The 144,179-nt window shown below is 40.8% G+C and overlaps 3 protein-coding genes and 1 non-coding gene across 4 annotated transcripts; all 4 read right to left on the bottom strand.

Annotated features, from left to right (window-relative positions):
* Positions 1-48,039: 48,039 nt before the first annotated feature.
* LOC131228341 (small nucleolar RNA R71) lies at positions 48,040-48,146 on the bottom strand. Its single transcript, XR_009162847.1, has one exon. It is a non-coding gene; the product is annotated as a small nucleolar RNA R71 (small nucleolar RNA).
* Positions 48,147-62,203: 14,057 nt separating this feature from the next.
* Positions 62,204-123,976, bottom strand: LOC131227417 (probable RNA-dependent RNA polymerase 1). The gene is made up of 5 exons (XM_058223223.1): positions 123,916-123,976; positions 104,981-105,628; positions 67,115-69,003; positions 64,583-64,733; positions 62,204-63,411 (listed from the first exon to the last, which is right to left on the bottom strand). The coding sequence occupies exons 2-5, from the start codon at positions 105,506-105,508 to the stop codon at positions 62,572-62,574; spliced, it is 3,408 nt and encodes a 1,135-aa protein (XP_058079206.1). The 5' UTR covers positions 105,509-105,628; positions 123,916-123,976; the 3' UTR covers positions 62,204-62,571.
* A 14,668-nt stretch (positions 123,977-138,644) lies between these two features.
* On the bottom strand, positions 138,645-139,820 carry LOC131227120 (uncharacterized protein At2g29880-like). Its single transcript, XM_058222837.1, has 2 exons — positions 139,376-139,820; positions 138,645-139,305 (listed from the first exon to the last, which is right to left on the bottom strand). Exons 1-2 carry the CDS (start codon positions 139,712-139,714, stop codon positions 138,742-138,744), a joined length of 903 nt encoding a protein of 300 aa, XP_058078820.1. The 5' UTR covers positions 139,715-139,820; the 3' UTR covers positions 138,645-138,741.
* Positions 139,821-140,361: 541 nt separating this feature from the next.
* Positions 140,362-140,625, bottom strand: LOC131226960 (uncharacterized; the record flags this gene model as incomplete). The annotated part of the gene is made up of 1 exon (XM_058222651.1): positions 140,362-140,625. A coding segment is annotated over one exon (264 nt), but the record flags the coding sequence as incomplete, so codon positions are not given.
* Between the last annotated feature and the right edge of the window lie 3,554 nt (positions 140,626-144,179).

Raw genomic sequence — 144,179 nt, 5'->3', positions numbered from 1 at the left:
TGACTATGGTCATACTAGTTGAGCTTGTCAAGTAACCCGATTGGCCTAAGATATGTTCACCATGTATGGATGCTACTGCTTGAACCTATGATACCAAACTCACTAATAGAAATCCCGTTAACCTTGGTACCTCATGAGCCGAATATGGTGGTATGGGACACCGTTGTCGAGCTGTCGGTCTACGCTGGGGCGATGAGCCTCCCCGTAGTGACCAGTGAGCAACCCCGCCTCATGAGCCGAATACGGTGGTATGGGATACTATATGCATGCTGTCGGCCTACGACTTGGTGACGAGCCACTTGTAGTGACCTCGAGCATACTCTGAGACTACGTCGAGGCGATGAGACTTTCCATAGCAACTAGAGTATAAACTAGGCCTACACTGATTAAGTGATGACCCCTTTATAGTGACCTAGAACCGCAACATCATATAAGATTTACTAGCACTGACGACCCTAGAATGGATCATTATTTGAGAATTGATATAAGGGAGGTACCTTAGCTTCCCAACCCTACTGTATGAATAAACCTAACTAAGAATTTGAATAACACAAATCATGCATCGCATTGCATGGTGCTTTGGCGAGGAAGTGCACGTTTACTGGGAGTGGTGCATGCCATGATCGTTAGATGTTGTCGCAAGAGGGAGCGCAGGCGAGGGCATGCATCATTATAACATACCATACTTGTATTAACAAGAGTACGTAGGACATGAGTGTTGTATTGCTTTATTATTACTGCTTGACTGAATTGATAACATGTTAACCTTTGCTTCATGATTCCACTGAGTTGATCACTCACTCCCACGTTTTAAGACGGTGTTTTAAAAACCAACCAAACCCTATTATAGTTGCAGATGATGGCGAGGCTTATGAAGCGGAGCTGAACTTTTATGATGATGAGGAGTTCTCCTTCATGCAGTTATCAAGCAGGTCTATGTAAACCGTGTTCTGATCGACGGGGTTACAGGGATACTGATTAGACACCGTTACACTTGTCATTTTTCTTGCACTTTTGGAACACACATGTATATTCATTTTATTCATTTTGGGAGTATACATGTATATATTTAACCTGGTAACATGTTCACACTTTGGAGACTTACAACAGTTTATATATCTTATACATCTATCACAGTCTTCTGCTTGTGTGATTTAACTGTCTCTGGAGTATGATATGCTGTTTTAGTATAATCTCATTCATGTTTAAGGCACTAATACAGACAACATTAAATCATCATTATGTATGTTGCATAAGTGATGTGTTGGAAGTCGGGTGTTGGGCTCCTGCTCGACCCCCAATTTTCAGGGCGTTACACCCACATTAAAAGAAATGGTTTGTAACTAACCACATTGTTAATTCAGTATTATTGAAAATACCCATTTTTAATTACTTCCTTTGCCAACAGTTAGAAATTAACGAAAATACTACTCACCAAAAAAATTATCCTCTATAGGAACATAAATTTTTAATATTCCTTCATATGAAAGATAACGAAAAAAAAGTAATATTTTAATTGGAGTTTTCTTATATTGTAGAGAGAGGTTTCAGGGTTGGAGTAGTTCCATCATTTTCTCAGATTATGCACTGAGAACAACTAACTGAAAGTTGGGTATTTCCAATAACTACAAACAATGTGACTATTGCACAAAATCATCTACAATGTGGGACCCACATGATGGACGGGCTTGGAAGTCCCACCCATGTGCTACATCTGCACTTGTGGCAGCTTATACAAAGAGGTCTAAAGTCCAACCAGTTGGTCACAAGTTATTGTTCACTGACTGGATAACTTCCAACATATTAAGTGCATACGACATCCAACCCTTTCAATAGGTTGGCCCCACCACCAGGATCACCTTATGCAAAAATTGTTGGGAAACCACGGAAACACACAAAGATGACTCAAGTACTCCAATCGTAACAACCAAATTCAAACATAAACAAACCAAATTTAATGTGGAAAAATCCTTACCGAAAAGAACCATGGCATAAAGTGATAATGATGCACTATGAAAGTAGAAAATTGTTGAGGGTCAAATATTGCATATTAGATCCCAGTTATTACCAGATTTTATGAGCATAATACTGTTTAACAGCCTATTTTAATCATGTTTGTGATGCAAGGTGTACTTAGGAGCTTGGGCTGAAAATGGATACTAAAAGCATGGATTTAATGCTAATAAAATACTAAGGCATGGGATAGACCCCAGGGGACTGAGATCGAAGAAAGTACATGCCAGAAATCTGAGGAAATCAGGCCATTCACGTTACACGGGCCTGAAAAGCGTCCAGAATGCAAGATTACAGGGTTCCCATCATTCATTTGGCTTGAAACTTCATGTATGGCTTGAAGACCATAAATTAACCACACACATCAAATTTTAGCCATTGGATCCCTGTGATAGTAGCCCAACAGACAGATAATCTCATAAATCACTCATCTGGGGCCCACCTGATATCTGGATATGCTTCAATTTCGGTCTCAACCCGTTAAATGGGATGATAAAATAGATGAACAGAGCAGATTTCTCATGAACATCATGATGGGACCCACCTTGGGGTGAGTGTGCATCCAGCGCACCTAATCTCCTGGTGCATTGAATCGAGTCAGGCGGTCAGCGGGCGCTAACCTTCACAAACCCATCCAGATTAGGAAATCTAGACTCTTGCATTGTGAATGCTCAAACAGAGCTTACGGTTGGATCTTATGGGCCACCATCGTGGCCCAGCCAACTAATCCGGACTGTCCATTAAAATCCCAAGGTCTGCCTGAGCAAGACCTAGGTGACCAAATTCCAAGAGACAGTGAGGATGGATTCCCAACCATTCACACATAGGACTGATGGCCATAATCATCCATTTCTGATCGAAATTCTAAGAGGAATCCGTGGACGGCGTAGATTTTTCAAACGTTAGCTGAAGTGGGCCCCACCACGCATCAATGCAGCCCCTTGTTTCATGTCCGAATGCTGCTCGGATTTTACGGATGTTGTGTGATCTCGACGGTGATCGGATGGCCGATCTGGACTATCCATCATGTAGGTTTGCCAAAAATGTCTTAGGGGATGTTATCCTTTTAGAAAAAAAGCAAGGAAAGTGGGTGTAACGCCCCAAAAATTGAGGGTCGAGCAAAGTTCAACTCCTGAGTTCCAACGCATCACTTATGTAACATAGATAATGATGTTTAAATGTTGTCCATATTAGTGCATTAAACATGAGTGAGATTACACTAAAACAACATATCATACTCTAGAGATAATTAAATTAAGCAAGCGGAAGACTAAGATAGGTACATAAAGTATGTAAGTGTTTTTCAACCCCCAGAGTATGAGTATGATACTAGGCTGAATATATACATGTATTGTTCCAAAATTTACAAAATCTCAAAGTGTAAGTATTCAACTAATCCATAACCCTATAATCCCAACGTCACAGCTCTAGGTCTACACAGACCCGCCTAAGAGCTGAACATATGAGAACTCCTCCTCCTCGTCTAAGAAATCCGGCTTCGTCGCGTAAGTCTTATCGAAACCTACATCTACATCAAAGTCTGGTTGGTTTTTTAAAACACCATCCCAGAGTTGGAGTGAATGATCAAATCAGTGGTACTATAAGGCAAAGATTAACATGTTATCAATTCAATCAAGCAGTAATGATAAAGCAATATAGCAATCACTTCCTAATTACTCTTGTTAATGCAGAAATGATATGCAGTAATGATGTATGCCCTCGCCTGCAATCCCTCAGCGACTTCATCTCACGATTGCACATGACAAACTCCATAAACATGTGCTTCCTCGCTAAAGCACATGTAATGCGGTGCATGATTGTGTTAGCCAAGTATTTGATTAGGCTTATTCATATAGCAGATTCGGGAAGCTAAGGTACCTCCCTTTATATCATAAACCCAAATGAAAGATCCATCTAGGGTCGTCAATCCTAGTTAATCACATACGATAGGCAAGTTGTAGGGCATCACTCCTAATGAAAAACAGTGGATAGGTAAGTTCACGAGTTTACACTCAAGGTCACTATGGAGAGGCTCGTCACCTCAGCGTAGGCCAAGTTTACACTCGAGGTCACTATGGGAAGACTCTTCACCTTAGCGTAAGTCGATAGATCGAATACAGTGTCTCATACCACCGTCTTCGGCTCACGAGTTTGGGTTACACACTAGTCACTATGAGGAGGCTTGTCACCCCAGCGTAGGCCGACAGCTCGACCACGGTATCCCATACCACCATGCCTGGCTCATGAGTCCTAGCGGATCATCGTACCATGGTTGAGACGGGTTTTACATTGGTTAGCGGTACCTTAAATTCAAGCAGTAGCGTCCATACATGGTAAACACACAATAGGCCAATCAGGTTATTTGACAAGTTCGGTTGGTACGAGCGCACGCTGAGTAAATCAACATGGAGCGCATACATACTCCACGTGGCCTAACCATTGTCGACAATCACCGTACGACTCAGATTCATCGAACGTATCCAATGTGGCATAACTAGTTCGGTCACTCAATCGGGAACCGTTACCGATTGCCTGGACTACGTAGTAGTCCTAATCATACTCAAATGCACTAAGTAGTCACATATGTTATTTATAACAACATTTAACATACAATTTAAACAAAATTCTCATATGAGCATTTTATCAAACACATAGAATATGTTACTATGCATACGCATTTTATCCATGAATCACATAGTAGCAATTTATATTACATGAAGGAAATTATAGATATGGATAAGGTAGTTGAGAATCCTATCTCAACACCCTCATTAGAAGCGATTCAACAAACACTTTCTCATTCAGATATTTTATCAAACACTTAGATTACACATTACAACATACATGAACTAAATTAGTTATATCATATATTATGGCAAATCCTTTCATAAAGAAGTTGTTATACATATAACAAACATGTATTCTAGATTAATAGTCATGGCAAACAGAAATCATAATTGCAATTTCATTCAAACATTTCAACAAACACATAGAATGCATTATATATTCACATAGTTTACACACATGTATAATTTATCAAATACAACATAATTAAGATCATATGGCAACAATCAAGTCAGACATAAATCATTGCTGACATTGAAAGCCTTGAAAACCATAACCTAAACGTTTATAGTCGGCACCTTTTGTCGGATTTCTTGTTTTGAACTTGGTTCGAATCCTACGTCCCCATATACAGAACAACAGTACCTAAACATCGAAATGGGTTAGCTATTTCCCTGATTCCTCTATTCGGATTCCTAAAACTAGATTAGGGTTAGGATTTCTTGCCCAAATCGAAGTTAGAATCGACGGTGTAGCGATGGTGGGGTGGTGATTTAGTGCGTAGTATAGTGGGAGTGAATCTCAGCAATGATCTACTGATCTCACTCTCTTCTCCTCACTCTTTTCTCTCCTTTTCTCTCTTCTCTCTCCTAAGGTTAGAGAAAATTCGTATGGGAGAGAGAGGTGGGTTTAAGGGCCTTATATAGGCTTAAAAGTGGTGTAAATGGCCCCACGGCCATGGTATACTTAGGTTATAGCCAAAGGGTGCTTGTTTTTGACAAACAAGGCCCATCTAGAGGTCCATTATCTGTTTATGTCACAGAGTAAGTTCCCTGACAATGGATCTAGGCTAGGTTATGATTTCGGTACGATCGGATTAGTGGATCGACCATGGAGGACCTTTTTTTTTGGGTTAGCTTGTTTGCACACACCCATGTCAGTACACACCCTCCATGTTAGCCACCCCCGCTAGGGATCGATTCCAAGACCTCAAGTGTTGAAAAGAGGTATCTCCACTCAGTCTGCGTGGAGGACCTGTATCAGATCAACGGTCGTCGTTACTCGATCAGGGTCACAAGTATACCAATAGGTGTAGGAAATTTTTTCAGATCCATGGGTGTAGTTAGGTCAGAAACTGACGGTCTGAAATCTTCAATTTCACCTACAAGCGAATGGCCTAAATCACTTAAGTTTCAAGTCACTTTCTAAAGATATTCGTATTTCTCACACACTTCGCTCAGGGCTTAAGTTGTGCATTTCTGGATATTATTTGGGCTCGATTCCCGCGATGGATGTCAAGCCCAATAAGGCGGTCATAACCTTATAGTTTTGCGGTCATCGAACTTTCGACGCGCGGTTCAGGTCTGATACGGAGTTTCAATGTGCTCCTGGGAGCAACTGGCTTTTAGAATTTCTCATAGGTTTTTAAGTAGTGTTGAGTTAGTGATTTTGACGGGTTTGGGTCTTGCCATTTGTATAGATTGTGGTTCAAGCTAATCCACCAATTAATTCATTTTATTACTTATTTAATTTTAGTCTAATTTCTACAGAATACGGTCCTTAGGAATTTCTGCCCGAGGTGGTACTTAGGCCTTTGTACGGATTTTTCTAAGACGTTATAACCTACCCCCCTTAAAGAAAAATTTCATCCCTAAAATTAGTACCTTCTCATACTCCTCGACGATCTGAGGGTAGTTCTTACAGACTTCGGCTTCCGTTTCCCAAGTAGCCTCTTCCTCAGTGTGGTGAGTCCACAATACTTTTACAAGCGGGATAACCTTAATGTGTAACACTTGTTCCTTCCTATCAAGAATATGTGTTGGTCGCAGGGCATAGGTAGCATCTTCATTTAGCTGCACCCGCTCCCATTTGATAATATGAGAAGGGTCAAGAATATATTTCTTCAACATCGATACATGAAATATGTTGTGTATGCCTGCGAGTGGTGTGGGCAAAGCAAGATGGTATGCTACCACACCCACTCGATCTAGAATCTGGAATGAACTAATAAATCGCGGTGTGAGTTTCCCTTTCTTGCCAAAATGAAGTACTCCCTTCATGGGGAAAATCTTAAGAAATACATGGTTCCTAACTTCAAATTCCAGCTACCGCCATCGGGTATCAGTGTAACTCTTCTGTCTGCTCTGTGCTGTAAGAAGTCGATGCCTGATAATGTCGATCTTCTCTAAGGTTGCCTATACTAGGTCTAGGCCAACCAAACTCTTCTCTCCAACTTCTGCCCAACAATGTGGTGCTCGATATGGGCACCCATACAAAGCTTCGTAGGGAGCCATACCAATGCTGTCTTGGAAGCTGTTGTTATATGCAAACTTGACATAAGGAAGGAAGTTATCCCAACTGTCCTTGAAATCAAGCACACACGGTCGCAACATATCTTCTAATTTTGGTTTACTCATTCCATCTGCCCATCGGTCTGTGGGTGGAACGTGGTACTGAACTTCAGTTTCACCCCCATTGCTTCCTTAATTCGAGTCCAGAAAATAGACAAGAATTGTATGTCTCGATCTGACATAATCTCCATAGGCACTCCATGCAGTCGTACATTCTCCTTGATGTACAGCCTGACTAAACCATCTACTGAGTTTGAAACTTTAATTAGGAGGAAATGAGCCGATTTCGTCAATCGGTCCACAATTGCCCAAATGGAGTCATGTCCCTTCCTCATCTTCGGTAACCCGGAAATGAAATTCATAGATATAAAATCCCATTTTCATTCAGCTATGGGCATGTGATGAAGTAAACCAGGAGGTCGGTGATGCTCGGCATTGACTTACTGGCATGTGAGACAATGGGATACAAAATCTGCTATGTGGGCCTTCATGTTGTCCTACCAGTACGAACGCTTCATGTCTCTGTATATCTTTGTACTGCCCGGATGCATTGCCATTCTTGAATTGTGAGTGGCGTCTAGGAATTCCTTTCTCAAGTCATGGAGATTCGAGACGCATAGGCGGCCACGGTATCTCAAACCTCCATCTAAACTAATTCTCCATTCGGACTCTTCACTGTCACTTGCTCATTCTCTCATTTTCACCAATAGTTCGTCTTCTTTCTGAGCCACATTAAGGTCATTAATAAGTGGCTGTAAGCGGATGTGTGCGACACTCTCGAATGACTCCTCTACTGTAAGCTTTTGTTCAAAGTCTCGCACAAACTCTACCATATTTCATTCTTCTATCATCAGTGGAGCTGCAAATTCTATTATCTTCTTGCAGCTCAACGCATCTGCCGTAAGGTTTGCCTTGCCAGGATGGTAGGAGACCTCAAACTTGAAGTCCTTCAAGGTTTCCATCCAACGTCGTTGCCTCATATTCAGGTCTCTTTGCATGAATATGTACTTGAGGCTCTTGTGGTCACAAAAGAGCTCGAACTCCTCTCCGTAGAGGTAATGTCTCCAGAGCTTTAATGCGAAGATAACTACTACCAATTCCAGGTCGTGCGTGGGGTAGTTTTCTTCGTGCTTCCTCAGTTGTTGCGAGGCATAGGCGATCACCCTATCCTTCTGTAACGCCCTGAAAATTGGGGGTTGTACATACACTTGACTCTCGAGTTCCCGAGTGTCACTTATAACCAATTTTCATTAATATGCGTTTAATCAGGTTTAAATGCACAGCCTGAAATTTCTTGGAACATGAAACACAACCACACATGTCTACTGAAATGAAGAGATCAAGTGTATATATATATACAGGTCCAAAAATACATATGGGTCGCACCAGGCATTGCCCAACAAAATCATAAAAAGAATAGTATGTCTAAAAGAATAAGATTGAGTCTACTGCTCAGTGATCCAACGTCTCATCTACTGAGCCGATGAAGACCTGCTCATTAGCTGGAAGTATGAGAACTCGTCCTCCTCCTCGAGGCTCGCATCACCAGGCTCCTCCAAATCTACATCACCTGTATCTAGGGGCGAGTCTGGTTGGTGTTTTAAAACACCTTCCCAGAGTGGGAGTGAGTGATCAACTCAGTGGGTGCTATTAATCTTAAGTTGTAATAAGCATCAGTTATAATATAAATTTAATGAAAAATAATCATTAATAAACATCAAATTAATCTTATTAATGCGCATGCATGATAGATGATATGATGCATGCCCTCGCCATAACACTCCCTCGAGAGACTCCATCTAAGGATCGCTTATGACCAACACTCCCTCAGAGCGACCTCGACTGTCGAGTCGCCACCCTAACTAGTGCAATGCATTGTGATCATGTTAGTCGATTTATTAGTTAAGTCCATTCATCCAGTAGGTTAAGGAATCTAATACACCCCACATATCAATGACTTAACTAGCTGCAATGCCAAGGCCCCTCAATGCGCAAGGCCAAGGGACCACGATCCTTGATCCTGTCGGGTTCCCCATCCCCGACTTCAAGTACATGGGGAGTGTTGAGAACTGGGATCGCTCGCGGTCACTACGGGGAGGTTCGTCACCCCAGCATAGGTCGAAAGCTCAGACACAGTGTCTCATTCCACCATGCCCGGCCCACGAGACGGTGGATCAACTTTAATTGGTTATCGATGGGCTACAACAGTTGTAGGGTGTTCCAGGTTTCATACATATGTGAGCAATCAAGGTTAACAAGCAAGATTGGTTAGTAAATAAACTATACCGCAGAATTTCAAGCAAGCACGCGACAAACGACATTGGGTACGGGCGACCCATGTAGTCTAACTACTGTCGCCCATTCGTACTCGCCCAAACCCAAGGGTTTAGCCCCAGGGTAGTCCTACCAACGGAACCACCCTCACTCTCCTCATTTCTTGACCAACCCAAGGGTTGATAATCATCCATAACATGCTAAACATCAGCGTTATCAACTGGCATAGGCAATATCATGCATCCATATTTATCACACACAATTTAGATTTTTTTACAAGCAAGCTAACAACATTATGAATAAGGTACATGTGTGTTGTGTGGGTTAATGAAGAAGTTAAGCACTTCCTACATCTCATAGAACCAAAATGCATAAGAGTTAATAAATCATACTTATTATAAAGCAACTCCATGTAAGAAAATCATATAAGACATGAACACGAGATCATCCATTGTAACTGAGCATGTGAGAGGCACGAACAACATCATATGAGAACTAAAACATACAATTCGACACAATTCCAACAATCATACGATTCCTAGGTTTCTCTAGATTCTTCAAATATGTCATCCAAACAAACAAAATCATTAGACTCATACTACAATTGGTGCTAGGCCACCTAAGGTTAATAGTTTGCACATTCGAATCGTTGAAGGCTTGGGAGACGACCTAGGAATGTGAATTTTTGGGGTCGAACGGCCAGAATCCCTAAAGCAAACATTTGTACGTTAGAATCCCATGCAAAACCCTTCTCAATACAAGGGTTTCAAGTAAAAGGGATGATGGATCTTACCTAGACGATCAACGAAGCGATTCTTATGGTTGTGGTGTAGGGTTTTCCTTTGGAGAAGGAATAGGGAGTTGCAAGATTTGGTTTACTTGGCCCCACCTCGATCTAAGGCCCACCTTGCTCTTCTTCACTCTCTCTTTCTTTTCTCTTTAATCTCTTACTCTCACTCTACTCCTTGGTGGTTGTGGTAAAGGAGGGAGTTATGAGAGAGCTAGGGTTTATTTCCTAAACTCAGGCCCTTTGGCCTTAAGTTTCAACAACTTCCCAAAATAGCCCTCTAGGACTCCCTATTGGTGTTGGGGCTGCCCTAACACCCCTTGGCCACTAAATTTAGTGTGTAGGTGTCTTATGACCCGATGAGGGGTCATGCAAAGTTTGGGAACAAATGGATGAACGAATATGGGGTTTGATCATACGGTTTCGATCTTTAAATGACCCTGTGGGGTCCATTTTGATGATTAGAGCAGTTCTGGTGGCCCTTTGGCCCTGAAACTCATAGGGTAGGTGCTCCATGGCCCGATGAAGGGCCATGCATAATTTGAAGGCAATCGGACGCCAGATCTGACCGTACGGGTTCGATTTGCAATCAACGGTCACCGTTTCACGATCGGGTCCCAGATTTTATGGACGGGCGTAGGATAATACATTAGACCTTCACCGTAAATTTAAAAGAAATTCGACGGCTGAAATGTCTCACCTTTCAGTTTCATTTAAGAGTGCCAGATTTCAATATTGGCCTTGGGTGAGTTGCATTTGACAAGTGCTATTGGAACGGCATGGACAATTAATTCTGGGTGCCCACTGAGTCCGTGGTCCACGATGGACCACAAGCCCAGGGAGATCTTCAGTTCCCTAAATTTTTAGATTTTTTTAAACCTTCCCGCGTCGCGGTATAGCCCGCACGGGCTGTTGCTAAGTATAAATGGCCATCTGTCTTGGCGGCCCGCACTAGGTCCTATCATGACCCGTTTGGTCTACTTAGTTGGGTTAAACCTTGATTAATTAACTTGTAATACCTCACCACGAGTAGTTTAAATGAATGGTCCTGTGGCAAATCCTACGTCGACACCCTAGGACATTGTTCTAGTTGGACGGGACGTTACACCTTCTGCATAAGAACACATCTTAAACCAACACGAAATGCGTTGGTATATATAGTATACTTGACCCCTTGCTCTGACAATACTAGCACGGGTGTAGACGTCAGCTTGTCCTTCAACTCTTAAAAGGCTGCTTCTGCTTTCTCGTTCCAGGCAAACTTAAGATCCTTTCGAGTGAGTTGTGATAACGGTCTGGTTATCTTGGAAAAATCTTTGATGAAACTATGATAGTAGCCAACAAGTCCAAGAAAACTCCTCACTTCTGTAACCGAACCAGGCTGTTCCTAGTCTTATATTGCGATTACCTTAGTGAGGTCCACGACAATACCTTCCTTAGAAACTACGTGCCCTAGAAACTTGACTTGTTCCTTCAAGAAGTCACATTTCCGGTATGAGCAAATAATTGATTCTCCCTGAGAGTATCGAAGACTGTTTGTAGGTGTTCTTCGGGATCCTTTCAGCTCTCGGAGTATATCAAAATGTCATCTATAAATACGATGACGAACCGGTACATATATGGCCGAAACACTCGGTTCATGAGGTCCAGTCCGAATGACATCACAAGGAATTCATAGTGCCCAAAACTAATTTTGAATGCTATTTTCTGCACATCTTCATCCCTGATGCACAACTGATGATATCTAAACTGTAAGTCTATCTTGGAGAAATACTGTGCCCCTTTCAACTGGATGAATAGATCATCTATCCTGGGCAAAGGATACTTGTTCTTCACTGTCACTTGGTTCAACCTGCGATAATCAATACACAATTGCAGTGATCCATCTTTCTTCCTTACAAACAATACTTGTGCTCCCCAAGGGGATAAGCTAGGCCGTATGAAACTTGAATTCAACAAATTATCAATCTGTTTCCTCAATTCCTCCATTTCACATGGAGGCATGCAGTATGTTGGCAAGGAAATGGGCATCGCACCAGGCACAAGGTCGATAGTAAAGTCGATCTCGCGCTGATGAGGTAGTCCAGGTATTATCCTGAACACGTCTGTGAAATCTTGGACTATAGGCATGTCCCCAAGTGTTGGACCATCAACATTCTCTAACAAGGAAGCATAACAACTAATGCGATAGGGCCAACTGACCTGAATTGGGAAAGTAAAGGTCGCACCCTCAGGTCCATGGGCTGTCACCAATCTGGTATCGCAGTCGATCTCTGCCTTCATTTCGGTGAGCCAGTCCATACCGAGGATGACATCATACTGACATAGTGGGGTAACAATCAGGTCAACAAGCACTGTTCTACTTCCTAAGTCTATCGAGCAATCCTTACAAATCTTGGTAGCGTCTGAGAAGGTCCCTGTAGCGGTAAGGAGTCTCACCCCAATCATAGGAGTAGTTTTCAACCCCAAACGCTTGATTGTAGAGCATGACACTATCAAAATAGTGGACCTAGTGTCCACCAATAGGAATACAGGTGTACCTTGAATGTGAACAGTGACCTCAAAGGCCAAAGGCGCTGCAGTTGCTAACTCAAGTGCTTCAGCTGCAAGTGCATGTACACGTGCCTGCTGGGAATGATTAGGTTACGCTGCCATAGGCCGTTGAGGTGGCCTACTTCGAGGTGCAGGTGGTCGAAAAAATGGCTGTACTGATGGTGCAGATCGTAGAGGTGGAGCTGATATAACTTGCGGCGACTGGCGGTTGATCTTCTATGGCAGCGTGAAGCCGTTATCCCTCATCATGGTAAAGCAATAGGTGTCTGTATGGCTCATCTTCTTACAGTAGGTGCACCACAGATCTGATTGCCTCGGCTAGGTTGGTGGAGCCGTAAGCCTGGGAGGCGAATCCGCACATGGCCTCTTGTCGAGGAATGGTTGGTTCGACAAATTAAGTCGAGGCCTTGGGCCCATGGGCATATGTGTATGGGACAGTTTATCTCCATCCTGCTTAGCTCGCAGAGACATGTTCACTAGCTCAATATAGTTGAAAATACTAGCGTAACACATCTTCATCCGGATATCAGGCCGCAGACCCTCAGAAAATTACCGCATCTTCATCGGCTCGTCTGCTAGAATCAAAGGAGCGTATTTGGCTAGCTCCATAAACCTGTTTTCATACTCTAACATGGTCATTCCTCCCTATCGGAGGTGAAGAAACTCACCCTCCTTTTCATTCCAGTAAGTGAGGGAGAAATACTTCCTATGGAAGCGTGTCTCAAATGCATCTCAAGTCCACACGTGTCTTGTGGGAACTATTCGTAAGATGTTGTCCCACCATCAACTAGCCTCCTTCTTGAACATATAGGTGACTAGTTCAACTTGCTCTACCTCAGTGTAGTGCAGCGGCTTCAACATTTTAGAGATGCGATCTAGCCAGTATTCGGCTTCCTCGTGCCTATGGGTGCCCGCAAAGGTGGGAGGTCGGAAGCGTTGGAAGCGTTCAAATAAATCGCTGGTATTCATATTCCCAGCGGGATGCACAGGTGGTGCAGGTGGGGTCATACTCATGTTATGGGCAATGGGCGCTGCAATAATGGCCCAAACTGTAAGTGCTATAGTTTTATGCTCCTTTGGTTGTCAAATTTTGTGGTGCCAAAATATCAATCTATGTCTTATGTAGCTCATTGGTATAGATGATCAAGACATTGCATCACCTCTCTAAACACTTTACTTCAAGTCAAGAACGAAGAACTACTTCAAAACCATTTCAAGAAATGTAAGTACAAGCTACAATGAAAGAAGTAATCTTGTTCAAAGACTCAAGTTAGTGTACAATGCAAGATGAAGTGTAATTCAAGCTCTAGAAGATCTCAAGCTCAATGTTACATCAAGGAGAGAGATCTCAAGCTTCACAATCTTCAAAGGTTAACTATCATCTGAAGAAATGAAGTCTTAATGTTCATACCTCACTTTCAAGGTATGATTGACCTTAGATTGACCTTAGGGTAGGTAATTTTGTATACATAATTCAAATTGAATCATTTTATAGATGTTTGGTCTGTTCTAAGACTAGTCCTGAACTCTGTTCGACTAGTCCTAGCTTTGGCTCGACCAGTCTAAGAAATTCCTAGACCAGTCCTAAGTTTTTGCAATTTTTTGAAATTTTTTAGTTGAGCTACGACCAGTCCTGGAGACTGCTTGACCGGTCGTAGGAACAGTGTTGACTCATTCTAAGACCAGTCCTAGGATGCTCACAACCAGTCGTGGAGGGCTCATGACCGGTCGTGGACACCCTACGACCAGTTGTGAAACAGTTTTATCTGATCGTGTTTAAAATTTTAAAAATCTGTTCGGTCTACGACCAGTCGTAGTGTCCTCAGGATCAGTCGTAGATGCGATTTCTGCAACTATAAATTGAACACGAATTTCAGAGTTTTACATCGAATTCAAGTAAAATCAAGGCATCAGTCTGAGATAAGTCTGTGTTCATTCTTAAGTTAATTGTGCAATTTAATATTCTCTTTTGTTAGCTTTATTAATTTGATTTTGTTTCTATATTCCAATCTGAATTAAAAAGAGGAATTGTTGTATTCCTTCTTCTTAGAATCAAAATCAAATATAGCTAGCTAAACTGGTTTAATTTAAAATTAATTAGAACCTAAAACCATTTCAAAGTGAGTATTGGACATTGAACTTCCACATTTGAACTTCTACTCCAATTGGTTCTTCCGGGCTGCTACAAAAGGAGAAATCCAGGTATTTTACTGTCTTATAAATTTCCTTCATTTTGGTTTTTGTTTGAGATTAAGCCAGAAAAATCTCATTCTATTGGTTATCTGAGGAGAGCCAGGAAAACTCAAAAGTGGGGTTTTTGAATTTTGTAAGCCCATTGAAAGATACAATTGTGAAGGTTTTAAGTGAACCTGTGAAACCTATTTTCATAGTGAACGCTAATATCCCCTGTGTGAGGATATTAGGAGTGGAGTAGCAATCTGTGTGATTGTTGTTTAACAGTTGGTGAACACACAGGCGAACCACTATAATTCTTTGTGTATTGTGGTTTGAATGTTTGCTTAATTTCTATATCATTTCTCATTCAAAATTGCGGGATGTATGTGTGGATGTGAATGTGGTAATATTTACATTTTAAGCACTGTGGGGAATGTTGTAATAGTTTAGATTTCAATTCTTTCTATTTCCTTTCTGTTCATTTACAGTTTTAGCTTTTAATTCTTTAATTGTTCTAGTAAGGTTGTCCTGCCATAAACCCTTGGTTTTTATGGTGAAAGGTTGTCCTTAGAACAACTAGATTTTGTGATTGCTTTACATTCTGTATTGTGAATTATTATCTTTCCTTTTCTTGGCTATCTTATTATTTTATTCTGCTGTTATTATTTAAAATTTGGCATAGTCCTATTCACCCCCCCTCTAAGACATATAGCTAGGCCTTTTCAAGTGGTATCAAAGCCTAATAACTTGTTCTAATTCTTTATATTTGGATTTATTTTCTAAGCTAATCGATCTAAGCTATTGATAAGACGTCAAATTTTGATAGCCTCTCAGTCACTAGGCCTCCACCATTTGATGGCTCCAATTATGCTTATTGGAAAGCCAAGATGAGGATTTTTCTTAAATTTATGGATGAGAGTATGTGGCAAGCCACAGTGACTGAATGGAACCCCCCTACCACTGAAGTGACTGGTATCGATGGTTCAAAATTAATAAAAGTTTCACCATATTTCACTTGGACCACAGTTCAGAAAAGTGAAAGTAGTGTCAATGCAAAAGCACTAAATGCAATCACTTGTGCACTATCACCGGATGAGTTCAAAAGAATTATATCCTTTGATACTGCAAAGCAAGCTTGGGATATTTTAGAAATGACACATGAGGGTACTTCAATTGTCAAGAAATCTAAATCCAACTCCTCACAACCAAATTTGAGGAAATTCATATGGAAGAAAATGAAATGTTTATGGCTTTTATACAAGATTAAATGACATTGTAAACTCTATGTGAGGTCTTGGCGATAAAATCCCAGAAAGTATAGTGTGTGCAAAGATAATACGCTCACTTCCTGAACGGTTCAATTCTAAGGTAACCGCGATCCAGGAACTTCGTGATACGGACAATATGAGGGTAGAAGAACTAGTTGGTTCTTTACAAACCTATGAGTTAAACTTTAAAGCTCCTAAAAGTAAATCTATCGCTCTTAAATCTTTTAAATATATTTCTCATGAAAATTCTGATTTAGAAAATTCTTAAGACAATATGGCTCTTTTAGCGAAAAAGTTTTACAAGATTTTCAAAAGTAAAAAGAGGGTTGACTTTCAAAAATCAAATGATATGAAAAGATCTAAAACCAGAACTTGGAAATCTCTAAAAGATAGTCAATGTTACAATTGCCAAGAATATGGGCATTTAGCAAATAAGTGTTCTAAAAAGGATAAACCCAAAAAGAAGAGTATGTTGGCTACTTGGGATGAATCCTCTGATTCTAAAGCCTCATCTGAATTAGAAGATTCTGAAACCGAGTCGGGCAGTGAAGTTAAAGCCCTTATGACTCTAACCAAATTCACTTTTTCAGATAACGATGATTCAACAAGTGAAGAAAATCTGAACAGTGATTGTGAAAATGAACAGTAATGCTTACAATGCCCTATACAAGGAAAGTTGTAAAATTGCAGTAAAACTAAAACTTTAAAAAGAAAAGTTTTTAAAACTTAAAGAAAATTTTGAATCACTTGTTTTAGAAAAATCTCACATTTCAGATTGTTTTGAAAAATCAAAATGCAATTTAGATTTCAAAACTTCCCTGATTGAAAATCTAAAATCTGAAAATGAAAAATTAAAACTTGAAGTCTCTTCTCTTCTAAGTTTAAAGGATACATGGAGGTATGCCCAAGGAGATCCAAAGTTAGAAAAACTTTTGTCTGGATCAAGAAAATGTGGCGACCGATCTGGTTTGGGCTATGATAAAAGTATTCCTCCTAAACAGAAGAATATTTTTCCTAAGTTTGTGAAAGGAGAATCTTCAAACTCAAAAGGAAGTAGTTCAAATCAAAAGTTTTCTAAAAATGTTAAAACTTTTCAATCTTTCAAACCTAAAAGTAATTATATCAACTATAAAAATCAGAATCAAAACCCTTTGGCTGAAAAGATAGTTGATTTGCTCAAGGAGCTCTTAAAATCTAACTCAGTGGGTCATTCCTACAACAATTACAAATACAAGAAGACCAACTATACTCTTAAACTCAAAATAGTTATGAAATGGGTTCCTAAGGTTACTAGCTTGGTTGCCCACATGGCTTTCAAAGCTTTAAGCCATTCAACGTGGTACCTAGACAGTGGATGCTCAAGGCATATGACTGGTGATAAAGGTCTATTCACCGATCTCAAAGATATGGCTGATGGTTCAGTCACATTCGGTGATGGCAGCAATTACAAGATTATTGGCCAAGGTACGGTTCAACTTTTAACCTCCCCTTTTTTGAGAATGTTTTGTACGTTGAAGGGATCTTTTTAAGATATTCTTTAAACAGTTGCGCATATCGTGTACTGAATAAAAGGACCAGTGTTATTCAAGAATCAATTAATGTGGTCATAGATGATCACTTCAATACACCTGCCCCAAGTTCAGATAATGATGAAGTTCTTTTAATTAACAAACCAAATACTTCATCAAATCAAACTGACTCTGAACTGAGGACTATTAAAGATCATCCAACCACTCAGATTCTTGGAAACCCTCTCACTAGTGTACGCACTCGTAGACAACTAGAAGACATGTAATTACATATGTTTTACATCTTAGATTGAATCGACAAACATAAAAGAAGCTCTTACTGATGAAAACTGGATTGTTGTGTTGCAAGAAGAGCTTAACCAATTTGTGAGAAATGATGTTTGGTATCTTGTTCCTAGACCTAAAAATAAACATATTATAGGAACTAAGTGGATTTTCAAAAAAAAATCTAATGAACTTAGTAATATAATTCGAAACAAGGCTAGACTGGTTGTACAAGGGTACACTCAAATTGAGGGTACTGATTATGATGAAACCTTTACCCCAGAAGCTCGTCTTGAGTCAATCAGACTATTTATATCCATTGTTTGCTTTAAAAAATTCAAAATTTATCAAATTGATGTGAAGAGTGCCTTTTTAAATGGTGATTTGCATGAAAAAGTATATGTTGAACAACCAATGGGTTTTGATGACCTTAAGAATACTGATCATGTTTATCGCCTTAAAAAGGCTCTCTACGGTTTAAAACAAGCTCCCAGGGCATGGTACGAGAAATTGACTAAATTTTTGCTAAGTCATGATTTTCAAATGGGAAGTGTAGATAAGACTCTCTTTGTTAAGAAACTTAATAATCACATCTTAATAGTGTAGATCTACGTTGATGATATTATTTATGGATCTACCTATTTTAACATGACTATTGAGTTTACAGATTTAATGAAATCTAAGTTTGAAATGAGCATGGTTGGGGAATTGAATTATTTCTAGGATTGCAAGTGAAACAACAATCTGATGACATTTTTATTTCTCAAACCAAATATGCTCTGAACTTAATCAAAAAGTTCAGATTTGAGAACGGTAAGAATTTTGATACTCCTATGAGTACAACTTTAAGACTCTCAAAGGACTCTATAGGTAAAAATGTGGATCCTAAATTATTCCGTAGTATGATTGAAAGTTTACTTTATTTAACTGCTAATAGACCTGATATTGCTTTAAGTGTTAGTTTTTGCGCTAGATATCAGTCTGATCCTAAAGAGTCACATTTAACTGCTGTTAAGAGGATTATGCGATATGTCGCAAGTATTGCTAAATTGGGTCTCTGGTATCCATATGATACTGGTGTTCAATTGGCTGGGTACTCAGATGCTGATTGGGCTAGTAATATTGATGATAGAAAATCAACCAGTGGTAGTTGTTTCTATATTGGAAATTGTTTGGTTTCTTGGTTTAGTAAGAAGCAAAGTTCTATATCACTCTCTACTGCTGAGGCTGAATACATCGCAGCTGGAAATGCATGTACTTAGCTTGTTTGGATGAAACGAATGCTAAGCGATTATGGAATTACACAGGAATCAATGATATTATATTGTGATAATTTCAGTGCTATAAACATTTCAAAAAATCCAATTTAGCATTCACGTACCAAGCACATTGACATTAGGTATTATTATATTCATGAATTAGTGGAAGAAAAGCTGATATCTTTGGAATACATTTTTACCGAGACTCAACTTGCTGACATTTTTCCTAAACCACTCGACAAAAGCAAGTTTAATAAATTGAAATTTGATCTTGGTATGTGCAATCTAAATTGAATATTCATGCATACTTGTATCATAGTGTGTATATATATATATATATATATATATATATATATATATATATGATAATTTATTGGTTTAAATTTCAAATTTTTATGAAAAATGCATATTTTAGTCGGTACACGACCAATCGTGGATGTACACGACCAGTCGTAGCACGACCGGTCGTGGACATCCCACGACCAATCGTGTAACGTGCTGGACATTTTTAAATTGGAGAAAACTTCATCTTCCTTATTTCCTATTTCCTCTCCAACAAGCCGACGCTCGACCGGTTGTACCCACCTTCATAGATTTTCAAGGTTAGTGCGTCTTTTGCATTTTTCTTATAAATTCTAGTCAATATTACTTTATTTTCACTCTTGGAGTAATTTATTTTGTCATTCATTGTAATTTTAGAGTTTTATTAACTTGATCCTACTATACCTGCTCCTTCATCTGGATCTGATTAAGTGTTTTATCAACTTGATCCTACTATACCTGTTCTTTCATCTGGATCTGATTAAGTGTTTTATCCTTTGGTCTGTATTAACTCTAATACTATTTTACCTTTGGTGTGTGAACTTTATTTTTACTTTAGATTGGGTGACTGACCTTTGTTTGTGAAATTTGAACTGGTTAATGGTTTGTGGACTTTAATTTGCTTAAATCTTGACTAGTTCATGCTTTTCTTACTCCTGTTTATTATCCTTTTCCATTTCTTTTTTGCTTCCTTTGTCATATTGTGACAAAAAGGGGGAGAAGATTTCAAGTAGTTTGGATTGATTAGAATGGATATGGATTAAAGGGTAATAACATTAATTTTTACGATATATATGTGTGTGCTACTCAGGGGGAGTAAATAAGTAAGGAAGAATTTGTGCTAGTTAATGACAACTGGTGCATGATTCTTTAACCAGGTTGTAACTAGTTCTCTTATATATGATTGGTGCATGTTGTACTTCTCTTCTTTTTTTTTTGGAGTGTGTTTTATCACAAATTTGACAAAGGGGGAGATTGTAAGTGCTATGATTTTTCGCTCCTTTGGTTGTCAAATTTTGTGGTGCCAAAACATCAATCTATGTCTTATGTAGCTCATTGGTATATATGATCAAGACATTGCATCACCTCTCTAAACACTTTGCTTCAAGTCAAGAACGAAGAACTACTTCAAAACCATTTCAAGAAATGCAAGTACAAGCTACAACGAAAGAAGTGATCTTGTTCAAAGACTCAAGTTAGTGTATAACGCAAGATGAAGTGTAATTCAAACTCTAGAAGATCTTAAGCTTCACAATCTTTAAAGGTCAACTATCATCTGAAGAAATGAAGTCTCAATGTTCATACCTCACTTTCAAGGTATGATTGACCTTAGATTGACCTTAGGGTAGGTCATTTTGTATACATAATTCAAATTGAATCATTTTATAGATGTTTGGTCTGTTCTAAGACTAGTCCCGAACTCTGTTCGACTAGTCCTAGCTCTAGCTCGACCAGTCCAAGAAATTCCTAGACCAGTCCTAAGTTACAAATTTTCAAAAATATTTGGTTGAGCTACGACCAGTCTTGGAGACTGCTCGACCGGTCATAGGAACAGTGTCGACTCGTTCTAGGACCAGTCGTGCACGTTTGACTCAAATTACAGCGATCAAATCGGGTACCTCACGACCAGTCGTAGGATGCTCACGACCAGTCGTGGAGGGCTCACGACCGGTCGTGGACACCCTACGACCAGTCGTGAAACGATTTTATCCGATCGCGTTTAAAATTTTAAAAATCTGTTCAGTCTACAACCAGTCGTAGTGTCCTCAGGACTAGTCATAGATGCGATTTCTGCAACAATAAATTGAACACGAATCTCAGAGTTTTACATCGAATTCAAGTAAAATCAAGGCATCACTCTAAGATAAGTCTGTGTTCATTCTTAAGCTAATTGTGCATATTTAATATTCTCTTTTGTTGGCTTTATTAATTTGATTTTGTTTATATATTCCAATCTGAATTAAAAAGAGGAATTGTTGTATTCCTTCTTCTTGGAATCAAAATCAAATATAGCTAGCCCAACTGGTTTAATTTAAAATCAATTAGAACCTAGAACCATTTTAAAGTGAGTATTGGACATTAAACTTCCACATTTGAACTTATACTCCGATTGGTTCTTCCGGGCTGCTACAAAAGGAGAAATCCAGGTATTTTACTGTATTGTAAATTTTCTTCATTTTAGTTTTTGTTTGAGATTAAGCCAGAAAAATCTCAATCTATTGGTTATCTGAGGAGAGCCAGGAAAACTCAGAAGTGGGGTTTTTGAATTCTGTAAGCCCATTGAAAGACACAATTGTGAAGGTTTTAGGTGAACCTGTGAAACTTATTTTCATAGTGAACGCTGATATCCCCTGTGTGAGGATATTAGGAGTGGAGTAGCAATCTGTGTGGCTGTTGTTTAACAGTTGGTGAACACGCAGGCAAACCACTATAATTCTTTGTGTATTATGGTTTGAATGTTTGCTTAATTTCTATATCATTTCTAATTCAAAATTGTGGGATGTATGTGTGGATGTGAATGTTGTAATATTTACATTTCAAGCACTGTGGGGAATGTTGTAATAGTTTAGATTTTAATTCTTGCTATTTCCTTTCTGTTCCTTTACAGTTTTAGCTTTTAATTCTTTAATTGTTCTAGTAAGGTTGTCCTGCCATAAACCCTTGGTTTTTATGGTGAAAGGTTGTCCTTAGAACAACTAGATTTTGTGATTGCTTTACATTCTGTATTGTGAATTATTATCTTTCCTTTTCTTAGTTATCTTATTGTTTTATTCCGCTGTTATTATTTTAAATTTGGCATAGTCCTATTCACCCTCCCCCCCCACTAGGACATATAGCTAGGCTTTTTCACAAACTTACTACTGTTGTTACATAAGGAGTATCATCTGCTCCAACCTATCAGGAGGAGGAGCCGATTGAGGTATGTGTGGCGTCGACGTGGGCGCACGGTTCTATTCAGAAACTGGTGGTGCATAAGGTGTTGGCCCATTGGTGGGGCCAGTGGCTGGCTGTGAATCCGACATTGTCTCAAAGTCCGGGCCCAAGCTAGGGTCCGTATAGCTATCGCTTGGGGGAGATGCCCCGTCAATCGATCCACCAAGTGCGAGATGTGCAGTGCTTGGAGTGTTCTTAGGGGGCATTTCCTATATACAACATAGGGTGCAACATGTGTGAGATTCAGAACAAGATTACTCAATATGTCAAAAATTCCACACATTCCATAACAAAAGAAGCTTCATGCATTTCATTTAGCCAAAATTGTCACATACATGAGATGTAGTCTTACATGAATCATGATGGAAGATGTATGTGAGCTAATCTAACAAAAGCTTTAACACTAAGCAAACCAACACACAACTAAGCCTACTAAGGCTATTACAAAGGAAAACCAGAAACAAGAAAAACCCAAAGACGACTACAACATATGACTAGTCGTCTGACTCTGGCAAAAGTGGAGGCGCACCCTTATCCTACATACAGCACAGGAGAGTCTTTAAGGTGCGCGACATTCTCTTGAATTTTTGTTTCATATATGCCTGATTCTCTTCAAGCTTTTGTTTCAATTCGGCCTGGGCCTCCTTGACCTCCTGTCTCAGGGCGGCCTGGTTCTCTTCAATCTGAGCCATGCGGGCTTCTAAGGCGGCCTAATCACGGCGATCGTCATGTGTAATAGAAGGAGGCTCCCTATCTGAGTCTTGGGACCCCTCCTCTTCTTCTTCACTTCCTTCCTTTATTTCATTTTCTTCCTCTTCTTCACTACTTTCTTTCTCTTCACTTTTTATCTTGTCCCCATACTCATCGAGTTGGGCTTGACATTGTCGAGGGCTAATTCCCATGTTGTTGAGCGTAGTGTCATTAATGAAGTGGATCGGCGCAAGCTCATCCATGTTAAGTCTGAAGCCGAAATTACGAGCAATCTTGCATATAAGTCGGTCGAATGGGAGTGAAGTATCTCCCCTAATAGAGCGTGCCGTCTGGATTATCTATAGCAGGGTGAACGTAGGGAGACATAACTTGTTTCCTTGCCCAGTTCTGTACAGGAAGTCCACCATCAAACGAGTGCATTCGGTACGGTTGCTCCACCTAAGATACACATTGTACGTGAATATGTGGTGGAGTAGGCGAAAGTCTGCCGTCATTTTGGTTGATAGGAGGCAATTACCTCGCTTCCAGTGAACCAGTCGGCCATAAAGAAACCGCGTGCGGTGATCTCTTTCTCGCACACTAGTGAGACGAGAATCATTAGCATGTACCTCACCACGTCCAATTCCCATAATTCGGGCCATCACACCTACATCGACAATGGCTTCCCGCCTTCCCACGGGAATAGTGAACTGTAGAGGCTCCAGTAGTGGATCCTATATGTGGGCATAGAAGGCTCGAACAGTGCTTTCACACGCATGATACTTGCCTTCAAATATGAGACCCCGCTCGGATTCCAATAGGAGGTTCATCACCAGATATAGCCCAAATAGCCTTTTGTCAACATATGCTTCAAACACAACTTTACGACCACAAAACTTACCAAGTCCGATGCCCGGCGGTAGAGATCTTTCGAGCAGAATTTGGGGATTGAGACCCCGCTTCGTCCTTCGCTCTCGCTCGACGCTAGCGCTAGCCTCGGCGCTTGTCTGCTTCCTTGAATGGGTAGGGCGGTTAGGCCCGGCTTCATCTGCGGACACCCTCTTCATTTTCATGAGGGAAAGGAGTACAAAGATGGAGAAAATAGCGGTGACAAGCTCAAAAAGAGCCATGAAGTCAGAAAAGCTTAAGAATAGGGTGGATTTGGGAAGTTTAAGAGTTATGAGACACAAAGATGTAGGCTTTGTGCTTAAATGAGTAGGAATAGGGAAGATGGAGAGTTATATAAGATGGGTTTAAGAAAAATGGTGGAGGTGGGAGTGAAATGTAGAAGAAGAAGAGGCTTGGTGTGTATGGGAGGAAGATTTGAGAGAGAAATTAGATTTTTGGAGGGGTTTGGAGGGTTTAGAAGCTTGAATGGGGAAAATGAAGCAAAAGGGAGTGAAATAGGGTGGCCCCACACATAAACAAGGCCCCACACATGTGGGTGAGGGCGACGGGCCGCCGGAACCGCGGGCCTGCCGCGGCCCGCTGGAGACCCGGGCGGCGCGCTGTGGTCCTATGGACTGTGGACGATGCCGCCGCCCTGGGGTGAGGGCCACCCCCCTCCCGAGGTGTCGAAAACACGAGGGGGACCCCCTGGGTCCCACAGTATTTTGGGATTTGCGCTCCTATGCCCGTGAGATGTGTTTTCTCGTCCCATTTTACACATATTCACGCCTTTTGGCGTATCTTAAGTTTGAGATTTTCCATTTAGTGGCTTAAACTAGTCATTTGACAGCTTAGGAAGGAATTGAGATCATTTTACATGGTCTCAGTCACGTACGGGCTATATTTAATAGTCAATCTCGCCCATTGGTGAAACTTGGGATTCTACGACCGTTTCTACATTTTATCGCCCCCTTCTAAGTCAAAGTATGTCAGTGTGCGTCGTGTTACCATAACTCAGGTCTAGTTTAATCCAAATCATGCTATGATACCAACTTGTAACGCCCCGAAAATTGAGGGTCGAGCAAAGCTCAACTCACGAGTTCCAACGCATCACTTATGCAACATAGATAATGATGTTTAAATGTTGTCTATATTAGTGCATTAAATATGAGTGAAATTACATTAAAACAGCATATCATACTCCAGAGATAACTAAATTAAGCGAGCGAAAGACTAAGATAGGTACATAAAGTATGTATGTGTTTCTCAACCCCCAAAGTATGAGTATGATACCAGGCTGAATATATACATGTATTGTTCCAAAATTTACAAAATCTCAAAGTGTAAGTATTCAACTAATCCATAACTCTATAATCCCGGCGTCACAGCTCTAGGTCTACATAGACCCACCTGAGAGCTGAACGTACAAGGACTCCTCCTCGTCTAAGAAATCCGGCTCTGTCGCGTAAGCCTCATCGAAACCTGCATCTACATCAGAGTCTGGTTGGTGTTTTAAAATATCGTCCCATTGTGAGAGTGAGTGATCAACTCAGTGGTATTATAAGGCAAAGGTTAACATGTTATCAATTCAATCAAGCAGTAATGATAAAGCAATATAGCAATCACTTCCTAATTACTCTTGTTAATGCAGAAATGATATGTAGTAATGATGCATGCCCTCGCCTGCACTCCCTTAGCGACTTCATCTCACGATAGCTCGACCACGGTATCCCATACCACCTTGCTTGGCTCATGAGTCTTAGCGGATCATGGTACCATGGTTGAGACGGGTTTTACATTGGTAAGCGGTACCTTAGATTCAAGCAGTAGCGTCCATATATGGTAAACACACAATAGGCCAATCAGGTTATTTGACAAGTTTGTTTGGTATGAGCGCACGCTGAGTAAATCGACATGGAGCGCATAAACACTCCACTTGGCCTAACCATTGTCGACAATCACCGTATGGCTAGGATTCATCGAACGTATCTAATGTGGCGAAACTAGTTCGGCCACTCAATCGAGAACAGTTACTGATTGCCTAGACTATGTAGTAGTCCCAATCATACTCAAATGCACTAAGTAGACACATATGTATTCATAACAACATTTAACAAACAATTTAAATAAAATTCTCATCTGAGCATTTTATCAAACACATAGAACATGTTACTATACATACGCATTTCATCCATGAATCACGTAGTAGTAATTTATATTACATGAAGGAAATTATAGATATGGATAAGGTAGTTGAGAATCCTATCTCAACACCCTCATTAGAAGCGATTCAACAAACACTTTTTCATTCAGACATTTTATTAAACACTTAGATTACACATTACTACATACATGAACTAAATTAGTTATAGCATATATTATGGCAAATCCTTTCATAAAGGAGTTGTCATACATACAATAAACATTTATTCTAGATTAATAGTCATGGCAAGCACAAATCATAATTGCAATTTCATTCAAACATTTCAACAAACACATAGAATGTATTATCTATTCACATAGTTTACACACATGTATAATTTATCGAATACATCGTAACTAAGATCATATGGCAACAATCAAGTCAGACATAAATCATTGTTGACATTGAAAGCCTTGAAAACCATAACCTAAACGTTTATAGCTTGCACTTTTCGTTGGATTTCTCGTTTCGAACTCAGTTCGAATCATACGTCCCCGTAACAGAACAACGGTACCTAAACATCAAAATAAGTTAGCTATTTTGCTGATTCCTCTATTCAGATTCCTAAAACAATATTAGGTTTAGGATTTCTTACCCAAATTAAAGTTAGAATCGATGGTGTAGCGATGGTGGGGTGGTGATTTGATACGTGGTGTAGTGGGAGTGAATCCCAGCAACGATCTACTGATCTCACTCTCTTCTCCTCACTCTTTTCTCTCCTTTTCTCTCTTCTCTTTCCTAGGATTAGAGAAAATTCGTATGGGAGAGAGAGAGGTGGGTTTAAGGGCATTGTATAGGCTCAAAAGTGGTGTAAATGGCCCCAGGGCCATGGTATACTTAGGTCATAGCCAAACGGTGCCTATTTTTAACAAACAGGGCCCATTTGGAGATCTATTACCTGTCTATGTCATGGAGTAAGTTCTCTGACAATGGATCTAGGCTAGGTTATGATTTTGGTACGATTGGATCAATAGATCGACTATGGAGGACTTGTATCATATCAACGGTCGTCGTTACTCGATCAGGGCCACAAGTATACCAATAGGTGCAGGGAAATTTCCCTGATCCATGGGTGTAGTTGGGTCAGAAACTGATGGTTTAAAGTCTTCAATTTTGCCTGTAAGCGAATGACCCAAATCACTTAAGTTTTAAGCCAATTTCTAAAGATATTCATGTTTCTCACACACTTCGCTTAGGGCTCAAGTTGTATGTTTCTGGATACTATTTGGGTTCGATTCCCGCGATGGTTGTCAAGCCCAATAAGGCGGTCATAACCTTATAGTTTCGCGGTCATCGAACTTTCGACGCGCGGTCTAGGTCCGATACAGAGTTTCATTGTGCCCCAGGGAGCAACTGGCTTTTGGAATTTCTCCTAGGTTTTTAAGTGGTGTTGAGTTAGTGATTTTGACGGGTTTGGGTCTTGCCATTTGTATAGATAATGGTTCAAGCTAATCCACCAATTAATTCAGTTTAGTACTTATTTAATTTTCATCTAATTTCTATAGAATACGGTCCTTAGGGATTTCTGCCTTAGGTGGTACTCGGGCCTTTGTACGAATTTTTTCGAGATGTTACAGTGGGGAGTAGAGGGCGCTGTCTTCTTGACTGCGTAACAAGATTTATGCAGAGGAGTTATTGGCTGCGTAAATCTCCCGCACTGACTTCAGCTGTGTTGTGCATAAACAACACCGACTGCATGCCTTACGCACTCCCAGCCGACTGTTTTCCCTATAAAAAGGAGAGAAAGAGAGAAAGATCATTCAGTTATTAGGACATCCAGGCATCTTAGAGTGGGACGTGGAGCAGGGAGAGAGAGGGAGAAGTTTATGTTTCTCTAAACTGAGTTTTTTTTTCTCACCTTTGTTCTTCTTTTGATTTATGTTTTATTTAAGGATTTAGTTAATCATGGTCATGATTAGTTAAACCTCTTAGCTAGGGATAAGAGGTGAAGCTTGTGGCATGATGAGAATAATTCTACGGCTCTGATTTATGTTAGACTGAACTTATGTTGATTTTAGTTTGATTAATAGGAATGCTTTCTGTTTTTAATGGTTTGTTGTGACTGAAATTACAATAGATCTGCGATGGCTTTGAGTATTTCCTTTTCCTTATTTTGATTGTGAAAATAGGTAGCCCTGTTGTCCACCATCGCCCCTTGGACATGGTGTCAATCCCTAAACTCGGAAACCGGGCTCATAAATTTCCTGATCGCCAAATCTGGCACCGACAACCTTCGTAGAACCCCATTCTCGGCTCTCGACACCCATTTACTAGGTTCCGATCTTGAGATCCTACAAGGAGGATTTTCAACATCAATTTCATTTGTAATGAGCATAACCATAAGCATAACCTATGAACAATAACCACAAGAACACCATCACAAAATCTATTATCATAAAAACTTTAAGGTACAATGCGTATGAAGAGAAATATAAGACAATAAAGCCAAAACTCTAGAAGCTCTGCAGCACGCTTCTGCTCCTGAACTACTATTGCCTAGCGTCACCTGCACGCAACAATCATACATAAGCTTATAGAAAGCTTCGAAGGTGGTTAAAGTGTGTGCATATGGTAGAAATGCAAGTTTGCAATATCAAAGTAATGTGAAAACGCCGGTAATTCCATGAATATCATCAGCCGTACCAAGGCTATGCGATGCAAGGCATGAGTGTATCGGCCATATCAAGACCATGCAATGTAAGGAGTGAATGATGTCGGCCATACCAAGGCCATGCGATGCAAGATGTAACTCAAGCACACCAGTCATCATCCGAATCCATATGTCAATGCAACTCATTGCCAGAACATCAAATATCAGTATAGTTCTCACTCTGGATAATCACCGGGGTCTAGTACACTTTATGTCAGCTTGCCGCCCCTATCCGAGCGCACAACTGGGTGAGTAGAAGAGACTTCACTATCCGCCAGCGAATATCGAGCCTGGCTCGTCGATAGCGGACCTATTCCTCAAGCTAGTCAAACTCAACCTAGAAATTGCCCCCTCACTCAAGCGGGTAAGGTCACACCCCTTTCCAATCAACCACGACACAGTGGGAGACGCGGCCTACTATTATATAGCCCTCGTGCGCTCATGTATCCACTCGGTCTCGACGTTGGAGTCATCCTCTAATACCATCGGGTTTAGGGATTTTCACCCAGGGACATCTATGGTGCCCCGATGCTAGAAACGGTATTTTCGGTATTGAATCCGGTCATCCACGATGTGGCTGTGGAGGCTACGGTCCTGATGTCGCTAGGGCATACAATAATCACGATCACACAAATGTAAAGTGCATGTATCACACAACTCAATCATGTATCAATCCTGCGCATACCGTGCGCTCATGTGGGATAACTCCGCCTATCAAGGAGTCCCATAAACTACCTGCACTATGGCATATGAAATGGCTAATCACATCTCATAACAAACATACAGATGATGCGTATGAGCATGTATCATGAAGCTATGCTATCGCAAACTCATAATCGACAACGGTAGCCGGTATCGGCAATCGGCATCGATAATCTACCTCGATGTAAGGCGGGGTCCATAGATGGATGGCTGATGATGGATCAATTAAAATCAATGGGGCCTAAGCATTTGGGTTAACCCACTAGAGAATGATGAGGATGTGCCTAACAAGGCCTAAGGGAAGGTCACAATGTGGACCTCCAACCATCATTGCCCATCAATGTGGACCTTTAACCAACATTTCTCCTAAGGAGTGGCCCACATAGGGCCAAACATACAGTGGGCCCACGACCTCGCACCAGGGCCTGATATACATCATCGTGGGCCTCAATTGCATCAAATGGACTAATCAAATGGGCCGAATCAATGGGCCAATTCAAATGGGTCGGTACAAATGGGCCGAACCAATTGGGCCGACTAAAGGGGCCGAATCAAATGGGCTGATACAAATGGGCCGAATCAAATGGGCCGAGTTGAATGGGTCAATCAAATGGACCAATCAACATAATTCATTTTATTGTTAGAGATTATATTAGAGCATTATTCAAAAAAAAAAGAATCATATCTAAAGGATCCTCTGAACCCTACCACACATAACAATGGTGATAGTGATTCCCACTATTAAAATTAAGAGGTCTCACCAAAGCATTTATTTTCCATCCGGTCAGTTCATAAGGTCATAAAGACCTGAACTTAGAGGAAAAACAAATATCATATTGGTCCAAGACTTTGTAACTCAAAAGGGGTTTCAATGGTAGACGTTTAATCCTCACTGTTATGGCAGTGTGGTCCACTTGATAGCTAGATTAGTCTTATTTTTAGTCTCAAGCCTTGAGACGGTCTTGCCAAATGGATGGATGGTTTAGATGCAACACATACAGCAGTGGCCCCACAGGACTATTCACGTCATGGGGCCCACTGATGGGCGACATGGATAAAGCATAACATCATTGTAGGGGCCACACGCATGGCTGCCCACCAAATGAATGAACGGTTTGGATGGAAAGCATCCATCATGGTGGGGCTGTTCCTGGCACGCCAGATAGGTGGACGGTTGGGATACAACACGTACATCATGGTTGTCACGCCCCAAACTCGAAAATTGGGCTCACAAAATTTCTGATCGCCGAATCCGGTGCCGACAGCCTTCGTAGTACCCCATTCTTGGCTCCCAGTGTCCATACGCTAGATTTCGATCCTAGGATCCTACAAGGAGGATTTTTCAACTTATATTTAACTCGTAATAAGCATAACCATAAGTTTACCCAAGTCACAAAGGCAACATCATCATCACATATCCACTAATATAAACATTTGAATACAGTGCTGAAAAGGAAATACATATGACAAAATCTAAGCTCCAGAGGTCCGCTGCACACTCCAAGCTTAACGCTGTTGTAACTTAACGCCACCTACACGCATCTATCGTTCATAAGCTTATAGAAAGCTTAGTGGCTGGTGAAAATGTGTGCACAAGGTAAGTGCCAAGTAAGCAATATCAGAGTAATCAGAATAAGCGAAAATACTGATAAGCCCATAATCATACAATATCAGAAATACTGGCAAGATCATAAATCATACGATATCAGAGTAATGCGAAAATATGCTGATAGGCCCATAAATACCATTAGCCTTGTCCAGGCTATGCGATGAAAAAATATAATAAAAATAATATCATATACTGATGAAGCAATGTATATCAACTATGCACTGCGGGGACAGTAAACTAAATATCAGATGCTGATGATACAATGCAATATACGATGTAAATGAAATGACCAAGTTGGAGTGAACTCGGGATGATAGTACTTAGTATCGCAAGCTATGTGGTCTATCACAAAGGACTTCTATCCAAACCAGTCACATACCTAAATTTGGATAGCCAGACTAAATGTAGTAGACTCTTGATCTCAGGTTAGTCGTGTGCCCAACCAAAATCCTTACCATTACAAAGGTACACAACAATTAGTTACGCACCACCAACCCGAGTGGATAGTGAATGAATGAATGAATGAATATGCAACTCCTACTCGATAAGTCCACATATTAGTATGGTTTCTCTCTAGGATCATCATCGGGGTCTAGTACACTCTACATGCAAATAGCCACCCACTAATGCCGACCATGCAAGTGGAAGGGACCTCACCATCCGCCTGGCCAGTAGTCAGGCAATATCTACCTGGCATGTCAATAGTGGACCCATTCACGAGCTGGTCAAATTCAGCTTAGCAATGCCCCCTACTCTCGAGTGGGTAAGGCCACACCCCCTCCCAACCGACCATGACACAGTAGGAGACGCGACCTCCTAGTATTTGGCCCTCATGCGCTCATATATATCCACTCGGTCTCGACGTTGGGGCGTCTCCAAGCCACAGAGGTTTAGAGATTTTCACTTAGGGACATTTATGGCGCCCATATGCTAGAACTAAACATTTTCGGTGTCCCATCTGACCATCCACGATATGCCTGTAGAGGTTATGACCCTGATATTGCTAAGGCGTACAGTAGTCACAACACACAATGCAAGATGCATGAGTCATACAATCCAGTCATACATCAATCCTGCGCATACCGTGCACTCATGTGAGATAACCTCCGCATATCAGGGAGTCTCATAACAACCTGCCCAATGACATATGCAATGGTCAATCACATCTCATAACAAACATGCAGATGATACATATGGGCATGTATCATGATGCTATGTTGTCACATACTCATAATCGGTATTAATAACCGGCATCAACAATCGGCCTCGACAATATGAACATTTAACCAACATTGGCCCCAAGGAATGGCCCACATAGAGCCTAACATATAGTGGACCCATGGCCTCACACAGGGGCTTAATATACAACACCATGGGCCTCACTCAAGAGCTTAATAGACATTACCATGGACCTCTCACATGGGTCTAATATACATCACAATAGGTTCCATCGCCTGGCCCTTAAATGCACCACAATGGGCCTCATCACATAGGCCTCATATATATTACAACGGGCATTAAATACGGGCTGAATACACATCACAATGGACCTCAAATACGGGCCGCGTACACATCACATTAGGTCTCGACAATCGGCCTCGACAATCGAAATCGGCCTCGATAACCAGAATCGGCCTCAATAATCGGAATCGGCCTCGATAATCATCCTCGGCAATCGAAATTGGCCTCGATAATCGGAATCGGCCTCGATAGTTGGAATCAGCCTCGATAATTGGAATCAGCCTCGACAATCGAAATCAGCCTCGACAATCGGAATCGGCCTCGACAATTGAAATCAGCCTCGACAATCGGAATCGACCTCGACAATCGGAATCGACCTCGATAATCAGAATCGGCCTTGACAATCGGAATTGACCTCGATAATTGGAATCGGCCTTGATAATCGAAATTGGCCTCGATAATCGGAATTGGCCACGACAATTGAAATCGGAATCGGCCTCAACAATCAGCCTCGATAATCGAAATCGGCCTCAACAATCGAAATCAGAATCGGCCTTAACAATTCGCCTTGACAATCAAGATTGGCCTTGATAATCGGAATCAGGCTCGATAATCGGCCTTGATAATCGGAATTGGCCCGGACAATCGGCCTCGACAATCGAAATCGGCCTAGACAATAGGAATCGGCCTCGACAATCGAAATTAGCCTCGACAATCAGAATCGGTGAGGATGGGCCTAACAAGGCTTAAGGGGAAGATCACAATGTGGACATCTAACCATTATTGCCCATCAATGTGGACATTCAACTATGTAATGACCTAAAAAATTTCGTGCAAAGACCCGAGTACTACCTCAAATTTCTTAGAAGTTATTTGTGGGTTAATTAGCGCTAAACTCGATTGCTTGTGAAATTAGCATCAATCACTTTAAATTTGATCTGCATGACTCAAAACCTGTAGAATCGTTAGCGCTATGTTACTCTGAAATCTGGGATTCAACGCTAAATCCAGTTGCTCTTGGGAGTACTTGGAATCTTTGGATCGGACCTGGACCGCGCGTCGAAAGTCCGATAGCGATGATCTTAGGCATTTATGGTCACCTTATTGGGCTTAACTATCACCTCAAAAATAAGTCCAGATGATGTCCTGGGTCGATTTATTTGAGTCCAGAGTAAAGAGTGTGAGAACGGTGAGAAATTAAATATGATTTATGAAATCTGAGTCGTGTCGCTTGCGTGACAATTTTAAGCTATCTGACCGTTGGATTCTGACCCAATTTCACCCTTGGATCAGGGAAGATAGCCCAGGCATGTCAAAGTGCCGGTGGACCTGATAGAGTTTCGGTGACCGTTGAATTGAGTTTGGTTCGCCACGGCTGATCTGTAAATCCGATTGGTACAAAAACTTAGTCTGACCTAGATCCATGGTCAGTGAGCATATGTTCGACCGCACGTGGAAAAAAGACCACCGGAAGCGCTCCGTTGGATCGAGAGAGACCTGATTTAGTTATAACCTAAGTATACCTTGGCCCTGGGGCTATTTTCATCAATGTTAAGCCTATATAAAGACCTTAAAACCCTCACTCTCTATTCCATACGAATTTCCTTAACCCTAGCTAAGAAAGAGAGAGGAAAAGAGAGAGAAAGTGAGAGAGAAGTTGGTGAATCATCGTGAGATTCTTCCTTGTTACTCTGCATTCCTAAACCATCACTTCTGAATCGTTATTCCGGCGATTCTAAGTTCATTCTTGGGTAAGTCAATCAAACCCTAAACTATTTTGGAGCTTAGAATAGTCTAAGTGTTGATGTAGCTCATTTCTATTCATGCCTTAGGTTATCTAGTCGCCGTTGACGAAGACTTATCGTCTAAATCAGATCGGTGCACTTTTTCTGGTTTAAGGTGCGGACTATATTCGTATAGGTTATGGTTTTCAAGGCTTTCAATGTCAGATAATGGTTTAGTATTGTTGTGGGTGAAATTTCACATGTCAAATGCGAAGTTTATATTGCGTTCCGGATATATTTGAGTTATATTGAGATTTGTGTATTCTATGTGTATGTAGAAAGTATCGTATACGTATAAAATACGAACATGTGTTTGCCATGATTAATTGTCGTGTACTTGTGCTAGTTGTATGTGTGTCAACTCCTTGGCAAAAGGAATTGTCCAAATGTGTGTATCACCAACATATGTTATGTATGTTGGAATATGTAGTCTAAGTGTTTGTAGAAATGTCTGAATGATCTAATATGTAATATATTATCCTATTTACAGGCGTTGAGAAGAGATTCTCAACTCTCCTATTGGTGTGTATGATTTCCTACATGCAATTTACATTCCTTGATTGGTTAAATTCAAGCATTTCTTATATGTACATTCATGTTAAGTTGATATTCTTCAAATGCTCACATACTGTATGATTTGAATTGTTGTTCCATTACTGTTCTAAATTGTTGATATGAATATCTATTATAGTTGAATATGCTTGGGACTATGAATAGTCCAGGAAATCGGTAACAGACCTTGAGTTCATGGCTGAAGTTGTTTTCGCCACGTAGGACGTGTTTGACGAACCCGAGTCGTATTAGGGTTGTCGGCAGTGGTTTGGCCATACGGAGTATTTGCGCACTCTATGTCGTTCAACTCAACGTGCACTCGTGCTAGTTGAGTTCGTCAAGTAACCCGATTGTCCCGATGTATGTTCACCATGTATGGACGTTATTGTTTGAATCTAGGGTACCAAACTTACCGATGCAATCCCGTTAACCGTTGTACCTTGATCCGCTAAGACTCATGAGCTGGACATGGTGGTATGGAACACCGTGGTCGAGCTGTCGGCCTACGCTGGGGTGACGAGCCTCCCTGTAGTGACTAGTGAGCACACCAGACTCGTGAGCCGATTATAGTGGTATGAGACACTATATTCGTGCTGTCGGCCTACATTGATTGGTGACGAGCCCTTTGTAGTGACCTCGAGCATACCTTGATACTGCATTAAGGCGACGAGCCTTAGAGTAGTAACTAAGGTATGATAGGCGTGCATTGATTGGTGACGAGCCCTTTGCAACGACCTAGAACCATATGATCGTATGAGATTGTCTAGGACTGACGACCCTAGAATGGATCACTGTTTGGAAATTGTTATGAGTAAGGTACCTTAGCTTCTCAATCCTACTGTATGAAAAGGACTAATAACAACTTGGTAATCATGTTCATGCACCGCATTGCATGTGCGTAAGAGTCGTTGGCACTACGGGAGGTTGTCATACGTACCGTAAGATGAAGACGCTGAGGGAGTGCAGGTGAGGGCATGCATCATTTCTTCATACATCCTTGCATTAACAAGAGTACTTAGGATGTGTTGATTGTATTGCCTTATCATTACTGCTTGATTGATTTGATATCATGTGACTTTTACTATATAGTTCCACTAAGTTGATCACTTACTCCCACATTCTGGGACGGTGTTTCAATACCAACCAGACTCTGTCTTAGATACAGATGATGACGCGACCCCTGAGGCAGAGCAGGAGTGCGAGGATGTTGAGGACGCGTTTTCTTTTATGTAGTTCTCAAGCGGGTTCATGTGAGTCGTGTCCCGATCGATGGGGATTCTGGGTTTTCTTTTGGAATAGATAATTTCATTTTGATACTTGTATTTTGAAGATAAACACTTGTAATTATGACCTGGCAGAGCATACATATCACAGGGACTTGCACATGTACACATGTATTTCTTTAAGTCTTCCGCTTGCGACTTTCACTTATCTCTGGATTATGTCTACAGTTTGGCTTAATCTATTCCATGTTTTATGTACTCATACAGACAACATACATCCATCATTACATATGTTGTATAAGTGATGTTTTGGAACTCGGGAGCTGAGTTATGCTCGACCCCCGAATTTCAGGGCGTTACAAACCAACATTGCTCCCAAGGAGTGGCTCACATAGGGCCAAACATATAGTGGGCTCATGGCCTCACATAAGGGCCATATATACATCAAGTGGGCTACATCGCATGGGCCTCTCACACATCATATCGAGCCTCGCCATCTGGGCCTCACATATATCACACTGGGCCTCACTCCTTAGCCACATATATATATATCACATCAGGCCTCACCATGGGCCTCATATACATCAAATTGGGCCGCTCACACGAGCCTAATATACAACACAATGGGCCACATGACATGGGCCTAATACACAACTCAGTGAGCCGTATGACATGGGCTTCGAATACATCACAATGGGCCATAACCATGGGCCTCTCATGCATCACATCGGGCCTTGCCATATGGGCTGGAAATACATCACAATGGGCCTTATCATATGGGCTAGAAATATATCACAATGGGCCATGAATACATTAAGTCAGGCCTCATTCAAGGGCCAGAATATATGGTCTTCAAATACACAAAAGGTGGGCCTTGCACATGGGCCATAAATACATCACATGGGCCTCATTCCAGGACCACATATGCAACTCAATGGGCCACACATATGGGCTAAAAATACATCACAATGGGTCATAACCCATGGGCCTTAACACACAACAGGTGGGCCCCATCACATGTGCCTAATATACATAACAGGTGGGCCTCGTATACTCAGCAAATGGGCCTCATTACATCAAGTGGGCCACATCAATGGGCCGCACCAATGGGCCTCATATATTAAGTGTGCCGCATCACATGGTCTTCATATAATCAAGTGGGTTGTACCACATAGGCCTCAAAATGGGCCTCATATACATCAAGTGGGCCACATCAATGGGCCACACCACATGGACAGTTTGGATCAAATACATACACCACGTGGGGGCCACGTGGATGGATGGTACGAGTATATAACACAACACAAGGTGGGCCGCATAAGTGGACGGCATAGATGAAACATGTACAACATAGTGGTCCACATAACTCGCTAACGACATACGGCATCTGCACGCTGCTGGACGTCTGGGCTGCTGGCCCAGCATCTAGCAGATGGACGGTATAGATGAAATACGTAGATCAGGTGGGCCACAAAATGGGTGAACGGCAAGGATGAAACATATACATCATGCTACACACAGCAAATTTGCTAACTGCTAGCCCAATTGATGATGAGCTTGCCTGGTATTTGGGCTAGCCCCCAGGGCAGTGCGGGCCCAAATATAACATCACAGTGGGCCCCACCAAGGCATGGGTCGCCCAGGAGATGGGCCAGCCCACCAATCCACCCCAGCCAGATGGACCGGTTGGGTAAAATGCATACAATCAAGGTGGGCCAGCCCTTAAAATAATTTGAAAAAAATGGATGGATGGCTAGATGAAATGCATTTCAGTGGGGTCCCATCACACGTGCAGCATGTGCATGGTGGGCCTCACATGAAATTTACATCTATCTCATTCTCTTGCACAACCATAAAACGGTCTTTACGAAAGGTTGGATGGTATGGATACAACACATGCATCATGAGGGCCACACTGTCCACGTGTGGACAACATGGACAAAACATACATCAGTGGGCTCCAAGGACTGGTTGGACGGTGCTGATAAATATATCCATCATGGTGGGGTCCACACGTCCCACATGTGGATGGTGGACTTACAACACATCATCAAAGTGGCCACCCACTTCCGTCCCAGGGATGGACGGTTTGGATGTAACACGTGCAACGTGGTGCATCCAGCACTGTCTCATACTGGATGGTTTGAATAACACACATGTGCCATAGCAGGCCCACCGTCCTAGCCTTTGGACGGTGGGTACATTTAACACGAAGATCATGTGGGCCCGATGTGATTATTTATTTATTTATTTTATTTCATTTATTTATCATTATTATTATTTTATTTTTTTACAAGCTGATATCAGCTACTGGACAGCAGGCCGTTCAATGGCCCTGGCCCATCTGGCATCAGACCTTTCAATGGTCCGGATGGCTTGACGATGTGGGTACTGCACATGTGTAGCAAGTGGGTCCACGTCGGTGTGGCCCACCGTCCTGGGCCAAAGCTGATATTTGCATTTACCTGACAGCAATGCCTACTGCTGGACAGCAGCAGATGGAGCAAATCACTGCCCATTTGGCCCACTGGATCATGATCTCGTGGATGGACGACGGGGATCAAATACATACATCACAGTGGGGTCCATGCGGGGTCCACATGGCTAAAGATCAAGCCGATATTGGTGTTTTCCAATCATCTAAACGGCCCAATTGGTCCGACAATCCGGTAGGGTGGACAGCAAGGTCGTCCCACGTACTGGACGGTCAGGGTCGTCCCTACATGTGTAATGGGTGTTCCAGCAAAATCGAAAGAGAGAGAGAGAGAGAGAGAGAGAGAGAGAGAGATGGAAATAATGGATGAAAGGGATGGATGGAATGGTTATTGTAAGGGATGGGAATGGAAAGGTATGGGTTGGGTTGAAATTTGTGTGAAAGAGGGATGGGTGGAGAGAGAGAGAGAGAGAGAGAGAGAGAGTTGACTTTGGAAAAAAAAGTATGGGTTGTTAGTACTTGAGGTATGGTGTGTACTTGACTTGATTAATTGATTGATGGATGAGAATGTTGTAGAGATTCTCTCAGAATTTGCAACGCGCGGCGTTTCTTCAAAATGAACGCGAGTCCACATCTCCTAGCTTGGGTATCAAATCGGTGTGCGAGTTACGGCGTTGGAACCGCGGTGACAGCGCAGTCACTGGGGTACAAGTTTCGGGTCGAGCCGACTCTAAAATATAGGATACAACTCAGGATTGTGCGTAATTGTTGTCTACCCGTCGCGGGTCACCGAAATTCAACCAGGAGGACCGCAAAAGCCTAAGAAACAGTATAGGCTAGGTTACGGGTCTTACAATGGTGGGGTCCAGGAGCGTGGCCCAGCACGTCAAATAGATGGATGGCTCTGGATAAATGCAGCAAGGTGGGCTTCCACGTGGATGTGGCCCCACCACAACATACATATATGTATATTAAAGATACATCTGGTGGGTCCCACGTGGGCCCACCATAACATATAATATAATATAATATATACTTAAATATAATTTAACATATTATATATATATATATATATCTAAGGGGGAGTGGCTGCCCAGATCCACCATCCAGATCCATCTAGACGGTGTAGATCCACATGGGTCCCACATGGTGGCCATCTCCCACATATATATATATATATATTATATTATTTATAGATTTTATTTATTTTATTATTATTATTACTATTATTATTATTATTATTTATAAAATAGTCTAGCGTCTAGATTACTGGACGCTGGGCAGTTACCTCCCTTTGAATATTACATAGTCCAGGGATCTGGACGGTGAGGGGGGTCATAGCTGTCACACCCCAAACTTGGAAACTGGGCTCAAAAGATTCTCGATTGCCGAATCCGACGCTGACAGCCTCCTAGTACCCCATTCTCGGCTCCCAGCACCCAAATACTAAGTTCCAATCATGGGATCCTACAAGGAGGATTTTTAATATCAATTTGATTCGTAATGAGCATAACCCATGAACAATAACCACAAGAACACCATCACAAGATCCACTATGATCAACAACTTTAAAGTACAATGCACATGAAGGGAAATACAAGATAATGATAACGAAAACTCCTGAAGCTCGACTGCACACTCCCACTGCAGTGAAGCTACGGCTGCATCCTGGTGTCACCTGTACGCATCTATTATGCATAAGCTTATAAAAAGCTTAGAGGGTGGTGAAAGTGTGTACACAAGATAAGTGTCAAGCACACAACTCCAACGTCACAATCACACAATGTCAAAAAATACAAGTAAGATCATGAATCATATGATATCAGAGTAAGCGAAAATACTGACAAGTCCATAAGTCAAACAATATCAGATTATGTAATACAGATCGACTATGCAAATGAGGAGTCATAAAGAATCAAATATCAGATGTCGTATCAAGACCATATAAATACAGAAACATAGTAACCCAAAATACCATAATCCACAGATGTAATGCAATATGCGGTGCGAATGGAATGACCATACTGGAGTGTGAAGTTGGGATGATAGTACGTAGTATCGCATGCTATGGGGTCCATCATAAGGAACTTCTATCTAAACCAGTCCCATACCTAAATTTGGATAGTCAGACTCAATGTAGTAAACTCCTGATCTCAGGTTAGTCATGCGCCCCAACCGAAATCCTTACCATTGCATAGGCACACGTAACAAATAGTTGCACACCACCAACCCGAGTGGATAGTGAATAAATGAATGAATGAGTATGCAACTCCTACCCAATAAATTAACATATCAGTACTGTTCATCTCTGGGATCATCACCGGGGTCTAGTACACTCTATACCGGCTTGCCACCCCATCAAACGCACAACCGGGTAAGTGAAAAATACCTCACTATCCGCCTGGCTAGTAGTTGTCCAATATCTACCCGGCACATCGATAGTGGACCCATTCATGAGCCGGTCAAACTCAGCCTAGTTATGCCTACTCCCTCAAGCGAGTAAGGCCAAACCCCCTCCTGCGGCCTACTGGTATACGGCCCTCATGCACTCATATATATCCACTCAGTCTTGACATTGGAGCATCCTCTAGTACCAAGAGGGTTTAGGGATTTTCATCCAGGGCCATCTATGGCAGCCCGATGCTAATAACATATTTTCGGTGTCCCATCTGGCCATCCACGATATGCCTGTGGAGGCTACGGCCCTGATGTCACTAGGGCGTACAGTAATCACAACACACAATGCCAGATGCATGAGTCATACAATCTAGTCATGCATCAATCCTGTACATACCGTGCGCTCATGTGAGACAATCTCCGCCTATCAGGGAGTCTTATAACAACCTGCCCAATGACATATGTAATGGTCAACTACATCTCATAACAAACATGCAGATGATGCGTGTAGGCATGTATCATGATGATATGTTGTCACATACTCATAATTTGTATCAATAACTGGCATCGACAATCGGCCCTGGCAATGTGGACATTTAACCAACATTGCCTCCAATGAATGACCCGCATAAAGCCTAACATATAGTGGACCCATGGCCTCACACAAGAGCCTAATATACAACACCATGGGCCTCACTCAAGAGTTTAATATACATCACGATGGGCCTCTCACATGGGCCTAATATACAACACAACGGGCTCTATCGCCTGGCCCTCAAATGCACCACAATGGGCCTCATCACATAGGCCTCACATACATTACATAGGCCTCAAATACATTAAGCCGAGGCCGAATGCTCATTAGAATGGACCTCAAATATGGGACGCATATACATCACAATGGGCCTTGGCAATTCGGCCTCGATATCTGGCCTCAACAATCGAAATCAACCTCAATAATCAGAATCGGCCTTGATAATAATCGGAATCAGTCTCGATAATCCACACCAATAATTGGCGTATAAGCAAGGCAGGGTCCATATATGAATAGCCGATTGAACCACAATATAAAGATCAGCCCTCGGTCGTGGTTATATCAGACTTAATAGTGCAAAACCATCAATCTATGGCGAATGGGGCCCACTGATTAGGGTTAACCCATGAGATAATGATGAGGGATGGCCTAACAAGGCCTAAGGGAAGGTCACAATGTAGGCATCTAACCATCATTGCCCATCAATGTGGACCTTTAACCAACATTGCTCCCAAGAAATGACGTTCAAAGGGTCAATCGTATAATAGGTCCACGATCTCATACAAAGGTCTAATACACATCATCATGGGCCTCGCTTATGGGGCATATACACATCACATTGGGCCTCACTCATGGACCAATGTATATAACATCGGGTTGTATCAACGGATCAAATCAAATGAGCCGAATCAAATGGGCTGGTACAAATGGGCCAAATCAATTGGGCCGAGTCAATTGGGTCGATCAAATGGGCCAATATAATTGGGTCGAATCAAATGGATCAAGTCAATTGGGTCGATCAAATGGGCCGATACAAATGGGTCGAGTCAATAGGCTGGATTAAATAGGCCAAGTCAAATGGGTCGAATCAATGGGCCGAGTCGAATAGGCCGAGTCGAATGGGCTGAATCAAATATGCTGAGTCGAATGGGCTGATTACAACACAATTCATCTACTTTAGAGATCAGTATAGAGTATATAAAAAAAAAATGAATCTTATCAAGAGATCAACTGGACCATTCCACATCTAACAGTGGTGATAATGATTTTCACGGTTAAAAATTTAGAAGGCCCACCATAGCATTTATTTCCCATCCATACTATTCATAAGGTCACAAAGTCCTGGATGTAAAGGGAAAACAAATATCACATTGGTCCATGACCAAGACCCTGTAACCCAAAAGGGTTTTCAATGGTGGACGTTCTTCCCACTATTTTATGTAATGTGGTTCACTTGATATTAGATCTGCCTTATTTTCAGTCTCAAGCCTTGAGACAGACTAGCCAAATGGATGGACGGTTGGATGCAGTACATCCATCAGTGGTGGGTCCCTGATGCCACCGTCCAGATGGACGGATGGATAAAATGCATACATCTATGGTGGGTCCCACGTCCACGCACAGATGGACTTTAGGGATACAACATAGCATCATGGTGGGGTTGTACCTGGTACGCCAGACCCACCTGATATTTATATAAAATATTATATTATATTATATAATTATATAAAATATATTATCATATATATGTATACGTGTGTGCGTGTGTGAGAGGGAGTGGGAGTGTCAGCGCTGTCAGCACCCAGCGTTCAGAGACGCTGGACGGACGGCTGATGGTGGGTCCCACATGTATGGACGGTTTGGATGCAACACATACATCATAGTGGGTCCCACGTGGGGCCCACCATAATGTTTAATTACCCTCCAATCTGTTGGTAAGGTCACACGGACTCGAATGTAGAGAAAAACAAATTTCATATGATCTAAAACTTCTGTGACAACAGAAGGATTCCAATGGCAAATGCTCAGCCCTCACTGTTTCCTACCGTGTGGGCCACTTGAGCTTCACCTACGGTTGATTTTTGGAGGGCCCACTGCCGTAAGGGGCCCCATCAAAATGCATGGTGTTGATGTTCCCACACATCACAGTGGGGCCCATGGCTGGGACCTGCCCATCCGCCCACGCAATCAGCATAGGACGCTACGCGTCCTCTATCAGCAGCAGCAGTAGACGCCGCTGTTTATATATAAATTTTTTTTGAAAAAGGGAGTTTTTCAGTGGTTTTTCCCAGGTGGGGCCTACATCAGTAGAATCCACCCCGTCCACTGGCTCCTATGGCTCAAGACAAGCCAAACAAGCCCAATATCTAGCATATTTCGGTATGTAAAAAGATCAGAGTAAATTTTAATGGTGAAAACCACTGTTTTCTATGCTATGGCCCGCCAGATAATCGAATTGGCCTCATTTTTCGGCTCAATGCCTAAAATGAGTAGGGGAATGGGATAGACGGCTTGGATTAGGTCCATGCATTAAGGTGGGGCCTGCATGAGTAGTCCACCCAAAAGCTTTCAACCAAAGCTAATATTTGTGTTTTGCCGCCAATACACCACAGTCCAGTTCACACTTTACTGTAACGCCATGTCTAGCGTCCTTGGACGCTGGACGGTGCAGAAACAACACAAGCATCATGGTGGGTCCCACATGGATGTGGCCCACCTACTTGGATCAACATGATATTTGTGTTTTTCCTTCCATCCAGGCCCACTAACGGGCTAGACGGTGTAGATCCAACACATCCGTAAGGTGGGTCCCACATGAAGGTGAATAGCGTGGATAAAATATATGCTTCATGGTGGGACACACACACACCAGATGGGCCACACACCCCTTTATCATCATCATCATACAAAGAAAGAGAGAGAGAGAGAGAGATAGTGATAGAGGGATCCCGCCACTATGGGCCCCTCATGGTTACATCTAATATATCAAAATGGGTCCCACCAACAAGTGGGCCCTAAAATAAGAATCAACGGTGGATCACCCACCTATTACACTCCTCCTTGATCCCCTAGCCTCCGTAGCTCCTTGCCTTCAATGTTAATAGAGGTAGATGACGAATGAACGATTGAGATGTGAGATGAGAGGGTGAGAAAGTGGGCCACATTTGATGATTTGAGAGAGCTTGGGAGGGCTTGAACATGTGGTGTTTTGGGTTGCTTGCGAGTGAAGAGAGGGAATGAGAGAGAGAGAGAAGTGATGGGTGAAAATGGATGGGATGAGGTGTGATGGGTGATGGGTGGAGTGATGGAGTTGTAAGAAAGGGATGGGTGGAGAGAGAGAGATAGAGAGAGAGTTGACTTTAGGAATGGGAAGGGATGGGTTGTTGTACTTAGGTATGGCTTGTACTTTACATTGATTGATTAATAGGATAGGTTGTAGAGATTCTCTCGAAATTCGCACGCTTGGTATTTTTCTCGAAATGAACGCGGGCCCACATCTTCTAGCCTGGGTATCGGATCGGTGCGCGAGTCGCGGCGACGGCGCGGTCGTAAGGGTACAAGTTTCGAGTCGATTCGACTTTAATATACAGGACTTGGCTTAGGATCTCACTCAAATGTCAGATACGGGTCAAGGGTTACCGAAATTTGACTGGGAGGACTGCGAAAGCCTATGGAACGGTACAGTCTAGGATACGGGTCTTACAATAGCATCAAGGCGGGTCCACGTGGTGTGGCCCACCCGCTCTGGATTCAACTGATAATTGTGTTTTTCCTCCATCCAAGTCTATCCAGACGGATGGGCAGCAATCCCACCCGCTGGATAGTCCAATAAGGTGGATCCGGCGCATGGACAGCATGGATGTACCACATACGTCATGGTGGGCCGCACACACACACCAGGTGGGCCACACACCTCTACAACATACAAGAGAGACATAGAGAAAAAAAGAGACGTGAAGGAGAGGGACCCCGCCACTAATGGGTCCTCTCAATACAATGCATGCATCAATGGGTCCCACATCAAGTGGGCCTTAAAATTTGAAATCAACGGTGGATCACCCACCTATCGGCCTTCTTCTTTAGCTCCTTGGACTTGTATGCTCCGTGCCTTCAATTTTGATAGAGGTTAATGAAGAATAAATGATTGAGATTGGAGATGAGAGGGTGGGAAAGTGGTCCACACTTAGTTTTGAAAGAGAGCTTGGGGAGTTGGACGTTGGATTTTTTTATTTTTTTTACTTGGGAGTGAAGAGAGAAATGAGAGGGAGAGAGAAGTGATGGGTGAAAAGGAATGAGATGATGGGTGAAGGGTAGAGTGATGGAGTTGTAAGAAAGGGATGGGTGGAGAGAGAGAGAGAGTTGACTTTGAGAATGGGAGAGAGATGGGTTGTTTGTACTTGACTGGTACTTATGATAGGATATGTACTTGACATTGATTGATTGATTTATTTATTGATTGATGGGATAGGTTGTAAAGATTCTCTCGAAATTCGCAATGTGTAGCGTTTCTTCGGAATGAACGCGCTCACATATTCTAACCTGGGTATTGGATCGATGCGCGAGTCACGGGTTGGAACCGCGGCGACGGCGCGGTCGCTAAGATACAAGTTTCAGGTAGAGCCAACTTCGGTATGCAGGACTCGGCTTAGTGTCACGCGTAAACGTCAAATACAGGTCGAGGGTTGCCGAAATTCGACCGGGAGGACTGCGGAAGCCTACGGAATGGTACGGACCATGATACGGGCCTTACACATGGTTAGATGATGGAATCCCTCCTAACATTCATATATCTTTCTAATTGGTTGTGGATTAGTTTAAATATGTTGTTTACTTTGTCTCATGGGCATGGTTTTGTGATGAAATAATCTCTAATTCTTATACCTCTCATCTCTTTGAAAACTAGATCGAAGGAAGTTCAGATTGAGCTTTAGTGATATATCTTCCAACTGGATGAAGATAAGACTTGAAGTCCAATTGAGTTCATGAATCAAGCGTAGATCTCCCTGATTTCTACAAGTAGATCCTCTGAATCCGTAGTTTCTCACCTTTAGATTTTTCAAGTTTTAGTTAATAATTCATCATTACTCTCTTAATTCTTTCTGATTTAGATTACATCTTCGCCTAATTCTAGTTTGAGTTATTTTCAGAATACGTACAAGGTTCAGTCCCTGTGGATTCGACTTCGGTCTTACCGAGATTATTACTACATCACAACCCTATACTTGGAGTGTGAACAAGTTTTTGGCACCGTTGCCGAGGATTGACGGTTACGTTTTCTAAGATTAATTAGTTTAGAATTAGGTTAAAATTAGATTTTTTTTTCTAATCATTAGGTTAGGATTTTTTTGTTTGATTTTTAGAAACTAACCTAATTTTCTTGTTTTGTAGGATCTTGACATAAACTTCTAAATTTGGTAATCCCTTTCTAATTTGTCAACTTTTTCTATTTTTAGAATTAGGGTTTTAGTTTTAGAAATTTTCTAATTCAAGGCTTTCTTTTTTAGAAATTTTCTATTTTCTTGTTTTAGATTTAGATTATTCCTTTAAGTAACATTCTATTTTCTAGTTTTAGAAAATTTTCCTTTTTAGAAACTTTCTATTTCTAACCATCTTTAGAATTCTTCCTTTAAAAAAAAAAAAAAAAGAAAAGAAAATAGTTTACTTTCTATTCTTAGACTTTCTATTTTTAGAAACTAACTTGTTTTGTTTTGTTTTGCAGGATCTAACTCAGGGACTCCAATTTGGTAACCTCTTTCTAACCCTTCTCCTTCTATTTCTAGCGTTCTATTTCTTTCCTTTAGGTTTAGGTTTAGAATTTGAATTGAGGGCTGCGAGTGTTTCATGTCCAAGTGGGTTCGTGACAATACTCGACGTCTCTTGACTGAAGGAGGATTGGTTGAGGGGTTGACTATCCATCGCAGGACTAGACACCGCTCGAGATCCCCTGAGTTAATTGAAGTGATGGTTGAAAACCAACCTCTTCTATCCCAACCTAGGGTGGAGGACATCCAGGATGAAAATGAGGTGTATAAAACACCACTACCTCGTACTTTACGAGATTATTTACAACCGGCGAGGGTAAGCACGCCCTCATATATGGTTTTTCCTAAGAATATGGGACATATGGATATCAAGCCAGGGGTAATCCTACTCCTTCCTAAATTTCGTGGGCTTGAATCAGAAAATCCATATTTACATCTGAAAGATTTAGATGAGATCATAACCATTTTATATTTTCCAAACGTATCGAAGCACACAATCGGGCTGAAACTCTTTCCCTTTTCTTTAAAAGGAAAAGCTAAGATGTGGTTGCATTCACTACATCTTAGATCTATTGGCACATAGAATAATATGCAAAGGGAGTTCATAAAGAAATTCTTTCCACATCATAAAATAAACACCCTTAGAAAATCAATCATGAACTTTGCCCAAAAGGAGGATGAAACATTCTTCCAATGTTGGGAAAGGTTTAAGGGTCTTATCAGTTCATACCCACAACATGGTTTTGAAACGTGGCGTATTACACACTTTTTCTATGATAGACTGACATCTTCCATGCGCCAATTGGTTGAGACAATGTATAATGGGGAATTCATGAATAAAAATGTCGATGATGTGTGGGACTACTTGGATAGACTTGCTGAAAACGTACAATCATGGGATACAATCAAGTACCACTTCTAGGCACACTCAATCAAAGGAAAGGGGTGGAGTATATCTTCTGATGATGATATCAATGCTAAAGTGGTTAATCTCATAAGGAAATTCGAGGCCATGGAATTAAAGAAGGATAAGGATAAGGAAGTTGTTTGCGGTATTTGTGGTTGTAACAGTCACACAACTGAAAGTGTCTAACTATATCTGCCTTTTAAGAGGTACTGACTGAGCAATCCAATGCCGTAAATAATTATCAAAGATCTTTAAATGGACCTACCTCTAATACATACAATCCTAGTTGGAGAAATCATCCAAACTTCAGTTGGAGGAATGGACAAATGACTACTCTTCAAGGTTTCTTCAATCAAACTCCAAATCAAGGGAAACCTCAAGAGAATCCGGTTCAAAAATATATTCGAGAACAAGAGCTACTTAATCAGAATTCAGCACAAACGTTCCATAATATCCATATAGTATTAGGAACGCTTGCATCATCTATTCAAAGGATAGAGTCATAATTAACAAGTGGAGGAAAGGGGATGCTTCTGCTCAACCTCTCCCCAATCCCAAACAACAATATGAAATTAGTGACCCTAGCTCTTCAAATCAGATGGAATAAGCTAAATCCATCGCCACTCTTAGGAGTGGGAAGATCATTGACAAAACCATTCCGGTTAGGGCAGAAAAGCCTAAGGACCTGGAAGTGGATAGAGATGATGAATCTAGCCATGCTCCACAGGAATTAGAACTAGAACCTCAAGGGAAGCCGGTTGCTTCATTTCCCCAATGGTTGGTTGCACCAAAATCTCTCTCTAACTCTCAGGATATTTTAGAGGTGTTGAAACAAGTAAAGGTTAACATTCCTTTACTTGATCTCGTGAAACAAATACCTTCATCTGCCAAATTCCTGAAAGACTTATGTACGACCAAAAGACGGCAGAATATTTAAAAGAAAATCTTCTTGACTGAGAAAGTAAGTGTCATCCTAAAGCAAGATGTGCCGTAGAAATTCAAGGATCCTGGTAGGCCAACCATATCGTGTGTAATCGAAAACTATCAAATTGAGCACACACTTCTTAACTTAGGAGCGAGCGTCAATCTGATTCCATACTCGCTATACAAATAATTAGGTTTGGGTGAATTAAAACTCACCCTAACCACACTACAACTTGTTGATCGCTCTGTTCGTATACCAAGAGGGATAATTGAGGATGTATTGCTCCAAGTCGACACATTTTACTACCCTGTAGATTTTATCATCCTGGATACTGAACCCATCGGTAACATGAGCGCTCAGATTCCTATCATTCTTGGTCGCCCATTTCTTGCCACCTCAAACACAATTATCAATTGTAGGAATGGTGTCATGAGTATGTCTTTCTGAAATATGACATTAGAAATGAATATCTTTTTCAACACAGGCATACGGTTAGAGGATGATGATGATTTCCACAACATTAACATGATTGACACTTTCATGGAAGATAGAACACCTTTAACTTTATCCTCTGACCCTCTAGAGACGTGCTTGGCCCACTCCCATGATTTTGATGATGACATGATTAGGGAGACATGTGCCATGCTTGATGTTGTGCCGGTACTTGAAGTTAACCGGTGGAGGCCACAATTTGAAGAGTTGCCCCAAACCGATGAAGTGCCTCTACCGTCTAACCTCAAGCCACAGAAGTTTGACCTAAAACTTTTGCCCTCTGATTTAAAATATGCATATTTAGGTCAAGATGAGAATACCCGGTGGTGATTTTTGCCCACCTAGAGAAAGAACAAGAGAGTATGCTCATATCTACTCTCATTGAGCATAAGGGAGCCCTTGGATGAACGCTTACGGACCTCAAGGGAATTGACCCCTTGATTTGTACTCATTACATTTATCTTGAGGATAATGCAAAGACCTCTCGGTAATTACAACGTAGATTAAATTTAAACATGAAAGAAGTGGTTAAGGCCGAAGTTCTTAAATTATTGGATGTGGGTATCATATACCCTATATCTGATAGTCAATGAGTGAGTCCAACTCAGGAGGTAGAAATCCGGAATCATCATCGTAGCCAATGCCAATAATGAACTAATGCCAACTAGAGTTACTACTAGTTGGAGAATGTACATTGACTACAGGAAGTTGAATACCGTCACAAGGAATGACCACTTTCCTTTGCCCTTCATTGGGAAAGGTTAACTGGTCATTCTTATTATTATTTCTTTGATGGGTATTTGGGCTACAATCAGATAGAGATCGCCCTTGAAGATCAGGAAAAGACCACATTTACATGTCCCTATGACACCTTTGCTTACTGAAGGATGCCATTCGGACTACGTAATGCCCCTACCACCTTTCAGCGATGTATAATAAGTATATTTTTGTAACGCCCTGAAATTTGGGGGTCAAGCATAACTCAGCTCCCGAGTTCCAAAACACACTTATGCAACATATTTAATGATGGATGTATGTTGGCTGTATTAGTGCATAAAACATGGAATAGATTAAGCCAAAACACAGATACGATTCAGGGATAAGTGAATAAAGCAAGTGGAAGACTTATAGAAAAATATGTGTACAAGTGTAAATCCCTAAAGTACATATACAAGCCAAGTCGTATGAAAGTGTTATTTAACAAAATTATAAGTATCAAGTTACATCATTTAAATTTCCAAAAATAATCCCAGCATCCCGCGCATCAGACCAAGGCTCGCTAGAACCCGTCTGAAAACTGCATATAAGAGAAGGCAGCCTCATCATCATCCATCTCCCGCTCTGCCTCAGAAGTCGCATCAACATCTGTAACATCAAAACCTAAGACAGAATCTGGTGGGTGTTTAACACCGCCCCAGAACGTGGGAGTGAGTGATCAACTCAGTGGAACAATAAGGCACTGGTTAACATGTTATCAGTTCAATCAAACAGTAATGATAAAGCAGAATAATTAAACAAGTCCTAAGTACTCTTGTTAATGCAATGATGTATGCAATATGATGCGTGCCCTCACGCGTACACCCTCAGCGTCTTCATCTTACGTTACGCATGACACCACCTCAAAGTGCGCCACATCTACAAAGCACATGCAAATGCGGTGCATGGATATGATTACCAAGTTGTTATTAGTCCATTTCATACAGCAGGATTGAGAAGCTAAGATACCTTCCTCATGTCACCATCCAAAAAGTGATCCGTACTAGGGTCGTCAATCCTAGACATCTCATACGATCATATATTTGAGGTCGTAGCAAAGGGCTCGTCACCAATCAATGCATGCCTTTCACACCTTTACTACCACAATTCGGCTCGTCACCTCATTGCGGTATCCAGGTATGCTCGAGGTCACTACAAAGGGCTCGTCACCAATCAATGTAGGCCGATAGCACGAATATAGTGTCTCATACCACCATAATCGGCTCACAAGTTTAGTTGCTCACTGATCACTACGGGGAGGCTCGTCACCCCAGCGTAGGCCGACAGCTCGACCACGGTGTCCCATACCACCATGTCCGGCTCATGAGTCTTAGCGGATCAAGGTACCATGGTTATTAGGATTTCACTGGTAAGTTCGGTACCCTAGATTCAAGCAGTAGCGTCCATACATAGTGAACATACATCGGACAATCGGGTTACTTGACGAACTCGACTAACACGAGAGGACATTGAATTGAGTGACATAGAGTGCACAAACACTCCGCGTGGCCAAACCACTGCCGCCAACTCTAATACGGCTCGGGTTCGTCTAATACGTCCTACGTGGCGAAAGCAACCTCAACCACGATCTTAAAGCAGATTACCGATTTCCTGGACTAATGCATAGTCTCAAACACGTTACACTACAACAGGTAATCATATTAAATGTAGGACAGTAATGGAACAACAACTCAAATCATGGTACAAGCACTTGAGAAATATCAACTTAACATAAATGTAAGCACAAGTAATGCTTGAATTTAAATAACATGGAATGTAACTTGCATAAAGAAAATCATGCGCATCAATAGGAGTGTTGAGAATCACTTCTCAATGCCCGCAATTAGTGTAATAAGTTACACTTTAGATCATTCATGCATTTCTACAAACACTTAGCATACAAGATACAACATACATGACGTATGTTGGAATACATGCATTTGGACAATTCCTTTTACCAAGGAGTTGTCACACATACATATAACATACATACATGACAAATAATCATGGCAAACATAAGTGCATATTTTATACGTATACGGTACTTTATACATACACATAGAATACACAAATCTTAATATAACACATGCATATCAGGAAAGCAACGTAAACACAACATTTGGCATGTGAAATCGCATCCATAACAAGAATAAATCATTAACTGGCATTGAAAGCCTTGAAAACCATAACCTATACACTTAAAGTCCGCACCTTAAGCAAGGAAAGAAACACCGAACTGATTTAAACGAGTTGTCTTCGTCAACGGCGATAGAATACCCTAAAACAAGGATAGAAATGAGATACAACAACACCAAGACTAATCTAAGCTCCAACATGGATTAGGGTTAGGTTAACTTACCCCAAAATGAACTCAGAACCGTCAGAATAACGATTCAAAGTGAAGGTTCAAGGATGAAGAAGAACAAGGAAGAATCCAAGATGATTCACCAACTTATCTCTCACTATCTCTCTCTTTTCCACTCTCTTTCCAAGCTAGGGTTAGAGAAAATTCGTATGGAAAAGAGAGCTAGGGTTTAAGGACTATAAATAGGCCTCGAATTGATGAAAATAACCCCAGGGTCAAGGTATACTTAGGGTATAACCAAAACCTGTCTCTTACGATCCAACGAAGCACTTCTGGTGGGCCTATAACACAAAAGGTCGGACTTAAGCTCATTGACCATGGATCTAGGTCAAGTTGAGTTTTCATACCGACCGGCTCTTCAGATCAGCCGTGGCGGACCACACTCAATTCAACGGTCACGGAATCTCGATCAGGTCCACAAGCATAAGGATATGCCTGGGCCACCTTCCCTGATCAGAGGGTGAAATTGGGTCAGAATCCAACGGTCAGATAGCTTAAAATCGTCGCGCAAGCGACACAACTCAGATTTCATAAAAACTTATTAATTATCCAACCGTTCTCACACTCTTCACTCCGAGCTCAAACAAATCGACCCAGAACGTCACATGGACTTGATTTTCGAGGTGATGGTCAAGCTCAACTTGGTGACCGCAACAGCCTAAGATCATCGCCATCGGACTTTCGACGCGCGGTCCAGGTCCGATCCAGATCTTCCAAAAATTCCCCAGAACAACTGGATTTAGCGATGGATCTCAGATTTCAGAGTAACGTAACGTTAACTAATCTATAAGTTTTGAGCCATGCAGATACAATTTAAAGTAACTGATGCGAATTTCACAAGCAATCGAGTATAGCGCTAATGACCCCAAAAGCAACTACTAAGGAAAGATTAGCACAAAATTTCCAAGGTCATTACAATTTTCTGACATGGTTAGGTAATATCTAAAGGTCTTCATAGATGATTTCTCTGTCTTCGGCCTATCTTTCAGCGAGTGCTTAGAAAGTCTTAAATGTATGTTGAAAAGATGTGAAGAAAAGAACTTGGTACTTAATTGGGAGAAGTGTCATTTCATGGTTCATAAAGGAATTGTCCTTGGACATATTATCTCGTCCAAAGGAATCAAGGTGGATAAAGCAAAAATCGATCTTATCTCTAACCTACCTCCACTTAAGAACATACGGGACGTACGATCTTTCTTAGAACGTGCCGGGTTTTATAGAAAATTCATAAAGGACTTTAGTCTCATCTCTCGTCATCTATGTAATCTACTTCAAAATGATGTACCATACAAGTGGACTGAGCCATGTCAGGAAGCTTTCACTAAGCTTAAAGGCATGTTGACCAATGCACCTATCATACAGCCACCCGACTGAAGCATTCCTTTTGAACTTATGTGTGACGCGTCCGATTATGCTCTTGGGCGGTTCTAGGCTAGAGAAAATATAAGAAACCCTACGTTATTCATTATGCGAGTAAGACTCTAAATCCTACCCAAGTGAACTACTCGACTACGGAAAAGGAACTCTTGGCTATAGTGTTCACTTTGGACAAATTTAGGTCCTGCTTGATCGGATCCAAGATCACGTAGTGCTCCAGTATATTCTATCTAAGAATGATACCAAGCCCCACATGATAAGATGGATCCCCTACTCCAGGAATTTAACTTAGAAATTAAAGATAAAAGGGGAGTAGAGAATGTAGTGGTTGACCATCTTTCTCGCCTTGATCTCTTTGATTCCCTTGAGACGACACATATCAATGACATGTTCCCTAATGAATAGTTGTTTAGAGTTTCTCATTCACATTGGTTTACTGATATTGCTAATTATCTTACCACAAGTTTCATACCGATGCATTGGACCGTGCAAGATAAGAAGAAATTTTTCACCGAGGTGGACAATTTTTCCTAGGACGATCCATATTTGTTTAAATATTGCCCATACCAAATTTAAGGAGATGTGTGCCAGACGATGAGCATCAGAGTGTCATCTCCTTCTGTCACTTACAGGCCTGTGGTGATCACTTTTCTGCTAAAAAGACGACGACCAAGATTCTACAGTGTGGCTTTTACTAGCCCACTATGTTTAGGGACACTCATGAGTTTTGCAAAGCTTGGGAGCGTTGTCAGAAATTGAAAGCGTTGTCCCGTCGAAATATGATGCCTTTAAACCCCATTCTTATCATAGAGGCATTTGATTGCTGAGGCATCGATTTCATGGGACCATTCCCCCAATCTTTTGGAAATCTATATATTTTATTTGCCGTAGACTATGTCACTAAATGGGTTGAAGCGATTCCGTGTCGGAATAATGACCATCGCATTGTCATTAAATTCCTAAAAGTGAACATTCTTTCTCGATTCAGAACACCTCGAGCCATCATTAGTGATGGGGGCTCACACTTTTGTAATAGATCATTCGAAAGTTTAATGAAGAAATATGGTATCTCTCATAAGGTGAGCACTCCATACCACCCACAGACAAGTGGGCAAGCTGAGATTTCCAATAGAGAGATCAAACATATCTTGGAGAAAACGGTTAACCCTGACCGTAAAGATTAGTCAATCCGATTGACCGATGCCTTATGGGCTTACCGTATTACTTTAAAAATCCCTATTTAAATGTCTCCCTTTAGACTTGTTTATGAGAAGGCTTGCCACTTGCCTGTGGAGTTGGAACATAGAGCCTAATGGGCAATTAAAAATCTGAATTTTAATATGTACAACGCTGGCTCGCTACACAAACTTCAGTTGAATGAACTTGAAGAAATCCGGAATGACGCGTACGAAAACTCAAGAATTTACAAAGACAGGATGAAGACGTTTCATAACCAACATATGCTACGGAAATCATTCATGCTTGGTCAAAAAGTCCTTTTGTACAATTCTTAATTACATCTCTTTCCGAGTAAGCTTCGATCTCGTTGGACCGGCCCTTTTATTGTTATCAATGTTTATCCTCATGGGGCTGTCGAGATTCGGAATCCAGACAATGGCAATGAGTTTAAAGTGAATGGACATCAACTAAAGCCATTTGTCGAGAAATTTGATGTAAAGGACATGTCATGCCTCTGACTGATCATGTTTACCTGGATTAATCTCTTAGTCTGATGGAGGTATAGGTAGGTTTACTACTTTCATAAAACTAGGGTAGTTTACTTTATGTTGTTCTAAGTTAGTTGGTTTTATGCCATTAGGTTAGTTTGTTTTCTACATTGTTTTATGATAGTTTGCTTTTGTTGGTTTCACTCCTGTGCTGACCCGCTCTCACTCTGATATCTTTGGAGAACCTCTTGATTCCTTCGTCCAAGTACTATCTTTCCATCACTCCTCTTTTACTTTCGTTGTCCCATATGCATTGCATGCTTATTTCTTTTACATTGAGGACAATGCAAATTTTAGGTTGGGAGTGGGCGATTAGGTCACCTAATCGGTGTTTTCTTGGTCTTGAGTAAAAATTGTGCAAATTTTTTAAATTTTTCTGAAAATTCTTGTGAATTCGAAATGATTTTGACGGTCATCATTGATTTAGAATTATAAGATACGGAGTGTTGGGGATTTACGTCTCTTAGATTTAGCTATCTGATAGATTTCACAGTTGGGTTCGAATTATCAATCCATGATTAGAAGTTTTAAACATTGATTGAGTCATGATTTCACATGTCACATCTTACTTACACATTGAGGTTTTAGTTCAATATTGAAGGAATAACTTGGTAATCCTTAATCATGAAAGGAACCAGCCTGAGAAATTTGTCCATCATGCTTATAAGGAAGAACTGAAAGAATGGTCTTCCCTATAAGTTTGCTCCCTATAGGTGAAGGTTTGATTCCCCAAGGTTGACATTCAAAAATTGTTTGGCAACTAGTCTTCACCATAGGTTTGCTCCCTATAGGTGAAGATTTGATTCCCCTTCTTGACGTCATTTTTAATGGAAAAATCAAAAGTTGGTAGGATGATCTGTGAGGCAAGTTTTGGTTTAGGTTTTGGTTGTCCTAAATGCTCTTGTTGGTTACCAATGATATCATGAAATAACAAATTGAATCGTAATATTGATAAGCCAAGATTACACTATATACTCATGGATCCTAATGTTTTAAATTTTTTCTAATTGATGGATTAATACTTTGAACTTAATTATGAAGTCTACCGTGCGCTTGAGTATAGGAGAAAGTAACGCCCAACATTCATGAATCTTAGACTTCTGGTATCTGGATTGTTTTAAAAAATCACTCAAGTTTTTAAAGATTGTCCTGTAATTCTCAATTTATTTTTCGCATACTTTGCTCGGGATTAGCAAAATGCTGGTTGAGAGTTGTGTCGAGGGTCAAATATTATATATTAGACCTCAGTTATTACCAATTTTACGAGCATGATACTGTTTAACAACTTATTTTAATCGTGTTTGTGATGCAGGGTGTACTTAGGAGCCTGGGCTGAAAAAATGTATTAAAAGCATGGATTTAATGCTCATAAAACACCAAGGCACGGGATGGACCCCAGGGGACCAAGATCAAAGAAAGTACATGCCAAAAATCTGAGGAAATCAGGCCATTCATGTTACACGAGCCTGAAAAGCGTCCAGAATGTAAGATCATAGGATTCCCACCATCCGTTCGGCTCGAAACTTCATGTATGGCCTGAGGACCATAAATTAACCGTACACATCAAATTTCAACCATTGGATCCCTGTGGAAGTGGCCCAACGGATAGATCATCCCATAAATCACTCATCTGGGGCCCACCTGATATCTGGATATGCTTCAATTTCGATCTCAACTCGTTAAATGGGATGATAAAACAGATGAACGGAGCGGATTTCTCACGATCATCACGATGGGACCCACCTTGGGGTGAGGTGCATCCAGCGCACCCAATCTCCTGGTGCATTGAATCGAGTCAGGCGGTCAGCGGGCGCTGACCCACACAAACCCATCCGGATTCGGAAATCCGGACTCCTGCATTGCGAATGCTTAAACAGAGCTTGCGGTTGGATCTTGTGGGCCACCAACGTGGCCCAGAAAACTAATCCGGACCGTCTATTAAAATCCCAAGGTCCGTCTGAGCAAGACCTAGGTGACCAAATTCCAAGAGACAGCGAGGATGGATTCCCAACCATTCACACGCAGGACTGACGGCCATAAGATTAATAAGGTGGTCCGCATCAAAAGCAATCTAAAATCATCCATTTCTGACCTAAATTCCTAGAGGAATCCGGTGGACGGCATGGATTTCTCAAACATCAGCTGAAGTGGGCCCCACCACGCATCAGCGCAGCCCCCCGTTTCGTGTCCGGACGCTGCCCGGCTTTTGCGGCTATTACGTGATCTCGACGGTGATCGGATGGCCGATCTGGACTGTCCATCATGTAGGTCTGCCAAAAACGTCCCAAGGGATGTTATCCTTTTAGAAAGAAAGCAAGGAAAGTGGGGAGTAGAGGACACTGTCTTCTTGACTGCGTAACAAGATTTATGCAGAGGAGTTATTGGCTGCGTAAATCTCCCACACCGACTTCAGTTGTGCTGTGCGTAAACGGCACCGACTGCATGCCTTACGCACTCCCAGCTGACTGTTTTCCCTATAAAAAGGAGAGAAAGAGAGAAAGATCATTCAGTTGCTGGGACATCCAGGCATCTTAGAGTGGGACGTGGAGCAGGGAGAGAGAGGGAGAAGTTTATGTTTCTCTATACTGAGTTTTTTTTTGTCTCCTTTGTTCTTCTTTTGATTTATGTTTTATTTAAGGATTTAGTTAATAATGGTCATGATTAGCTAAACCTCTTAGCTAGGGATAAGAGGTGAACCTTGTAGCATGATGAGAATAATTCTACGGCTCTGATTTATGTTAGACTGAACTTATGTTGATTTTAGTTTGATTAATAGGAATGCTTTCAGTTTTTAATGGTTTGTTGTGACTGAAATTACAATAGATCTGCGATAGCTTTGAGTATTTTCTTTCCCTTATTTTGATTGTGAAAATAGGTAGCCCCGTTGTTCACCATCGCCCTTTGGATATGGTTGGATGATGGAATCCCTCTTAACATTCATATATCTTTCTGATTGGTTGTGGATTATTTTAATTATGTTGTTTACTTTGTCTCATGGGCACGGTTTTGTGATGGAATAATCTCTAATTCTTATACCTCTCATTTCTTTGAAAACTAGATCGAAGGAAGTTCAGATTGAGCTTTAGTGATATATCTTCCAACTGGATGAATATGAGACTGAAGTCCAGTTGAGTTCATGAATCAAGCATAGATCTCCCTGATCTCTACAAGTGGATCCTCTGAATCCCTAGTTTCTCACCTTTAGATTTTTCAAGTTTTAGTTAATAATTCATCATTATTCTCTTAATTCTTTCTGATTTAGATTACATCTTTGCCTAGTTCTAGTTTGAGTTATTTTCAGAATACATACAAGGTTCAATCCCTGTGGATTCGACCTCGGTCTTACTAAGATTATTACTTCATCACAACTCTATACTTGGGGTGTGAACAAAAATTACAAGAGATAGAGATTAACCGATTTGAACAAGCCTCAAATCGCCCTTACAAGCCCAAGCTATGCCTTTGAAACCCTAGGAACGAATTAGAAAGTCATCTCTATCTCTCAAATCTCGATTTTATATATATATATATATATATATATATATATATATATATATATATATATATATATATATATATATATATATATATATATATATAGCTTACATGAGAATCACAATTGAAATCGGAAACAAATCCCACATTTGCGCAATTCTACGCGCGCTCGATGGCATTGATAGTCTGTCGATGACATCATACTCCTTTGATGTCATCAAGTAAACACTAAAACGTTCCAGCGATAAAACATGAATTTTTCGGATTTTTCCAATAACATCTTCAATGGAACTTCGATGGCATCGACGATCTGGCAATGTCATCGAACCCCCTTCAATGGCATCGAGCAAGACACTCCAAAGTGTCCAGAAATTAACATGGAATTTTTAGATTTTCTCGATGGCATCAAACGACAGACCGTATTGCTGAAAGATTGAAGACATCAACAACAAAAGTCAATCACATGCAGTGTTCGAAATATCGGTATCGCACAATGTATCGCACCCTTGGGATACAGATACTATCGGTTATTGCACGGGATATATCATTTGTATCTCATAGTTTATTGCACTTTTTGGAAAACATGGGGAAACATTGGGAAAATGGTTGAATTTTTTAATGAAACTTTGGGGATTGTTAAAAAGGCCCTTAATACACACTTTTAAATCATAAAGTTTTAAAAAAGAAGTGTACATAATAAATTTCCTTTGTATAGGGTCCTAAGCTGTGCGCTGTCTGATTGAACTAAGACAACCATATTCAGTATCAACCCCATTCATCCATTTATCCATATCATTTCAGGACATTATCCAAAAAATAAAACAGATCCAATAATTAGACCATACCATAGGAAACAATGGTGATTGACCATTAGTGGGCCACAAAAGTTTTGGTTCAGGCTAATAATAGTTTTTTTCTCTTCATTCAAGCCATAAATTTATCTGGTAAAATGGATGGACGGAGTGGATAAAATACATGAATTATAGTGGGCCCACAAAGTTTACAAAATACACTGCTCACTAGGGGATCCACTTCCCATCACACTGGGGGTGGGGCGCTGCTACCAAGTTCCTTCGCTCAAAACCTAGGTGGGGCCCACTGTGATGTTTGTAAGAAATCCACCTCGCCAATTCATTTTTTTAGATCATTTTAGCACTTGAGAGCAAAAATGAGCAGAATCCAAGACTAAAGTGGGCCGCACTAAAGGAAAAGGTGGGTAGGAAAATTCCTACCGTTGAAACCTCCCTGGGTCGTAAGGCCCACGATAATGTTTATTTTCCATCCAATCTATTAATTAGGTCACACAGACCTGGATGAAGAGGAAAAATAAATATCATATTGATCCAAAACTTCCGTGACCTTCAAAAGGGTTTCAATGGTAGACGTTCAATCTACCACTGCTATTTGCAGTGTGGTTCAGTTGATCTTTGGATCTGTCTTATTTTTCGGCTCAAGCCTTATGAAGAGCTCGCCAAATGGACAAACGGACTGGATATAACACATACCTCATGCTGGGACCCACAGAACTTGGTGACGTCAACATAGTTCGGTGGTGCGTCGTGCACATGTACTTGATTTCAATTTTAAAAAAAAAAAAAAACAAGGTGCGGATTAGCTGAGTAGCGAGACTCGCTACTGAATTGACGTCACCAAGTTCCGTGGGCCCCACCATGATGTATGTTTTGTATCCACACCGTCCATCCATTTGGAGATAACATTTTATGCCATTAGGCTAAGAATGACTAAGATTCAAAGCTCCAATGGACCCCACCACAGAAAGTAGTAGAGAGAGTGATGCCCACCATTAAAAACTTCTGAGAGCCACAAAAGTTTTCGATTAAGCTGATATATTTTTTTTCCCTTTTATAATGCCTTTTTTAACTTATTAACAGGTCGGATCTCTAATAAACATCACGGTGGACCTTAGGAAGGTTTCAACGGTGTATGTCACTTTCTCCACTGTTTTCTGTAGTGGGGTCCATTAAAGAATTTTATCTGCCTCGTTATTTGACTCATGTCCTATAATGATATCTCCAAATGGATGGACCGTGTGGATATAACACATTCATCATGGTGGGATCTACGTAACTTGGTGACGTCACTTCAGTAGCGATCTCGCTACTCAAACTGTCAATAGCTAATCCGCGTCCGAGAAAAAATGCTCGAATGACCTTTGGTTTTCAAGCAAAGAGGGTTTCGGAAATTGGAACCCTAAAATATCTCCCAAATCTCATCGGATGTCTCCGGATTTCTCTCCAAAATCGGAGATGTTATTTGTGGTAACCTAGGAATGACGTTTCAATTCGAATGGCCCACCAAATGGAAGCTTCCGATCATGGCGATCTCTTCTACAGGTACCGAAATCCACCCTCTATTTTTTTTTCCCGATTTTTTCGGATGATGACGTCGATGTCCGACAATAATGGAGAGGAAATCGCGCGATATCGTCAAAATATCGTGCGATATCGACGATATATCCGCCGATATCTGGATTTTGAGTTTTTTGGTAGCTTCCGGGGGTTATCGTGACTTTATCATCTCGCAGGGGTGCGATAACGATAATATCGGCTGATATATTGGCTGATATTATCGATATTTCGAACACTGGTCACATAAAAGGTTGGACAAGTTTGATGTTGTATGCACATGAAAGGTTGAAAGTTATCCGCTGGATGGATTATAAGATGTGGTCCAATCGGTTGGACCTGAGACCTCATATAAAAAATAGAGATATATAGATTTTAGATATCCACTCAGTACACAGAAATCAGTTTGCATTATTTATACACATTAATATAAACATCAAGAAACAAAGCAGCTAAATAAAGCCACTGTCAGTCTATCAAAACATACATCATGCAAACACAACCACACATATATTTACAGAGCTAATGTAATATGGGATGGAACAGTACCCAAAATCTCCCCCCATCAAATGATCCTAGCCATCTGATGAAAACAGACTTTAAAGCCAATGGTCCACATTCAACACAGGCCCACCATGCAACCCACCATATGTCACCAGGAGGGGCACAACATGCAGTCTGTAGGTAGCATTTTAATTAACTATGCCAACACTCATATAACTGAAATTCAAAACATTAAAAAGAGAGGGATTCGGATTCTCAACCCACCCTCAGATTCCGCCTGAAACTATTCCTCAGCGACGACGGCCCGGCCGTCCTTCTCATCCGCACCCTCTTCTTGATTTGAATCAGCTTGTCGTAGACACACCATGGGAAACTGATGAAGTGAGCTCGGTTCAGGCCTTCATTGTAAGTTCCAAAGTAGCGAGGATGATACGTTACATGGTACCATGCAGATGCCTTTGCTAATGCCTCACCATCTGTGGGTGGGCCCGCCTCGCTGTCCTTTTCATCGAACCACCCCCTCACTTCCTTCTTCAAGGACCGCACAGCTAGGCTGATCACCTCGGCGGCATCCCTGTTCTTCATGAAGGATTTCGCCAACTTCATGATACTGCCACTGATGATCTCTGCCTCTGTTTTAATGCCATAATGCTCCATCAGATTACCGAGCTTGAAGTCGTACTGGTCCTTGTACCAGCACGCGTCGTTAATGTAGTCCTCGAAACCATCGACTTCCATGTCAGTATCATATGACTGTCGGGCTATCTCCCTAGTGAAGGATTTGATGTGGCTGGTTTCTGGGGAAATGTCCTTTATAGCTCTGAAGAGCTTCCCAATCACTCGGGTTGATTCATAGGTAGGTTTCTCGAGCTTTTCCATGAAGTCAGGATATTCCTTGACATGGAGATTTGGTGGTATTTCGGCCGGGACACCGGTCTTGGGGAAGTCAACGGCGATCGAGAAGAGCTTCGCAAGCTCTATGCAGGCCTCACTTTTGGCCATTAATGGCTCCCTGTCGGCAAAGACAGTGTGGGCATTTGCGATGACACCTAAGCTGTCGTTGACCATATAATTGGTGAAGTATTCTTCTACTTCCTGCATCGTGAGCACAAATGCCATTCATGGAAGTGATCGGAGAAAGATTTTCAAATGTAGCTTGTAGCTCAGATACAAACACACCCAAAGAGCAGATCCCACTATAGATGGATCATAACCCCAAAAACTACACTGGAAGTACGATCCTAACTTTATAAATAATGGGCAACTAATGGGCAGTAAAAACAAAGTAAAGCATCTGAATTGAATAAACAAACTTCCATTAATCAGAGGTCAAGAATTCTATTGATCTGAATTTTCATGTATATGACAAAAATATGGTGGGTCCGACTATTTGGGTGATTTGGATTTAAGGTACATGACCCATATACAGTAGGGGAGCTGTGCCCAGCCCCCTATCGCTCGTGCTAGGACAGAGGACCGGAGTTTTGGAATTATCAATTTCTGAGGTGGATCGAATGTGCTCCATCATTTTCTCTGTCCAGATGCTTTGTGACCCACCCGAAGTTATCCGGATGGTAATTTGGAGCAGGAAAGCACCTAATTTCAGGGTTAAAGTGCCAGAAAAATGGCGGGCATAGATAATACTACTTTTAGCTATGATATCTGACACACCAATAGAATTGTCATAATCTCGTGGCAAACCATAATATTCAATTTCTGTGTATATAGTTCCGTTTGTTATACACACACACACACACACACACACACACACACACACAAATTTGGTTCATATATTTCAACAAAACAGTTTCTCCCAAATGATCTAACATTTGTAGTAAATTTATGAATATAGGACGTGTTTGGATGTCCAAGTGAATTAAATTGTGAACATTCAGTTAATTGAAGGATGTTGAAACTATTAATAACCATTCCTGTTATTATTAATGAAGAAGTTACCCTTCAAATTACAGTGACAATATTCATCTTATGTCTGACTTGACAGTAACATAACTGCAAGTTGTAGCCCATAACCTCACTGTGTAACTTCATTTCAATTCAATAGTGCATCCAAACACAGAGTTCAATCACGACAGCTAACAAATTGGCACAAGTCCATAAGATTTTAACAAGAGAAACTTGTAAAAATGATTTTTAAAAAGGCTCACATGGCATTGCCACCTCATTGAAAAACGAGCATCAAAACATGAATTGAATAGAAATGAATTGCATTTTTGTTATGAAAGATTGCAGTGTGTAAGACTCATACCTCAATTTCAACATCATGATCCAGTACAACAGGTGGTTCAGCATCGTATTCCATGGGCGGGATTTGATGAGGCGGAATAAGTTCAGGGTCCCAGCTCACAAAGTACACATCTCCATCCAAATCGCTCCCCGAGCATTCGTTTGGGTGCGGTCTAAAATAATGAATTGACAGACATTTATAAGCATTTGAGATGACAAAATGAATGAAAATGTATGTACACCAAAAGGAGAAGCAAACAGTAGCAATGAAAAGCAATTAGGTTGACAAAACTTCTCTCTTGCATGTACCGAACTTATCTCATGTGCTGATGTGTTTAGATTCAAGCCAATCTGTTCTCCTCTTAAGCTTAACATAAGGGGCTTCATGGGGAGTTATTTGATTTTCCAGCTGCGTATGACGCTTGATACACAGGCATTCATAAATCATGCATAAGCCATACATTAACTCAAATTAAGCCGTCTAAACTGTGCAACTCACTGTATGAAAATCACAGTACCAAAATCTGGCTCGCTGAACAATCCTAACATTTGATTTCTGGACACTTGTTTGTTGAAATAGGAATGTTCGATATTTTTCATTCTTAACCGTCCAATAAATGAACGACAATCTGATAGTCAGATAATCGAATAAGTGTAATTTTGGTTCTTGACGCACATAAACTGGGACCCATAATTCGGACAGTTCAGTTTGATTTACTATGTTGCATATGCAATTTCTAAGTAACATCTAAGCACCTGAGTATCATCTCTCACACTCTGCCTATAACACTAGGAGGGATGATTAGAAGAGGATCTTTAATGCTTATGGCGTGATCAGTTTTCTTGTCTTGCTTGGGCTCAACTCATCTTAACCAGACCCGACTCAGCCCAGCCTGCCTGACTTTATACATGTTATATCCCAAGAACATGCCACTTCAATCCTTGGTTAGGCAATCCATCCATCTTGAATGTAGATTGATGGTTTCATTCCTCTAAAATGTCCATTTCTTTGTGTATGTGTGGGCCACTTGATCAATGGATGGATTAGAAGCATTCTAGTGAGAAATAGAGATTTTATCAGTTTTTTTTTTTTTTTGGGGGGTCATGTCCAGGCCCAATCAACTTTTCTCAATATCAGGCTTGGGCCTGCTGTGCTAGGCTTGTGCAAGGTGTGGGTCAGGCTAGGCTAGGCCCAAACACAGACCATTGCCACCCATAAATTGGAGATTAGAGAGCCAGTGAAGAATTTGAGGAGGTACGAGGGATCCAACAGGGGATGGGCCACGGTAGCTGCAAATCATATAGAGGTACTTCATCTGAGCTTGGGGGGTCAGAAACAAAAGGCTTGGAGATGGGAAAATGAGGAAACATAGGTTGCTGCTAGTGAAGAGCGAGTTGAGAAATTTCCAAAATTCCAAATTTTCCTTCTCTATTGCATTGTTTGATTCTGTCTGAGGTTGCTTCCGTGCCTAACAAGTCGTGTTAGGACTTGTTGCATTCCCAACATAGCTGGACATGGAAAGCCAAGGAAGGATAGAACTAGAAATGAATGCATTCCAGGAAACTTAGGTAGTAGAACCTAGGTAATAAGACAAGGGAAAGTAGTCTTAGATAGTTTGGTCATGTCCAACGGAAACCAAGAACTGCAATGGTTAGGAGAATCAGTGCACTGAAGGCTCTAAAAAGATAAGGGAAAAGCCCAAAAGGACGTAAGTGGAGGTAGTAAGAAAGGACTTGATGACCTATGGTCTGAGGGTATGTTTGGATGCAACTTCCACAAACCCCTTTTTCCCATAAATGCCCTTTTTGTCAACTTCATTGGTAAACTTATTCATCGACTTGCCGAAAAACCAATCTGATTGGTTTTCAGCAAGTGAGCTTTTTAGTACCGATTTTGTCAATTGGGTCATTAACCACATCTGCGAACGTGCATCCAAATGCAGAAGCCAAACAATGTCTAGCTCAACAATGTTTCAGCAGCAAAAACCCCTTTTGCAGATGCATCCAAATGGGCCCTAACTGAAGGTATGCCCCTTGATAGAGTGCAATGCCGAAACAGGATTCGCATAGCCAACCCCGATCAGTTGGTATAAGGCCTAGATTATGATGATATTAAGAAAGAAAAACCACCAACAACTCCTGATACATGTACAATCTTACCCACTTGGCTTCTCCAAAACATCCCTTGCCAGAGTTAAAATAAGTTACAAGGGTGAGTTTGAATGATGAGTTTTTCTTTCATGTCCCATATGAAAGGATATGTCCATAACAGAGTTTCATGATTGAGCAATTACATGAGTTCCACTGAAGTTCAAAAGCAAGGAATTCACGCAGATTCACATACTAAAAACATTAAACAGGTTATTAGGACAGAAGAAGATGTAACTACCACTCACAGGATTCAGCACAAGCATCTAATATATTGTTATAATCATTCAGTGCAAGGTTATAGTAAATTGAATAATATACAGATTAGAAGTGATAACGCAAAAACCATAGAAACATTTGAAGTCTCGAAATTAAATTCTAAATGTAAGTTGCAAGAATGTCTGACCTTTTTCCTTTCTGTGGAAAAACAACGCAATCAACCATATGGTGTAAGGCTGGGATGTTGACGGCCCGCAACACACGAATGTCACCTGGGTGGAGACATGGGTTTTTGGCAACGAATACTCTGCCCTCGATCACAATAGGTTGCTGATCTGACTCATTTCCCCCAAATTTAAATGGATCCTTTTCAAAAAACTGCTTACGCCCAACACAAGATATTTGCACAAACACCTGCCCATATTCAAGAGTCTTAGTTTCATCTAGGCATCCCATCATTGATCTTCCTTTCGGAACAAAAATCCGTGACTTGGTCCTCAGTTCTGACAGCTTTGATGCCCGAAAAGTCTGCAGCATCATCGAAAGGAACGGCTCGGCATCAGGCTTATAACCACACATCAGCATCTCTCTAAGGACCCGATTGTTTTCTCCTGGTGACATTACTTCAAGCACCTCCTGTGCTCTCACCGGATCCGTTAAAATCATGTCCAGTTGATCTACAGATTCTTTTTGCTTCATTTCAAACACACGATCTCTAACTCCGAGCGTTGACAAAAGAGTGATCAACTGCCGATTGAGATAAGAGGGCTGATATTTACTCCAGCCCAAAACATCCAGTTTTGTGTTGTCCGATTTATACTTGTGCATGCTTTTTCTCAAGGACAACTTAAATGGAGACATGGGGTCCACGGCTACAACACCTTTGTATCCACCATATCTAATTTGATAGGCAGACGGCGTCGAACCTCTGATATCGCACTTAATTGCCACTCTTTTAGCTAAATCAGCTGAAATTTTTCCAATTCCATCAGAGAAATTATATTTCCTGATCTCTATATCAGGAATACGTTCAATATCAAACCTATCAACAGTCAAAGTTTCTTTGGATGACCCAAACGATTGACCCAGTCGGGCTGCATATTTCGCCACATTCTTTATCTGACTAAAGTCACCCATCCACTTCCTTATACCGGCTGCATTGAGTCCTCTTCTTGCTGCGAACATCCATGCAGAATTCTCCCGCAATTGACTTGAGGAGAATGCAAGAAATTCAAACTTCTTACTGCCAATAACTATTCCATTTCTCAAAGTGGTGAGTATCCTTTTATAAATATCAGTGTGTTTTTCACCATTTTCTGGAACTGCCCGTGGTACCAAGTCGGTTGACCGCATTTTGTCCCACTCCTCATCGACGAAAGTAACACGAAGGAAATTATCTATGTCTTCAGCATAGTGGCGTAATACGCGGTTCGAGACATTGACCTCCGGCCCACAAAAGTACACTTTAGTGGGGGTGATTTGAACTCTGTGGACATAGACCAAACCAGGATCCAATGAAATAGTGGTGGATTTTGGAGGACGCTGAGATGAGCGGTATTTTCTGTACTGTTCACGAAGCCAATTTGCAGGTTCAAAGTTGGAATCTTTTAATTGAGAGAGAGTCTCCAAGGCATGTTCTACGTAGTGATTAGGTACCAAACAAGGATCAACCAACCTAAAGAAATCATCATCAAGTGTGGGGCCCATGATGATCCCATTCTGAACTAAACTGTTTATCTTAAACAGAATCTTATATGGTATTTGAGTCCTTTGGCGAGGCCCGACGATGGGGACAAGATCCAAACCACGAGAGAAAGAAGGACCATTCTCCACGATGAATTGACCTTTAATTTCTTTAAAATGTACAAAGTTCTCGCGGATATCAGGAAGCTTGCAGCTGTATGGAACCTCCAAACACAATGCAGAAGATTGGCCGATTGAAGAAGACGGAGTGAAATCGATTGCTCTGACCCATTGATCGTCTGATATGTCCTTGTAGTAGTTTAAAATCGGATCTTCATATATAGCTTGTGGACTGATCGGAGGCTTCTTGTAAATCCGAGGAGAAGCTTGCACCTAGAAATTAGGAAAACATATCAACCATTACCATTTAAATTTCTGCTATAAGAAACAACAGGAAACATTGAAGAGGTTACTGTTTGGTGCACTGTGCATTTTGTGAATAACCCAAACCAGTTAATGACAGTTAATGACAGTAATGACCCAAACCAGCCATTGGTTGGGTCCCACCATGCATCGGCATGGTAGAAAAACCTCACTGATCTAGATGATCTTAACCATGCTGTCAGTGACTGACAAATGGACATTAGAAAAGAATTCTGGCAATGGTCAAAGCTGAACAGGAAAATGTCCCGGACTCCCAATCATCACAAGGGTAGGACCATCCAATCCATGGAATTTGGAAGTGTGGTCCATCCACTCTGCAATCCACCCAATGAGCAGATAAGATCTCAGATTTGATTTCCCAACATTAAATGCCAACATTGTAAGAAACTTATCTTGGGAAAAAAAAAGGAAAAGACAACTGCTGAAACAAACGCAGATAGAATGAGGAAGTAATGAGAGCTTCGGAAGGGAAACAGAATACAATATTTGCTCTAGTCAATGTTTTAAATATCGACGATATCGGCCGATATATTCCACGATATAGCTTTTATTCCACCTATGCGATACAAAACGCACAGGTAGTACCGATATATCCCACATATTCGATCCAGTGAGCATTTTCAATTTCTGATCTTTTTTTTTTGGTTGAAATTATGTTAAATCAGTGTCAAATGGTTACAAATACATTTGTTCTTCATGTTTTGCATGAAAATCATAGAGATAGAGCTTTGATTTCGATATCCATTGGTTCTTCATGTCAATTGAGACTAATTTCGAATTATTTAGGAGTATTTGATGAAATGATTATCACATGCACTCTAATTTCGAAATTTGAGTGTAGGTGGTCCGATTTGGGGAAAAATAAAAATTTCTTCAATTTTTATCCAAATTACTTGCAATGTTGCACTCCAAACATGAAATCGAGCATGCATTAGGGCTAATCTACTGATTTGTTAAGTCCTTGTCAATTTTCAGAAAATAAAAATCATTTTCAATTAAAAATTAATTAAAAGAAATTATTCAAAATTTTTTTTTTTTTTTTTTTGAAATTTCCCTTTTACCAGCTGTCAATTAAGACTAATTTCTACGTATTTAGGAGTGTTTGATGAAATGATCATCACATACATAAATGTTATGCTTTCAATTTGAATATAGTTGCATTAGTTCAGTTTGACAATGCATAGTTTAAGATCCTATACAAAAGAAACCTATTGTGTGCACTTCTTTTTTGAGATGTTATGATTTAAAAGTGTGTATTAAGGTCTTTTTTAACAATCCATGAAGTTTCATTGAAAAATTCAACAATTTTCACAATGTTGTCCCATGTTTCCCAAAAAGTCCAATAAATTACCATATATAAACTATATATCCAGTGCAATAAATGATACGTATCTATAATCTATATCCCAAGGATGCGATATGTAACATGATACCGATATTTCGAACACTAGTTCTAGTATGGCTCAAAAATATAGGGATTAAATGAATACTCATTTCTAAACAAGAAGAGATCCAAAAAACTCACTTTCCTTGCTAGCATGTAAGCCCACCAAAGAAATATTGTTGAAATGTCGATTATCCTAGCTGAGAAGCAGATCCATATTCATGAATGGTTACAAAGCTATTTTAATTGGACCGTAGTTTAAAAACTCGACATGTCAACTCAAAACTCGACCGAGTTGGCATGACTGGATTTCAAGTCTCTCAACAGAAACTCGATTCATTCAAGTTCCCACCAAGTCGCCTTAAGTTTCTTCATTTTGTTTCCTAGACTTTCTAGATTTTTCTAAGATTTTCTAAGTCTTTCCTTGATTATACTAAATTATACACTTGAAATATATCTCTACTATAAATAATGTGAGTAGCATTTGGACAAATTTTCTCCACAAATCATCATTGAGAGAATTTCAAAACAAAATAATATTGATGTGTTTGGCCCTTTAACCAGGGTAGTTCCGTTGTTTCTAATGAAAGCAGCCCATAACCTTACCTTTTTCTTTCTTCTTGCAACAAAAAACTCTATGGAGCCCACCATGAAGTCCTTGTGACATCCACTCACCCATCAGCTACGGCAGTTCATGCTATGATGTGAGCCCAAAACCAAGGCATATTTAAAACTCAAGTGGGTCAAATCATTGTGTGTAGCCCAAACCTAGCCAAACGTTGAAACCAATACAGACATCCTTCGTCTGTGTGTGTTTAGCCCACACCTAGCCACTCACTTCCCCTCCGATCTCTCTCCTCCCTCTCTCCTCCCCCTAATGTATATAACTAATTATTTAATTCTGACTATTTTGTTTAATTGTTTTCGAGTTTTTCATTGAGTATTCAGTACCATCGAACTCGATAGACTTATGAATCAGTTGTGTTTTCAAGTTTTAGAATCACAGCTTATACTGAAGACAATCTCGTATCCATGGTGCATTTGTCCAGTAAAAAACCCAACAAAATGAAGTAATAGAAAATAGCAAATCTCCATTAGCAAAAACTAAGTACTTTTGCATCTAAATATGAAATTATGAATTAGTGCAATTGAACCACTCAATCATCCTAGAGAGGCCTGGATGTGACCAATATGTGATCAGCCCATTTAAGGGTTCAGACTGTAGAGCAGGCCCATCCAACAATCCAATGTACAAATCAAGCCTGTTGGAAAAGGATGTCTTAAATCTTGTATTCACCGCGCTGCTCGATCGGTCGAGGGGGTTTCTCGACCAGTCAAGGGGGTTGCTCGACTCAAACTCCAGCAACAGGGAATTTGGGTTTTCTAGGATGCTCGACCGATCGAGGGTCATGCTCGACTAGTCGAAGGGGTCCCTCAATCGATCGAACACATGGCTCGACTAGTCGAGGGTTGCGCAGATACTGCGCGGACTGAGTAAATTTTAGACAGTTTCAAAGAGGTGCGTAAGCGGAGTTTCCTAAACTACAAATAGGGGTCCCTAGGGTCATTCTAAGTTAATTCTAAGGCTTCTTAAAGGGGTTCCAAGGTTTCCTAAAAGGGTTTTAGGGTTTCTAAAGGGTGTAGCAAGGGTGAGATTCGAGGTTGTTTGAATCGGGTAAGTCCTCTCTCTTTGTAATTTCTATTTTCATAGTGGAATTCTATCGCTTTGTGCCGTGGTTTTTTCCCGCAAGGGTTTTCCATGTTAAATCTGTGTGTTCTCTTGTGTTTGCTTGGTGTTATTGGATTGCTATCCTAGATCTAGATCTGTGTGTTCTCTTGTATTTGCTTGGTGCTATTGGATTGCTATCCTAGATCTAGATCTGTGTGATTCCGTAGCACAAATCCCAACAAGTGGTATCAGAGCAATCGTTGGGGCACAGATCTGAATTTGAGGGATAAGCAATAATGGTAAGCACTAGGTATGATATTGAGAAGTACTCAAGGAAAAATAATTTTGAGTTATGGAAGATCAAGATGATCAGTTCCTTAATCAATTAAGGCGAAGATGGGTGCTCTTGAGGAGCGAAAGTCTACTATGACTGATGATGATTGGAATACTGTTGATAAGAAGGCCTTATAATCAATCCGTTTGTCTCACGGATGAGGTTCTCTATAATGTCATGAGGAAGAAAACTTCGGCTAAGTTATGGGCGAAGTTAGAGGATGTCTATGCGGAAAAATCCTCTAAAAATCACCTGCACTTGAAGCGGCAGTGGTATAACTTTAAGATGGCAGAGGGTGGAGATTTGGAGGCTCACATCAGCAACTTTAATAAATTGATTTGCAAATTACTGGATATAAAGTGATGAAAGATGAGGAACAAGCATGTATGTTATTGAATTCTCTTCCGGCGTCGTATGAGTCATTCAAGGACACAATGTGCTTTACGAATAAAACCACGAGTGTCGACACCGTTATCTCAGCCCCTATGAGAAAGCTTAACATCGACATGGGGATATCTTCTGATGCACTGCTTACAAGGGGTAGGAATTCAAAACAACGTACAGGTTCTAGATCCAAATCCAAGGGCAAGGACAAAGGAAATATAAAGTATTGGAACTGTGAGATGGAAGGACATGTGAAAATCCTAAATCTAAGAGAGAAGAATCCGAGGCTTCGTACAGGGAGGCCAATGCTGCCATATCAGATGGATCGAGTGGATGTAATGGTGATGTTTTGTCTGTGTCTACGATCAGACAGTCATACAATAATCATAGGGGCAAGTGGATTCTAGACACGGGCATATTTTCACATGACTCTTCATCGAAGTTGGTTCACCAGATAAAGGGAGTGCGGTGGTGGACAGGTATTTATGGACAATGACAGTGCCTGTAATGTTGTGGCTGTTGGTACGGTACGTTTAAGATGTTTGATGGGACAGAGCGTACCCTGACTGGGGTGAGGCACGTTCCTGACATGAAGAAGAATCTGATTTCTCCTAGTGTACTTGAGGCAATGGGCTGTAAGTACACAAGTATTGATGCTGCTTTTAAAGTATTTAAGGGGGCACGGGTAATCATGAAAGCGCAACGACTCAATAATGTTTACAGGTTGATCGGGAGCACTTCAAAAGGTGGAGCTGCAGTGGCTGTAGCTGATTCCACCTCTACACATGCTAGGCATGGCCACATGAGCGGGCAGGGCATGAAGGCTAAGACGCGAGGACAGGGATATAGAGCAGGTGGAGCAGCCACTTGTGAGAAGAATCATACAACATAATTGCGGGATATCGGCGAGGTACATGGACGACTCTAATATCGCTAAAGCTATACATGAGCAGCAAAAGCTTGGTAACTCGCTCGACTCAGCTCGAAAAAGCTCGACTCGACTCAGATTGAAACGTTGTTCGAACCAAGTCGAGCCATATTTTAGGTGCTCGAAACATTTCGAGTCACGTCTGAGCTAGATGTAGCTCGACTCAGCTTGACTCGGTTTTAAACTCGACTCGACTCAACTCGATTTTAAGTTATATATAAAGGTTTTTAAAAAAACCCTACCCACCAGTCACCCGACCCTACTCGTACGCCCAAACTAGCAAGCCCTACCCTTTCGCCCGGATCGCCCAATTTCTCCTTCCAAATCGTCCAAATTGGTCGTCCATCTGGTTGCATTTTGTTTGTCCGACATCTGTCCGGCGACATTTCACTCGTCCAGCGTCTGTCCGACAACATTTCTTTTAAAGGTGAGTCCTACTATCCTCCGACCTCCACTCTCTCCATTTTTGCAGTCGTCTGAGTAGTGGAACCCATCCGACCAGCGACCACTGGCCGAACAGACTTGTTGAATGTATATTAAGTCCAACCAGTTCTGACCAGTGACCACTGGCCGGACGAGCGATTGGTATAGGCCGTACAACCCACCATCCTCTCTGGTACAGTCGGACACCAATGGCCCAGCGGCTGTAGGCTGTGGGCCTCACTGTTTATAATATTATAAATATATATTATTGATTTAATTGATTTAATTGATAAATGAATGAATTATTTAGTTTAATTGATTTAATTCATTTACATGGATTATTTTCTTAGTTGATGAATGAATTATTTGATTAGTTGATAAATGAATTATTTGAGTAATTTATAAATGATAATGGATTTATAGGAATGGGAGGATGGTTGGATGAATGATGATGGATGTATCATGTATGGGAGGATGGTTGAATTTATGGATGATGAATGTTTGGGATGGATTTATGGATGATGGATGTTTAGGATGAATGATGAATGATGATGGATGATTATGTTTGTTAATTTATAGATTTATAGATGATTAACTGTCATGTTTGTTAATATGATATTGTTTTTGTTTATTAGTTAAGTTATGTGTGTTAACTGTTAAGTGTTAAATTGTTAATTGATATTTGTTAAGTTGTTTTTATTTAAATTGTCTTTAATTTGTTAAATTGTCTTTAATTTATTTAGATAAATGTAAATGTTAATTTTTTTAATTAGTTAAGTTGTTTTTTTATATGTTATTATTAGATAGATAATCAGTTACCCATTTGAAGATTTCTATGTTGCCAGACATAGATACAATGTGTTCTTAGAGACAGAAATTCTAGAATTGTCCCATTTTTGGACAGTTCAGGGTTAGATAGATTTTAATGTTTTCATTTATTCCAATTTAAATGCATATGCCTGTTCTGGTTTCGTCTCTCCTTTTTCTCTCTGGATATATTTCTTATGTTTATTTCCGTTATCAAATGTCCACATTTTGTGTTGATAATTGACATGGGAATCAAATACAGGATTAATATATTCTGGAGAGATAAGGGGAGATGTTGCTGAAATTTCGTCGTAGCATTTAAATTGGAAAATGAAGGCATTACAATCTATCCAACCTTGAATGGGTGACTAATTTAGACAGTTAAGTAAGTATGCCCATCTAACGGTCTAGGTATAACCGTATACGTAACTAAGGTAGGCATTACTTCCTGCAATGCAATCATATAGAGCAGTGTAGTGGAGATTATAACATATCAAGAACTTTATTTTATAGATGACTAGTCAAGACGAAAGCCCAAATACCCCCGGAATGGGTGCATCAGTCATATCTCCTCTAATTGTAGAGGGAGACACGTCAACTGCAGGCAAAGGGAAGAAGAAGAGATCAACAGTGTGGGATGACTTTGAAGAAGTCACAGTTAACAGTATGACGAAGATAAAATGTAATCATTGCAAAGGGTTATACAACAAGATTCCAAGAGAATTTACAACACATCTAAACAGACATTGAAAGACGTGTCCTAAGAAACTAAGATTCCCTCCTCCCAGCCAACAGTTGTTGTCATTTACAAAGTCAAAAGGGGATGACTCACAAGGCGTAGTGTCCATTCATAAGTTTGATAAAGAGAAGCTGAAAGAGTGGTATGCTAGATTAGTGATTCTCAAAGAAAAACCGTTCAGAATGATAGAAAGTAAAGGGTTTAAGTCTTTCTGTCAATTCATTAACCCTCGAGCCGAGAACGTCTCCCGCGTTACAGTGCAGAGAGAGTGCATGAAGATGTACGCAAAGGAGATGATGAAGTTGAAAGATGTTTTGGCTTCAGTGTCCAGAATAGGTTTGACATCTAATTTATGGACGGCGTCCAATCAAAGTAAAGGATACATTTCATTAACCGCTCACTATGTATACAAGGATTGGAAACTATGCAAGAGAATTTTGAACTTCCGTAACCTTCCTCCTCCACATATTGGTTTACTTATTTCAAATTGCATATATAGTTGTCTACAAGACTGGGTCATTGAGAAGAAAATCTCAGCAATAACTTTAAACAATGTTTCAACAAATGACAGTGTCATTTCATACTTACGTAACCAGTTTAGGACTATAGGAAACTTATTTTCTGATGGAAAGATATTTCAAGTCAGATGTTATGCATATATTCTAAATTTGATTGTACAAGAAGGGCTTAAAGAAATTGACCTCACTGTAGAGAACATAAGAGAAAGTGTAAAATATATAAGGGGGTCGCCATTGAGACTGAGTGTATGAAATGACATCATCCAACATTTGAATGTGCCATCTAAAAAAACGTTAAAGTTGGATGTGTGTACACGTTGGAACTCAACCTATGAAATGTTAGAAACGTCAACGGAATTATAGCTCACATTTTCTAAATATGTAACGCGTAACAAAACGTATTCTTAGTTGCCGAGCATAGCTGATTGGGCCAAAGCAAAACAAGTTCACACCTTTCTCAAAGTTTCCTATGATTGCACAAAGATTTTTTCTAGGAATCAATATCCAACCGTGAATCTGTTTCTTCCGTCTCTTTGGAAGATTAAGGATGCTCTATAGAAAAATGTCAGTGTAAGTCCAGATTTCATACGCCAAATGACAGTTGGTATGAAGACGAAGTTCGATAAATACTGGGACGAATGTCATCTATTGATGTCCTTAGCAGTTGTTCTTGATCCTCGTTGTAATATAGGGTTGGTTAAGTTTATTTTCATGAAGATTTATCATACTGAAAAAATGGCAACAGAAACGTTCAAGGTTTGTCAAGCCCTTGAAGATTTGTACAATTCGTATGCTACTACTTTACCTGCAGCAAGTGTTAAAGAAAGTAGAAATACGGATGTTTCTATACCTGATAATGAGGATGTGTTAAATGAATACATATCATACTTGACACAAGAACGAATAGGAGTTAAGACTAAGGAATCAGAGCTAGAAATGTACCTCAATAAGTCAATCATAGTGCGATCCAACTTTGATGTGTTAGAATGGTGGAAGATGAGGGTTAGTAAATCAAAATACCCTATATTATCTGTGACGGCACAGGATATATTATCAATACCAATTTCAACAGTGGCATCAGAATCCGTATTCAGCACAGAGAGCAGGGTTGTGAGCAAGTATTGAAGCTCACTTTCACCAAATACAGTTGAAGCATTGATTTTTATGGAAGATTAGTTATGCCCAATATGGGGAGGAGATGATATGAATGATGATGAAGAAGAAGAGATTGAGATTCATGACGAGTCTCTACCTGCAGATTTGTAATTATTTTCTGTTTTTAAATTCTTTTTGGTTCAAACTTGAATTATCTGTAATATTATTTAACTTGAAACATGAAAGTGCTGGAATGTGGTTTGTAAGACTTTGATATTTATTTACTCACTACTGTTCATTTGCTTTTATTTTTAATACATTTATATTGCTTTTATTTTGTTCTTATATCAAGTTCAAATTATTTATCAATATTCTGATTTTTTATATTAAAAATTGAATGTAGATATGTTGTTATCTGACCCATCGACAAACATTTGGGACTACACTTCCCTAGTTGAATCGCCACCAAGGTCTGGAAAAACAAAGATTGTGTATGGTTTGTGTGGCGCAAAGTTTGTAAACAAGACTAATTAGTTTCGGTTACACTTGTCATGTCAAGGTGGTGATGCAAAACCATGCCCCAACGCCCCTAAGGATGTCCAAATTCTTTTTTAAGCCCTTTTAGATTCGAATAGAAAACCTTCCACTTCATCCAAACCTTCTGGTTTTAGATCTAGTACACGAATGACATCCACAAAAGATGCAGAGGAGGAAGCCAGGTTAAAATTTTTGGAGGAAGAACAATTCCAACTCGCCTTAAAACGCAGTATGGAAGAAGTTTCTAGACTTCAGTGATATCTTTAAAGACAACATGATGTTAAAGTAGGATCGAGTACAACAAGCAAGAAAAAGAAGAAGAGTAACAAATTCAAATTCCTCACTCGTCTCGGTGAATTTTATAAGGCATTCGGTACTACATACAATTCTTCACATAAAGAATGTTTGAAAATTTTAGTTCAAAGTGTAAAAGAGCACGAATGAAACATCTCTTCACCTTCAGACTCAGAGGAAGTGAACCAATATGTATATGAAAAAATAGATAGTAGTTCGGATGAATCAGATGACAATACAGGAAGACACTCCTCTTATGGAGGTTATTAGTTGTAAATTGTCATTTTGAACAATGTAAATACATAATTATCAAAGTTTTTTAATCGTAAATTATGCATTTTATATATTTTACTGCTTTGTTCAACTTCGAATTCTAATTTGATAATTGAATTCAAATTCAAATGAATCTCAATTTATAACTTGAACTCGGCTCAAAGCTCGAACTTAGAACTCGATACTCGGCTCGAAAACTCGAACTTGAAACAGGCTCAAAGACTCGAACTCGAACTCGAACGAGCCAAGCACGAGCTGCTGTTCCGAGCTCGAAGGCCGAGCCAAGCCGAGCATGAGCGTACACCTCTAAATATCGCAAGGGATCTATCCTCTATTTAGATGGCTCTAGGTGAGCCTGGTATTGAGAAGTGGAAGGCAACTATGGGCGATGTGATGGACTTATTATACCAGATCAATACATGGGAGCTGGTGGAGCTTCCAGTGGGCCTGGAAGTAGTTGGATGCAGGTCGATCTTCACGAGGATACAACATAGATACAGAGCGAGATTAGTAGTGAAGGTTTATGCTCATAGAGAAGGGATCAACTTCTCAGAGATATTCGCGTGGACGATATAGTAGGTGTCTATTAGATTCATGATTGACGCTGGTTGGCCAATGCAATCTTGAGCTGGAAAGGATGGATGTGGAGTCTGCACTTCTGCAAGGGAAATTGGAAGATCAGATCTACATGAAGCAACCAGATCGGTTCGAAGTTAAAAGGGCTAAGAAAAAAGTTTGCAAGAGGTCGTGGTACGACCTGTCGCCTAGGCATTAGTTTGATTCCTTTATGGTGAGTCAGGTATTGTATACTGATGACATGGAGATCGCCAATTATGATGTTTGAAATTAATGTATTGAAGACTAGGTTAAGTGGGACATTCAGGATGAAGGATTAGGGGGCTGTAATGATGGTTCTTGGCATTGAGACTGCAAGAAAAGCAGGTTTTGGTAATCATAGGCAAAATACCTTGTATAAGTATTAATCAAGGATGTGATGGACCAGGCAAAGCCAGAGAGCGTTCCCTACGTGTCTCTCCTCAAGTTTTCCTCAGGACATGTCCTAAAACAGATGAGGAAAAGCAGGATATGTCTCATGAGCCTTATTTGAATGCAGTTAGCAGTGCATCCCATGGTCTATATTAGACCGGTTATTTCATAGGCTATCGGTGTTGTGAGCAAATACCCCGGTAAGCAATATTGGGTAGCGGTGAGATGGTAAGAACACTACGTCTTTACTTTTGGGAAGACAGGAACAAAGTTGGAAGAGTATGTGGATTTAGATTACGCAGGCAGTGTGGATTCCAGGAAGTCGAATTAGGTTACTCGTTTGTACTAACGGGCGGAGCAATTAGTTGGATGTCCATGTTATCCGATAGATGCTTGAGGAAGGAGGTGTAACTCTGGAGAAGATTCACACCAGCGTGAATCTAGAAGACATGATCACCAAAGTCGTTCTTATAGAGAAGTTCAAGTTCTGTGCAACTTCTCTAGGCTTGGCGATGAAGTAAAAGGACAAAGTGTGCACGAGAAGCTATGATGTGATATAACGATAAGAGAAGAGGTTAAGAAGCTACATGGTTAAAGATTGAAGACATGGTGGAGATTGTTGCAAAAGGATGTCTTAAATCTTGTATTCACCACGCTGCTCGACCAGTCGAGGGGGTTTCTTGACCGATCGAGGGGGTTGCTCGACTAGTCGAGGCCCGCTCAACTCAAAGTCTAGCAACGGGGAATTTGGATTTTCTGGGACGCTCGACTGGTTGAGGGTCATGCTTGACCAATCGAAGGGGTCCCTCGACTGGTCGAACACATGGCTCGACTAGTTAAGGGTTACGCAGATACTGCGCGGATTCTACGCGAACTGCATAAATTTTAGACAGTTTCAGAGAGGTGCGTAAGTAGAGTTTCCTAAATTATAAATATGGGTCCCTAGGGTCACATTCTAGGTTAATTTTAAGGCTTCCTAAAAGGGTTCCAAGGGTTCCTAAAAGGGTTTTAGGGTTTCTAAAGGGTGTAGCAAGGGTGAGATTCAAGGTTGTTCGAATCAGGTAAGTCCTCTGTTGAGGGTCGAATATTGCATATTAGACCCCAATAATTACCTGCTTTTACGAACATGATACTGTTTTATGCCCTATTTTAATCGTGTTTGTGTTGCAAGGTGGATTTATGAGTGTGGACTAAAAAGAATGCTAAAAGGCATGGATTTAATGCTCAGAAGTCACCAAGGCAAGGGACGGACCCCATGGGACCGAGATCGAAGAATTTACATGTCAGAGATCTGAGAAAATCAAGTGATTGAAGTTCAAGTGGCCTAAAAGCCGTCCAAAATGCAAGATCATAGGGTTTCCACCATCCGATTGGCTTGAAACTTTATATATGGCCTGAGGACCATAAATTAACCGTACACGTCAAATTTCAACCATTGGATCCTTGTGGAAGTGGCCCAAAGGACAGATCAGCCCATAAAACTCTGATTTGGGGCCTGCCTAATATCTGGATATACTTCAAATTTGGTCTCAACCCTTCAAAGTAGGTTGCAAAGCGAATGGATGGAGTGGATGTCTCATGAACATTACAGAGGACCCCACCTTAAGTCATGTGCGCACGCAACACACGTGAATGTGCCGTGCATTGAACCAGCCAAACCGGTCAACAGACTATTGATCGATGAAATTGAGAAGGATTTGGAAATCCTTCTTTCCGCTGCGCAAATGGAAACAAAGACCTGCGTGCGATCCTTGTGGGCCATCGTCTCGATCTATATGACCGATCCGGACCGTCCATTGGTCTCCCATCGAGCTTCTTATCACTGCCTAGGTGGCAGAATTGCAAAAGATCGCGAGGATCAAAATCCAGTCGCTCAAGCAGAGGATAGACGGTGTAAGGAGAAATCTGGTGGGCCACACCAAAACAGAGGAAAACGGTCATGTCCGACCGGTTTTTCGTGCACAATCTGAAAGTCAGGCGGGTTGGTGCTCAACCCTAGCCCAACCTAAGGTTCCTATCCCTCAACCTTAACCCAACCCAACCCCTGGTTGGGAATTCTCAACCCAAGCCCAACCCAAGCAGGCTCGGTTTGTTAGCCGGGTTGGTCCGGTAGATATATGCTAATATTTTCGTTATTACATTAGCCTATTATATTTTCAATACACATCTTATTTTTTGTTCTTATAATTTTATTTATTATATATGTAGTTATTTTTTACATGGAAATCCCTTGAGGGAAAAAACCAAAGCACAAAGCGAGGATCAATCTAGTATTCAGAGAAGATTACACGGATGGAGTGAACTTACAACAAACCCTAGTTCTCTCTCCTTGGAGGCTCTCAAAACACCAAAAAACAACCCCAAATCGTAACTCTCTCTTAACCCTAACATAACTAATCCTAAAAGTCGCCCTTTCAAGAGGAAAATGTCAAAAATACCCCTCGAAGGGTCCATTAAAACTTGGACATTATTAGCATGTGAAACATGAGTTATATGGACTCATAAAAGTGAATAAACTCATAGTGATTTTTGTATCACAATTTTAACAATCTCTACCTTTATAGCAAAATCAATTCCTTGTCTTGCCAATATTCTTCTAAGCATCACTATCATCGTTTCGTGTACACTCCCTAGCCATTCCTTTCTTGCCAAGCTCAGAGAAGTCGAGCAAAACTTGAACTTCTCTACAGGAATGACCTTTGTAAGCATGTCCACCGGATTCTCACCAGTGTGAATCTTCTCAAGAGTAACATCTCATTCTTCTAGTATATGCAGGATAAAGTGATGACGAACATCAATGTGCTTAGTCCGAGAGTGATATACCGAGTTCTTCACCAAATTAATCGCGCTCTCACTATCGCAATGTACAGCCATGGCTTATTGCTGAAGCCCCAACTCATTCATCATCCTTTTAACAAAAAAATTCCTAGCATGCCTCTATTACTGCCATGTATTCAGCTTCGGTAGTGGAAAGTGCAACCATAGATTGAAGCTTAAACATCCAACTGATAGCTCCACCTAGTACTATAAATCAGTAACCGGAAGTAGACCTTTTATTGTCCACATTCCCTACATATTTCGAATCAACATAGCCCACGAGTCTCTCCTCTGAATCTCTGAAACACAAGACGTAATCCGTTGTACCTCGTATATACTAAAGTAACTATTTCATCGCTTCCCAATGTTGCTTGCTGGGGTTTGACATGTACTTGTTCACAACACCAACTGCATGTGAAATATCCAGTATTATACAAACCATGACATACATAAGACTGCCAAATGCGCTCAAATAGGACACAAGACATACCGCTTTTCTTCATCTGAAGTAGGACAGTTCTGAAGAAAGCTGAAAGTAAGCAGCGTGAGGAGTATTAACCAATTTCGCCTTTTCTATTCCGAACTTAACTAAAACCTTCTTAAGGTACTCCTCCTCAAACAACCATAAGTTGTTCTCTCCTTGTCCCTATGTATATCAATGTCAATAATCATCTTTGCAGCCCCCATAACTTTCATTTCAAACGTCCTGGATAATTGAGCCTTCAAAATGTTGATTTCAGACACGTTATGGCTAGAAATAAGCATGTCATCAACATATAACACTAAAATGATGAATTCCTGCCACTTGGTGCTATAAAATAAACACAATGATCAAATTCACTTCTAGTAAAATTCTGGCTCAACATGAAAGAATCAAACTTCTTATACCACTGCCTAGTTGATTGTTTCAGGCCATGTAACGATCTCTTCAACCAGGAAACAAGATCCTTCTTTCCCTGCACATCGAACCCTTCCGGTTGCTTCATGTAAATCTATTCTTCTAATTCTCCATATAGAAACACAGTTTTAACATCCAACTGTTCCAATTCCAGATTGTATTGGGCAATCAGAGCTAATACAAATCTAATAGATACCTGCTTTACCAATGGTGTGAAAATCTCACCGAAGTTGACACCTTCCTTCTGAGTATATCCCTTTGCTACCAATTTGGCCTTGTACCTAACTAGTTTCTTCCAGAATATCCATTTGCACCCGATCACCTTCCTCCCAACGGCCAACTCAACTAGCTCACATGTTTGATTTTTATATAGAGAATTCATCTCTTCATGCATAGGTTCCATCCACTTTTCTGCATCTTTATCTTCTAAAGCTTCCTAGAAAGTAGACAGATCCCCCTCATTTGTCGTGAGAGAAAATGCAACATTAGAGTCATCCATGTATCTCAACGGTAACTTGCGATCCCTCGGTGGATTTCTCTTGACAAGTGGTGGCTCTGCCTCTTCTTGTACCTCAACCTGTGGCTCAAGTTCCTTAAGTGTTTCACCCTTATCTTATTCCACATCAACAACTGACTTTTCCATTTCCTTTTACTCATCTTTGTGAAACAATGAACCCTCATTAAAATTGACGTCCCAGCTAATAATGATCTTTCGTGAAGCACGATCTAACAACCTGTAACCTTTCATCCCATCACCATAGCCAATAAAGGTGCACTTTTTCACTCTTTGGTCTAGCTTATCTCTCTCAACAGACAGTACATGAGAATAAGCATCACAACAAAAAATCCTCAAACTTAAGTCATCAACTGTTTAACCACTCCATACTTCCGCAGGACTTTTACAATCAATAATTGTAGAAGGAAACCTATTCACTAGATAATAAACTGTAGAAACAGCTTCAGCCCAAAGTTCTTTGTCCAACCCATAATTTCTCAACATACTTCGAGCACTTTCCAAAAGAGTCAGATTCATACATTCTACCACACCATTCTGCTCTAACGTATGCCTCACTATGTTGTACTTAACTATTCCCCCATTCCTACAATGCTGATCAAATTCTCTTGAAGTAAATTCCCCGCTGTTATCTATTCTCAGAACTTTCACTTTCCGCCTTGTCTATTTTTCAACCATCGCTTTCTATATCTTAAAAGTGGAAAATACATCGGAATTATGTTTCAAAATATACTCAAACCTTCCTAGAAAATTCTATAAATGTGACAAAGTAAGACGATCATCCTCCAAAAATAATGGGCAACAACCTCCACACATCAAAATGCACGTAATCAAATTGCCATTTACTAACATGTTTTTCGGTTTTAAAACGCAACCTCGACTATTTCCCATATATGCAATGCTCACATATATTTAAATCAAAGCTTTTAAAACTAGGAATTAACTTGCGATCGAGAAATACCTTCATACCTCACTTGCTCATGTGGCCTTGTAAACCGAGAGGAGCTGAAAGCTTTTGTGTATTTGAGACAACCCAGAGGGGTTGAATATATAGAGATTACAGTATCTATACAAGGAAAGAAATAAAATCAAAATAATCTACCTATGGAAAGCCAACTATAAAAGGTATGTTAGCTATACAAGGTATATTATAGTCTGTCTAACATCCCCCCTCAAACTAATGCGGGTCATCGACAAGTAATAGTTTGCCAACGAGAAATGAGTGACGTGCAGAAGTTAGGGACTTGGTGAAAATGTCTGCAATCTGATCATGGGATGCAACATGTGGTAGAGAAATGAGCCCAGACTGAAATTTCTCACGGATAAAGTGACAGTCAACTTCAATATGCTTCGTCCGTTCACGAAAAACCGGATTCGAGGCAATCTGAATGGCACTGAGATTATCAACATGGAGTGGAGTAGGATTTTGCACAGGAATGCCCAAGTCGGAAAGAAGTCCACGTAACCAAACAAGCTCACTATACGCAGCAGACATCGCTCGATACTCGGCTTCTGTGCTTGATTTGGAAACAGTGGCCTGCTTCTTACACTTCCAAGAGATGAGAGAAGTGCCGAGAAAAACACAGTAGCCAGTGGTAGATCTTCGTGTGAGAGCGCAACCAGCCCAATCAGCATCCGAATAAGCACGAAGGTCCAGAGTCGCCGTGGAGGAGAAGAACAGTGATCGATCTAGAGTTCCACGTAGGTACCGTATGATGCGTAACACCGCAGTCATATGAAGAGTCCGAGGAGCAGAAACAAACTGACTGACGACTTGGACAGCATAGGCAATATCAGGGCGAGTCATAGTTAAGTAAACCAGACTCCCAACCAAACGACGGTATAAGTCGGGCTGTGCAAGTAGATCACCATCGTCGCGGCCATAATGAATGTTAAGTTCTAAGGGAGTCTGAACTATTTTCTGATCTGTCAATGATGTTAAGGCGAGAAGATCCTTGGCATATTTACGCTGGCTAACCAGGATCCCTCATTTAGAACGTGAAATTTCAAGCCCAAGAAAGTATGTGAGATGGCCGAGGTCTTTCATCTTGAAGGAGGATTGCTGAACTTCCTTTAAAGCCGAGATGCCAGCAGTATCGCTATCAGTCAGTAGGAGGTCGTCAACATAGACCAGAACAATGACATTCCGTGAGCAGTGATGCGCAAAAATAAGGATGGGTCATGACCACTTTGAGTAAAGCCAGCACCCGTAACAACATCGTGAAAGCGTTGGAACCATGCCCGAGGTGCCTGTTTGAGGCCGTACAGGGCTTTCTTTAGGCGACATACCTTATTGTCAGGGATTAAGGAGCCAGGAGGAGGTTTCAAATACACGGTTTCTTGAAGATCTCCATGAAGAAAGGCATTTTTCACATCCATCTGAGCGAGTGGCCATGAGTGAACAGAAGATATATCCAGAAGGGTACGAACAGTTTTCATCTTGGCCACGGGAGCGAAAGTCTCATCATAATCAATTCCGTATTCCTGTTTGTATCCCTGAGCGACAAGTCGAGCCTTGTATCGATCCAATGATCCATCAGACTTGAGTTTGACCGAATAAATCCATTTGCTACCAATTAGCTGTTGAGGATCAAATATTGCATATCAGACCCATTTATTACATAGATTTACACACATGATACCGCTTAATGGCCTGATTAATCGTGTTTATAATGCAGAGTGTATGTACGAGCCTGGACCGAAATGAGTAGCATTCATGGCGGAAATAGAGCATATCAACCGATCAGGCGCTCGATGTTCACGAGCGGAACGTCGGATCGAGGTAAGTTCGGGATCAGCAACGGGTACAGTAGGTTCGGGTTGAGTAATAGGTGGTGGATCTGTACGTGGTCGACGTGAGTAAATCTGTAATGGATGAGGGAGAGTACTTGAAGCAAACGGAATTTCTGGAAAGGCAGTTAGACCAGGAGAGTTTGGAGTGTGCGGAGGAGGAAGAGATAAATAAAAAGCAACGTGCTCAAGAAAAACAACATGTCGTGAAACCCGAACACGACGAGAAACCGGATCATAACATCGAAAACCCTTCTGAGTTTCCCTAAATCCCAAGTACATACATTTGACTGATTTTGGAGATAGTTTGTTACGTTCACGTGAAGCCAAGTGAACATAACAGATACAACCAAAAACCTGAAATATGGAATATGCAGGAGGTAAGCCAGTGAGAACAGAGTAAGGAGATTTACTGTTCAGAACTTTGGTTGGCATCCGGTTAATTAAGTAGACGGAATGTAACATTGCTTCAGCCCAAAAAGAACGAGGAACACTCATAGCTGTCATCAGGGTGTTGGCAGTTTCAACAATATGACGATTTTTTCTTTCAGCCACCCCGTTTTGTTGTGGAGTATCAGAACAGGTGGTTTGATGAATAATTTCATGCCCTTGAAGAAATGTACGAAAATCAGTTGAGAGATATTCCCCCCTGAGTCAGAGCGGAGAGTTTGAACTGAAACCCGAAATTGAGTCTTCACCATAGAGTGAAATAACTTGAATTTTTCAAAAACTTGTGACTTCGATTGCAGAAAGTAAATCCAAGTGTAACGTGTGAAATCATCGATGAATATAACATAGTATCGTAACCTAGAGAGAGACATAATTGGTGAAGGACCCCAGACATCCGTATGCACAAGTTCAAACATAGAAGATGATTTTGTAGTACTTAGGGAAAATGGAACACACTTACTTTTTGAAAGACAACAGGAAGAACAAGAATAATCCAAATCATTTTTATTAAGAGAAATATTCCCTAACATGCCAGACGAAATTAACTGAAGTAACCGATCGGAATGTGGATGTCCCAGGCGAAAGTGTCATAGTTTCCACAATTTATTTGCCGAAGAAATATCTGATGAAGAAGGAGAAAAGAAACAACGAGCCGGAGTGACCGATGGATCAAAATCCAGCACGTACAGACGACTATGCCGCCTACCCCTCCCAAGTACCTTCCCCGTCGCCAGATCCTACACAAAACAACAGTTGGGAAGAAATATGACTAAGCAGTTATTTGATGTGAGTTGACCAACTGAAATTAAATTGGAGGAGAGGTTAGGGACGTGAAACACATCACGAAGGGTGAACTGGCGATGAACAAAAGGAGAGAAAGTCAATGATCCAACAGACTGAATAGGTATTCTAGTGTCATCCACAGTAGAAATAGCCTGATTGCCGGTGTAGGGACGAATGTCACGAAGATGGGATACAGCACCGGTCATATGATTGGAAGCACCCGAATCGAAGAACCATGTAGAAGATGGGGATATACCTGACATACCGGCCGCAGAAAGGGCCTGAACGATTTCCTGGAGCATCGCAGGAGTCAACAGAAACAGTAGATGTAGAATCAGTAACAGTCGGCTCGGAAGAAATAGTGGCAGCAGTAGCAGAAAGAGCACGACCACGGCCACCACGTCCACGGACGGAAGATGATGCATATGCACATGTACGGCAGTCATGAATACCATGACCAGTTCGTCGACAATAAGCGCACCATTCTTTGCATTGAGCGACAACAAGACCCACATTGTTGCAGCCGCGACAGGTTAAAGGAGAGGAGTCACGTGTTGGTGTACTGGTGGACACAGCAAGCACCATATCAGATGATCCCGGAGTCGAGGAAGGAAGTGATAGAACTTTCAGTCGTTGTTCCTCAGCTAATAGATCATTAATAACTGAATTCAATGAAGGAGTAGGGCTACGGTTCAAGAGAGCAGCTCGACAATGCTCGAATTCCGGACGCAGTTTCATAAGAAATTGGCGAACTTGCGTACTCTCGCGCATAGTTTGGAAAATCCTAAAGTCATTAGGAAATATTGGATCCATCAAGGCCATCTCAGTCCAAATTGTGACAATTTTAGAATAAAATGATTGAATACTTTCGTCACCCTGAGTAAGATTAACGAGATCCTGTTCCAGACGATATGACCGAGCCGCATTACTTTGTTGATAAATTGTCTGAAGATGGTCCCACATTGCCTTAGCCGTGCGATGAGGTGTGAGGCCAACAGCAATGGACCGATCGACCGAATCGAGAATCCAGGTAATAATCCGTCCATTGTTCATTTCCCAATCAGCCAATTTATCGGCATCCGTGGAAGTGGGAATAGTAATAGATCCATCAATTAGTCCCCACAAACCACGACCCTTCAGGAAGTTCTGAAAATGGATGGCCCATAGTGAATAGTTGGTACCATCAAAACTACACCTTGGGCCTCTGTACGTGATGAGTTCTTGTCCATTGATTGGAATTGATATAAAGCACGCAAAGAGTTGCAGCAGAAGAATGTTTTAGGTGTACCGTACAGTAGGAGATATCCAACGGGTAGCAGTATCTGGATCTTGGCGGAATAGGAACAGCAACAGGACCTCTGGATCTGAAAAATATAGATCTGGCTACGCAGCAGAAACAACAACAGATCTGGATGGGAGCAACAGCAACAGAGGTGATCGGGCGACGCTGGACGAGCAGAGGGGCGACGCTGGACAAGCAGAGGTGGTCGGACAGGTGGTCGGACGACGCAGGTGGTGCCGGATCTTCAACAGGGGACGGTCGGACGCGCAGGGGTGGTCGAATCTTCAACAGGGGACGGTCGGACGACGCAGGTGGTGCCGGAGCTTCAACAGAGGGCGGTCGGACGACACAGGGGTGGTCGAATCTTCAACAGGGGACGTCGGACGAGCAGTAGATGGCGCTGGACGAGCAGAGGGATGATCGGACGACGCAGCAGGGGTGGCCGGACAACGCAAGGGTGGTCGGATCTGACAGGTGGTGCCGGATTTGGATCAGTGAGGCTCTGATACCATGTAAACCGAGAGAAGCTGAAAGCTTTTGTGTATTTGAGACAACCCAAAGGGATTGAATATATAGAGATTACAGTATCTATACAAGGAAAGAAATAAAATCAAAATAATCTACCTATGGAAAGCCAACTATATAACGTATGCTAGCTATACAAGGTATATTATAGTCTGTCTAATAAGCCTAGTCGCACATGCGACAAATGTTTTAACATGGAATCCGCTACAGATGTTTTAGCTCCACCAGATATAGTATTTCAAATCAACTAATAAAGATTATCGCTCTGTTGTGCCTTCATTACTGTAAGAGCCCCCTTTGAAAACTTAAGGACACTATCATAACCTGCAAACTTGCAACCAATTGCATCTAGAGCTCCTAAAGAGATCAGATTCTTCTTCAAGTCTGGAACGTGCCTCATATTTGTTAAAGTATGATCTATCCCATCAAACATTCCAATGCGAACTGAACCAATCCAATCATCTTGCAGTTATGATCATTGCCCATAAGAACCAACCCACCATTATACTCACTATATGTGGTAAACCAACACCGATGAGGACACATATGGTACGATGCCTTCATATCCAAGATCCATTCCTGATAGAAATTTCTGATCTTAGTCACTGACAATACATCACAACCATTTGAGCCTTCACAAAATTTAACTGAATTAGCTTCCTTCGGCAAATCATCTACTTCTCATCCTCTCGGGCTTTGGAAAACTGACAATCCTTTTTTAAATGTCTCATCCTCTAACAATTCCAACACTTCAACTTTCATTTGTCTTTTGAATTGGATTTAGATCGCGATTTTCCCTTCTCGTGCTAAGACAGTCTTCCCCAAGTAAAGAATGCATCCGTAGAGGTACCTTCACCGCCGTTCTACTGCCGCAACAACTTCGACTAAAGGGCCACGATAACAGTCTTGATGTCAAAAGTATCCCTGCCATAGCAAAGAGTATCAACTAGATACTCGAATGACTTGGGGAAAGATGTCAACACAATTAGGGCTTTGTTTTCCTCATCGACCATATCGACTACAGATGGTGGAAATTACACAGTACTCATGGATGGGCATACTAATCCAATTCGGAGAGGATGAGTATCAACAACATATTAGAGAGTATCTTCATTGGTATCTGATGAGGACATCATTTCACGTACACCTTTGTGTACGTATCAGAGGAGGACGCGGGCCACACCGATTTTCATGTGGCTCAGCGAGTACATGTGATCATGCTAAAGACCCCATGTGCATGTGCAAGCATATGAAAGACCCCACACTGGGAAGATGCACACGGGTTGCTGTATGGAGTGATCTAGACCGTTGGATTGGAGGGACGTGACGATCGAGCCGTTGGATTGCATGGATCACATGATTGGGCCATTGATCGTGAATCGTCCACATAAGTTTTGTTGATTTTATTATCTTTTAGGATTTAGTTTTGATTATTTTGTTTGGTTACCTTTATGAGTGATTTAGTAGATTCTCTTTAGACTAGGGCCATTTTTTTATTAAAATTTCAAAAGACGATGTTTTTTTTGTAATTAGTGAAACTTGGTGAAGCTATAAAAAGAGGGTGGGCGTGTGACTCTCTTCCTCATTAGGTTTCGTGAAAAAAAAAAAAAAAAAAGAAGAAGAAGAAGAAGAAGAAAGGAAGAGGCTTTTGCTCTTTTATTATTATTCTTCTTCTTCTTCCATCTTCATGAGATTTGAAGATACTTCCATGTGATTTGGAAAGGAGATTAGTGCGAGGCTAATCTTCATCAACGAAGGTGCGAGATCTCCATTTATCCCTACATCATCTTCTCTCTTCCCTCCATCAATGTATTTTCTTCAAGTTATTCAACTTTCCATATTTTCTTCGAGTTATTCAACTTTCCATCCTAAGTCTTCATTTTCTCCTAAACCCATCTTTCCCTTACCTATCTACCATCCAAACCCTAACCGACCTAAACCCATCCATCCTGCGCCACACGTGTGACTGTACGGCCACACCTTGCCCCTTTTGGTTTTTCATCACCATTATATCAAAACCCTCTTATCTTTTCCCCAAAATCCCTAACTTTCTTTCATCCAAAACCTTAATTCATCTTTACCAATACCTAAATCCATCAATCCACTTAACCAATTCACCCAATTTATTCCTAGATTTCTCAATCTCTTTTAACCCTAATTTCATCTTAGGGTGTATTAGGTCTTTTATTTTGAGATAGACTATACCCTATGCTAATTGGATGTCCCTATATCTATTAGATCCTAGTTTCCTTTTATTTAATAATTTTGTGTGATGATGTTGGTAACTTAGGCTAAGATTATGAATGATGTTCTTTTGGTTTTCATGGTATCTGTGATGATTATGGTAAGGTTTGTGTTTTTTTTTATTAATTATCTTAATTTTGCTGCTTGATCTCACATGATAGTTGGTTCATGCATCGGTATCATTGTACTCATGTGTTCTTTGTGTGATTGCTTGGATTTTTTCGTTTTTTCTTATTTGTTTCAATCTAGATTAAGGTGCTTACGCAAGGCTTGTTCTCCAACAAATACTGATATAAAGAAACTAAAAAGAAGGCCTCAAATCTCACCAAACTTTATGTACTAGCTGGGGATTTTGGCCACAGCTTGATAGTTTATAGGGATTATGCAACTATAAAAAGATCCAAAATACCATACAATTTATTCATAAACTTTTTAAAGACATCCAGTTGAATTCGTGGGCCCCACAAGTCAATCAGTCCATTTAACGGGCCATCAAATTGGATCTGTGGATCCCACATTCCAATTGGTCCATTGATCTAGTAAAGAATAGCTATCACATCATTTCATCTCCAAATGATGTGGTCCCAATCTTTTAGTTTGATGGTTGGAAGGCTTTCTTCAAGTTAGGACCTTAGGTGGTTAAATAGGCTTTGTTGGGATTTGTGCTGCGGAATCACACATATCTAGATCTAGGATAGCAATCCAAGAGCACTAAGCAAACACAAGAGAACACACAGATTTAACGTGGAAAACCCTTACGAGAAAAAACCACGGCACAAAGCGACAGAATTCCACTATGAAAATAGAAATTATAAAGAGAGAGGATGTTCACACCCCAAGTATAGGGTTGTGATGTAGTAATAAACTCGATAAGACCGAGGTCGAATCCACAGGGACTGAAACTTGTACGTAATCTGAAACTAACCAGAACTAGAACTAGAATAAGATGTACTCTAAATCAGGGAAGTTTAGGAAAATAATGATGAACTATTAACCTAAAACTTGTAAAATTAAAAGGTTGGAAACTAGGGATTCTAAGGATCCACTTGTAGCAGTTGGAAAGCTACCTTGTATTGATTCAAGGACACAACTGGAATCAGAGTCTTATCCTATCCAATTGGTAAGAAGAGATTTGTCAGATCTCTGAACGCCTCATGGATCTAATCATCAATAGATACGATTGGTGCAGACTTGGAAGTGATCCCGTCACCTAACCATGCCCAGGAGATGATGGCAAGCAACAACAATTTACCAATCTCACAGCTAATCATAAGAGAATTGTGAAGGTTAGGAAGGATTCCGTCACCCAACCATACCCATGAGACAATGGTGAACAACAGGGTTCTCAAGTTCACAATCTCAATACATGAAAAGAGAATATCTCAAGCTATCGCAGATCATTGTAATTTGAGTCACAACAAACCATTAGAACTAAAAACATTCCTTATAATTAAACTAGAATCCATGAGAGTTCAATAACCATGAATCAAAGCAAAGTCACCTTCTTAATCACGCTACAAGCTTCACCTCTTAGCCCTAGCTAGGACTAAGAGGTTTAGCCTGACATAATCAAACTAAAATCCCTTAAACATAAAAAATAATAAAAGAAAGGAGGAAAGAAAAACTCTTCCAGGTGTAGCCAGCCCACGTTCTCTCTCTCTCTTGCTATTCATGTTCCTGGATGCCTCCACGGCCGCTCTCCACACGTCCAAGGTTGGATCCTTATCTCTCTCTCTCTCTCCTCTCCTTTTATGGTCAGTCGTAAGGTCGGTTGAGTGGAGAACCGACTCCACGTTTGCAGTAAGGGGCGGTGAGGAGTTTACGCAGCTCCCTGTTTTGGTGCGGCGAAAGCTTGGAAAAAGCTTGCGTAAAATCTAGATTTGGAGTGGCTGACCATCTAAAAACTTGGTTTTGGCTCCATGGTTGGAGTCATGCCTGGCCTGGGCTCCACTTGGACAGTTTAGATTGCTGATCCGATCATGGTCTGGGCCACACAATTCCCTAGATGATCCGGTTTTTCCGGACGTGCGTAAGCAGTGCCACTATATTGCCGGTTCATGGAGCAGCAATACTATGGCCAGCCCCATGGAGAAGGAGATGATAACTTTAAGCCGCGTTGTGTAACTTTATGTGGGTTTGAGGCACAACTGCACATGCGACCTAAGAGCACATCACAAAGTATTGCTTTTATATTTTTTACTTCTTTGACTTTTGAATGTATTGCTTATATCTTCATATATATCTTCTTAGATTTATAAATTATATGAACTGACTTTGAATATAGTTACATCACTTCTGTCAGACTATGCATATACTAGGATCCTATATGAAGGAAACTTGTCATTTTTCACTTTTTTTTTAATCATCTTTTGATTTATAACTGTGTAATGATGACTGTTTTAACATCCCCTGAAGTTTCATTGAAAAATTCAATCAATTTCCAAAATTTTCCAAAAATAGCAATATAATATATGATATATATGATATTTTGCAAGGTATACCCAATATATTTCCGTATCCATGCGACACACCCATTGATACCGATACTAAAAACAATGGTTATCGTATTATGTTGATGTTTTTTCATGTATCCTAACGTGGTATGATAGAATTTAGAAGATATGATTATATCCCACTTTTATATTTTAATATAATTTTATATTTTTACCTTTCAAAAAAATTGTTTTTTAGTTTTCTATATTTTACAAAATGAATTAATAATAATCTTATGATCTTACAATTTACGATCTCAACCCCCTAACAATCTTAAGATTTTATACGACTTAAAACATTGCTGATGAATTTTATAGTGAATTTTTACATTCAAAATAACTATTAATTATCGAATATTTACTTCTAAGTTTTCAAATGAGTCGTCCAAGCAACTCAACCAATGGAATGGTGAGTTCAATTAAGTTATGTTTTTGGATTCCTGAATGATGTTTTATGCCTTCTAGTTTGCTAAGAGAAAAAAAGGTAGCAAAGGTTTCACAAGGAAAAGGGAGGTCATTACTAGAACTAATAGACCTGTTAATGGGTACTCAGACCCAGGTACCCAATGGACCTGACTCGATTTTAATGGGTTTGGGTCCCCTTTTTTTGGATCCATTAATAAATCATGTTGTGTTCAAGTCTTAACTTCTTGAACCTAGATAAAAACTAGTTCTAGCCAGGTTCGGGTAGGGTCCATCAACTTGGATCCGGTTAAAATCCTCTCATATTGGTTATGAGTTGGGTCTAGTTAGTTTTCATGATACTATTACGTGCATTAGATATATATTGATCATTCTAAACATAATTAGCAAAATGGCATACGACAAAAAAAAAAAAAAAAGGAAAGAAAGAAGCTAGATGGGAAATATTTGTGTTTAATTTGGTATTGATTGTTAAATTTTTTATATATTAAAAAAAAAAAAATGAAAACACCAAAAATTCGATGATTGGAAAGTTTAGGATTAATATGGATTGGACTACAAAACAGAGTGAAAAAACGGCTACACGTGTATATTTGTGTCTATCTATTATGTATAAATAAGCTTAAAGGAGAAAAGTTTTAAAATAATTAGAAATTTTATGCAAATGAACAATAATGTATTCTATGTAGCTTAACCATGTTATTCTCCTAATTATTCTATGCACTTTTCATGTTGGACACAACTCCTAAAGCACAACGGATGAAGAGTTATAATCAAACTAAAACTTACTTAAAATAGTAAAAATGGAAATAAACATGGAATTCGACCATCGATATGATGGAATCTCGTAAATCCAGCGTGGGCAACCCGGCATAGCCTGGTGGTTGGCTAAAGTAGCCCGTCCTACCCCAAAATCATCTATGGTACGTCCAGTTACTCATTCCGGTTTGCAAGATATGCATGTTTTAAGGTTTTAACGGTCTTAATGACTTCCGCCTTCGATCGAGCCTTCTCTGGTCCATCTTGGTCATGAAAGTGTCCGCGATCCGCTTTACATCAGTCCCCTCCACTTCAAAAGAACTCGTCCTCGAGTTCTCGCATTGCTTCGGTTCTTGATACTCGGTTTGGTGGGCCATAACGATACCCGGATTAAAAGTTATGATCAATTTACGGTCCACCTTCTTTTGGTTCAATCATGCTAGGAATGTATCTATGACATGTTCTACATCAGACCCTCCACTTGGAAAAAACTCGTCCTCGAGTTGCTCAAGGGACTTAGATCATGATTCTGAGATAACTTCTAACGCCGATGTTTATTAGTCTTTTTCTTGTACTTGGCATTAGGCTCTTGAGCTGACATAATACATGTACTCATGCTTTCCTTGACTTGACTAGTATCGATCAGTTCCTTCACTTCTGCCTTCAAGATCTCACATTCTTTCTGATAACGTGGGCAATTAGGCAGATTTGCCCCTGAGATGGGGTCAATGTGGTTTTGTATATCTCGTATGGTGTTGAGAGTCAAATATTGCATATTAGACCCCAGTTATTACCTATATTTACGAACACGATACTGTTTAACAACATATTTTAATCATGTTTGTGTTGCAAGATGACTTTAGGAGCTTGGACTGAAAAAGGGTGTTAAATGCATGAATTTGACGCTCCGAATTCACCAAAGCATGGGACGGACTCCAGGGGACCAAGATCGACGAAATTACATGTTAGAGATCTGAGGAAATCGGGAAACTGAAGCTCAAGTGGCCCAAAAATTGTCCAGAATGCAAGATCATAGGTTTTCCACCATCTGTTCATGTCGAGACTCTATATGTGGCCTGAGGACCATAAATTAACCGTACACGTCAAAAATCATCCATTGGATCGTTGTGGAAGTGGCCCAACGAACAAATCAGCCCCTTAAATCCTTAAGTGGGGCCCACCTGATATCTGGATATGCTCCATTTTTGGTCTCAACCATTTAAATAAGTTAAAAAAAATGGATGGACGGAGAGGATGTCTCATATACATCAAAGTGAGACCCACTCTACATGGTACATGTGCACAACATACATGCACTAAACGAGCACCACAAGAATCCAAGTCGGTCAGCGTTGCACTGACTGACGAATCCTAAAATCATCTAAAGACGCAACGGCGTCATCGACGCGATTGGCCGGTTAATGTTTGTGGGCCCCATCCATCAGCCATATTGATGATCTGGATTGTCCATTGTGTCCAGAGGGGGGGCATGACCATCGCCTAGCTGTCCTTTTTAGCCCGTGCACGTGTACGCACGTGAATCTTCAGAAAACGCAGGATGAACGGCGGAAGCAAAACATCAGTGGACCGCACCAAAACTCGACACAAACTAGTCCATTCCGACCAAAACTTCGAGAGGAATCTGATGGACGGGGTGGATTTCATCAAAAACATCACTGAGGGGCCCACCGAACACGTCAGCACGTCCGCTTAGGCTTTACGCGCGTCCGGAAAATTCGGAAATTCCGGGCGATTGTGGGCCACTGTCCATGATCGGATTAGTAATCCAGACCGTCCATCATGTAGGCCACCCCAAAAAACCTCAGGGGACGTTATTCTTTTGGGAAGAAAGTAAAGAAAAGGGGCATCTTTGGTGCTGTCTTCGTGACTGCATAAACAGAGCTTACACAGGGGAGTTCTTGGCTGCGTAAAAGCCACGCAACATCACCAACTCCAGCTAGGGCATCTTCACCGCCTCCATCAGTCCTCTATAAAAGGGAAAGAGAGGAAGAAAGATGATATATCAGATCGAGGGATCCAAGCTGAGACGTCAGAAGAGACAGAGTTGGAGAAGATTTTTGTTAGTTTTATTTACTATTTTTCTTTATGCTTAATTTTGAGGATAGCCTAATCATGGTCGGCTAAACCTCTTAGCTAGGGCTAAGAGGTGAAGCTTGTAACATGAGGGGAGAACTCTTTGCTTGTGCTTTTTATTTACACTGAATTGAACTTGATATTAGTTTGATCATGGGAATGTTTTTAGTTTTTAATGGTCTGTTGTGACTAAAATTACAATGGGTCTACGCTAGCTTTGAGCATGTTCCTTTCCTTTTTATGTTTATGACGTCAGGAAGCCCTGTTGTTCACCATCGTCTCCTGAGCATGTTAGGATGTCAGTACCCTTCCTAACCTTCATAATCATCTGATTGGTTGTTAATTAGTTTAATTCTATTATTTACTTTGTCTCCTGGGCATAGTTTGGTGATGGAATCCATTCTAATTCATATACCTTTCATCTCTTGAAAACTATATCAAAGGAAGTTCAGTTTGATGGTTACACCCTTCAACTGGATGAAGATAGGACTCTAAGTCCAGTTGAATTCTTGAAACAGGCATAAGATCTCCCTGATCTCTACAAGTGGATCCTTTGAATCCCTAGTTTCCTACCTCTGAATTCCTTAAGTTTTAAATTAATATTTCACCATTATTCCTTCAAATTAGATTACATCTTAATCTAATTCTAGTTCTATTTTAGTTTCAGATTACGTACAGGTTCCAGTCCCTTGGGATTCGACCTTGGTCTCACCGAGTTTATTACTACATCACAACCCTATACTTGGGGAGTGAACATATGGGAAGCAATTTATTAGAAAGTTCATCGAGTACAACTGCCTTGAACTCCTGCAACATTGGTTCCAAATCCTCTGGGATGTTCACAGGCTCCATATATTTTTCCTTTTCAACTTGAACACTCTCTAATTCTAGTTCTCAATCTCCTGTTTTTTCAAATTGTTTTACGAAATCATGTTTGGGTATGAGAGAGTGTTCCTCAACTTTAGAAGTCTTGAATAGGTTCTCTGTTCCCATAGGGACGAGGCCAATTTTTCTACCATCTTTAGTAAATATAAATACATTATCCCAACCTCTATGCATAGCAATAACATCAATATTATTTTGCCATGGTTGACGAAGTAAAATATGACAAACTTCCATGTCGACTACGTCATAAAGTGCTTGATCCTTATAATTTTTACTAATTGAAAACGAGACGGTGTATTGTTCGGTTACCTCTGTTTTGTTGACCTCCTTAATCCATCCAATCGTGTACGGAGATAGATGCTTTTTTGTTTTCAATTGCAGCTTTTCCACCATTATTTTTGACACAAGATTCTCACCGCTCCTGACATCGATGATCACATTACAGACTTTTTGACTTATCGTACACCTCGTTCGAACGATGTTATCTCGTTGTAAATCTATTTCTACTTTTGGCATGTATAACAGCTTCCTCATGATCAAAGTGGTGGTCTGCAATTTACCATCATCTGATGGTGCTCTGTAGAAATCAGGATTGTGTCGTACAGCGAACACGGGTGATTGAACATCGCTTTGGGCTTGGAGCGGAATTAGCGCATCCGCAATACAGTTGAGGGTTGTCTGCAACCCTTGCATGATCAACTGAGTCTCCTGGTGGAAACCTTCCATTCTTTCTAAAAGATAATGAATCCTTGGATCACCGTCCACAGGATTTTGGTTTATACGTTCATTGTTTGCCATCGGCCGGAGGTAAGTCCTTGCTTTGATACCAATTAATGCGAGAATGAACGTGATGAGGTTGATCACCATCTTCCTCAAGGATAACTACTTTGAACCACGAGGCTTCTCTGGACTCCTCACAAAGACTTCTTGAATCCACGAGGAAAAAGCAAGAAAAATAGAAATAAATTCTATAAAATTCGTAATTTGATTAATCAATGAAATAAACGAGTCTACAACCCTTTACATAGGGATACCAAGTCTTGGAATAAATTTTGGAATTAAACTACAACTAAAACTCCCTAAAATTCGTAATTTACTATAAATAGTAATTTTTTTTATATAGTAAGTGTCCTAGTGGCTTAACCACGTTATTCTCCTAATTATTCTAAGCACTTTTCATGTTGGACACAACACCTAAAGTCCAATGGATGAAGAGTTATAATCAAACTAAAACTTACTAAAAGTAGTAAAAACGGAAATAATTAAACATGGAATTCGATCTTCGATATGATGGAATCTCGAAAATTTGGCATGGGCAACCCGACATGGCCAGGTGGGTTGGCTAAAGTAGCTCGTCCTACCCCAAAATCATCTATGGTACATGTTAATGGTCAAATATTGCATATTGGACCCTAGTTATTACCTGGTTTTACATACTTGATACTATTTAACGCCCTATTTTAATCATGTTTGTGTTGCAAGGTGAATTTAGGAGCCTAGACTGAAAAAGGGTATTAAAAGCATGGATTTAACGCTCATAAATCACTAAGGCAAGGGACGTACCCCAGGGGACCAAGATCGAAGAATTTACACGCCAAAGATCCAAGAAAATCAAGTGATTGACGATAAAGAGGCCTAAAAGTCATCTTGAATGCAAGATCATAGGGTTCCCACCATACTTTTGGCTTGAAAATTTATATCTGGCCTGAGGACCCTAAATTAATCGTATACGTCGAATTTCATCCATTGGATCCTTGTGAAAGTGGCCCAACGGAAAGATCATCCAATAAAACTCTGATCTGGGGCCCACCTGATATCCGGATATGCTTCAATTTTGGTCTCAACCCCTTAAATGAGGTGGAAAAACGAATGGACGGTGTAGATTTCTTATACAGAGATCATAGTGGGCCCCACACAAGTGTTGTGCATACGCCACAGTGGTGCACCCACTGTGCACCAGATCAGGATTTTCGGTCAGTGCACACTGACCCGAGTCCTATTCAAATATGGAGATCTCTCTCTCTCTCTCTCCCTGTTTTCTTCCGTTCGCAACGGACGGATCGCATCCGTTTTAAGAGATAGTGTGGGCCACCATCATGGCCCAAGTAGATGATCCAAACCGTCCATCCTGTTCGGGGCCCACTCTCATCCAAATCCCAGCTAAAATCACGTGAAAGTAGGCACATGTGGGCGCACGATTCCCAGCAATAGAAGAACCTCGACACTGCTATGTTAATGGACGGAGTCCATTTGGGTGACGTCGTGGCCCACCAGGACTGACCGTTTGGAAAATCCAAGCCATCCACCTTGTTGCCCATCCAAAACCGACGAAAGCCTGGTCCTTTTCTCCAATTAAAAATCCAGTACAGTCCTCCCCGAAAGTTCCTCCACAAACAGCATAAAAGGAAACCGGTTGTTTGAAATTCCCTGCGCAAGGGAATTTGATAAGGCACGTTTGATTCCATCAGAGCCATCCAAATCTAGGCAAAGACAAGCAAGACCACACCCACGTCGAGATTTAAGAGAGAAAGTTGCGAAAGAAGTGCAACATCCACCATCTTCCACAGAGAAGAACCGCAACGCACGCGCAGGCCTCCAATGGGACTAGTCGTGGGCCACCAACAAGGTCCAGATGGAAGATCTGAGCCGACCATCTTGATCCTGGATCAACTAATGACCAAGCAATCATATTTCCACACCCGACCCAATCACGTGCCAGCTGCGAGCCGTTCACAAACTCTCAGTTACGCAGGAAGAAAAACCGACTTATTGTTGCGCAACAAAGAACTTGCGGAAGGGAGTTGTCATGTGAGTAGCCTATAAAAGAGGCTCTCCACTCCACCGTCTGAAAAGAGAAAAAGAAGAGAAAAAAAAAGGAATGTGTGGTAGAGAACGTGAGCACAAGAAGAAGAGAGAAAGAAGGACGACGGCTGGTTATTCTTCTAGATGGCTAGTCATGACCGTGATTAGCTAAACCTCTTAGCTAGGGCTAAGAGGTGAAGCTTGTAGCGTGATGGGTGGTCTTCTATTACTTTGATTTATGATATATTGAACTGACTTTGATTCTAGTTTGATTAATATGAATGCTTTTAGTTTTTAATGGTTTATTATGACTTAAATTACAATGGATCTGTGATAGCTTCGGGTATGTTCTTTGCACTAGTGTGATTATGAAATTAGGAATCCTTTTGTTCACCATCGTCTCCTGGGCATGGTTGGATGATGGAACCCTTCCTAACATTCTTAAATCTCTTAGATTAGTTGTGGATTGGCTAAATTTTGTTATTTGCTTTGTCTCATGGGCATGGTTTTGTGATGGAATCAATTCCAATTCTCATACCTCTTATCCATTGATAACTAGATCAATGGACGTTCATAATTGTTTTTAATGAATTATCTTCCATCTAAATAAGGATAGGACTTTGATTCCAGTTGTGTTCTTGAATCAAGCATAGATCTTCCTGATCTCTACAAGTGGATCCTTGGCACCCTAGTTTCCCACCTTTAAATTTATTAGTTTTTAATTAATCTATTCACCATTACCCTCTAGTTCTAGTTCTGGTTATTTTCAGAATACGTACAAGGTTCAGTCCCTGTGGATTCAACCTCAGTCTTACCAAGATTACTACTACATCGCAACCCTATACTTGGGGTGGTGAACAGTACATCAAGTAACTCATTCCAGTTTGCGAGATATGCATGTTTTAAGGTTCTAACAGTCTTAATGACTTCTGCCTCCGATCGGGCCTTCTCTGGTCCATCTTGGTCATTAAAGTGTCCGCGATCCGCTCTACATCACCCTCCCCATTTTTTATGAACACTACATGTTTAATTCAGTTTTCCCAGAAAACAAATTTTTTTTGCCTATCTTCTGAAAAATACAATTTTAAGCGTTTAATCAATATCAAGATTTAAAATTAGTCAGACTAAACAGAGTTCATGGAGTGTAATTTTAGTAACAATAGAAGTGGGAATGAGGAATTAGTTAAGATTGCTGACCAAGAAGTTACCCAAAATGAGCACTTTTAATATCTTGGGTCGATAATTCATGAGTGGAGAGATTGAGAAGGATGGTACCCATAGAATTTAAGCCCGGGGGGGGGGGGGGGGGGGGGGAAATGGAGATGTGCAACTGGAGTTTTATGTGATCATCGTGTACCACTCAAAATGAAAGGAAAATTTTATAGGATGGCTGCAAGACTATCCAGCCATGCTTTATGGAACAGAATGTTGGGTGGTAAAAGAACCATAAAATTTAAGCAGGGTGGAAGAAATGAAGATGTGCCTTTGGAGTTTCATGTGATCATCATGTACCACTCAAACTCAAAGGGAAATTTTATAGATGGCTATAAGACTATCTAACCATGCTTTATGGAACAAACTGTTGGGCAGTTAAAGGAAGACCAAAAACTACAACAATTAGAGTGAGTTGGTACAAGTTGAATGCTCTAAAATGGCAAGCGGAAGGCCCAAAATTCCATGGGTGGAGGTAGTAAGAAAAGACTAGATGATCCAAAGTCTAACTGAAGTTATGGCACTTAATAAAGTGGAATGGTGCAGCCAAACCCGTTAGTCAGTTACTCCGGATAAGGCTTTAGATGATGATGATGAATCAAGAGAATTATTTTTAAAAAAAAATACTACATCATTAATATTGTATTTACATCCCAGTACCTTGTTCAAAAAGGTTTTCAATAAGCTACCCCACTAATTTAAGTAATTATCATTGGGTACCTTCCACTCTGTTTCTTTAATAGAAGTTGGGGTTGGTTGTGCAAGCAAGGGTCAATGGCTCGAGTGGGCCCCACCATGATGTTTATGTGAAATCCACTGCGACTACCAAGTGTGTCACCTCATGTTAGGCCCAAGGCCCAAAAAATCAGCCCCATCCACAATTCCGGTGGACCAGACAATTGGAAACAATGTACAAGGCAACACTCACCCTCTAAACTGTTACCCTTTGTGTGGTCCATATGAATCACATATATATCTGATTTTTGGGCCATGACCTAAGTTTTGGTGTAGCATCAAATGGTTGGAGTGGATTTCATATAATTATCACAATAAGCCCTATGAAAATCAAGGGTGGACATATCTCTCCCCACTGTTTCCTTTGATGTGGCCCACTTGAAGCACAGTTTTTTTTTTTTTTCCCAGGGATTAACATGGGATTACACATCTAATGGTCGAAGTGGATTTCACATATACATTATGGTGGGCCCCGTTAAAAAATCAATGGTGAGCAACCATCTCCCAACTTTTATTAAATTTTCACTGATTAATCAAATGGAGAAAAAAGAAAAAATAACTTCATGGGACACCCACTCTTGATTGTTTTACAGGGCTTACCTTGAGGTGTATGCGAGATCCACCTCAACTATTAGACTTATAATCCCACATTAGTCATGTGGACAAAAAATAAGCTGAAATGTGATTCAAGTGGGCCACACCAAAGGAAACAATTGCCAGAGAGACAACCAACCTTGATTTTTTACAGGGCCCACTGTGATGATTATATGAAATCCACTCCAACCATTTAGTTCCTCACTAAAATTTATGCTTAGGGCCCAAAAATCAAACCTATCCATGACTCAGGTGGGTCACACTAAGGAAATATTTTGGAGGGTGAGCATTGCATTGTACTCTATTTCCAATCGCGTGGTCCACCTGAATCTTGGATGGGGCTGATTTTTGCACCCTAGGCCTAAGATGGGGTGACACACCTAGTGGTCAAGGCAGATTTCATATAAACATCACGGTGGTGCCCACCTAAGCTGCCAACCCCTTAGTTGCATGGCCTAACCCTAACATACATTTTAAAAAAAAAAAAAAAAAAAATCTAAGGAAGGTAGTCCAATGATAATTACTTAAATTAATGCATTAATTTGTTGAAAACATCCTTGAAAATGCCAACATAATGTAAATACTATATTAATGAGGTAGTATTTGTAAAATTTGCATGAATCAATTATATGTGGGCTTCTTTTTTTTCCAAAATATAGAGTTTAACCATTGTTGGGTCCGGTTCCATGGCTTAGTGGTAGACAAATTCCATTTCAACATTGAGACCAGAGATGGAGTGCCCATGTGGTGTGGGTGGGTGTGTGAGTGTATGGAGTGTGGGTGTGCGTGTAAAAAATAAATAAATAAATAAATAACAAAAACAAAAACAAAAAAAAAAAAAAAAACACTATTTTGCTAACAGAGGTTCTAGAAGAGAAGTGAGGTTTTTTAAACCACACACATCAAAGAGATCCCATTTACACACCATGCATATGTCAAAGTGGCACTTGCACATGCAACTAGTCCATCCATTAGGTGGGCCTGACCATGTAAGTTCTCTTATTTGTCCCAAACCCAACTCGACGCCTGGATGTAAAGACCCGACAAATACCCAACAGGTACCCAAACCCCGGTTAGCCCAGGTACAAACACTATTGAATACCCAATCTAAAACAAACCCATTGACAGACCCACTAACTAAGAGCAATTACTTATTCAATACACAAAATAAATATAAAATCATGCCTAAAAGATAAATTACTAATCTCAAAATCAAGAAATAAAATAAAATAGAATATGGTTTGGCAGGGGAAACCTGTATCACAAGAAACTTAGGTGCTTGTCCATGTGAGCGGCGCAGCTGGATTTGCCAAATGCTCTCATAAAAGAGTTCAAGTTTATACTGGGCTTTGCGGCAAGACAGTAAGAATTCCAATTTCCTCAGACCGAAACCAAAGTTAACTTCAACACCAGCGACCCTCCAGAGAGCAGAAAAACTTCCATCTGTAATCTGTGAACCAAAATGCAGAATCACATGTTCCAATTTAAACATTGTGGCCTTTGGCTTCAGCACAATGTCACGCTCCACATCTCGAGTTTTAAGATAAGAACGCTCATACTGCAGCTGCTGCTGATTAGCCATATAGGTTATTTCTTCAGCGCTACTGCTCGTCGTGAATTGAACTATCACGAATGCTTTCGATCTTGGGTGGATATTCTTGGGCAGTCTAACCTTAAGTGCATAGACAGTTCCCTCACCCGTGTGTCCCTCCAAAAACTCCATCACAGTTTCCGCAGACACATTTGTAGGGAAACCAGAAACCTGAATTGTCCTACCTACCATGTTGTTTGAATTGATCTAGTACAGTTGGGATGAGATGGTATAGCTCAATTGGATAATTCTCCGTTCTGCAATCACAAGATCATGGCTCTGATCCCAGCTTTACTTGCAATAACAAAAAATCTACAGCAGCAAGATACATGTTAACAAGTCAATGTCTGGTAGAATGTAAGCTTCCACTTCAAGTATTTGCGAGATTTAGAACAATCTTTAGAAACACAAGACTCAAACTCATACAATTAAGGAATTTCATGATACTTCATGATTATCAGTCTAAAGGTTCATTTGGCAGCATGGATTTTAAATCCAGTGGAATCGAGTGGATTTTGCAAATCAGCTTTGAGTTGGGAATGGAAAAAAGGGCTATTTTGAGGAATTTTGATTCCTCTAAAATCCAAATCTCTACCATTCCTTGCTACCAACCGACCAATAAAATAAATAAATCCCCACAAATCCTTCCCATTTCCCGCTGCCAAACAAGCCTGAATTTCATGCAAAAAATAATGAAATTTCATGATATGTGGTGCAACTAAAAGTACCCATTATGATAATCAAGCCTTAAAAGGGCTCATAAACCAAAATACCAGATATCATATGGATAAGGACCTGTTTGGATTGTCCCCAAATATAGATGGAACCATGAGGCCATGATCATAATGACCTGTTTTCAGCTCATTCTCATTCAAGGTGGATCTCTTGGATGGGAGCGTTAAGCACATCCCACACCAAGTGAGGCTCACCAAAATGGCTCTGCTTCTACAAAATGCATATTGGTAGGGTCTCGTACATCCAAACAGGTGCTTCATTGCTACCCAAATACAATATAGATTGAGGAGGTTTGAAATGTCCACCATCCCAATTTGGGAATGGGAAGATAATGGGTCAAGCATGCTTTTACTGCATCTCATTTTAGTAGCTTTTGCAGTTTGCGTTTTGAGCCAGATGACTCTGCTTCTCAAAATGCACATGGGTCGGGCAACATTCCAATCCATTATCATTTTGGGTGCATCAAACAGACCCTCAGACAGTCATTCGATTTCACGCATCAGCTGAGAAACTACAACAAAGGACACAATCTCATAAAAGTTATTTCTTCTGCTCTTTCCACCAAAGCTACAATCAAGTTCAAGTTGTAAAATACCCTACGCAATTCATAGGATAAGCATCCCTATGGAAGAAAAAAGCATTCTTGAAGAACGAAGAAGATAAGAAACGAATCAATTAGAGTAAAAAACATTATACATAGCAGAGCACAATGGTTGAAACACACGACTATTTGGGCCCGCTATGATATGTAAGGTAAATCCAATCCATCCATCATTATGGCCAGCCACCAGAGGTTGTGGTGGCAGTGGAACAACTCTACCAGTGGCAGCTGCATGCAACATCCGTCGAGAGATTTTATACATAGATCCTCCTTAATGGTCTTGAGTTTGTCGTCTTTCATAGAAATGAGTTTATTTAAGTTAATGATATTATTAGGGAAAAGAAAAAAAAAGCAAATTGTCTTGTTTATGGTATCTTCATTGTAAGATCCAAAATAAAGACCGACCACAATTAGAAAGCTTTTCGATTAAGATACTAATCTTCAAAGAGTACACAAAGGAAAACTTGAGAAAATTGACTGGTGTGAAGATGTGGAATGAAATTCAAAGCCTACCAAAATCCCATAAGAATAGAGGATGCTCAATTAAGTTTTTTTCTTCCCTGTAAACTGTACATGTGGGTCCTGCATAGTGGGGCCCACGGTGGATTGGCCATGGAGATATCAGATGATACTAACCGTCCAATTCAGTCTATATTAAATGTGGATCATTGATTGTAAGAGTCTATTTTAATTGGATCGCAAGGATCAACTGATGGGGGTGTATTATTAGGCCATAGACCATACCATCACAGGGCCCACCATACCAATGGCTCAAGTTACCAAAAGTGGGCCACCCATGCCCTTGTTGGGTCAAACTATTCTCCACCTTATACTATCAAATCCAAGAACTACAAGATATGGATTTTTCTACTGAAAAGGGAATTAATCGTAAAAACCAAATCAATATCCTATTAAGCCATTGACAAGAAAACTATAAACAAAAGCATTCAGTGAAATCATAACAGAAGTAATGTCAATTCTAGAAAAACTGTTGACTATGATTCTGCAAAATCAAAAGATTATTATCACCAGAAACTCTAAATTTATGAATGCCAAGTTCGCAAGAACAGTAACAGTGGCAGAAACATTGGCAGTCTCAAAAACAGTTGTGACTCATACACCATACATGTGGCTTGTGTGAACTACTTTTCGGACTGTCCAAATCGCTGGCCCCATTGTAGATGGATCAACATAGCCTAAGGGCCTGTATGTTAACTCTGAAAAATAGTACTTAATGTGAATTGAGAAAATGCTCTGTATCAAGAGTTGTTTATTAACGTTGAAATCGGAAAGCGCTAAGTGATTTTTCATTGAATTCTTTCCGCGATAGGAGTTTGTCTTAACGGTAAATGTGGAATGCGCTCCATAAATTTTTCTATAAAAGAAAAAGGAAAAAAAAAATTTGCTTCCAAAATTAATCCCTTTTCAAGTTATTATGGAATTTTTTTCTCTCTAAATTATTTGCTTAATAGAAAACCAACTTTTAACATGTGAAACTTCTTTATGCCCCACCATGATTTATGTGTTTGATCTACACAGTCCATCAACTTTTTCAGATCATTCTAGAGCATGAGCCCAAAAATGAGATACATGTAAAACTCAAGTGAGCCAAATCTTAGAAACCAACGGAAATTGAATAAAACTATTGTTGAAACTTTCCTAGAATCCAATGTAATGTTTATTTCTCATATAAACTCTTCATAAGGTCACACATACCTTGATGAAAAAGGAAAAATACAAATTTCAGCATGATCAGGGCCTTCTATGGCCCTGAGAAATTTTTAATGGTAGGCACCCAATTTTCACTATTTCTTGCGATGTGGCCCACTTGAGCCTTATATCTACATCATTTTTTATTTTATGCCCCCAAACGATATGAAAAGGTAGATAAATGGTGTGGATAAAACATATACATCACCATAGGCCCCGCCATTGTTTTAAATATCGACGATATTGACCGATATATACCATGATATATCTTGTATCTTACCTGTGCGATACAAAACGCATAGGTTGTGCTGATATATCCCACCTAGTTGATTTGGTGAACATTTTCGATTTCGATCCTTTTTTTTTTTTTTTTTTTTTGTAAATCACATTAAATCAGTGTCAAATGGTTACAAATATATGATTCTTCATATTTTCCATGAAAAATCATAGATTTGGACATGAATAATCATGTATTTGGAGCTTTGATTTCGAGATTTAGGGAGATGTTCCAAGTTGCAGAAAATTAGGAAGAATCGAAATTTCTCAATTTCTGGCAAATCAGTTGTAATCTTTGTATCCAGACACAAAATCAAACATGTATGTAACTTGATCTAATGATTCTTCTTTTGCTTTTGAATTCATTGCTTGTGTTTCCATACATGTATTCTTATGTTTATAAATTATATGAATTGACTTTGAATATACTTACATCAGTTCAATTGTACAACGCATATATTAGGACCCCATGCAAAGGAAATCTCCAATGTGGATTATTATTATTATTATTATTATTTGTAATGTTCTTATTTCTAACTATGTATTGATATCTTTTTCAACAATCCTTGAAGTTTCATTGAAAATTTCCACCAATTTCCCAATTTTCCCATGTTTCCCAACAATAGTGATACATTACGCGATATAACCTATATATCCCATGCGATAACCGATTTGTATCCGTATCCCAAAGGTGCAATACATTATGTGATAATGATATTTCAAACATTGGGCCCCACAGAGTCACTAACATGGTCCACCTAGAATCCCTAGGTAGAAACTTCCTTCGAAAGCCTTCTGCGTGAAATCCACATCCCATGTAGATTGCACTTTCATGCTGCTTGCCAATGGTGTGGACGGATTGCCACCGGCCTTTGGGCTCCACCATGATGTATGTATTTCATTGACGCCATCCATCTATTTTTCCAAATCATTTTATGGTATGAGACCAAAATGAGGTATATCCCAATCTCAAGTGGACCACATTGCAGGAAATAGTGTTGAATGAGCTTCGACCATTAAAAACCTTTTGGGGGCCATAAAAGTTTTGGATCAAGCTGATCTTTGTTTTTTCCCTTCATCTGGGCCTGTATGACCTAATCAATAGATTGAATGTCAAATAAACAGTACAGTGGGCCTTGGGAGAATTTTAATGGTGGATATCCAATCACTATTGTTTTCTTGTGGTGTGGTCCACTTGAGACTTATATCCCTCTCATTTTTTGTGTGAAGCCCTAAAATGATTTGTAAAAATGGATGAACAAAATGGATGAAACACATACATCATGATGGGGCCCCAAAGCACTGACCAAAAATTAAGAGGATTCAAAACTCAAATGGGCCATACGAGATGAAACAGTACGGAAAGGAATGACTACCGTTGAAACCTTCCTAGGCTCCACCTTGATGTTTATATTCCATCCAAACTGTTTATAAGGTCATTTTCACTGAGATGAAGTGAAAACACCAAGAATTTAAACCAATACAAAACTTTTGTGGCCATATAAATGTATCAATGGTGGTCACTAAATCTCCACTGTTTCCTCGCGTGTGGCCTAGCTAAGTTTTGGATACACCTTATCTTTTGTTGCATTTCCTAAAATAAGCTCGGAAAATAGATGGATGGAGTGGCTTTTTCAAAAACATCCAGTGGGCCCCACACAAAATCTCCTTTCCTACTTTCTCTTTCCTGAACTACCTTTACTTTCCTCACCTGCCTTTACTTTCTTCCTTCACTAATACAAAATAAATCCTAATCCTTCATTGTCCTCCACTAATATTAAATAAATATTAATCCTTCATCTAGTTACAGGTGTCGTTGTCTAACTAACTCTCCAATAACTCCACCCCTAATGTATGTCCCTTCACCCCTAATGTATGTTGTCCCTTCACTCCTAATGTATGTTGTAACTCTATAAATAGGTTATACAAATGTGTTTAAACTCAATTCTTGCTTGTAAAGATTCGAAATCATATAAATGTGAATTAAGAATGGAATGAGTTTCATTGTAATAAATAAGCTAGCTAGGTAATTTCTTTCTTTTTAATTATTTTTTTGGTTCCTGAAAATTTTTATTTCATTTCTTTTGTATGCTGCTAAATTTAGGAATGTCAATGGGTAAGGCTCATCAAGCAAGCTTGGGCAAAATTAACTCAAAATCAGGGCCGAAGGTATGCTTAGGAGTGCAAGTTACAACACTAACTAAAATTTATTTTTAACTAATGTGTATGGTTAATACTTATAAGATAAGTATATGTTAATAATATTGGTTTAGAACCATCAATTTTACTAACTTTTATATCTATTTATTTCTGTTACAGTTACATGTATCAAAATAATTTAAATCCAATTAAGACATTAGAGGAAACTAAAAAAAGTATCTTTATTTATTCTTTTAATTCATTGCAATATAATTTGTTAAGGTCAAAATCTGGATCACCCTCCACTTTGTGAGAGGAACCCTCGACGAACCCTGACCCTGCACAAAAGGTGAGCAAAGGAGACCCTGGCTAAGCCGAGGGACCCTCTGATGCCTAAGTTAGGTCAAGGGAATCCGGGTCTAAGTTGAAAGGTAGAGGGAGAGTGCAAGATCTTGCGTACCTGTAGCAATGGGGTCTTGACGTATTTATACCTAACTGTCGGATGGTCTGAGTCCGTTAATCTCGGCACGATTCACTCAATCAGGAGAATTTTTAGATTGTGGGGATATCGCACGTAATTCAAGGATCGTGTAAGATATTATGCACATCATGTGTATCGGCGAATGACATAACCAGCCACGTCCACTTATGGTAGTTTCTAAGCTTAGCTCATGGAACGTCCACCTCAGGATCTGGCCTTGGCTCGATTCTTCTGACAGATACGGTCTCAATCAGAGCAGTTACAAGCCTTTGTCGAATAGTGGCCGCATTTACAATCCGAGCCGAGCTGATGGCCTTGGCCTCTTGCCAATCGGACGTTCTAAACGGCTTTTTCATGAGGTCCGAGGTGAAGTGTCGGGCCTATTCTATCAAGTTGAGTTTCTTCCTATTTTGGTCTTAGATCGTCTTGAGCCGAATCGGTCATTAGTCTCAGAGCCGAAACAATTTTGAGGCTCATCGGTGAATCCTTCAATTGTGGGCATCACATAGAGTAGTCGTCTGTCCGATCGGGCCAGCATGACGTCGGCCCTTGGAATTGTAAGGGGCTCGGATCTTCCAATAACAGAAGCCCCCTACTCTTCGAAGTCGGCCACGGACTCGGAGAGTAAGCGCACGGAAGCTCAACCGCCTCATCTGCTGAACCTTCTGCGCATGCCGATATTAGCACGATTATGGAAGTCTGAAGCGTTGCGCTCTCGGGGTTTGCCGCCCACGGTCCAATCATTTAGCGAGCGTGTGGCGACGGTTAGGATTTCGAATCGTCATCCGCCTATGACCTATTGCCACGTATACCCTGATTAGTGTTTCAGACAGAGCCTTCCTTACTCGGGCGTCGTTTCGTTTATCCGGAGCACGCCACTCGATGTCAAAGGTGTACTGCCTAACAGAGCCTAAGCCAATAGTGTGTGACCACGTAAGCTCCGAAGTCGGCTCGCAACGATTTAACTGCCACCATCATTTCTTGTCATTAATGTAGGGATTTGGTAAGGTCTATATAAGCCTCCTTCGGAGACCTCTGCTTACTTCTGCGCTTTATGTTTGAGTTGTTACCAAAGGAGGCGATTTCCGGCGAAGGCGATTCTGGCCGATAAGGTTTTCTGACAGGCGATTCCGACCGATTAGGTCTTTCCGGCAGAAACGATTCCCGGTGACCGTCCGGTGAGTCTTCTTCCTTATGCCTCTCTACATTCCTTCTTTTTAAGATGTCGTCCGACTTGGAGACCGTTCAAGATTATGATGATGATTTCGAGTCGGGGAGTTCCGATGGCGGGAGAGGGGCCTCTGAAGGCCCCTTTAAAGTTGTGCCCCTATTCCCCCCCACCCAAAAAATCGAAGGAGATGGGGGCTCGGACTCATCGAGGTGGTAAAAAGAAAATCGCTCAAGCCCCCCGAACCACAACTACTGAGGTCGCCGAGATGCCAGCGAGTGGGCGGGCCTCGGAGGTAGTCCCAGGAGGCTCTGTACTATCGGAGTCTCAAATGGAGTGGATCCGCTCAGAGTTTTAGATCCCAGACTCTATTCAGATTAGGACTCCAGAGCCTCTCGACACCGCCGGTGCACCTGCTGAAGGAGAAGTTGTTATTTTTCTCTGTGCGCTGCAATGCGGGATTCGACTTCCTTTGCATCCCTTCGTCCCGCCTACCTCGAACTAGCTCCTAGGCAGTTCACCCCCAACGCTTGGAGGGTATTAATTTCTTCATTTATCATCTGGCGTCAAGTCGAGAATCCAGAGCTGACCCCAGAAAAGCTAATAAGCTTGTACCTGGTCAAGCACGACAGTCAAGAACCATGGTACTACTTCGTGACCCAAGGCAGCAAATGGTCGGGGTTGGTGTTGAATCTTCCATCTTCCAACAAGGACTGGAAGAACAAATGGTTCTGGGCTACGGGCGAGTGGGAGGTGCCAGCGGTGGAGCTCAGGACTCTGACAACTCGGGTCCCTACCCGATTCTCGAAACCCGGTCGGACTTTAAGCATTTTTTCCTTCACCCCTTTTATTTACTCCAATCTGACTGAAGCCCTCCTTTATCCTTGTAGATTTCCCGAGGGGCATACCACTCCTCACCTCGGACCAAAAAAACCACGTTGCTAAGGCTAAGGCGCGGTCGGGGGAGCTTCGCTCTTGGTTGGACCTGATCACAGCCACCAACCTTCACCGGTCTGGGCTTTGCAAGTCCCCGCCTCTCCCGACATCTTTCAGTAAGTTTCTCTTCCGTCCCCTTCTGGAAAGGCCAAACTTAATCACTTGGTTGCTGATTTTTATTTTTTATTTTTTATTTTTTATTTTTTGCATAGGCATGGCTAAGGCATCTGGTTCTCGGAGAAGGAAAATCGCCCCAACGGCAGAGGAGATGCTGAGGGCCGAACCCCGGACAAAGACAACCATCCGGAGACGACAGACTGCCCCTCGCGAGGAGGGCCCCTCTGGTCCCGCTCCTATTTTTGCAGCTCCGACTGCAGCTCCTATTGCTGCAGCCCCTGCTATGGTGCCCGTTGAGACCCGGGTTCCAGCAATCATTGTTCCGACTCCGGCAATCATTGTTCTGACTCCAGCAACCATAACTCCTTCTCTTCCACCCACCGTCGTTCCCCCCATCAAGGAGGCTCGTCCTGCAGCCCCCTGCATAGCTATTCCTTCATCATCCGAGCGGGAGGAGGCCGTTCGAATGGCCAATGCCATAATCACCCCTCTCGAGGCTAGAGATAACCTCGGGGTTGAGGCTCAGACCTCGGCTGGCAGTAGGACTGGGTTGGCAGAAGCAGCAGGCTCGGCCTAGGTGGGAACGAGCAGTGGAAGGTTCGAACCTGGCTACCACTTGTCTTTCCTGACGCCTTGGGATGTCAAACACGCTGTCAGAGGAGGATATAACCTGCCTCCTTAGCAAATCGGACAGCTCCTTCTTGAATGACATGGCTTCCGTATTCTACACGATATTTCTGTCAACTTTCATTGCTTTTTTGCACTTACTATTTCCGAACGCTTATTCTCGTCTTTGTCTAGTCTGTCCCGAAGCTTCTTTCGGCTCGGGAGAGGGCACGGGAGCTGGAGAAGAGAGAAGCTGAAGTGGAGGCCCTCAAGAATGAAGTAGGGGTCTTGCAGGATGAGGCCACCTTTATTCGACTCGAGCAGGGTGAGCTGCGTCAGCAACTTCAAGACGGGAAGGCTAGGGAGCTCCGGCTGCAAGGGGTCATGACTGACCTTGAAGCTAGAGGGCTGCAGTTACAGGGACTCGCAGATGATTTAAAAGCTCGGTGCGGCGCTGCAACTACCGAGCTGACTCAGGCTAGGGCTCACGCGGACTTGCTGGCTAAGGAGAACACTCGATTGGGTGAAGTCCTTGAGCAGACTAAAGCCGAGGCGGCGGAAGAGCAGAGCCAAGCCATCTCCCAAGCAAGGGAAACTCAACAGGCCGAAGACGAAGCCTCCCTAACTGTAGTGGTGGCTGCTGCAGTGGTTCCTTCAAGGCATCAAAGGATAGGGACGACGAAGCCACCAAGTTTTACAACTACGGTTTCGATGCCTGTATTGAGGCAGTTCAGGACTTATACCCGGACCTCAACTTAGAGCCTTTGTTGCTTGATGATGCAGGGGAGAAGCCTACCGACAGCGTCTGCCCGGATGAAGGCCCCAACTCCCAAGCTCCTCCTCCCCCAACTACATAGATCGGATCATTTGCCTCTCCTTTTTTTAGAACTTGTTGAAACTTTTCTTTTTGATTACTTATTGACCTTCTAAAGAAGGTATATGAATGACGATTTTTGACTCTCTGGAGAGGGCACACGAATCATGATTCTTCTTTTATATGTTAATTCGTAGTTAATTTTTGTCGATTGTTGATTGCCGGATTGATTTGTTGATAAGTCGATTCATTTCAGGGCATGACCGAGCTGACCCTTTGACAGGTCGGCCCCTCCCAGTGCCGTTTCGTAGATTTTTTGAGGCCTTTATGGCCTGATCATTATTGAGTCTGAACCCGCTGAGGTCGGCTCATCTCACGATTAGCGAGAATCCTCCACTTCATCCGTTAGTCAAGCGATGAGCCGACTCTTATGTGGGGGAGTCGGGTCATCTTTAGGCCTTTTCCCCTGACTGAGAGGGGATGCCCTGTCAAATTTTCGTGGGATAACGCTCTAACCCCTTCTTCAAGGGATCAGTTTGTTTAGTTCGCCTCTACATGTGAGAGGCAACTTTTCCTTAGTAAATAACTCATTCATGTAGATAAAAAGAGACGAATTTCATTAAGAGCCTTAAAGGCTTGTCGCTCGGAGGCATACATCTGTTGAGAGCCTCAAAGGCTATTTCGTCATGGATAGTAGACTTTCAGGTGCTCAGCGTTCCAGGGGTGGGGGAGCTAATGGCCCTCGAGGTCTTCTAAGTGGTAGGAGCCCGGTTTGGTCAACCGAACGACCCAGTAGGGCCCTTCCCAGTTAGATCCGAGTGTCCCAGCCCCCGGCTCAGTCGTGTTCTGGAATACTGGGTGAAGGACCAAGTCCTCGGGACGGAACCGCCTGGTCTTGACTTTCGAATTGTAGAATCGCGTAACCTGTTGATGTTGAGCTACGACTCGGAGCCTAGAGATATGTCTGATTTCTTCGAGCAAATCCAGGTTAGCCGCAATCTGCTCGGAGTTCTGGTTTTCTTTGTAACTCTTAACCCGAGCCATAGGGATGCCAATTTCAACTGACACCATCGCTTCCGAGCTATAAGAGAGCGAGAATGGAGTTTCTCTATTTGAGGATTGAGCTGTGGTCCTGTAGGCCCAGAGAACGAATGGGAGTTCCTCGGCCCAGCTGTCTTTCGCTTTCTCCAACTTCGTTTTAAGATAGTGCTTGTTAACTTTATTGACTGCCTCCACCTGTCCATTGGACTGAGGGTGTCGAGGAGAAGAGTATGCATTTGTGATGCCGAGTTCTTGACACATGCTTCGGAATTTATCGTTGTCGAACTGTCGGTCATTATCTAACACAATGATGCGCGGAATCCCAAACCGGCAGATGATGTTTTTCCAGACAAAATCAATCACCTTCTGTTCCCTGATTTTAGCAACAGGCTCGGCCTCGGCCCACTTGGTGAAGTAGTCGACTGCAACAATGGCGAACTTAACTTACCGTTTTCCTGTAGGCAGAGGGCCAATGATGTCGATTCCCTACTGAGCGAATGGCCAGGGACCGCTCATGGGAGTCATTTCTTCAGCGAGTTGCCTCGGCACGACTGCAAAGCGTTGGCATTTGTCGCATTTCTGAACGTAATTTTTAGAATCCTTCTTGATAGTCGGCCAGAAATATCCTTGTCGAAGTATTTTCAGGGCCAAGGCTCGGCTGCCGAAATGGTTTCCGCATATTCCTTCGTGAATCTCCCGAATGACATATTCTGCCTCATCAGGTCGGAGACACCTAAGGTAGGGCTAAGAATGCCCTTTTTTATATAGGATACCGTCCAGGATGATGTATCGTGCTGCTCGGACTCTCAGTCCCCTGACTTCCGACCTATCCGAGGGGATCTCGCCGGACGTGAGGTAGTTAAAGATCAGGTCCATTTAGCTTGGATTAGCATGTACTGGATTGACTTCCTTCTTCTCCACTTTGTCGATGCTTGGATGTTCTATGAATTCAACGGGGATGACTCGCGGGATCTTCCCTTCCGCGGCCGAGGCAAGCCTTGCTAGGGAGTCAGCCCATGAATTTTCCGCTCTCGGGATCTGATGGATAGTACAACTCCAAAATCTTCCAATCAATTTCCTTGCCTCGTCGAGATAAACGATCATCCTTGTCTCCTTGGCTTCGTACTCTGTAGAAATATGGTTTACTACCAACTGAGAGTCGCATCGAACCTGAAGGGACTGAACACCTAGGCTTGCCGCCAATCTGAGTCCAGCTAGTAAAGCTTTGTACTCTACCTCGTTGTTTGAGACCTTGAACCCGAGTCTGATCGCGTATTAGATAGTCGTGGAATCAGGTGCGATCAGGACAATTCCGGCCCCGACCCCTTTAATATTGGACGACCCGTCCACATAGAGAACCCACCCCGGGTCCGATATCGCTTTTTGGTCATCTAAGGGGATGGGTGGAGTCATTTCGACTTCAGTACTGATCTCTTTTGCGCTCGGAGTAGTGAATTCAGTAATGAAGTCGGCCACAACTTGGCCCTTGATCGCTGTCCTCGAACGAAACTGGATGTCAAACTCACCAAGTTCGATGGCCCACTTAATCATTCGACCTGAAACCTCGGGCCTCTGAAGAACTTGTCTGAGAGGGGAGTCGGTCAACACAACTACAGAATGAGCTTGAAAGTATGGATGTAACCTCCGAGCTGAAACAACGAGGCTGAGCGCTAGCTTCTCCAGGGGTGGATATCTCATTTCTGCAGGTACCATAACCTTGCTCATGTAATATACGGGGTGTTGCTTGCTTTCAACCTCTCTGATCAAGGCCGAGACCGCGAGATAGAGGAACAGGGGCTCGCCTTCTTCAAGTTTGGATAGCAGGGGAGATGAACCCAAATACTGTTTTAGTTGTTGGAAGGCTTGTTCGCACTCTGACGTCCACTTTGCCTTCTTATGACCGTTTAGCTGTTGGAAGAAGGGGAGGCATTTATCTGTTGCTCTGGATATGAAACGTCCGAGCGCCACGATTCGCCCTGTGAGACATTGTATTTCCTTGACAGTCTGAGGTGAACTCATGTCGAGGAGTGCTTTGATCTTGTTGGGCTTCGCCTCGATGCCTCTCTGACTAACTTGAAACCCAAGAAATTTTCCCGAGCTGACTCCGAAAGCGCACTTCGAGGAATTCAGCTTCATTTGGTATTCTCGAAGGACGGTGAATGTTTTCCGAGATCCCTCAGATGATCGAACGCTTTAATACTTTTTACCAACATGTCATCGACGTATACTTCCATAGTATGCCCGATCTGCTTGGTGAACATCTGATTCACTAATCTTTGGTACGTAGCCCCAGCATTCGTTAAGCCAAACGGCATGACCCGGTAACAGTAGAGCCCCTTGTTCGTGACAAAGGTAGTCTTCTGCCTGTCAGGTAGATATATTGCGATCTGGTTGTACCCGAAGTATGCGTCCAAGAAAGAGAGTAATTCGTGTCCCGCTGTGCTGTCCATCAGCTGATCGATCCGAGGCAATGAGAAATTATCTTTCGGACACGCTTTGTTTAGATTCGAGTAGTCCACACAAACTCGCTATTTTTCATTGGCCTTCTTGACAAGGACTACATTCGCGATCCAGTCGGGGTAGTATACCTCCTCTATGAAACCAGCATCGAGCAAGATGGAGACCTCATCAACAATGGCCTCGTACCACTCGGCATCGAATGGTCTTCTTTTTTATTTTACCGGTTTATGGTCTGGGTCCACGTTCAGCCTATGGGCCAAGACATCAGGAGAGATCCCTGATATGTCTGCGTGTGACTATGCAAAGGCGTCTCTATGCTGTTGTAGGAAGGTTAGTATTTCAGACCGTTGCTCAAGGTTCAGTGAAGTTCCGAGCTAGACAGTCCTGATCGGATCTGTCTCGTCGAGTGGTACTTTCTCCAAATCTTCCACGGACGATTCTTCCGCGGGTCCTATAGGGTCCAGCATGTTGATGGTAAGTGTTTGCTTGACCGACCCCTTCTTGATTGCTATAGCATAACATCTCCGAGCCTCGCGATGATCGCCTCGGAGATATCCTATCCCACCCTTGGCAGGAAATTTCATCATCAGATGATAGGTGGAGACAGCTGCTCTCATTGCGTTGAGGGAAGGTCGGCCCAAAATAACGTTATGTACCGATGGTACGTTGACAACTAAGAAGTCCACCATAAGGGTGACTTGGTGTTGCCCTTCTCCCGCTGTCACAGGGAGGGAAATGGCTCCTTCGGAGATTACTCTTTCTCTGGCAAAGCCGTGTAGGGGGGTCTTCACAGGTCTGAGGTGAGACCTCGGAATCCCCATCCTTTTAAAGGCTTCAGAATAGATTACGTCTGCCAAGCTCCCGGTGTCGACCAAGATGCGTTATACCTTGCGGTTTGTTATGGTCATAACAACCACCAGGGCATCGTCGTGTGGGTGCTGGATTCCGCGAGCATCCTCTTCCGTGAAGGTCAGAGTGCATGGGCTGACTCGGAGTTCCTTGTTGGGCCGCCCGGTTAAGTGGACATAATGCTCCAGTTCAGACTTCCGAGAGTGGGCTTTCCGTGCCCTATTCGAGTCTCCGCCACCGAATAAGCCCCCGAAGATGGTACGGATTTTGGCGGGCTCTTCCACGACAGTGTCCAGCTGCTCTCTCTCTTCTTTCCGAGCAGCTTTTCCTTCTTTGGTATATCAGTACAGGTGTCCCTTCCAAATAAGGGTCTCGATTTCATCTTTGAGATCTACATAGTCCGCTGTGTTATGACCATGATCTCGGTGAAAACGGCAGTACTTACACTTGTCTCGATGATCTAAGTCAGCTCTCATACAGACGGGCCAATTCAGCAGCTTTTCTCCTCGGATGTCCAATAGAATCTGTTCGGTGGATGTGTTAAGGGGGGTGTAGGAATGGAACTTTTCCTCCGGTCTTCTGTTTGGGCGACGATCACAAGGGGCGCGATCCTCGGGTCCTTTGTTGGATGGCTGGGATTCCTCATTCTTAGGCCTCTTTCCTTTACCATTCGGGTCGGCCACTTGGACACTTTTGCGGGCATTGGAGAATTCTTCTGCGTTGGTATATTTCTGAGCTCTAGCAACGAGTTCGGCCAACATCTTTGGTGGATTTTTTCCGATGGAGAAGGTGAATTTTCCTTCTTTTAGGCCGCTGAACACAGCAGCGAGCGCCATTTTGTCGTCGTAATCTTCTATCAGTAGTGCTTCCTCATTAAAGCAAGTGATGTAGTCTTTCAACGACTCCTTCAGCTCTTGCTTGATGGCAAACAGATGTGTTGGGCTTTCAACTTCTCTTACCACTTATGAATTGGGTAAGGTATAGTCGACTCAACTCTGCGAAGGAACTAATAGAATTTGGCTTGAGCTGCCGATACCAACTCCGGGCGGATCCTGTGAGCGTGATTGAGAACCCTCAGCACATCATTGCATCTGTTGCCGTCTGGATCTGCATCCACGATCAATAAGCTTCCACGTGCTCAGATGGGTCTCCGGACCTAGAGTATTGGATGACAGGAGGAATCCGGAATCTCTAAGGCATCACCTCGTTCATAATGTCCGAAGTGAAGGGAGGTTTGGTCTCTTCCATCATCGCTTGAATGGCGGTGGGAACTGACATAGGCTGTTGTTTCTTTTCCAGCGCTAAGAACTTGTTGCTGAGCTCTGCGAACCATTTTTCCCAAGGGTCTTTGTTTTCTGCCATGATCTCTTGGGCGTCTTCTCTCTCTAGAGTTCTCCTTTCCCTCCTCTGTTCTAACTGATGATGGAGGTCCGTTGGTGCTAGGGCCGAAGTGATCGAAGCGTTGGTCGGAGCTCTAGTGGCCGTGTTCTGAGCCGAGACTCGGATTTGGGTTATGAGAGGATTTTGACCCAAAACCCACGTCTGGGGGTGTTGAGGCGCTTCGTGCCTCATGCTGCTTGGTGCGGAGTGAGCTTCCACGACAAGGCCGATCGGCTCAAGAGCAAGGTTTTCCTGAGTTGGGCGTAGTTGCGGCTCCTATTGTTGCTTCATCCGATTTACTTTGTCACGCAGAGCCTGTATCTCGTTCTGGCTCGATACTTACTAGCCCGACTGCGAGAACGCTAGGAGGGCCTTGAGGCCGATTCTGCATGAAGCAGTGAGGAGGAGCGAGTCTGTTTATTTGGCTCTGGCTCTGCGGGTACTGCTTTCTTCTTTCCTCTAGTCATTATGCTCGAGAACAGGGACCTGACCTTTTGTATCAATTTCCCACAGACGACGCCAAAAATGTTAAGGTCAAAATCTGGATCACCCTCCACTCCGTGAGAGGAACCCTCGACGAACGCTGTGGCGCTGCACTCCCTAAGCCACGCGCGTCTCGTTAGGGTCACCGGTTCGCGAGTCTAAGTTGAAAGGTAGAAGGAGAGTGCAAGATCTTACGTACCTGTAGCAATGGGGTCTTGACGTATTTATACCTGACTGTCAGATGGTCTGAGTCCGTTAATCTTGGCACAATTCACTCAATCAGGAGGATTTTTAGATCGTGGGGATATCGCACGTGATTCAAGGATCATGTAAGATATTATGCACATCATGCGTATCGGCGAGCGACATAACTGGCCACATCCACTTATGGTAGTTTCTAAGCTTAGCTCATGGAACGTCCACCTCAGGATCTAGCCTTGGCTCGATCCTTCTGACAACTACGGTCTCAATCAGAGCAGTTACAAGCCTTCATCGAACAGTGACCACATTTACAGTCCAAGCCAAGCTGATGGCCTTGGCCTCTAGCCAGTCGGACGTTCTGAACGGCTTTTTCATGAGGTCCGAGGTGAAGTGTCGGGCCTATTTTATCAAGTTGAGTTTCCTCCTATTTTAGTCTTAGATTGTCTTGAGCCGAATCGGTCATTAGTCTCAGAGCCGAAGCAATTTTGAGGCTCATCGGTGAATCCTTTAGTTGTGGGCATCACATAGAGTAGTCGTCTATCCGATCGGGTCAGCATGACGTCGGCCCTTGGAATTATAAGGGGCTTGGATCTTCCCATAACATAATTCATACAATTTATATTTTATAGCTTTTACATATTTTCAGTGGGCCATACGATATGATACTCAAGTGGGCCATATGATATGAAACAGTGGGGGAAATGAATGCCTCTGGTTGAAACCTTCTTAGGATCCACCTTGATGTTTATATGTCATCCAAACTGTTTATAAGGTCATTTTCATTGAGATGAAGCGAAAACACCAAAAACTTAACCGATACAAAACTATTCACGTTCAAGTATTGCTAAAAAAACAAAAAGCCTCTCATCCACTTCTCTATTGCATCATTAGTTGTTTTTTTTAGCCTCTCTGTAGAATATTAGAAATATTTTTTTTCTCCATTTTTTTTATGGATAATGATATTTTAATTTTCAATCAAGTACTTGAGGTTATTTGAATCAAATGAAATGATTTATTTTTATTTAATAAAAAATAATTTCTTCATAATGTAAAACATTTCCAAACATAAGATAGGGCAAATGTGTCAAATTAACAGATTTCAAACATTTCAGATATTTGTTAACAAATAGGTTGTTTCAAATTCAATACTTAATTTTAGACTTCAGCAATAGTTATCAAACAAAATTTTCAACTTTAGATTTAGATTTCGTGTTCAGATTTTAGATTCAGGCTTTAAACTTCATATTTGACAAACGGTGCCTAAATATCACGAAAGATGGCTCAGATGAGTGGGCCCACAGGATCCAACAGTCTACACAATCTTGGGACCTTTCCATAAAGCCAAAGATGAACGGCAAACATCTAGAGATCCACCTAACTACTAGCAAGAGGATCTTGATCATCCCTCTGATTCTACCGTTGAGATGGCCCCCAGATAATGATCAATGGCTTAGATCATCCAAAGGTGGGCCAAATGAACATACGAGTATGATCTCTCCCAGGTATTTTTCTTGGAATTTAGATACCTTATACGAGGGATTGCGGAGGCTTTGGATGAGAGAGAGATTATCCCATTTCATCCGATCTTCCCATCTTCCCCTCTTCCCAATCATATTTATGTTGAATCTGAAATTCAACTCAAAAATACAAATAATAAAGTAGAGAAATTAATTAGAAGGAAACTTGAGTGGGACCCATCCGCAAATGGTTGCCCACAAGAGGACCCCATAGGCCCATATACAACGTATCACACCAATCAAACAACCACAATCATCTTATTCCGGCTGTTGAAGTTAGACCCAACATGTACTACAATCCAGACCGTCCAAATAGGCAAGCCCATTGTGGATGGATCAACGTAGCCTCAAAAATCAGGCTGATCAAACAGCCCCAAACATCTGATTCCAGCCATTGTCTGGCCGGCATCAAATGGTTATGGTTGTTTGATCAATGTGACTTTGAGGCTATGCACCATCCACAACCTGCTCAACAATTTAGACGGTTAAGATCCATGCCACGTTCACGGTGAACAAACCACCACCATTATTAAAATCACGACAGACTATCACCATAGTCAGCACCCATATAATACCAAAATATCCAATTTGAGTACTCTTCAAAAATAAATAAATAAATAAATCCGTTTTTATGAAATGCAATTAATGAAAAATCAAATTAACTTTCTACAATTATGATCCCTAATGCAGAATAAAAAGAATTAAAAATCAAACAAATAAATACTATGAAGAATCATAAGAACTTCTACTCAATTCCAGCAGAAATTCCAGTTCAATTTCTATAGAAATGAAGAACATCACTATGCAAAAACCTCTGTTATCTCCCAGAAATCCTTGGAAAAAGAGAGTAAGAACAAAAAAAATCTCAAATGGGTATTGAAAGAAAGCAAATACACACCAAAATCAATCAAATAATCTCAACTTTACTTGAGAAATTTCTGAAAGGAATGAAGAACACTACCATGCAAAAACGTATAATCTCCCAAAAAAAAAAAAAAATCTTCAAACAATAAAACCAGAAGTAATAATCTCAAACGGGAATTGAAAGAAATCAAATCCACATTAAAATCAAACAATGATCTCACCTTATGCTTGAGAAATTCCTCCTACTTTGAAGCTTGGGAGAGAGGAAGAGAGTGTGTGCGCCCGTTGGGAGCTTTCGCGGTAGTTTTAATTCTAGAGAGCTGTGTATGTATGAAGAATTTCGGTCCTCGATCAGAGGATTTTTACAGTATACTCGGGTTTTAGCTCTGATAAGTGGGGACATGATTATGTAATAATCCTGATCGTTCATTTTGTTTTTTCTTTTTTCATTATGGTTGGACTGTAATAAGAATACTCATAAATGGGAGTACTCTATCTACATGTGTGTTCTTTTTTTTTTTATGGTGGACCGTCAATTTCAAGACTACTGATTCGAGGTTTGGATTGTGAGATCAAAGAGATTTCTTGGTAATAGCCCATCCACAGTGGGGTCCATGTATTCAACGGCGTAGATCATTGAAAGATTGGAATGCGGGCCCCACTTTCCATGACTTAAACACTAAGTAAATCATGGGGTAAACTGCGATCGAGGATCATATGACTCTGTCCGCAGGTAAACGAGCGAAATATTAGAAACGTGGAAAGGAAACGGATTGCCTGTGAGAGATTACTGTGCACATGTTGTCGGAAGCAGTGTGGGCCCTGCAGATTTTCCCTTGAAAAATCCACTCCGTCCATCAGTTTTGAAGATAACAATGAGACAGAAATCTAAAAATCAGACAGATCTAAAATTCATGACGGCCATACCACACATTTCCTTTCCTAATGTTTCATTTGGTGTGGCTTACCTGAGTCTTGAATCTTCCTGATTTTTAAAAATCTTCCATCTCGTGGTCTTGCAAAACTGATGGACGTAGTGGATTTATCATGGGCATCTCTTTAGGTCCCACACACCTTAACAGTGGATCTCTGTGCTCTGAGGTCAGGTGATCCGATTCGGAATGCGCGTTACGTTTCCACCAAGAAGCGGATTGCCTGTACTCCCGGTGGTCAGAAGCTGTGGGCCCACACGTGGATGGCTGTGATAAATTCACTCCGTTCATCAGTTTTGCAGTATCAAGATAAGATAAGAATCTACAAATCAGGCGGATCAGATATTCATCAGTTTTACAGTATCAAGATAAGATAAGAATCTACAAATCAGGCGGATCAGATACTCAGGTAGGCCATGCCCAGTGTAACAGCTGGGATTGAAAAGACACATTTGTGCTTCCCGTTTATTTAGTGAATGTTTTGGATGGCATATAAACATCATGATCATTTTGAAGATGGTTTTAATGGTGGATGTTTTTGTTCTGATGTAGAGCGGGTCGCGGATAGTTTCATGGTCAAGATGGATCAAAAAACGCCCAATCAACGATAGAAGTGATCTGGACTGTCAAAACTTAAATCGAACGTATTTCCTAATCCGGAATGAGTTATGACATAAAATATACAATCGTCGAGTAAATTGAGTTACTTTAGCCACTTAACTCCACTAATTTAGACATCACAACCGTATATAAATAATAAGTTTACTATTTATAGGAGGTTGCGAATTCTAAGAGTTTTAGTTGTAATATGGTTCTGAAATTTCTATTATTGCTTGGTATCTTATTTAAAGGTTGTGAGCCCATTTATTTTATTGTTTTCCTCGTGAATTGAAGTCTCTGCGAGGCGTCGAGAGAAGTTCCATGGATTGGATTTGGAACAGTTACCCTGAGGAAGATAGTGCTCGACCTCACATCCTTCCCTACATCATGTTCCCACTATTTCGTAGTGTGACCCACTTGAAATTCTGATCTAATTTATTTTTAGCTTCTGGTCCTACTGTAGTCTTTTAAAAACTGATGGGAGTGATTTTGTTGCGGGAATTACTGTGGGCCACACAACTTCTAACAATAGGGATATGCCGGAGCCAGGGGATTGCTAATGACTGGGCAGAAGACAAGACAGTGCTATGTGGACGCTACAATAATGCATATGTTTACCTATGTTGCCCATTCATTTTGGATTATTATTTTAGGGCTAAAAAATAAGCCGATCTAAATCTTAAAAAGGATCCAACACATGAAAACAGTGGTGGTGGAAGGCTTACCATTAAAAACCTCACAGGCCATATGCGTGGGTCAGTTTGCAATCTGTGTCCATGGAAACAATGGGAGGCATGATGGGACCCCCTCATCCGTGGAATGGACGGTACCTGTTATTTAGTTTGATTTTAATGGACAGTCAAATCTATAGAAGTTACATGGATAATCGAAGGCACGTGTTTTAAGATGAGGTCTGAAAGCCCCACCCCAATTGGTTGGCCTAGGATCACATTGTACCAAAATCATCCTCATCCACTCATCAAGTGGGTCCACTATAGAAAAATACACCTAGCCATTGATATATTTCAAGATACCCACCTAGGATTGTTTGTATTAGTGGGCAGTGGGATCAGATAACTTTGGTGGTCTTTCGGACTATCAACTGTAGTACCGAATTTTTAGGCTTTTATTATTATTGTTGTTTCCATGCTGCTGCAACTGTCGCTGTCGTCGTCGTTGTTGTGGTTGTCATTTTTCTTCTTCCCCTTCTTTTTATTTTTTTATTTTTTATTTTTAATCCGCTTTTCATAGTCTAAGTCAATCGAAGTCCGTCTCATCATCACAACGACGGGGTTTCCACGAAGGGAGTGGATACGGTGCAGCTCGGCCACACCCAACACGGTGCGGCCCTGATGTGCGGCCCTGATGTGGAGCCTACCTTGATATATATATTCTGTATATCCAATGTTCATCCGTTTTTTCAGATCATCTTAGTAAACGGTCCGAGAAATGAAGCAGATTCAAATCTAAGGAACCATACCATATGAAACAGCGGGGATTGAACGCTCACCATTAAAAACTTCCTAGGGCCCGCTGAAATACCCACCCTAATGTTTATTTTACATCCAACCTGTTAATAAGGACAGACATATGTAGATGAAGGTAGGAATAAATAAATATCAGCTTATGTAGATGAAGGTAAGAATAAATAAATATCAGTTTGATTCAAAATTTTCGTGGCCCACGAGCCTATTTTAATGATTATTCACTAATGTTTCCTTTGGTATAGTCCACCTCATATTTATATCTGCTTCAATTTTGGCATCATTCCTCAAGAAGAGCTGGAAAAGCGAATGGACGGTGTGGATATACAAAATATACTTCCAGGTGGGCTCCACGCTCAGGACCACACCTAATCCGCTCCCTGCAAAAGTGTATAATTAAGTACGCTGCGGGAAATTAAAAAGAAATTCAGTCCTCCTAGGCTCTCATCAATGAGCCCATTCAGCTAGAGAGTGTACACAAGTGGGGCCCATCCTTCGTCATGGATGGCTCATCTTATCTTGTTTCAAGTGGGGCCCATGGTTCATTCCCCTAACTGTTGATATGAGGGGCCCCATGCATCAAAAATCTTTCTTACCGGTAAATCTCAACCCTTTAATAAGGGGTGTACATTGAGTCGAACCGATTCGAGCTAGCCTCAGCTTGACTCGGCTCGGTCACTGGCTGACCTCGACTCGACTCGACTTGGTCCTCAAGCCTGACTAGCCAGCTCAGCTCAGTTTAGTCAACAGCTTGGGCCAGCTCGAGCCAAGATCCAGCCGAGTTCACCATCAAGGTATTTCCACACACTTCTGAACTGCAACTTTAAAATCTCACTATTTTACAAATAGATTGATGGTTTTATTGGTGTTTTATCAAACACCTTTTAAGCAACATAAAAATCAAGAAAAACAAAGAGAAAAAAGAAAACCCCATATCTAACAGGCAGATGCACATAAGATAAAGAAGTAGGAGCTGATGACAGAGAATGCTAACTTGCGGACGTTATTACGTTCAATGCAGGTAATTACCTTGTATTTATCATTATTCCCACTTATATCCAATGGAAGTTTCAGAGAAACTACTTATTTGAGAAGACAGTAGTCATGCATGGCTGGTAAAGAAATCATCTTAGATTCAAAATTACGTTGTTTATTGCAAATTTTACCTCTCTTTTAATCAGTAAAATACATGTGCATACAGATCCGAGTTCGATTCAAACTAGATTCGATTCGAGCCGAGCCAAGTTAGGGTTGCTCGAACTCGGCTCAAACTCATTTTTGACCTCAAAAAATCAACTTGACTCGGCTCGAACTCAGCTTCGAAAGCTGAGCAAGCTAACCCAGCTAGCCCGGTACGGGTACACCCCTACCTTCAATCGGTGGCCAGTCTCAAGGGATTAAAAAAACAAACATCAACGATAATTCAACCTAACAAGCTAAGCATCGGACAGCTAAGACCTTCCAATATGGTAGACGTCCACGTGGGACCCGACTCCTACAGAATGGAAAATCCCACAGTCTAATTAATGCTCATGATGACCGAATCAAGTGTACTTTTGACTTATCCTTCATTTAGTGGGCCCCACGGATTGGAAGGGGATGTATGTCGCATCACGCATGCTGACGTCATATAGTTTCACACGGACGCGGACTCTACCTTTCACTATTTTCTATTCGGACAAATTCATGCGCTACTCGCGAAAGCCGATGTGCGTATCCTCTTCTCTCCGCACGAGCCAATGTATCACATTTGGAAGATCCGGATCGTACATCTCGTGGGTCCTATCTTACGTATTCCATGGCCAGAAAATTATTCCATTTCACAGTAAAAAATATGGTATTTAAGAATATTGGACCGACAATTCACATTGAGCCTATACTTGAGGCGCATATACAATTCATGCATTATTGATCATCAGCATGTAATGCATGTACGATGTGTTCACCTTATTAACGGTCTGGATCTGTGTCACGTACGCCATTGGCACGTGCCAGTACACTGGTAGAGTGGTCTTTTGATGGCTACTCGCGAGAGGCGCACTTCTGTCAAAGTCTACGCCAGTAAACCAAAGTCCGGGAGCGGATTAGGTGTTACCCGGGTAACACCTTAGTTGGTATTACTCTAACCATGTGGGGCCACCTTGACATATTTTATGAATATCTACGCCGTCCATATTATTTTCCATATTATTTTAGGACACAATACAAAATATTAAGGAGATCCATGTCTTAGGTGGACCATACCAATAGAAAGAGTGATGAATAACCATTGAAACTTTTTGTGGGCCACAAAAGTTTTAGATCAAGATTTTTTATTTTATTATTATTATTATTATTTGCATTTTCCCTTCATGTAGATATTCTTGGCATTATCAAGATGTTAGATTTCAAAATTTTTTTAAAGAAAGCCTCGTGATGGGCCCTTTGGAATTTTTAACGGTGAGCCACCCAATCACCACTGTTTCCTGTGTCATGGACCGTCTGATATCTTAATCTACAAAATTTTTATTGGATACCTTACTAAAATGGTATGGAGAAATGGATGAACTGCGTGGATATACAATACATCGCCTACGTGGGCCCCACGGTAATGGTAACACCTAATCCGCTCCCCCATAGTCCTCCCATTTTAATGTGTGCATCTCACCCCACCAGTTATGGTCCACGCGCAGAATCATTTGGGACGCGGATTGCCTGCGACGACACCGCAGGAAGTTCCTAGGAAACTTGCAAGGAAAGCGGATTGCGTACTGAGCGCGACTAAACTCTCTGGGTCCCCGGGAAACGGATTGGCTACTCCCCCTGCCACCAGCCCCGGGGCCAGTGGTCGATGCTCTGTGGGCCCCACCATGATGTATGTGTTTCATCCATTCCGTTCATCCATTTTTAAAGATCATTTTAGGGTTTGATGCCTAAAATGAGAGGGATATAAATCTCAGGTGGAACACACCATAGGAAAACAATAGTGATTGGATATCCACCATTAAAATCCTCCTAAGGCCCAATGTATTGTTTATTTGACATCCAATCGGTTGATTAGGTCATACAGACCCAGATGAAGGGAAAAAAAACAAAGATCATCTTGATCCAAAACTTGTATGGCCCCCAAAAAGTTTTTAATGGTCTACTTTCATTCAACCCTGTTTCCTGTAATGTGGTCCACTTGAGATATATATATACCTAATTTTTTGTCTCATACCATAAAATGATCTAGAAAAACAGATGGACAGCATGGATGAAACACATACATCATGGTGGGGCCCACACATCACCGACCAATGGCTGGTGGCAGGGGAGTAGCCAATCTGTTTCCGGGTCCCCGTGGATGTATATGCCTTATCCACGCCATCCATTTGTTTTTCCCGCTCATTTTGGCGAGAGAACTCAAAATTGAAGCATATGCAAATCACAAGTATGCCACATCACAAAGAAGAGTGGGATGATAATATTCACCGTTAAAACCTTTGTAAGGTCTACAATGATGTTTATTTGTCATCTAGCTTGTTCGTAAGCTCATTGAGGTACAGGACAAACACAAATTTCAACTTGATCCAAAACTTCTATAACCTCTAAGAAAGTTTTCAATGTTAGCCGTATAAATTCATACAAATTCATGCTTTTCCCTGGTAATGTGGTACACTTAAAATTAGTATATGCTTCAAGTGTGGGCTCATGTTCTAAAATGAGTTGATAACATAGATGGACGACATAGATAAGACACATAAATCATGTGTATGCAATCAACGGTTACTCCTCCTTCCTAGTTATGAACGGACACGGGCTATGAGTGCCATTATATCTACACTATCCATTCATTTTTGCCATATTATTTTAGGCTATAAGTCTAAAATTAATTGAGGCAGATCCAAGCCTCAATTATACCACACCATGAAAAACAGTAGTGATAATGACACCCACGGTTAAAACCTTTTTAAGCAGCCCACCACGATGGTTTATTTTCATCCACGATTCATAGGTTCATATAGACTTGGATGAAGGGAAAAACACAAATATCAGCTTAACCCAAAATTACTATGGCCATCCAAATGTTTTCAATGGTAGGTGTTTAATCTCCCATGCATGATCTATCTGAACCTTGGATGTACCTCATTTCTGGGATTGTACCATGACAAAATGGATAAGAGGGTAGATAAAATCCATACATCACGGTGGCCCCTCAGAGCCCCTGTATGTTCCCAGCGAGGAGAGCCAATCCACCCCACTAGGCGGGCCCACTTATGTGAGAAAGATGGCTGTCTATCATCACACCAATTTAGGTTACTCGTCCTATTACTGTTGGTGGAAAAAAATAATAAAAATGAGAGAGACCGGACGATCCTCACCATCAATTGTACAATTAATGTTATCATGCTCAGTTGTCCAATTTAATATCTGAATCATATGACCAAGATCGTCTGATTGGTGTGAATTTCGGGCTCTTATCCAACCACAGTGCGATTCCATGTCACCCTATGCATGGTCTATGATGGATGGGACCCCACAACTTCAAAAGGGTGGGAACGTAGTCTCTCCCTCATCACATGCTGTCCACCTCTCCTGGAAGGTGGGCCCCACAATTTTCAGTCAAGGAAATAGCATCATCACAGCTGACACCGAATAAAGGTGAACTAAAGATGCCAGATGAAGGAAAAGCTTGCTTACTAAGAAACCAGGGGTGATTGGATCATGGTTTGAAAACTAGTACGGGTGGGGCCCACGATCGTACGGATACCCTAAAAAGGTGGTCCCGTCTCATACCTTGAGAAGGAAGTCGTCGTTTGGTCCAGTCCTCGTTTAAATATAATAAAATCAGGTGACAGTTTATTAACATTTTCTTAATGGTATTGGCCATGCACCATGGACTACATGTAAAGAGCATTTGGATCTTAAATTATTTAAGATAAGTTAGCTTATGCCTTAAGTAGCTAATTTTAATTTCTACTTATTAAATTAATGTGATTAAGTAATTTAAAAAAAAAGTTATTTATAATTGATCATAAATGAAATTCATTTATCTTAAATTAGTTACCAATCTATTGCTGGAAAAGTAGAAAAAGTAACTTTTTTGGTGGTATCCAAATGGCCCGAAGGAGATCCGGATAGTTCAATATAGGGCCGTTGGGACTTGTATCTGCTAGACATGGGTCTCTTTTGGTGATCCAAACCATTTATATAATGAGCTTCATCCTAGATGAGCAAATAAAAAAATCACAATGAAATATTTTAACCATTGAATTATTTAAAAGTTAAGGAGACTATCCATATTTAAAGGAAAATAGTCAAATGATCTAAAGGTTTGAAGCTAGAGCCCGGGGTGGCTATAGTTGTGTTCTAGCAAACTTAATTATAGTATTACATTTTAATATATAATCTTCCTCAAATGTAATAATGATTCATTCTCTTTGGATTGTGTCCTACCCCTACTCATCTCTAGCCAGGAGTACATCTCTTTTCTTAGATCATTTTAAGATATGAGCCCAAATAATGAAGCAGATCCACCGTTCAAAGCACCTATAATTAAGTTTGAAAATCATACATTGAAAAGTGATTCTATAATTAAGTTTGGAAATCTAGCGATAATTTAATGGAAATTTTAAAAATAGATATTTTTTTTTATAGTTAACTGCTGTTAAAGTTATATATAAATCAAAATTTTCATACTTTTAAACTATTTTCATAAAATAACTTACGTCTTAACCTATGGATATGTTGACTTTTGATAGAAGGTTAGCTCTTTTAGACATTAGGTGAAAGTAAAAATAGCATTTTTACATTTTATAACGGTGGCTTTCCACAGTTTTACCTCATTTCATGCTGGGACTTCCTTTTGCAGCAAATAGCAGTTCAAGGCGTTGTTTGTGTGGCATTGTTTGGTGTGATCCTCGGGGTAAGTTTGGTGGAGCAACTGCAGTGTCCAAGTGACATCCAATGTGGAGGATTCAGAACTTAAGTGGCCACAAAAATAAATTAGTGGTATTGAATGCAAACTATTTAAATTACCATTAATCATTGTTGCGTGAGGTAGCCTACCCCAATGTTGGATTTGCCTAGTTTTTGGGCTTATGTCCTTCCATGAGCTCGCAAATCCAATGGATGGAGTGGATGTCACAAAGGCAATGTTGGTAGGCCACACAACATGAAAAAGTAGTGATTAAACCCTACTATTGAAAACTTATTGGGGAACACATGCACCATGGTATGCCCCAGGAAGGTTTCATGGAGGGTGCGGTCATTATCCCCACTCTTTCCTATGATGTAGTCTACTTGAGCTTTAGATTTACCTCATTTTTTGGCTCGTCCTTGAATGAGCTAGCAAAACGAATATATAAAATGGATAAAACACACACATCATGGTGGGCCCCACAGTCGTGCCAACACATGCTCCAGGGATAAAACACATGCATGAAGGCCCTTTCTCCCTTGAACAACTCACGGGCCCACTGTGATGTTTGTGATAAATCGCTAGATCATTTTAAGGCATGGGTCCAAAAATGATGCAAATCTAAAAGGCAAGACCACATAACATGAAACAGTGGATATTGAAAGCCTACCACTGAATATCTCTTCCTGGAAAACTCATGAGTCTCACCTTGATGCTTGTGACAATTGACAAACCCATACTGTCCACCAGTTCTGTCATATCAGTTTAGGATATGAGTTCAAAATTTGGGCAGATCCAAAACTTAAGTGGGCCATACGTTCCTAAATAATGAGAATTGAACAGCCACCATTGAAACTTTCTCCCTTGAAAAACTCATGGGACTCAACGTGATGTTTGTGACAAACCTACTCATAGGATCAATGCTATGTTTGTGACAAATCTACCTTGTCCACCACGCTTGCTAGATTATTTTAAAGTGTGGGCCTAAAATGAAGTAGATCCACTACTTTAGTGGGCCACACGGCACCAAAAAGTGGGCACTGAACGTCCACCTTTGAATCTCTATCCTTTAATAAACTCATGGCCCCACTTGTAACAAATTCACTCTGTTCACCACTTTGGCCAAATCATTTTACGGTATGGGCCCAAAAATGAGACATCCGCAACCACTACGCCAAAATGGCCAATTTGCGATGTATTTTTGCGACGGATTTAACGACGAATTTAATCCGTCGCTAATGAAAAAGTCCATCACCAAGCTCTATCGAAAATCCGGTCCGAACGTCGCGGAATTTAGCGACGGACTAAGATCCGTCGCTAAAATCTTATTTATGACGGATTTTCGTCCGTCGTAACTATGAAACGTACGAAATCCGTCACAAATTTTGATTGGGCGATGGAAAACGAACAGTTGCAAATTCCCACCCAAAATACCAAATGGCGCGCTTTTCAATTACTTTTGCGACGGATTATGATCCGTCGTAAAAGGACTTTTGCCTTTAACATTTTTTTTTTTTCATTTTTTTTTAGAATATAGTGGAAAATTAAGTTTTTTTGTAGTCTAATAATTGTTTTTTAATAGAATTTCAGTGGTTTAATTGTACATATTTGTATCTAAGATTATTTTTTAACAATTGATTGAATGTAAAAAGAAAATTTATTTTGTTTTTATATCAAATGAGTGGAATTTTTATTTTTATTTTTTAATTTAAAACTAATATTTAAATGATTTGTAATATCAGGTGAAAAAGAATATTGAGAAGTTTAAAAAATTTAACAATGTTTGAGAAAAAAATTAGATTTTGAAAAAATAAAAATCGTGATTTAATAAAAATCTATTTTGTGGGAACAAAAAAGAATATTTAATAAAGTTGATAAATTTGAAAAAAAAATTAAAAAAAGCATTTGATTTTGAGAAAAATAATATCCTGAAAAAGAAAATTAAAAATATTTTTAAAAATGTGAAAATTTTCACAATGTTGAAAAATGAAAATATTTTTAAAATGAAAATGAGAGTTTGAAATTTGAAAAATAAAAAATAAAAAAATTGTGAAGTTCAATAAAAATTGACAAGTTCGAATAAAATGCTTTTTAAAAATTGGAGAAGTGAAAAAGAATTGAAAATTTTAAAATAAAATGATATTAAAAAATCGATACTTTATCAAAAAACAAACATTTTGAAACGAAAAATAAATAAGTTGAAATTTTTTGTGATTTTAAAAAATATTTGAAAATGTTCAAAATTCGAAATTAAAAGAAAAAGTTATTTATAAAAACACTAAGATTTTGAAAAAATATATATAATTTAAAAAAAAAAATTGAAAAGTTGAAAGCAACATGATGCTTTTAAAGAAATAAAATCAGCATTTTGGAATTTTCGGGGAAAAAAATTTGTGAAAATTTAAGATATTTAGAAAAAAAAAAATTTGACTTTGTATTTTAATTTATTTTTTGAAATATTTTATAATAAAAATGATATTTTGTTAAAAGTTTTCAAAGAAAAATTAAGAGTAAAAAAATATACATTTTGAAAAAAAAATGTTATTTTTAAATGGAAATTGAAATTTATATGTGAAAAAAATATTTTTTAATAAATTATTAGGTACATCCACTAATTGAACATTTAACCGTTTTTGGACAATCAAATTAGTCCAGATTGAAGAGTAAATAACTTCATATGTTTAAATCAAATTTCACTCAGATTGTCGATCAATCTTGTATTCCCAATACCTTTCTCACATGTAGCTAGCCTGATTGGGGGGAGTAACTAGTCAAATTGAGGGTATTGATCAATAAAATAGAGTGAATGGACTATACATATAAAATGGGCTAAATATTATTGTCAAAATTGTGACCTAACCTATTGACCTCGCGAGAACCTACGAATTGATGCTAATAAGTTTTGTGGGCCCCATCATGATGTGTGTCGAACATCAACACCATGCATTTAATGTGTCCCCTTTAGGTTATGAGATATTTCAAAAATCATCCGTAAACGAAACTCAGGTGGGCCATACCATCTAAAACCATGTCAAGACATCTAAAAAAACATAAAAGCACTTGGTGAGGCCCACATGAGTTTTGGATGCGGCTAAAACTTAGTCTGACTCGTCATCTAAGTGGGACACATATAATGAGTGGGTTGGATATATGAATCACATTAAGGCAAGCCCAATATATGATTATGAATGTTTTAAGGAAACCCCTCTATATTTAGGTGAGTTAGTCATTACCCTTACTAGAGTAAACTCTGTGGGGTCCATTATTATTTATTTATTTTATCCACTCTGTTTATCCATGTTAACAGATAATTTGAGGTCTAAAGAACAAAAATGAAGCATATCCAAAGCTCACGTGGACCACACCACAGGAAATAGTGTGATTTAACCTCTACCATTGAAAAATTCTTGGAGGCCATAGAAGTTTTGGATCAAGCTTATGTTTGTGTTTTCTCTTCATTCATATATATTTGATATTATGAGTAGGTTGGATGGCAAATAAACGTTACTGTGGGCCCAAGGAAGGTATCAATGGTGGAAATCATTTTCCACATTGTTTCGTGTGGCATGGTCCACTTGAGTTTTGGATTTACTGAAAATTTGGGATCAACCCACACTGTTCATCCATTTTTCAAGATCATTTCAGAGAATTATTCAAAAAATGAATCATATCCAAAGATTAAATGGACCGCACCACAAATACCAGCATGGATGAGAACGGATTGGCTACTCTCCTGCCACCCGCCCGTTGGCTAGTATTCAGTGATATGTGGGCCCCACCATGATGTATGTATTTCATCCATTATGTTCATCCATTTTTACCGATCATTTTAGGGCTTGATCGAAAAAAATGATAGGGATATAAACCTAAGGTGGACCACATCATAAGAAAACAATATTGATTGGATATCCACCATAAAATCCTCTTAAGGCCCACAGTACTATTTATTTGACATCAAATCTATTGATTAGATCATACAAGCCCTTATGAAGGGAAAAAACAAAGATCAGCTTGATCCAAAACTTTTATGGCCCCCAAAAGGGTTTCAATGGTAGACATTCAATCCCCCACTGCTTTTTTCAGTGTGGTCCACTTGATGGTTAAATCTGTCTTATTTTTTGTCTCAAGCCTTACGATGAGCTCGCCAATTGGATGGACGGTTTGGATATAATACATACCTCACGATGGGACCCAAAGAACTTACTGACGATAAGCCAACTATTCATCTCCTTCATTTGGCGGGAAACAGAATAGCTACTCCCCCTACCACCAGCCTTGTGGCTGGTGATCGGTGCTCTGTAGGCCCCACTATGATGTAAGTGTTTCATCTATTCTGTTCATCCATTTTTTCAGATTATTTTACAGTTTTATACCAAAAATTAGTGGGAAATAAATCTTAGGTGGACCACACCACATGAAAACAATGGCAATTGGATATCCACCATTAAAATCCATCTTAAGGCCCACTGTACCGTTTATTTGACATCCAATCTGTTGATTAGGTCATACAGGACCAGATGAAGGGAAAAACCAAAGATTAGCTTGATCCAAAACTTTTATGGCCCCCAAAAGGTTTTTAATGGTCCACGCTCATTCAACACTGTTTCCTGTAATGTGGTCCATTTGAGATTGGGATATACCTCAATTTTGGTCTTATACCCTAAAATTATCTAGAAAATTAGATGGACGGCGTGGATGAAACACGTACGTCATGTTGGGGCTCATAGAGCACCAACCACCAGCGAGTGGCTGGAAGCCGCTTTGAATGACGGATGCGGAAGGAGCCCTCGGGGTGAAGTTCCTGCTCAAGGATGCTGGGTAGGGCCCAATACCATGTGTTTTGAAAATCTATTCCGTTAATCCGTTTTTAGATATTATTTTAAGACAAGAGACCAAAAATGAGTTGGATCCAAAAATCAAGTGGGTCACACGATATGAAACAGTGGGGAAACAAATACCTACGGTTGAAAACTTCCTAGGCTCCACCTTGATGTTCATATGCCATCCAAACAGTTGATAAGGTCATTAACACTGGGGATGAAGTGAAAATACAAAAGAAATTAAAAATAAAAATAAAAATCCTAAAACAAAGCTTTTTATGGCCGTAAGAATGTTTCAACGGTTCTTACTGAATCCCCACTGTTTCATCTCGTGTGGCCCACTGGAGTTTTGGATCCACTTAGCTTTTGGCATATTTTTCTAAAATGAGCTCTATAAATGGATTAACGGAGTAGATTTCCCACAAACATGGTGGTGGGCCCCACCCAGCATCCTTTCGCAGGAACTTATCTGCGAAAGGCTTTAGCCCGCAGAACGCTCACCTACGAACCAGTTCGCACGGACTACGTACAAACTTTTTTGAGAACTCATCATACATGATGAGTTTATAAAATCTGAATGGTCCACATGAAGCAGAACCTCATAAAACTCCGTGGTATCAAATTTTACTTTAAACCAAGACTTCGGTGGGCCATGAAAAATGAAAACAGTTTCTTCCCTTGATTTGCGTTTCTCTTTGCCATGGCCCACAAGAGGGTTGATTTTCAAAAAGCTAATTGTTGAGGGTCAAATATTACATATCAGACCCAGTTATTGCCTGTACAAAGTTGCGCACGTGCGTAGGTGAGCATGCCTCCTTTGGCACGAAATCCACGTATAAATTTTGGGGCCTGTTTTGATGCCCGTAGGTTCTTTTAAGTTGTAAGTGACTTACCTTTAAGTCACTTACAAGTGAAAGTTACTTACAGGTAACTTGTTTGGATGTGAGTTGTAAGTCACTTACAGGCAAGTTGGTTTTTCTGTTTGGATAGCCTATAATTTATTCACAGGTAGAAAATTGTATATTCACATCAAGCAGAGCTTATATTGAGGAATTGCTCTAAAATGTTATAATCATATAAAAAAAACATAGGATCAAATATGTTTTTTTGTTGAGTCCGTTAAAATGTATATTTGAGATAATTATTAAGCTAAACCAATCATCATGAGGGCCTTAAAAGTGGGCCCACGAATTCAAAATATCTATAATATGGAGTAATAACTCAATTTAAGCATTGAGAATAAACTTAAAAATATTAATAGAAAATCTAATAATTAAATTACATTACCAATGTCTTCTTTAACTATAGAAATTACATTTAAAATTTTTTACTAGGGAATCATCCTCTCCAACCATTCATTCCTTTGAATAGGACTTACATGATCTAGGAATGTAGAAGCAAAATGCGGTCTTTCCGCAAGGAATGTGTAGGCCCTATACATCATGTCAGAATCAATGGTTGTCATATTCTCCAACTCATCCCATAGTCTTTCTGCTGTTTTAGTTTTGAATGAAACATATTCATCCATTGTTTCCTGCATGCGTTCAAACTTTTCAATAACAATTGATGCAATAGAGGCATTCTTCTTCTTCTTTAATGGCCTTGGAGCAGAGTTTCTCACATCCCTTTGACCGCTTCCTTCGCCATATTGATATTGACCTTGTGTTCCGTCGGAATATACATCATCGGGTGGTGCAAATGGTGTATATGATCCAGAGAGGTATGAGGACAATGGGATGTCATCCATGTAATGAGATGAATGGAGGACTTCTTCCTCAAGATCGGATGTAGTTCGTGCTGCGTTCCCGGTAGCAGAATCGTCCCCACATATAATATCAAACTGAGCTAGCAGTGGGAATGGCTTGTTTCTGATATGAATAGCTTCAGGTTTTGCCTATAAAACAAATGAAATTTAGTTAGTTTTCACTGTATATGAATGACTTCAAGTTTTGAATGAACTTCACCTTGATGAATTCATCCCAAACGTCTGGTTCAGCGGTAACACATTTTCTTTCTTCATCCCAACCGAAGCCACTTTTGCTAAGTGCAAGCTTTGCCAAGTTATATTTCTTTTTAAGCGTTCGTAACCGATTCCTGCACTTTTCTCCATCCACTTGCACAGAAAATGTCTCCATCACAATTTTTGCTACTTTATTCATACTAGCTTCTCGAAAAGCGTTGTCAGATTTTTTTCCCAGCGATACTTCCTCAACTAAGGCGTTTGCCATACATTCATACATGTATGATGTCCAATTAATTTGTGCCTTTCGGCCACTGCTGCTTGCCTTTGCATTTCGTGACATACCTTAAAACGTTATACATTTAAACATTACAAACATGTAAAGCCACATAAGATATAGAAATATAATATAAATTGCAAATAGATGTAGAAATATTATAAATTGCAATAATCTTTCTATCAGCATCCACATTCTATATATATATATATATATATATATATATATATATATATATATATATATATATATATATATATATATATATATATATATATAACTAATTGATGTTTTGTTCTGACTTGTATGATTCCCACATAGCCGACGCAAGTCCAAGTCTAAATTCCCTCCATCTTTATTTTTCCCTCCTAGTAGCCGCAGATTCATTTCGGAAGTCGCATTCATTCTCATCTTCACTACTCTCATTACCTTCATCTTCATGCATCTCACTTTCATCTTCACCATTACTGATATCATTGTTATTTTTAAAATCAAGCTCTTGATCACGTTTTTCATTGATAATATGATTATGTAGGATACAACATGCAACAGCAACTATATTGACTTGTGTATTTAAAGGATAGCCTGAAGCAATCTTCAATATGGGAAATCATGCCTTCAATACTCTAAAATGTAATCTGCTTATTAATAAATAAATATATATTTATAAGTCTACTTAGATCAATACCTGCTAGGACAATCAATTTGTGTTGTCAGTTAAGAGCATCTGCCAATATTCGTGAATCTGATGCCGATCCCTCCCACCCCGTTAGTACATATTGAAATGTTAAATCAAAAGAGTAGCTTGCTAACACATTTTGGGAAATAAATCCTTTTCGAATACGCCACTTGGCTTGCTCTTTTATACTGATCATCGCTGGAATATGTGAGCAGTCTATAGCTCCAACACAATCCTTAAAGTACGGGAAAAACCTTGTACTATTCATTATTTTGGGTGGTACACCATTTGCAGGTGATTTTATAATATCGTGTTATAAAAGTACAACTGCATTAAGCATTTTGTTAAAGTGACGACTAATTGTTTCCCCAGAGTGGTTAAAATGATACTGCATGACACGGTTCTTAATATTATGACTAATTATATGAAGAAAAATTACTAACTCTTCTTCCAGTGATACGCCAAATGTGTCTCGCAGGTTACTCTTTTCATGTATCATATCACGAAGGCTAAAGAAAGCATCTTTGTGCATACGAATGTAGTTAAAGCATGTTGGCCCCAGTCCATTAATAATCGCATTCGCAGCCTGTGCGCCTGTCCAATTTTGTTGATGTTCTTGTGATTCTTCTAACATATTATTTTTATCAAGCCAAATAGTCATTAAGGCACAAGTCATAGTCATTGTAGACATCATATGAAAATTCATCTCAAAATCCGAATCCATTTCGCAAATAGATTTAAAAATCAAAGAATAAATATATAGTAAGATAAGTTAAATATTGAAACAAATGATTGGCAAGGTCACAAAGAACCATACAAAGAGACCACAGTTGGGTTCAGGTTGGTTCCATGTGGTGGAGATATTTTTTTTTTGAACAAGAGGCTATAACAAATAAATAACAAAAGAAATGAGTTAAGAACAAGAGGCTAGAACAAATAAATAACAAAAACAATGAGTTAAGAACAAGAGGCTAGAACAAATAAACAGCTCTTTTTGTTGTTCGTCCAGCCATCAAAAGGACTGGGTGTAGTGACTTCAAAGTATGGCTTGCCATCCTCTCGAGTTATATCCAGCAGAGGAAAAAGAATATCTAGGAAAAAAATTTCTAAAATGTCGTTGAATTACTGGAGTGGTAATAAGCTGATGCTGGGGGCTAATGGATGGGGCCAACCATCACACAAAGTGAAAGATGCTGTTTCTGAGGGTGCCTGACTGGAGCTATAATTCCAATGTTATCTTTTCTCCCCCAACAAATTATATCCTGATACATAGGAAGTGAAAGCGTCCATATGCACCGATCCATTCTGTGCAGTTGGATCCCATGGTTATGTTCAAGACCATTGATCTTATGAGATCCACAACAGACGGGGATGAAAGATTGGAAGATCCAAGAGATCCAACCTTTGGCCTTTCTTCTTGAAAGTTATTATCCGCTGTGTCTCCTTGCCATCCCGATTAATGGGCCATGAACCTCTGATCTTAGGATATTTTGGGGAATCTTTTGTCCACCCTTCAAATCAAGATTCCCAAAGGGAAACCATGGGCACCATTTCTACAGACCGGTGCATCTGGATGCTAATTCCTCGGTCTCCAGCATGGCGTGCTCAGTAAAGGAACTCCACAGGTGAGGAATGAACATGTGGTTAATCTAGGAAATGCACCATCATGCAAGAAGAAGAGAATTTGCAACAGACATTACATGCTTCCTACCATAGCATGCCAACCTGTGTATGCCATCAGTCCTATTGACAAGTTTGACAGCACTCACCAGATATGGTTGGATTCCCATTCCTTATATCCATGTCCGCGCACCCGTCTGCATTGTATCACTTTGAACTATTGATCAAAGTTCCTATGAACTGTTTAAAAATGCAGAATTATGTTTTACAAAGAAAAAAGAGAACAAATGTTAACCAGTACCCATTGCCATCTAATATATGGTTGAACAGTCACCAAACAGTTGGGACTTTTCTTCATTTTCCATCATTCAGGTCAATGCTTCTAGCAAATTGAGATTCAATTCTCTACTAATAAAAGATCACTGGCTTCATGGCAAAATTTTCTTAGATGTTTGAACTATCTAGTCAATGTGGACATTAATGCAGGTACATGTTAGGAGGTCTGTCAAGGGAGGGGAACTAGAAGTATCTCTTTCAACTGAGAAAGAAAGAGGAAAAGGTGTTATGAATATAATCTTAGTTTGGAGTCTAGATGCATTATGCATTACCAGCAACAGCAATCTCATTATTCATAAAGACAGGGAGATTGATGAGTTTATTTTCAATAGAATTAGAGTTGGTTGGAGGAAGTGGATATGTGCCTCTAGGTTGTTGCGATCCCTTCATTGCTGCATCTTTTGATATGTAAGAGACAATTTATAATGCACAAGCCAGATGTATGGCTTTGCTGATAGAGCTAAAGAAAATAATAGATAGCCATCAGTAAAAGTAGTAATTTGTCCAAAACCCAGATACCAAATAGCAAATTCAATAATGTGAAACTATGATCTACAAAAACCAAAAAAATAGAAGCCCTTTTTTTTAATTTTCCAAGCTCAAAGAATTGACAACTAAATTTCAATTCCTCCATCTTGAAGACCAATATAAATTCCTATACATTATTTAATGCTGTTGTGGATAACTTCAAATCTGAACAATCTCCATTCCACACCATTCAAGAACAAACACATCCCAAGCAATAACAATCTTCCACAATGACTGGTATGATGATCGATTAGGACTTACGTGGGGTATGAAAAAAAAAAAAAAGGACTTGGGGGACCAATCAAGGTGACTCCCTGTTGAGTGTCGATTGGCAAAAACAATGGGGCCAGCCTGTAGCATGGTGGAGACCCCTCATGACAATTTCCACTTTAGGGGGCCCCGAAATGTACGGTGTGGATCCCATCATTCCTACGACAGGAACAGGGAGACAGACTAAATTGATAGTCTGGCAACAGCTTAACCAATCCCCAGATGAATTGGTGGTTCTCCATAGGCAAAAACAGTGGAACCCAGCCATGAATTGAATGGAGCAGGTCCAATCATTAAAGCAACCCCAGCTGAGCTGGTAGTCCACGATCTATCCCCACAGCCATCGAAAATCAGAACAGATGAGATTTAGGGCCTGTCATCACTGCAATGGGAAAGAGGAAAAGAGGCTGAAACAAACAAGTTAAGTGCAAATGCAATGGGAAGAAAACAAGAAATGCCCATGAAAAGGAACTGTAGTTTCTCCAACATCCAGAAACCAAATGCATTGATGTACGGAAAATAACAAATCCCCATCAGCAAAAAATCATGATTTATACAAAGAATCGTTAATCAATGATGGCCCAAATTAACAGAGTTTCCACATGCCAACAGTTCACATGAGTGCAGCACAGTTATCAGTGATGGACAATGGACACAAAAGTCACTCCTAACAATCCAAGCCATCCAATTTTTGGACTTCTTCCAGTTTGCATATTGACTGACTGCAGGATCTATTTTCATTTTACCTTGTCCATTCACAGGCCAGTTACCACAAGGCTAACATCATCCGTGGGGTATGACCTTGCTGGATGGTTAGTTCAGACATGATGATTTTGCATTTCAAGCAAGGTTCCCAAATCAACGAGCAATATGTCAATTAATGTATAATTTGGATGCATCCCAAGTAAAAAAATTAATCCAACATCAATGCTGATCTAGATAGACATTGAAACAGGTTTTTTTAAGGGCACTTCACAAGGCCATCAGAAAAAATAAAATAAAAAATGAAAGTCAAATTGGTGACCCAAAATCAACATCCTGGATGAAGATTTAGAGGAGTCCATCCCACCTGCCACTTGGAACACCTAAACAGGCCCT

This window comes from Magnolia sinica, chromosome 15, assembly GCF_029962835.1.
Source record: "Magnolia sinica isolate HGM2019 chromosome 15, MsV1, whole genome shotgun sequence".
Classification (NCBI taxonomy): domain Eukaryota; kingdom Viridiplantae; phylum Streptophyta; class Magnoliopsida; order Magnoliales; family Magnoliaceae; genus Magnolia; species Magnolia sinica.
This window is presented reverse-complemented; position numbering and strand designations above follow the sequence as displayed.

What these genes read in the sequence shown, in the direction of transcription:
- LOC131227417 (XM_058223223.1), bottom strand. Translation starts at nt 105,508, where the DNA reads ATGGTAGGTAGGACAATTCAGGTTTCTGGTTTCCCTACAAATGTGTCT. An exon ending in TTTCCACAGAAAGGAAAAAG is followed by an intron (nt 64,734 to 67,114) that starts GTCAGACATTCT and finishes TCATTATTTTAG; the next exon opens with ACCGCACCCAAACGAATGCT. An exon ending in ATCATGATGTTGAAATTGAG is followed by an intron (nt 63,412 to 64,582) that starts GTATGAGTCTTA and finishes CTCACGATGCAG; the next exon opens with GAAGTAGAAGAATACTTCAC.
- LOC131227120 (XM_058222837.1), bottom strand. Translation starts at nt 139,714, where the DNA reads ATGTCACGAAATGCAAAGGCAAGCAGCAGTGGCCGAAAGGCACAAATT. An exon ending in TTTGGGATGAATTCATCAAG is followed by an intron (nt 139,306 to 139,375) that starts GTGAAGTTCATT and finishes TTTGTTTTATAG; the next exon opens with GCAAAACCTGAAGCTATTCA.